Source organism: Equus quagga, chromosome 2 (assembly GCF_021613505.1).
Source record: "Equus quagga isolate Etosha38 chromosome 2, UCLA_HA_Equagga_1.0, whole genome shotgun sequence".
In the NCBI taxonomy this organism is placed as follows: domain Eukaryota; kingdom Metazoa; phylum Chordata; class Mammalia; order Perissodactyla; family Equidae; genus Equus; species Equus quagga.
The window spans coordinates 119,788,189-119,931,479 of record NC_060268.1 but is presented as its reverse complement, the minus strand read 5'-3'; positions in this window follow the sequence as shown (position 1 = coordinate 119,931,479).

Here is a 143,291-nt window from a genome sequence, read left to right as displayed (position 1 = left end):
AGGAAACTCATGTCTGACCCCAGTAATGTTGTTGTGTTACTTTGGGCAAGCCACTGAATTTTCCTGAGTCTTGTCATAAAGGTAGTAATACCCTCTTGCCAAGCTGAGGGAAGAAAGAGATCAGAGCATGTGGCAGTTCGAGAGACATCAGGATCCACGACAGTGTCAGGGGTTAGGAATCTTTCCTGCTTTGGCTTGTGATGCTCCGCCTTCTTTCCTGGAGAAAGTGAAACTAGATCCTGGAAGCTCTGTGACAAACCTCCCTCCCCCAAAGCCTCAAGTATGCCTCTAGGCTTCTGGACAAAAATTTATGGGGTAGGGGGAGGTCCTGCCTAGGGCAGAGGAGGAGAAAGACTGTCTGTACAGACCAGGTGAACAGAGCAATGGAGGCCTTTGGAGTCACAGGATGGCAGACTGCTGGGTGTGAAGGGCCCTAAGGCTTTTAGTCTAAAGTCTCCTGATGCTTGAATCCTTCACTGCTGAGGCTGAAGACTGTTGGCCATGGGTCAGGTATGGCCCTGACGTGTATTTTGTTGACTCTCACAGGGTTTTGGAACTTGTTGCTGGTTGTTAGCAGTTACCAATTAGGGAACTTCACATAACAGTTGTAATTTCCAGCTCCTTTTGAACAATCAGCAGGAAGAATTTGCGCGCCACTTGTCTGGAGCTGAGCAGAAGCTGCTCCATTTGGATGGGACCCACACTGTCCAGTTTGTCACAGTCCCTGCCACTCCCAGCTGCCTGTCACTGGGACCCCTTTGCTCATTTCATACCTACCTATTCCTTGTAGCACCTGAGTTTGAGATCCCTGCTTTACTGGCAGCCCCTTGCACATGTGTAGAATGGGAATGCCAATAAAGCCTTAACCAAGAGAACGATGAAGGTGCAATAATGTAACGCATGTCAAGTGCCGAGCACATGGCAGGGGTTCAAAAATATTGGTTTCTGTCCCTCTTTTAAAGCTTTTAAGACTTTGAATCATTTGTATTAGTTGGTCAGTTGGAGGAACCTGGAATGGTTCTTGATAGAGGACAGCCTTTGTTTAAGCATGAGTTTCTTCTGCTATTTATTCATTCATTCAGGCACTACTGTGCCAGGGTTTGGCCTCAAAAGATGCATGTTCAAGGCTTGCCTGCTTATGATGTGGGTGATCTTGAGCAAGCCTTTGAATTCTGAGCTGCCCCAGTTCCATTCATTGATCCGTGCATTTATTATTGTGCTAGGTGTCATGGTACTAGATGTTGAAGCTTCAGTGATGCACACGACACAGCCAAAAGAAAGACTTGGTCCTGTTTCCTAGATGCAGAGCCTGAGACAGGGATTCAGGTATGTGCAATTTATTGAGGAAGCGCTGTTAGGAAACGCCTTTAGTGGAGGGAGTGAAGCAGGATAGGGAAGGAGAAAAAGTTGAGGTCAAGTCTTGCATAGATCTGATCCATGAGATGATGATGGGCCCTGAAGTGTAAGCCACACTACAAAGTTTCCCCCCTTCAGGCAAGAGGAGCTACCTTTTATTCTCCCATGTCAATCAGGCATTGGCTTTGGACTGCCCTCTGGGGTTGTGTACCCTCTGGGCACAGCAGGTCCCACCAGGCAAGGAAAATTCTCTGGATAAGGGGGCAACTGTGAACTATTAGTAGCTAACACTCATAGCATTTGGGAGGCAGATACCCTGGCCAGGTAAAGGGGATCTGTGCAGGGCACTGACAGCTTCTGCCAGAGCCCACCACTTGCACCACTCGGACCCTCTTGATTCTTGCATTCAGTTCACTCCACCTGGTCCCAGCTTCTCTAGAATTCTGTGGTCACAATTCCTGGGGAAACTTCTCAGAGGAGGGTTAGTGGGATGAACTACAGTCCCTATTGCTGTAGCTGGTCTCAAGGTCAACTGGTCATTATCTTCCTCCTCTATTCTCTGCTTTAGATTTTTCTTATCCTTGGCTTGCAGTTTTTCTTCTCTGGGTGGCTTGCCTGGTGGAGTAGCCCAGACAGTTGCCTCTAAGGGGTTTGAGCACCTGGTTATCATGCCTTCCTTAGGCTGTGGTTGTTGTACTCTATGTATTTATAGATGGCACTAGTCATGGGAGTACCAGGAGGCACTCCAGTGGATTACGTGAATTCCAAACACATTTCTCCATGCTCACATTATATGAAAGCAAGCCACACTTCTTATGATGATCAGGGCCAACGACCCCTGACAGGATAGAAACTCTTCTTGTGCATGCTGATCTAGTAACCCAAGAAGCAGTGATAGTAGCTAGATCAAACTTGGTGAGAAGAAACCCATGCTGTTGGGTTCAGGCATCATTCAGTCTCTACCACCACGGTTACTTTATTTACAAACTCATTGTGTAAGCAGATGGTGGCTAAGAACTGAGGCTAATTAACATTGCCTGGCTAAGTTACCTTGTCTGGTCTTTCCTGGTGGCTGCTCTCTGATATGTGTTAATATATGGTACAAAGATCTTCAAGCTTTGTGTCCACTCCCGTAAGTCCATTCACATGCCTCTACCCTAGCCTTCCTTGTCCTTGAACTCCAATCTTGTTCCTTCTAGACTCCTGACTAACAAGCCACGCCAGTCACCACTTCCCACCCGTCTGTCTATATTCTTACCTCAGGCAACCTCTCTCTCCACACAAAGTGGATGACTAGATGCCCTGCCTGAAGCTTTGCCCATTGGGAGGATTTCTCCTCACTATTGTATTTTAGGGTACCCTGAACAGGACTGTAGTGTAGCAGTATCCATTTTCTGCTTGTACCAACATCTATGAACCCAACTTGGGTTCCTTCCTCTGTCACCTGGCCATGGGAAACTTCTCATAGGAAGTTAGGAAGATAGATGTGTGCTGTGGGAGAGATATAGTGCATCCATGTTTTGTGACATGGAGTATCAGCCATCTATTTACTCTGTTACTTCTGCCCTCTGGATCTGTTTGAACCTGATCCTGGATATACCACTTCCATCTTCTCACGGATTGCTGACCTTATGACTTAGAGGGGCTGACAGCACCAAGATCATGATGAATAGTTCTGGTCTCATAGCCACTTGGTGTCCCATGATCAAATACTCTTGTCTCTACTAGAGCCTAGTAGCATGCTAGGAGCTGTTTTTGGAATGGTGTACAGTGCTCTGCTGCAGATGACATGGGTGTGCTCCAGAACCCCATAGGTCTACCTAGGACTTGCCAGAGATTCTGCAAGACGTCCTTTCCTCCACACATTCCTCTGGTACCATGAAGTCTGCTGTATCATATGGCCCAAGTGGAAGTGCTGCTTGTACCACAGCCTGAATTTATTGCAGGAGAGTTTCTTACTCTGGGCCTTGCTCAAAACTAGCAGCCTTCTGCATCATCTGACAAACGGGTTGGAGCAGTATTCCCAAGTATAAAATATTTTGCCTCCAAAGCATTGTGCTTCTTTCTTAGTGATATAAGGTGCAAGGGACAATAACTTGCTCTTTATTTTTATTTTTTTATTTTTTTAAAGATTGGCACCTGAGCGAACAACTGCTGCCACTCTTCCTTTTTCTTTTTTAAAGATTGGCACCTGGGCTAACAACTGTTGCCAATCTTTTTTTTTTTTTTTTCTGCTTTATCTCCCCAAACCACCCCCGTACATAGTTGTATATCTTAGTTGCAGGTCCTTCTAGCTGTGGGATGTGGGACACCGCCTCAACGTGGCCTGACGAGTGGTGCCATGTCCGCGCCCAATATCCGAACCCTGGGCCACCGCAGCAGAGTGCATGAACTTAACCACTCGGCCACGGAGTCGGCCCCACTTGCTCTTTATTTTGGAAGAGATGCCCCAGCATCCCAAGACCATGAAATCTCTAAAAACAATTACTGTGGCAGGCTTCTGATTCTTTGTATGGTTTATTTCCTATCCTCTTGGGCCCTTGTATCTTACTTGTTACTGCTTACTCATAAAGGTCTGACGTCATGATGTCAATAGAGTAGACCAACGTGATGTTCTGCAGAATGTCTAGATGGTCCAGGCCCTTTAGGATATATTTGACAGAATGAAGGAGATTGAACAGACTCCTGTGAGAGAACGAACAGAGAACTATGAATGAATACTGCTGTTAATCTCCTGTGAACATGAACTGCTTTGGGCCCCTCTTTCTGCTGGGTGAGGAAGAGAAAGCATTTGCCAGATCAAAAGCTGCATACCACTTACCTGCAGGTATGTGAATTTGCTCTAGTTAAGATACCGCATCCAGCTCAAGAGCTGCAAATGGGGCCGCTATTTGGTTAAGTTTGGAGTGGTTCACAGTTATCCGGCATGACAGAGGCAAGACTTGTGTACTAAATAGGAGATATGACAGGGGGACCATCTCCTCTGCATTTTTTAAGTCTTTGAGGATGACACTAATCTCTGCCATTCCCCCAGGAAGTGATAATGTTTTTGATTTGCCATCTTGGCCCAGGGGTGGGGGCAACTTCAGAGGCTTCCACTTGGCCTTTTGTCTTATAAGAGCTCTTATTCTGCCCAAGGAATCATTGTGAAGCTCTGCCAACTGCTAAGTAGATGTCTTCCAATTATTTCTTTGTGAACTGAGAAATGACCACTGATTCTGGGCCATGACTCCATTTTTTACATGACCCCCATATGCCTCTGCTGTAATGAAGGAGCAGTGATGAGACTTTGGGTCTCAAAGTACCCATACTAGCTTAGATCCTGTATCTAACATCCCTTAAAAAGGTCTAGATATTCTATTTCCCCACTGCCATTCTCCTTTCCCTTGAGTAAATGACCCTAGTTCCAATGGGAAATGACTACTGCATTTATTTATTGTACTGTTGCAAGGTCCTTCTTATGGGGACTCGTCTTCTTTTTCAGTTAATGAGTTCTGGATCTGAGAACTAGCTCAAGTCTGGAAACTAGGCAAAGGACTGTCACTCTCCATTGGAGTAACTAATCTCGCTTTCTGCTCATCCACTCTTCACCTCATTTCATTCTATATCATAAACCAACATAAATACCCTTGTTGGCTCTTGGGAACATTATGTTCTTCTTAGCCATCTCCATATATCAGAGGTCAGAAAACTTTTCCTATAAAGGGTCAGAGAGTAAATGTTTTAGGTTTTAAGGGCCATATGTCCTCCAATGCTAGTCGAATAGTAGTCCATTTGACCTTTAAACTCCTTCCCCCACGGTCTGTGACTGCAGCTTCCAAGAGCCGTGCAAGTAGCGTGGTAGAACCACCCTCTAGTGTTCTTTGCTGGGGGTTAAATCCTGCGCTGTGGGGCGTGCACCATATCAATAAACTTTTCTTTACTTAGTTTTGTATTCTGCTTCCCTCCTTCAGCATCCACTTGCACATTTGCTCTCCTGGTTTCTGCTGGATCCTATTAGCTGGTTTTTATAGCTCCTTTGTGTATACTCTCTCTCTCCCTTAGCAGGCTGAGCACTTGCCAGTGAAATCATGCTGTGATTTAGTCCTAGTTATAGCTCTGGTGGCCAGGAGAGGAGGTGAGGGCACATCCTGAAGAGGGCCAGAGTTGTCCTCTAAGATGCCTGCTTCAGTGAGGCTTCTATACAGACTTAAAGCGAGGTGGAGTAGGCCTTTTCATCAAGGCCAGGGGTTCAGGGGAATTGGGGATTCAAGGGGTCCAAGTGTATCTGCTTAGATATCTCTATCCCACATTTCAGGTCCTACTTCTTCCTTTCAGGGGCTTGACTTGGTGTATGGGCATCGCTGGGGCTGAGAAGACATCTTTATCTGAAGTTCAGTCACTTGTGTCCTGTGTCTCGTCTCAGCTTTGTCTGCCATCCAACTGCAGGAGGTGAGGATCTCTCTAAATGCCATTGGAGGAATTCTCTGCCTCTCACAATTGCTTTAAATTAATGATTGATTGTCCCAAGCTTATCATTTTCTCTCTTCAAAACATTGAATGTTCAGCAGCAGCCACCAATTTGATAGTGCTTAACCTTAATCTTTCTCCTGTTTCTCTCGAGCTCCAGAGACTACATGAGTTTATGCACCGCCTCCACCTGTATCGCATCCCGGTCATCACAGGTGAAAGTTGTAGCAATTGTGCTGCTACCACATGCTCTGGACTCCAAATTCTCCACCTGCCCCCAGGCCCATGAGTGATCCACCCCAGAATCCCATCCTTAGATCCACTTCGTAGGTCTACCTCTGGCACCAACTGTCTGATGTTGGGTCCCCAGAGCCTGCAAAGGGATCCAGGTTTCTGTGATTTGTTCAGGGACTGCTCTTCAGGAAGAGCTGTAGGGGAGGGAGTAAATTAGGGTAGGGAAAGGGAAGGAGCTGAGAAAGGATGGGGCTGCAGATAAAGTCTAGCTTTGGCCAGACCCATGGTGATGGGTCTTTGGAGCATAAATCACACTGAAAAGCCATCTGCTCTTGAAGCAAGGTGGGCTAGACTTTTGCACCCTTATATCAGTCATTCCCTGGCTGTTGGTGTCCCTGGGGTGGAGGCATAAGCCCCCTGGCAAGGTGACTCCTGTCAGCCAAGAGCAAATCTCTGGAGGAGGGGCAGCTGTGAGTTGTCGGCCAACCAACAGAGCTTCTGGGGGTGGGTGGACCTGCTGAGCAGGTACCACAGCATCCACTGCAGGGAGGATGGAAGATTCTGGTGCAGGAGAAATTTCAGCAGGGCTGGGACATACAGAGTGAGGCATCCTGGTGGTGGTAGCCCTTGGTAGCAATGGAGGTAGTGAGAAATGGTTGGATTTTGGATATTTTTTTTTTTTTAGAAAAAAAAGAACAGCTTTATTGAGGTATAATTGACAGAATAAACTGAACATATAGTGTACAATCTGATATATCTTAACACATGTATATGTCCAGGAACTCATCACAATAATCAAGATAATGAAATATTCATAATTCCTAAAAGTTTCACTGTGTCCCTTTGTAACCCTCCCTCCTGCTCATTCTCATTACACCTTGCCCACCACCCCTCAAGTCTCAGGAAACCACTGATCTTTCTGTCACTATAGACTAGTTTGCATTTTCTAGAATTTTGTATAGATGAAATCATACAAAAAATACATACTCTTTTTTCTTTTCTTACTTCTTTCACTCAGCATAATTATTTTGAGATTCATTCATGTTGTTGCATGTGTAATTCCCTTTTTTTGTTGTTGCTTGTTCATTTCTTTTTGTTGCTGAGTGATATTCCACTGTATGGATAGCCCACACTTTGTTTATCTATCCACCTGCTGATGGACATTTGGGTTGTTTCCAGTTTTTGGCTATCATAAATAAAGCTGCTATGAACATTTGTGTATACGTCTTTGTATGGTCATATGCTTTCTCTTCTTTTAGTAAACAGCTAGCTGTGGACTGGCTAGATCATAAGGTAGGTATATGCTTACCTTTGTAAGAAACAGCCAAACTGTCTTCCAACGTGATTGTACCATTTTACCTTCCCACGAGCAATACACGAGAGTTTCAATTCCCCATATCCTCACTAGCACTTGGTGTGGGCAGTCTTTTTAATTTTACCCATTCTAATAAATGTTCTGGATATATTTTGAAGGTAGAGCCTATGCAAATTTTAATGGATTGGATCTGGGGTGAAAGAAAGGAGTTATTTATTTGACACCTGTTAATTGAGTACCTTCTCTATCCTGGCATTATTCTAGAGGCTAAGGGGATAGTATAGCATAAAACAGATATCTCTTCCCTTCTGGAGCTTACAGTCCACATCTCTTGTATTCCTGTTTGGGGAAGACTGGGGTGGCATAGGGCTCTGGTGGGGAGTGGGATGAGAAGGTGAAGGAGCGGGCAAGTGCAATTGAAAGAGGCCATGAAGAAAGAGGTGGCAGAGAGTGAAAACAGGCTGTGGAGTGTAAAAATCTGTGGGTCTAGTCTAGAAAGATGCAATGATGTTGTAACTCTATTATTTACTGTAAGTGACTGTGGCCAAGTCATGTCTCCTCTTCAAGTATCCTCTGTTTCTTCATCTGTGAAGTGGGAATAATGAATACTTTAGATGAACTGAGATGTCTTACCAGCACTTAGCCAAATTTAAATGCCTAATAATCTTACTGAAGTTATTGACATTGACTCATTTACCAGTTTTGCTCCTTAGAGAGGAACACAGAGTTCCAAGTGTCCTCAGAAGGGTGCTAGGGTCAGCCCATGGTCCACTGCCTCATTTCCACCTTCTTCTATAACCCCTCAGGTGCAGACACCTAGCCTGTGGGCCCTGAGCTGCCAAGGGGAGTACAAGGCCTGTTTGCAGCTTTATTTTTAGAGCCGCCCCTGGAAGATGGCTCAGGCTTCTTGCTCCGTGGGGAGCTGAAGTCAGGCTATCTTTAGGAGGCACAGCTGCGTCCCACTATCCCTCCTGCAACACTGGGTTTAGTCATCATGGTGTTCAAGGGCACACATCATTTTTGCCTAAGCTGTGTGTATTATCTGCGAGTCTCCTGGGAGAGCAGGCCCTCCTTTCTCTACCTCTGTCTCGAGCTTTCTGAGATAAAGCTGGCATGAGGGGGAAAATCTGCCTCATCCTGATGCTCACAGCTTGGAAGGTGGCTCCCCTCAGTGCTCTGTGTGTAGCCACAGCAATCATGATGATCCACTTTTGTTCAGCAATTCCCCCTTACCTAGTACTTTTATAGCTGTCACCTATGGCATTCTCCAGATGGGTCTGGGGCGTGGCATCATTGTTACTATCTCTGTGTTCTGGGCAAGGAAACTGAGGCTCCAAGAAGGCAGGGACTTGCCTAAAGTCACTATGTGAGTGAGCACTTGACCCTAGGCGGTGGGATTCTAAGATCAGTGTTATTTCTGTTGAGCCATCCTTGTTGTACTGATTTTGCAATCTTGTGGCTCCTGGTCTATCCAGCCTCATTGTCTGCCTGCACAAATCCTACTCCTTGGAGGCCAGGCAGTTGGCTCAAATGCCTCCTTCTCTGAGAAGCCCTTTCTGGTTCCTCCAGGTGAATGTGAACTCATGGCCATTTTACAGTACAATGTGGAGTGCGATGGGGGTGGGATGTGGTTTAGCACAGCTCTTATGGTCGTGTCTTACCTCTGCTGGATCACAAGCTTCTTTAGGGCAGGAATCATGACTTGTCATTTCCGTATTCCCCATTATCACCTAGTGTGGCCTGCATGAGCACATAGTAGGTGCCTAAGAAGTTCTGACTAAATTGAATTCCCATCAAATTCCATACCTAGACATTCCCCAGAGCCCGAACAGTGTTTGAGATCAAACAGATCTTTGAGCTCATAGCCTGGCTCTGCCATTTGCTACCTGGATGACCTAGGCTGTTTGCTGCCGACTTTAGGCCTCAGTTTGCTCAGTCTGCAGTGTAGGAATAATCACAGGAACAATATTCACGGAAATAACCATGATGTAGGAATAGTCTATCTCAAGAGGTTGTTGTAAGGATCAAAAGAGCTAATGCAAATAAAGGTCATGTATATTACACAGTCTGGTGCATAATGAATACTAAAAAAACCTGTAGCCTAGGAAGAACCTTGTTCTTTACTCAGCAATCTTGCCCCATTCTGTTGGCAGGACCAAGGATCTGCTGATGTGTTACATCAGCTAACACTATGAAGAATAAATGAGTGGATATTCAGTAAGCACCTGTCATGTGACCTTCTTTCATTCATTCACTCATTCTCTTATCCGTTCAGAGTGGATATGACTCACTTGCGGGTATCAGGAAAAGGTGGGAGCTGCCCCACATCTTCCCTGTCTCTTGGTCAAAGCTGTCTTTTGACTGTAAAGGGGGTACTTCTCTGCTTTATTGATAGAGAAGTCGGTCATTTCCCTTCAGCCTCTGTTTTTTATTGTGATCTTGATGGTTGTGGCCTCCAGATGGACCAGGGAAACAGGAGGAATAAAAATATATTTCAGAAACTCCCCCAAAGGACTGATGGGCTCCGAATGTGCCCCTCTCTTCAGCCATTCCCTGCCCCACCAAGACTGTAGGCTGAGCACCAAGGACTAGATAAGAGAGAGGGCCTTGGTGGCCTGTGAGGAGGATCTGCCTTGGGAGTCTGCCATCTGAGGCAGGATGGTGAATGTGTGCTGGGAGGCTCAGGTCCCCTCAGTGGGCAGAGGCTAGCAGCTGGCAGGGATAGCAGGGGCTGGTGGCAGCGGTCTGGCTGGGGTAGCTTTTTTGTGGTAGAGTGACTTGGTTGGCTCAGAAGTAGAGAATGCCCAGGTGGGCATGCAGCGGGGGACTAACTGTGTTAGTCCTCATGGCAGTGGGAGTTGGGGTTGCTCTGGAGCCTGAGGATGGCTGGGTTGGCTTAGTTTTGAAGTGGCACCAACCAGACTCTTTTTGAAATTATGGCAAGGGCTGGCAACAATGGCTCTGTGGTTGGGGACAGAGAGATGCCCTGTTGACTTTCTAATGGAGGACAATTTTGTGGAGGAGAGTCTGGCTTTACTCTAAGTAGATGGGGAAGTGACTTAGTTGACTCTAGATGGGGGAGTGGGAGTGGAGAGTGTCCTAGGTTGGAGCAGAGACAGTGGTGATCACATTACCAGTAGTCCATCTGCTTCCCCAGAACCGTGTGACTACTCTCTGGCCAATGGGCTGTGAACAGAAGTGTGTGTGTGGGGGGTCTCTTCCAGGATGAAGTGCAGAAGAGCTGATGTGGGACCCTGCATCTTTCTGTCTCCCTGCTTCTGTGATGGAGGAGGCCACGAGATTTAAGTGGTGCAGCTTTAAAATGGAGGAGACTGCCAGCTAGGGTCCTTGAGTGACTATGTGGAGCAGAGCCCTCCGCAGACTCAAGTTGGCTCTTTGAGCAAACAAGAAACGTTTGCTGTATTGAGCCACAGAGATTTTGTGGTTGTTTCCACAGCAAAGTGAACACTTGGGATGATTGAAAGTTGGTGGCAATGATGTGGAAGCATACTGATGTTTCATAGACTCAGTCAAATATTTTGTTCATGTTCCATTTATATTGTGTTCTAGGGATAAATTCCTACACTAGACTCAGCTGCGTTACCAACTCTCTTGACCTCACTCAACAGATGGGGAAATTGAGGCCCAGAGTGGTTAAGTAACAAGCTTAAGGTTGCATGATGGTTTAACGGCATAGCAATATTTTATAACCTTTGCTTTAATATGTGGTGTGTGAATGGATTTTTTTTTTTTGCCAAGAGAATTCCATTTGCCATTGGCTTTACGCAATCCTCTCAGAGATGCTTCATCATCGTTTTGATTATCCTTAAGTGAAATTTAAAGAACCACAGCCAACAGAAGCTTCCTTCCCTTGTAGTCAAGTAGTTAATGTTACTCAGATGTCGCGACGAGCCCACTCCGAGAGGGACACTGGGATGACTCCTTAAGTCAAACAAGAACTCTTTAAGAAGGTGAACGTGGCTTTCTCTTTTGCAAACTAGAATTTTTGTATGTTGGAGATTTAAAAAAATAGTGATGCCGTGTATGTTTGTGTGTGCCTATATCCTTTTGTGCATCTGTGTATTCTTGTGTCCCTTGCGGGTATGTGTGCCAACTCCGAGGCAAGAGCCTGGATTTGTAGAAGACCCATTCTTAACCAACACATACCCAGTTAGTTGAGTTTTAAAAATAATGTTTAATCATTTTGTGAGAATGACAGAAATAATGAAAAGCAGCAATATTTTAAAGTTTTTTTTTTTAGGGGAAGATTTGCCCTAAGCTAACATCTGTTGTCAATCTTCCCCCCTTTTTCTTCCTGCCCACTCCCCGCAAAGCCCCAGTACATAGTTGTATATAGTTATAGGTTCTTCTGACTCATTTATGTGAGCTGCCATCATAGCATGGCCACTGACAGACGAGTGGTATAGTTCCTCACCTGGGCACTGAACCCTGGCTGCTGAAGCTGAGCGTGCTGAACTTTAACCACTAGGCCATCAGGGCTGGCTCAGCAATTTGTTTTTTAAAACTATAACATTTTTAGTATTCTGGAGGTCTTGAATTTTGGTGGATCCTAGGCTCCTAAACCTTTAGGTTGCATTAAGAATGAATAGTCATTCACTTACTGTACACCTACCATATCTCAAGCCCTGTGTTGCTGGCATGGGGCTTTAGAAGCAAGGCCCTGACAATGACCTACAGGAGCCTGGAGCTTCCTAGGGGAGATGAAACAAGAAAGTGGTAAGTGCTTTGCAAGAAGAGTCCCCAGAGGGCTAGGAAAATTCAGGAGGGAAATTTTCCCCACCTGAGGCTAGGAATCAGAGAAAGCCTCACGGAGGAGGTAGCATTTGAACTGACTCTGGGCAGGCAGGACAGGTGGGGTTTTGGTAGAGAATAGGAGGGAGGTCATTTCTAATAGACACTAGGGGGAGCTCAGGCATGAGGTAGGGGTGAAATTAAACTCATGGACTTCAACAAGGAGGTTGACATAAAAAAGTGATTGCAGGTTAACCTCCAATTAACTGGAAAATGCCAGTAACTGGAACCACTTATGGAAGATTGTTCCATTGCTTAAGATTTTCCTGGGTGTGTGCATGGTGTGTGTGAGACTACCCCATCACAGATACACTTGTACACCCGTTCAGCCCAACTCTCCTGAGGACCCTCCTTCTGCGTCCAGTGGGTGCTGGTCTTTGCACTCCTCTGTGGCAGGGAGGGGTGCTGCCTATCAGCCTGGAAGACACATTCTCAGCAGGCCGTGCTGCGGCCCTGTTCTGAGAGGATTGGAAATGTAATCACAACAGTTTTTATTAGCAAAAGAACAGCAGGAGCCCTTCTGCTGTCCATATGGACAGATCCCAATGGGTATTCATGAAACAGTTTGCTACGAGAACAGTCGTGCTTAAAACTCCTCGTCCAATTACCTTTGAACTTGCCTTTCTTGCTGCAGTGGCTGCTGCTGCTGCATGTGAAACATCTCACATGCTCATTTCTCCCTGGGAGGGAGGTGTCTGCCTTCACCTCTTTGGGGTTCCTTTGTCCTGGAGGCTGGGCATTGGTAGGCCAGAGAGATCTAGGAGTGTGGAGCTTGGTCACTCATCTTGATATCCTGGTGGTTGACTTTGTCTCATCTGTCCTGTGTTAAATTGTCCAGTTAAGTGGAGCCAACAATAGCTTTTGGAGAAGCCGCTCAAGCCTGTTGGGACCTGAGACAAGGCGTGGTACTGCAAGGGCACCTGGTCAGAGGGTAAAGAGCTGCCAGCCTTAGCATTGTTTCCTGGCTTCCTCCATATGCTGCTGGGTAGAGGACAATGGGTACAGTGACCATACAGCCTAGGAGCTTGGTGAAATTTCTAATTCCAAATGCCCTTCTCATTGTCCCTAGTGGTGCATATCAAATTACAGGCCCAGATTCTGGAAAAGAACATATAGTTTCTGTGTATGGAGGGCAGGAGTGTGTAAGTCTGAAATAGGATCACTGCTAAAGCAGAAAGAAGCCCACACCTTCTGCAGAATCCCAGACCTTGAGATTCATTGGCTGGAAGAGGACAAAGAAGGAGGATCCAGCTGTGGATGCACGCACATGTCTCTGAGTTTGTAAAGATCAGTACTAGAAGGAGAGCCCAACACAGCAAACACAGTATTATAGGTTGATGTCTGTGTGCTGGGCGGGTCTGCCTCTGGTATTAGAGACAAAGAGCAGAGTGGACATCTGTTGTTCTGCCTGCTGAGCTGACCATCTTCTGGCAATTGTATCTCTGCTGATCTACTACTGTCTTGCTTTCAGGCGGGAGGGTTTGACTGGGCTGGTTTTCATCCTGATCTCAGGAGTGATGTGGAACTCAGGCCTTACCCAATAGAGTCTCATGGATTGATCCTGGAATGGGCTTCCTTGAGACAATGAGTCTGACTTGGGACTTTTGCTGGAACTCTTAAGAGGGATTTCTAAGCAGGGGAAATGTAAGCCTGGAGGTATGCGTGGCCACATAGCTGTCACCTGGAAAGAACCTGCTGAGAAAGACTTCCACTGTGCCCCGGAGCCATACCATCTCTGGCTGCTTGATACCAGAACCCATAAATCCTCTTTTGTGTTTAAGCCAGTTCGAGAAGCCTCCTGGGGTTAGGATTCTGCCAAATGACTCCCTTCCCAAAGAAATTAACACCCCATAGTCTTTCCTTTCTGTTTTCAAATCCATCACTGACGGCCTCCCCCTCTTGTCAGGGTGTGGCTTCCCAAGTTGGCTAGAGCAGTCAGGCATCTTCCCTGCGTGTTGTATCACACACATATGGCTATGTCAGATGGTCCTTGGTACAATCCTGGCTTGTAGTAGCAGTTCATTAAGTCATGTTAATAATCTGACTGCACACATTTATGGGGCTTTTCCATTTCCCCTCCCTGAAGGAAGAATCATCCTGGGGTTCAGTCTAGAGTGTGGACTTTGGAATCAGACAGACCCAGATTCTCATTCTGGCTCTGCCACTTGCTGGCAATGTCTTGGGCAAGTTAGTCAACCTCTGTAGGCCTTGGTTCATCTGGAAAATGGGTATAATTATATTCCTCCCCCACTGAATCCTTTCGAAGACTAAATGAGAAAATTCATGCGGTGGAAGGCTTAGTGCAGAGCTTAGCAAGTTCTCTGTGGGGGCTTTTGTTATTTATAGAAAACCCCCCAAATAGCCTTTAAAGCTACCAAAGTAATGTCCAGCAGTTGTTATTTCATTGGATTTCCCAGTGTGCATGCCTATTTCCTTTTCCTTTTATCTTTTCCCCTTTGACATTCACTGAGGGCTGGATTTTTTCTGTTCTGGACTCTGTGGTTACCCAGGTGTAGAAGATACAGAGACGGCCTGGGAGCTCCTCAGGGGCAGGAACTATACCCAACGGCCAGGAAAGACCAGAGCAGAAGAGTGTGTGTTCTGTGGAGGAACAAGAGGCACAACTCTATCCCAGAGTTAGGGGACAGGCTTGCTGAGGGCTCAAGCGTCCATCACCTGAGACCCTGAGATGCTTTATTTGAAGCACAAAACCACCCTTGTTCCGTCTTGGAACTCAGTCTTCCTGAGTACTTGCCTTGTTCAGAGTCACAGTACCAACCCCAGCTCAGATTTTTCTTATTTGTTTTCTAGTCAAATGCCCTGAGGAGAAAGAGGGGGTGAGCAGCAGCATGGAAATTGTAGAAGGTGCAAGCTGATTCTGCCATTCATATGGAAAGGAAAAGGACCTAGAATAACCAAAGCAATTTTCAGAAAGAACAGAGTCAGAGGACTTAACACTGCTTGATTTGAAAGCTCATTGTTAAGCTACAGTCAGCAAGACAGCGCGGCACTGGCATCAAGTGAGCCAGACAGATCAACGGAATTGAACGGGCATGCAGAAATAGACTCATGTATATGGACAACTGACTTTTGACACAGGTGCAAAGACAACTCAGTGGAGAAAGGGTAGTTTCTTTTTAACAAATGGCATGGAACAATTGTATATTCATATGCAAAATAATGAACTTTAATTCGTAACTTGCACCATATGAAAAAATTAGGTCAAAATGGATGATAAACCTAAATCTATAAAACTTCAGGAAGAAAACACAAGAAAATCTTTGTGACTTTTGTTTAGTCAGAGTTCTTACATATGATACCCAAAGCATAATCCACAAAACAAAAAAATAACAAATTGAACTTCATCAAAATTAAAAACTTCTGCTTTTTGAATGATGCTGTCAAGTGAATTAAAAAGGCAAGCCACAGATGGAGAAAATAAGAACAAATCATATATCCAATGAAGAACTTGTATCCGTACTACACAAAGAGCTTTCAATAATAGTAAGACAAACCAATTGAACACGGACAAAAGATTTAAGTAGATATTTCACTAAAGAAGATATGCAAATTGCTAATAAGCACATGAAAAAATGCTCAACATCATTAGTTATTAGGGAAATGAAGATGAAACCACAACCAGATCCTACTACACACCCTATTAGAGTGGCTAAAATTAGAAGGCTGACCACGCCAAGTGTTGGTGAGGATGTTGAGGACCTGGGAGTGTCACACACTGCTGGTGGAAGTAAGGTGCAACACTTGGGAGAACAGTTTGACGTTTCTTAACAAGTTAATCATCCAGCTACCATATGATCTAGCCCGTCCACAGCTGGCTGTTACCCAAGACAACAGAAAGCATCTGTGTTCAAGAAAGACTTGTACACAAATGTTCATAGCACTTTTGTTTGTAATTGCCCCAAACTGGAAACAACTCAATTGTCCTTCAGCAGACGAATGGATACATAAACTGTGGTACATCCATACAGTGGAATATTACTCACTAATAAAAAGAAAGGAACTATTGATACATGCTATAACATGGGTGAATTCCAGAATAATTATGCTGAGCGAAAGAAGCCGGAACAAAAGAGTAATACTATCTGATTCTATATAAAATCGTAGGAAATGCAAACTGATAGTGACAGGAAGCAGCTCAGAGGTTGCTGGGGGCTTTCAGGGAGGGACAGGGAGAAATTTCTAGAGGTGATGGATAAGTACATTATCTTAATTGTGGTGATCGTTTCATAGCTCTCTATATATGTCAAAACTTATGTCTACACTTTAATTATGTGCAGTTTATTGCATATCGATTATATCTTAATAATGCTGTTTTAAAAACAAAGGGAAGCTATGGCTCCATCAGCAACCCCTGGATCAGATAAGCCACCCCAAGAAAGCTGCTATCCTATCCAAGGGAAAGGGGAGAGATGGAATAGGCCATTGGTGCCAATGTCTCCCTGTTTTGTATTTGCCCACCTTTGCCCACACTGTCCCCTCTGTCAGGGCATGCCTTCCCAATCCTCCTCACTTATTTAGATTGTACTTGTCCTTCCAGATCTAGAGGAGAAATTGCCTCCTCCATGAAGCCTTCCAGGACCACATCCAACTTGTGTCTTCTTCATCTTACATACTCGTGCAGCATTTATTTTGTATGTTACTACTCAGATCATCGACTGTGTGTCTTGCTGACTAGGGGACAAATCAGTTAAGAAGGTTTCAGTCTAGCATCAGTACTTGCTCTCTCAGGCTCTCCTGAGGCTTCTGTAAAAGCATAGACTCTAGTCTTGAAAGTTTTTCCATTTCCCCTGAGATTGGATGGGGGTGTGCACATACTGGTGCCTCTTTTGTCAATAGCAGCTCCATCTCCCCAGGTGCAACACTGGAAGCACTCCTCTCTCCCTGCCCAATCCATCACGGTATACTCGGCTCTCTCCAAATCCTGAATCAATCTACTCTCTCCTTCTCTGTGGTCATGACCGTAGTCCCAGCCGCCACCATTGCTTGGCTGGGTCACTACGCAGCACTGTTACTAGTTTCCCTATGTCTGCTCTTCTCACCACCCCCAATGGCTCTATTCTCAGCCCAGCACGCAGAGGGATCCTTCTAAGACTTCCATCAGCACGTCGCTTCCCTGCATAAAATTTTTCTCTACGTTCTCCTCTTGCACTCAGATTGAAAGCAAAACCCCTTGCCGTGGCCTATAAGGCTATGCCTGATCTGACTTCCGTTGACCTCTCTGTCCTGTTTCCGCATGACGCTCCCTTGGTCCCTCTGTGCTCAGGGGACTGGCCTTCTTTCGGTATTGTGTGCACACAGACACCCCAGGGCATGGCTGTCCTCCCGCCTTCCCTTCTCCCTGAGTACCCTCCCTGCTGCACCTTCCTTTGCACAGGGGCTTCTTCAGAGAAGACTTCCCTGCCTACCTGTCTCACGTGGGTCCTTCTTCTTTGACGTTTCTCTAAGCACTTTCTGGGCATGTATTCCTGTGTAAGTGCCTGCATATTAGCTTTACTAGTGTAATGACTGTCTCCTCCACTCGGCTGGGAGCTCTGGGAGAGCAGGGAGCAAGTCTGCATTCACTGCTCTATGTCATGTCTCCAGCACTGGGTTCTCAATAATTACGTGTTGAATGACTAAATGAATCCAAGGGGACCTTTGAGGGGACTGCTTCTTTGCTGTATCCTTTGACCTAGTGACCTTGGAGCATGAGATGTAGTTTTCTATCTTATAATGCATATTTCTGAAATCAAGATGGCTCTTATAATTGTTGCATATGTTTTATGTGGCAGTATTTTTCGTCCAGAAAACTGCTAACCCAGTGACCAGTCTTACAATGGTACACATTAGGTCTGAGAATTGAAGTAATAGTAACATCTTTGTGTTGTCCAATAGATGGCATGTCTAACAGATAAAGGCATCTGGCTCTTGGTTTTGTAAGCTTTCCTGTTGTCTCTCAGCCATGACCACCTGCTCTGTGACCTCACTTGTGTTAATCAAATTTTTAGTATTTATATTGTCCATATGTATGCGCAGCTTCTCCTTAGCTCAGACTGTAAGCTTCCTGAGGGCAGACATGGTGTTTTTTTTTTTTTTTAAAGATTTTATTTTTTCCTTTTTCTCCCCAAAGCCCCCGGTACATAGTTGTGTATTCTTCGTTGTGGGTTCTTCTAGTTGTGGCATGTGGGACGCTGCCTCAGCGTGGTCTGACGAGCAGTGCCATGTCCGCGCCCAGGATTCGAACCAACGAAACACTGGGCCGCCTGCAGCGGAGCGCGCGAACTTAACCACTCGGCCACGGGGCCAGCCCCCAGACATGGTGTTTTATATACACTGTTCAAGGACTCAGGTTGGGCACAGAAGGGAGGGGGAGGGGAGCGGAGGGAGGGGGAAAGGAAGGTGGGGAGCGGAGAGACCTCTGGTTCCTGGACCTCCCCAGCATCACTCCAGCCCCCATAGGCTCAGCTTTGTGGCTCCTGAACCACCTGGGCCTCATGGGCCAGTCTTGTCTCAAGACCTCAGGAGTTCTGGGCTGGTGGCAGCTTTCTTGCCTCCAGAACATCCTTGCTACTGGGCCCTCTCTGGCGTGCTGTTCAATTCTAGTAACATGTTTGGGAGACAAGCCCCACTGTTTTACTAACTGGGTCCCTCCCTGAACCCAAGGCCCTCCCAGCTAACCTGAGCAGAGACCTCATCTCACCCTATTCACCTCCCAGGGCTTGTAGCCCAGGCCCTGCCACCAGCCTCCAGACTTCCATGTGATGAGAAATGGTGTGGCCCATGGTTGGGTACTCTGGCTGGGCTCAGGCCAGTTGAGGCTTCATCCTAGCTCTGTTTCTTGCCAGCTGTGTGACCCTGGGCTGGCTGAGTCTTTTTCTTAGAGCCTGTTTCCTCATCTATAAAATGGGGATAATAATAATACCTAAACTTGTAGGATAGTTATAAACAGAGGCTACGGTAAAAATATTGACCACTGGTACTGCATGAACACTGGCCATCAGCCAGTGCTAGAGCAGGCTCAGGCACTAACCTTTAGTGGCACTGGGGGAGGGGCTGGGTGGCCAGAGGAAGGAAGACACACAGCAGCTTGAGACAGTAGCTATTTGCCGACCAAAATGAAAGTAATTCAATATTTTAACAACTGGCATGCCATACAGGTGTGTGCTGTCAGGTTGTGATGTAACAAATGTAAGGTGTCCAGCATGGATCTGGGCAGGGAGGAAACGTGTGATTTAGGGTAGCAATTACCAGTAGCGTGCTGGTAAATGCTAATAAACACTGATTTTCCCGGAAAAAAAAAAAGAAACTTGAATTTTAAGTGTTTGCCGTTTTCCATGGTATAAATACTACTAACATGGTTAATTTTAAGAGATACACAGCAGTCACTATGAGGAAGAATTTCCATCAAGAAGACACACTGGATGAAAATAAACTCAACAATACAGACGATAGTAAGATGTAGTAAAATAATTAGGAAGTATAAGTTTTGAGGAATTTTTACCTTTGTTCTTAATATAATTTATTTAACTGTAAGTTTACATAATTTAATTTTTAATAGTGGCTGTGTTTAACAACTACTTCTAGACTTTCTGAACATTTAACAATTGCCTTTTGAGAATGGTATAAGCCCTCTCCAGCACACCTTTGAGAGATAATGACTATTATGCCTGCAGGCTACCTGCCAGATCTCTGCCTATTTCCCTTTCCTGAGACTTCTGGTCACTCTCTTCTTGCTCATTACCTGCAGCTGGCCCCACCTGATAGTCATTGCTGGCCATCCTCACTTACTGCCACTCCTGCTTACCCGTGAATTTTCTGTGCCTGGTAGCTGGGTTAAGTATGTGCCTCACCCTAGGGGACATGCCTGGTCCCAGGTCCCTTCCCCTTTTCGTCTGGTCACCCTGCCACCTCCTTGATCTCCAGCTTCCCTCCTGGGCTGGATTCCAATGGGACAGTGCTAATTGGGGGTGGGGGTCGGGGAGAAGACAGTGCCTTCTGTGGTGTGAAAACAGAGAAATGTTGCATTTCTTCTCAGGGTTAGGGAGAACTGCCTACAGAAGAGGATTTGGCTCCCCATGGCCAGGCTGCCTGCTACCCTCTACACTTGGCTTCTGTCCTTAGCATTTCTGCTGGGGAAGATGCCTGGCAAATTAACCCCCCAATGCACAGAAATCAGAAATCTCTCCTGCCAAATTCAGTTCTCCAACCAGTGATAAATGCTCACCACTGGCTTGTGCAGGCAAAAACAAAGCACAAATCCAGAGCAGGAGCTGTGGCATCAGGATGGGAATTTACAGCCATTTGAAACCCCTGCAGGTCTGCACTTCACAAAGCCATCCAATGAATTAAAGGGCCAAAGAAAAGATGGGACTTGCTAAAGGAGGCATAGACGCTGCCGAGGAAGGGGTGCCCCGCTTGATTCCAGGCTCTGTCAATAGGTGGATCTGTTACCCAGCCTGTATCTCAGGGAAGCCTGCTCAAATGAGTCACTTGTCTGAGACACTGGTTCAGGCAGATGGGACACCATTAGCACACAGACCTGTCCCTTGTTTTATGTCTCCAGGATGAGGAGAAAGAAGGGAGAAGTGGAAATCTGGACTTGGAAGACATGGTACACAGTGGAAAGAACCAAGACTTTGGAGGAAAACTGACTTTGTTCAAATTTAGGCTCCACCGCTTTCTACTTGTCTGACCTTTGCCAAATAGGTCCCATCTCTGAGCCTCAGTTCCTCCTCTAGGAAAACAGGAAGACGATATTGTGTGGGATGCTGCTGGTGCTCTGTCCGTATCTCTTGCACTGACCATTCCTGTGCACTCCACCCTGGTGACGTCTGATGCAAGCACCCGGGAATATTTGTCTAAGGGCTTGATCTGAGTACATCAGGGACAACTGAGGTGTGCTTTGTAAATCTCCAGGGTGCCCCAGCGGGATGGAGCCTTGCCCGCCCACAGTAATGGGGCCTCCACAACACGCTGTCTGCTGGCTTCTATCCCTTCTTTGTCTCTTTCCCTCTCTCAGATAGTGCTTCCTGGGATCACATCCCTAATAAACTGCTTGCACTTGAATCCTTGTCTCAGGGACTCCTCCTGGGGGAATCCAAACTAAGACAAGTATCTCTATCACAGGATAATTCTGAGGGTTAAATGAGAAGATGCTAAAAATGCTCAGTGAAAAATAAAGTGCAGGGAGTCGTGCCTTGTAGAGCTAAGTCGGCATCGGTCTCCGGTCTCTCTCTCCATCCCCCTCTCTCTTTCCCAGGAAACATCCAAAACATTAAAAACCTCTTCTCTCAGGCTTCCTTGATGTTTGCCTGGCAGCCATTTGAGTTACCTGTGAGTGATAGAGTGGGCGAGTGATTGTTTGCAAGGCTGTCTCCCTGAAGCTCGGCCTCTCGATCCTCAGGAGGGTGTGAAACTCCCCATATGTGGGGTACAAGTGGAGCCTCTGGGAGTTCTTATGGGGGCTAAACAGACTCAAGGATTAATTAGTTAATGCCTGTGGAGTACCTCGGAAATGTCAAGTGCTGAATGTGAAGTGCCATACTTGAGACGGTTTCCCCTCCTCAAGCCCTCCATGAAAGATGCGTCGATTACCACCCGTGGAAGAGCTGTTGCTGCGTCTCCAATTTGGGCTCTTAACCTGGCAAATATTTACAGTCCCCGGTAGGTGCTCAGGGCCTCACAGACCCCCAGAGACTGGAGCTCACAGCCCGGCTCCAGGCGCAGTGGACAGGTACCTGGGCAGTGTTGTTGTGTTGATGGCTCCTCCATGGTGCCCCTTCAGAAGTTCTGCTGCCCAGTATCCTCCAGCTCCAGGCTCCCTCACCTGTGCAGGCTCATCCAAGGCCCTCCAACCCACACAACCAAGCCCTGAGGTTGCCCATTGGTCTTTGATCATCCATCCAGAGCATGGGTCTGAAATCTTCTCTCCCAAAACTGTTCTTCTTCCTCCTGAGGGTGGCACCATCATCCTCCCTGACATTTCAAGCATCTTTGATCATTACCCCAATGTCCAACTACCTACCAAGCTGTTTGGATTCTTTCTCTGTGCCAGTTATGAAATCCATCTCCTCTTCTTCACCCCATCATCACTGCCCTAGTTCAGGCTCTCATCCTCTTCCCAGGGCTATTGTTTTTGTCTCCTGGCCACACTCCAAGCCTCCAGTCTGCTCTACATGTAGCTTGTGGAGACACTCGTTCTGAAACCCAGTTTTAGTGAAATCCCTCCCTCAAAGAAGATTCAATGGCTCCCTATTGCTTACAGAGTAAAACTCAAATCCTTCTGTCTCCTAGGGCCCATCATGGTTGTGCCCTAATTGACCCCTCTCATCTTTTTTCCAACTCTCTCCTTCCATGTTCCCACTGCTTCAGCCAGCCTGAGCTACCCTGGAGTTCAGGACCACTCACCCAAAGGACTATCCAAGCCCTCCCACTTTCTGCATACACCCCATCTTTGTTCTCACTGATGCTTTCTTTTTGGTGGGGAGGGGCATCCTTCCTCTACCTCTGCATGCATGTTTAGAGAACAGATCAAGCATCACCTCCTTCTCTTCTGTCCTCCCATGGCAATCAGATGTCTGTCCCATGAAGGCTGTTTGATTTTGTATTTCAGTGGTAAGCAGGAGGCAGCCTCATGCATGCTGTGTTAGTGCTGTGTCTGGTGTAGCTGTTTTTGACAGCAAGTCTGGTGCTGTAATGTAGTGACCCCTCTGTCAGTAGAGAGGGCGGGTGCATTAGGTCCCAGATTGCCTGCTCCCTGGTTGTTATCTAACTGAACCAGTGTATGAGTCTGTCTTTTCTCCTCTTTTTTTTTTCCTTCTCCCCAAAGCCCCCTGGTACGTAGATGTATATATTTAGTTGTGGGTCCTTCCAGTTGTGGCATATGGGATGCGGCCTCAGCATGGCCTGATGAGCGGTGCCGTGTCCACACCCAGGACTCAAACCGGCGAAACCCCGGGCCGCCGAAGCGGAGCACACGAACTTAACCATTTGGCCATGGGGCTGGCCCTTCTTCCTTAGGATATATTTTTATAAGCTAAGTTGATGGGATTCCATGGACAGAGATCTGATTGGAGCTCTCCTGCAGTCTCTTCCAGGTCCTGGGATCCTCCTGTGACATTGCTTGGAGATACGCCCTGCTGGGAGGGCTTGCATCATGAAGGCGAGATTTGGAGACTGAGGCCCCAAAGTGCAGGGAACCAGTGTCTGGATGGGCGGGTAGGAACTTAGGCAGCGGAATCATTTCCTCAGCCATGCAGGGGTGGGGTTGCCGGGAACCCAGGGGTGTTGCCTGGCCCTACTTGGTTGGGTGGCAGGGGCAGTGAGGAGGTGAGATCCAGCTGGCTCCATAGGAATGTTTCCCTCACTTCTGGAAAGGGGCCCATCTAGCTAGCCTGGATGGTAGATGGCAGGATATCTGAAGATATTGGGCCCGGTTTTGGTTTTTCTCCCCTCCTCATCTTTTTTTCTTAAAACATAATGAAGCACCCTTGCCCGGTGTAATTTGTCCGGTCCCAGGAACACCGTGTGCACAGCTCCAGGGCTCTATATCATGAGCATGAGACACCCAGTAGCCCTGGCCTAACTTTATAATCTGGAAGCGTGTTGAGCAGATAAGGTTGCTGATAGGTTTTGTTTGACCTGCCAGTATTTGCAGGAAATTGAGCTAAAATTTACAAATTGTGAGAGTTTGCATAAAATTTCTTATTTCTGGTTTCTTTTAAAAAATTGGAAGTCCTCACAAGACTGGGCCTCTTATTCCTGCAGGCAATGCAAACTGGAGCTGAGCAGTGGCTGCTGCTCTAGACTACGGGGCAGGTGGGGACCAGTGTGCCATGGGGAGCACTTGGCTTGCTTCACTCATGTACTGTCCTGACCTGTGGCCTGTTCTTAGATCACAGTCCAGGAGAATATCATTGACACAGTGGAGGACCCTTCACTATCCGCACACGAGGCCAGAACAATCCCATCAAGCTGTATGGAACAGTCAGAGACGGTCAGAGTTGGAAAAGCGCTTCTGCAGCTTTGTTCCCTCCTCTCTTACTTGCAGACACAGACCTAGAACTCAGAGCTGGGAAGGGATTTGCCGAGGCCACCCAGTGAGTTGATAGCAAAACTGAGACCAAAACCTGGGTCTCCTTACCCACAGCCAGGAGTCTTTCTCAGTTAGAGAGTGCTCTTGTCTCCCCATTCCTTCGTGTCCCTCATTTCATGGCCATCAGCTCTGTTGCAGAGCTGTGTAGGAACTGAGGGACGCTTGTGATGGAGAGGGCCGGGGAATAAAGGGGAGGAGGCCCAGGGCCGCTCGGGATAAAGGCTGAATGCAGGGGCGTTCAAAAGCCACTGTGCGCTGAGCGAATTAAGCCATGCCTGTCTCCGTTGCCTGGGTACTCTTTATGCACTGCATAATGCCATTGTTCAGCCAGAGCTAGGGGCCAGAATGAGCACTGTCTTTGCAGGTAGGCAGCCAGCGCTGGCTTGGCAGAAAGAGAGGGAGCAGGAGAGGCTGGAATATTCCAGCTTGAAAGCAGCAGCTGTATAATAAAGCCAGGCTGGTTTGTCTCCAGGCCCCGCTGTCCCTTCTCCTTGCCTCAAAGTAGCAGCATGAATCAGTTCACTGCGGCAGTGGTCCAGGAGATGTGACTTGCATCCCCATCAGCTACCTGATTGCAGTCCCTGGATGCACGAGGCGCTGGATGTGTCTGGCATACCAAAACACCCGCCTCTGTGCCGCAGCTGCCGGTAATGAAGATCGCCAGCCCCGCCCGCCCTAAAGACAGAGCCGGGTGTTGTTCAAGCCCACCACTAGCCTTTTATCTTGTCCAGGGCCCTGGGACAGTCAGTGAGATTCTGGGGCTGCTTTAGACGAGGGCCGCCAGCCTGTCTCAAAAATGCCCTGACAAGCCCCTTGGCCCTTGGGCAGACAAAGGCTTGAAAGGAGAAGAATTGCACATGGTCAGATGCTGCTGTTACTAATATGTTATTTTGACACACAATTAACTGCAAATTTGCTCTAAGCAAAGAGCTTGGGTCCTCACAGTGTCTGCATGGCACAGTTCAGGCAGAATTTGGTCCTGTGCAAAGCTTGTCTTTCCCAAAGGGCCAGGGATCGCCTGCGCCCCATGACGATACCACCCCTCTCAGGGCTGGGCGTGGGCCCCCGGTCAGAAAGCATGCATGAGCTGGCTAGGGCCCAGCACAGGCTGGGAAGCCACTGCACAAATGGGGGGAAGAGCCTGCACAAAACCTTCCAACAGAGCACGCTGAACAACAACCCTTCCTGAAATGGTGGCGCTTATCCTCAGCTGACAAAAGACTGATTGGAGCTCTCCCTGGAGGTGGGATGAAGCGAACACATTTCCTTTTATCTCCCCGTCGCTTTGAGAGGGGAGACAGCTAGTGCAGAGCATGGTGGGGAGCCCTGGAGAAGGCGCTCTCGAATGAAAGACATAATCTCCGGCTCCCCAAACCAGGAGGCGAGGGCGGTTTTTATCCCCGATCCTGGCCGGCTCCCCCGATCCTGGAGGCATCTGAATGGGAGCGGGAGCTCGAAGGATAGGCTCCTGCCACTGCACAATGCCACACAATATTGCTTCTCCCTAGGAGCCCAGAGGAGGCCATGGGCATACGGCGTCTTACTTTGAAACCAATCCTCCAATCAGCTATATAAATAAGAAATATAATCTCATTGAACACCGAGAGCTGTCGGTCTGAGATGCTTCCATTTACTAGGCACTTGAAGAAAGTCCCCAAGCCCCCAGTTTATCAGGACAGCCAGCTTAGAGCTATTTACTGGGGGAAAGAGAGGTGCCAGAGAGGGAGGAAAGAGAATTGAAGCTGGCTGTGAGAAATCCAGTCTGCCAGCTGCTCAGGGGGTGAGCCCACACCCCATGCTCTGGTGTTCCACTCGGAGGAGATGGGAGAGTCTGCAGGTCCTCAGAAAACCGCCTCACAGGCAGGGCAATGATCTGTAAAGTTGTTGCGGTGGGGGAGAAGGGAGTGCATTGTGGCGACTGCCCCTGTCCCAGGGGGCTGCCTGGCAGCCTGAAGCCTTGCCTGTCTTTCTTTTGGAGATATCTTTTCAGCGCCTACTGGGTTCATCGCTGCAGCATTGGTCATCAGAGGCTGGGGGCGCGTTACGACCCAGTGCAGGAAATTTCCCTAATAACTTGGCCCAGCAAGGAGGGCGGGGATAACTTGACTGAGGCGGCCCCATACTGCCCAGAGCTTCAGCTCATTGTTCTGTTTCCAGGCCAACCGTGTTTCTGAGCTTCCAGCCTTACCTCCCTGTGGATTCTGTCAGTAACTGTGCTTAATGGTGTGGGCCCTGGACTTGATGGCCTTAATGGGGATCCTGGTTCTGACACTTACTAATTTTCTGATCCATGTGCAACTTACTCACCCAGAGCCTCAGTTTTCCTCATCTGCAAAACGAGTTGTAAGGACTGGCTGAGATAGTGCCTGGCAGGTGGACTGTACACTACACAACACAGCTATTCTCACATTGTGGAAATGGAGTGCCCTGTCTCCACTCATGGTGTATCAGACAGAGCTCTGGCCCTGGCATGTCATTTCTGGTCCACAGCTCTGCCCCACCTTGCCTCATCCTGTTCTGCCCAATTGTGCCCCCCACTTTATCATCTACTGTACTGATGGTTTGTACTGTGAGGTGCCAGGAAGAGGAGTGTCAGTTTGAGCTGGAAGGCTGCCTTGAGGAGATGTGGACTGAACTGGGCTTTAGGGGTTAGAAGGATTTGGAGGGCAGAGGAACAAGGGGAATAGAGAAAAGGCCTGGAGGTAAGAATGAGCAGAGAGGGAGGGTCGAGGAAGCCAGCCTGCAGGGAGGGGAGACACCTTGCTGGGGAAGAGGAGGAGAGAAGGGTGGGAGGTCATGGAAGGTCTTTGCTGCTTTCAACCATCTGGGCACCATTACTCATCATAAAATGAATTTGGCTTTGAGCGGACCAGAATTGAGCAGGCTCTCTGGGAAAGCCACAATGAGCCTGGGTATGTGGGTCCCTGTGGGCAGGTGTGGCCCTGACAGTGGGCGAAGAGGAGCCTGAAAGCCCTGGAGGGACCCGGGAAGTATCTTGGAGACCAATGCCCTCAGTCCAGAGTCAGAAAACCCAGGCCCCAGGAGGGCAAGGGACTTACTCCCCTCTCACAGCAAGTCAGCAGCAGGGCAGGGCAGCACCACAGAGCGCCTCCTACTGGTTTCTTCCCCTTTGTGAGAGCTGGCTCTGACTGAGCACCTGCCATGTGCCGGGCACTGTTCCAGCTCCTCATACGTACTTCCATATTTAACTCTACAACAACCCTGTACAGTAGGGGTGATTATTATTATCCCCATTTTAGAGACAAAGAAGCTGAGGCCTGGCATGATTCCGAATCTCACCGAGGTCACCCTGCCAGGAAGAAGTGAGCCTGGCACCTGGTGCTGGAGCTCCTTTCTGCCTCTTTGCCTCTGAGGGAGCTGGCCCAGTTCCCTTCTCCTTTCCTGAAGGAACGTGTCCTTGTCAGAGACGAGGAAAGGAGGTCTCAGCTTCATTTGGTATTCTCTCCCTCCTCAGCAAAGCACCTAAGTGCCTTCCACACTCCCAGAATGTCAGGGAACATCATGGGGGCGGGAGAGAAGGGCTCCAGAACCAGCCCCTCGTGGTGCGGGAAGGGCTGGCTCACTCCGCTGACTTCCATTAAACATTTGACGCATTGCAGAACTGCCGGAAGCCGTCCATCATGCCCCCTCTCCGCCTGCCTCCCAGACCTGCTCCCGGAGAGAGGACCTCAGCCTACATTCGCCGGTGACACGCAGGAAGCAGAGGGCGGGAGAGGGGACCACACCTGGCCGTGGCCACATGCCCATGGCTGCCCCCTTTCCTGGTACAGAACGAGGTTCAGGGCTGGCTGAGTAGTGACAATAACAAGAGCACTGTCTTTTGAATGCCAGTGTGTTCCAGGCAGACCTAACTGCCTTAGGTGTTTTATCTCATTGAGCCCCATGACCACCGATGGCACAGTTACCATTGCCATTTGAGAGACGTGGAACCTGACATTCAGGAAGTTTTGGTCACTTGCCCACAGTCCCTCTGAAGGTGCTAGAGCCACATGGAGCCCAGATGTGTGAGTCCAGGACCCCTCTCAACCCTTCCCTGCTCTGAGGGGTGTGGGGAGGACAGGTATTCACAGGGAGGTGGAGGTTAAGCCAGAGGGTCACAGTGCACTTGGTGGCCAGTGCCCACTGAGCTTGGCCAAAGCAGCTCTGAGGACCCCAGCACAGGGTGAGCTGTCCCTCCCTCCACCCAGTTACTCCAGGTAGAACTGGGTTCCTCCGGGCCCCTCTCTCCTCGGTCCCTTATTCAAATCAGGTATCAGTCTGTCAGCTCTCCCTGCTAACTCTTCTGACATCCACCACCCGGCCCCCTTTCTCATGGCGTGGCCCACTCAGGGGCACTGCTCTAGCTCTTGTTGGCTCTGGCCTCATTGCCAGAGTCATATTTCTTCTCACCAGTGTAGCCAGAGGCACTGTGCTGGAGCCCACATCTGCTCACTCGCTCCTCTGCTTAAAAACCAGCCCTACTTCCTCACTTTGGGTAAAGCCCACCCCAGATGCAACCTGTCTTAGAGGGCTGCGTGCCTCTCCAGGCCCTCCCGGCCCTCGCCCCTGCCCTCTGCCTCCCTGTCCGTGCTGGGGTCTCTGCTCCTGCTTTGCTTTTAGCATGGCACCGTCTCATGCCTCATTGCCTAACCAATTCCTCTTCATCATTCAGACTCCAACTTAGATGGAATTTCTTCCAGGGAGCCTTCCTTGACATGCCAGGCTGGGAATAGGGGGCCCTTTTATGTGCTTCCCTCCATCATGGCACAAACCACACTGCCCCCAATTGCTTTCCTGCTTATCTGTTACCGTCTATTGACTGTCAGATCCACAGAGACAGTGAGTGTGTCCTCCTCACCACTGTTCCCCTAGGGTTTAGCACAGGGCCTGCTCCAGAGCGAGCACTGCGTGAATGAATGACTGACGTGATAAATGAATGTATGATGCCTGCTAAGGCTAAGATGGGTCCCTAAAGTGTGACACAGGTCAGGGGCTCAGGCCCTGGGGGTACCCCAGCAGGAGGAAGCCGTGTGACATTTTGGAGTTTGAGCACCTGGATTTAAAACCAGACACCACTGCTTATAAGCTGTGCGTCCTTCAGCTTCGCCTCTCCAAGCCTCAGTTTGTTCGTATGCAGCACAGGGAGAGTAGTAGCTCCTTTGCTGGAGAGTTGTGGGGACAGGCCCTGGAGATAACGCACATGCTTCGCCTACCCTGCACTGGGCCCAGAAGAGGATAAGGTAGGGCTCCCTCTGAGAACTGACTGGGGAGCCCAGGCATGCTCCATGGGCATGAGGCTGGGGAAGGCTGGAAGCTTCTCTGACACCAGGAGGTGGGGCTGGCGAGCTGGGCTCTGCAGTCAGGAGGGCTGTGAGGTCTGGATGGATGGGGAGAGTGAAGAGAGGGCAACACAAGCCCTGGTGGGTCCCCACGCTGCCTCTCCTGGGCTGCTGAGGCTGGACTTGCCATTAGCTCATCCCTCCCTTGCATTTAGCCAAAGTTGGCACTGGCAGACACTGAGATCTTACTGATGAGGTGAAGTAGAGGCCCGGGAGTGGAGTGTCTCACCAGAGAGGGTTGGAATGTCGGGGAGTATGGGTGAGGGAGTGGGACATGGGGAGGCGAGCGAGCCACCGTTTATTAGTTGTCACCACTGTGAGCAGGTGACCGAGAGGACTGGCTTTGCTGGAGACATGTCCCGATTCTGGGTGTGTGGTATGTGCACGTGTGTAAAATAGCGTCCCCTCGGCCGTTGCTGTGAGCAGAGGTGACGCAGTGCAGAAGAAGCCCCCAGAGCCCCTAGACACGAGCCCACCATGGAATCTTTGGACAGCCTTGTGGGTAGGTATCATTATCCCCATCTCCAGGTGACGACATTAGGCGCAGGGAGGAGAAATAAGGAGCTCAGGGCCACACAGCCACTAGGGACCAGAGGGACAAAAGATCTGGTCCAGCTCCATGCTGGGGAGCTTGGCCTCTGGAGCCACTGGGGGACCGCATGGTGGGGTGGTATTCTTCTCATCACCCTCACGTTGCGTTTCTTAATTTAAAGTGGGAAATTCCATATTTGGTGCCTCATCAATCATTTTTGTGAGCTTGGCTCCGTGGAAAGCATGGAAAACATTTATATTTGCGGCTCAAACTGTTGAAAATGTAAAACAATTTAAATAATATTAACATTTTAACAGCCTCCACTCACGGCTCTGTGAAATTAACCATCATCTCTCGGAGTGTTTGTTAAAATTCGGCAGCGGGTCAGTCGTGAGGCCTGTGTGCGGCCGTGTGTGGGAGGTTGGGCAGGGAGCCTGGGCGCCCATGTGAGCCCTCCAGGGCTGGTCCCGCCCATGCCCTTGCCAAGGCAGCAGCCCCTGCAGCAGGAACTGTGGTTCCTGGGGCATTGGCATGAAGAACTCTCAACTGGGCTGGGTGCTGGAGGCAGAGAGATGAACGTGACTGCCCTCAAGGACTCCAGTGATGGGGAAGGTGATTGAAGAAATGTACAGTAGGGTGGGATATGTGCTATATGTGGGAAGGAGTGCTGGTGAATGGGAGCACTGAAGAGGGAATCAGGAGCACTTCCTGGAGGAGGTGACATCTGCACCAACCCTTTGTACCAGGCAGTCACGAAATGAGGGAACAGATCCTCTCTAAGGCCAGGCCTTCCTCTAACCCTCAAGAACCAAAGAGGATCTCCAGTTTTCCCTGGCCGTGAGGAAGAAGGGACTCCAGAGCGGTGGTGCTTCTGTCTGGTTCTGTCCAAGCCCCTTGCCCCAGTCTAGGAGGGGGTGCGGGGGAGGGGATGGGCAGGGTAAACATTTGCTGGGCAGTTGGGTGGCCTAGGGGTGATGAGCCTAGAAAAGCCACAACTCAGTGGAAGAACGATGTTATTTTCAAATAATGGGAGTGAGGGATGGACTTTTTTGATGACTTCAGTAGAAAGAACTGGGCTTTGTGGGCAGGTGTTGCGATGTTTAACCCGTGGTCTCCTTGTCTATTCTTTCCTGTGCTTTTTACACAGCGTCATGACAGAGTTCACCAACAATGAAATGGTGCGCTCCCATTCTCGGGGTGTCAAGCAGATGCTGGGCAACATGTCAGGGACTTGCAAAAAAGGATTCCAGCCTGGGACACTTGTCCAGCCCTACTGTGGGCCAGGCCTTGGCTAGATGCTGCCTCCTTGAAAGAGAGCCAGACCACGTTGTTGTCCCTGAGGGTGTTATGGATGAATTGAGTGCTCCCGAAATTCTTATGTTGAAGCCCTAACCCCAAATGTGACTGTATTTGGAGATGGTGTCTTCGCGATGGTGATTGAGATTAAATGGAGTTATAAGCATGGGGCCCTCATCGGATAGGACTGGTGCCCTTCTAAAAGAGGAAGAGACACCAGAGATCGCTCCCTTCCCAGAGCTCGCAGAGAAGAGGCCATCTGAGGCGTGAGAAGGCAGCTGCCTACAAGCCAGGAAGGGAGCCCTCGCCAGAAATGACCCTGACTGCACCTTGGTGTTGGACTTCTAGCCTCCAGAACCATGGGAAAATAAATTTCTACTGTTTAAGCCATACTCCATAAGGTCAGCCCAAGTGGATTACAGTGGGACTCACAGTTTGGGGAGAGAGATGCTAAGCTGGCTGATTATAATACAGCACGATACAGGACAGAATGCAGTTATGTGTAGGGAAGAGGCACGTGGCTCAGCCAGGTGTGCATCAGGGGAGACTCCCTGGAGGAGGCGGTGGTGCTGTGGCTAGGTGCAGAAGGACGAGGAGGAGCTAGCCGTGAAGATGAGAGAGAGGAAGCAGGGAGGATGTGCCAGGTGGAGGGGACACAATGTAACTGTCCCCTAACTCCCAATGTGACTATATTTGGAGATGGGGCCTTTAACTGGAGCTCAGGGTAAGGAGGGAATGTGTGTGTCGGGGTAGGGGGACAGGCGAGGCCCACTGGCCAGCGAAGGCCCTTTTGTGTCTTTCAGGGAAGGCTGTTTAGAATTCAGTGCTCTCCAGACTCCCTGCCTACTAGAGACTCAGTGATTAGCTTAGGGACTAACTTGCTGTGTGACCTTAGGCAAGTCATTTAACCTCTCTGCACTGCAGTTTTTGCGTCTGTAAAATGGGGAGAAGAACCCCTGCCCTGCCCGCCTCCCGGATGCTTTGTGGACTCAATAAGCTAACGCCTGTGAAAGCGCTTTGGTGAAAGCCCCACAATCGCACTGTAGAGACGGAAGGTGTGATTATTGTGTAAGCACACTGACTCTGTCGGAGGAGCCTGGAGTCAACTGGAGTCTTGAGGGATGTCAGGGAATTGGCTGCTCTCTGAAGCTTGTCACAGAGACCTGTCTTTTCATTGTACTCCTTTCATATCACGGTTGGCTCAATGAAAGAAGGGGAAAGAATCTTTGATATGTCTAAATATTCCGCTCCCACCAAGACAGGAGGAATTCCGAGGCAGTGCTATTATTAGAGGCTGAGCTGCAGCAGGCGCCTTTGGCGGATCAGAGCTGTCAGCCTGCGTAAACAGCCTCCTGCATGGCAGAGCTGGCCGGGCTGTTGCAGGCCTTGGCACAGAGTAGGCGCTCCGACCCTGCTGGTTGAGTTGTGGTGACGCTGACCTGGGAGGCAGGAGGACCAGCTTCTAGTCTCGATTCTGCATCCACTTTGCTGGGCAACCCAGGGCAAGTAAAGACAATGTAGTTCTTACTAACAGAGAGGGTTTTTTTGTTCAGGGAAAAAAAGGTGCTGCATAGTACAGCGGCCTGGGTAGACGGAGAGGCGCCCAAGCACAGGCTGCTGCCCCCCTGGGTGCTTTCAGGCCCCAAAATTTCCTTTTTGGGAAGGGTGCATTAGGGTTTGGTTCTTCCTACACCTTGCATCAGAACCACCCGGGAGTTTGAAAAATCAGATTCCTGGGCACCGCTCCAGGCCTATAGAATCAGAATCTTGGAGGAAGAGACTCGGCACTCTCTTTAATAAGCTCCCAGATGATATGCATGTGAGTGCCCAGCACTCGGTACTCCACGCTCCTGCACTTACAGACCCCTGGACTGGGTCTCTGCCTCGCACGGAGATGCTGAGATTCTGTGAGAACGGGGTGGGGTATGACCCCGTGAATCCAGCCCTTTCTCCGTTTGCCTCCAGGTCACACTTAGCTCTCCAGGATCCTCTGACTCCTGGGATCTCCAGTCCATGACCTGGGCAGATGGTGGCCAAACACTGGTTCCTGGTCAGCCCCGGCTGGGGAAAGTGTTTTCCATACCAGTCTCACCTAATTACTGTGTTGTTGGTTGGTGAGTGGACACCGACTGGGGAGGGCTTCTGGCAGCTGAAGAATGGGCCACACCAATGCATTTTTAGTGACTCGTCAATGCGCCTTCACTTGCAGAGAGCCTTGGAGGGGCAGGCCCGGAAAAGCGTTGAGATGTCACATAAATATAGCTGCTTGTTTCAAAGGTGAAGAAACGGGCTCAGCAGGGCCAAGACACTTACTGTAACCAGAACTCCTGTCCTGTTGGGTTAACTCTGGTTCATCTGGGACCTGGTTAACCAAAAGCAGGCAGAGCCCAGTCAGGCCCACACAATCTGAGAATATTTTATGTTCTAGTGTGGGCCGACGTTCTGGGGCAGATTATAGTTTGTCCCTGTCGTGGCCCTAATGGGTACCTCTGAGCAACCCTGTTGTGTTACCAGGCTCACAGAATTCGCTCACTTCTCCAGTGCAGCACATCACTGTCCCACCAGTTTCTGCCTTCTCTTCCCTCACCATAACAGCTGGCATTCCAGTCAGAGTCAGAGCATGGCTTTCCGCCCTGGCTGCCTCCCAGAATCCCCTGGGGAGCTTTTACAAATCCCCGTGCCCAGGCTGTACCCTTGACCAATTAAACCCTTGTCTCCAGGGGAAAGGCAGGCATCAGTGTGTATTTTTAAAGCTCCCCAGGTGACTTCATTGTGCAGCCAATGGGGAGAATGCTACTCCAGAGCAGTGGGTCTCAACCGGGGGCAGTTTTGCCCCCCAGGGGACATGGCAATGTCTAGAGACATATTTGATTGTTACAACTGGGGAGGTGCTACTGGCATCCAGTGTGTAGAGGCCAGGGATACTGCCAAACATCTTACAATGCACAGGACAGCCCTCACAGCAAGGAGTAATCTGATCCCAAATATCCATAGCACCGAGGCTGAGAAACCCCGCGTCGATGAGATGGGGCTTCTGCCACGCCTCAGCCTCGTGGTCTCATATCATCGCTTGTGAGCTCTCAGCCCCCTCTGAGTGAAGCCCCTCCCAGAGCAGGGAAAGTTTCCCTGTGGATGTGAGCTGCACTCAGCATGTCAGCCACGTGGGTTTTCTGCCATGTCCAATACCAGTCATTGAGACAACTCTGGAAGTCACAACAATCTTAAACATTTACTAGATGGAAGGTGAGGGCAAACCGTTCTAAGACGAAATGGAGTGGGGCAGCAGGCTGTAGTAATACCTAGAGCTGGATACGATTCAGGTGCATAAAATATATACCCCAACATAAAAGCTGATTTTTCTTCCATGTAGGGGAGTCTGTGGGTGGGCAGCCCAGGACTGGAATGACGGTCCGTGTGTCAGGGGCTCCACCTCCTCCAGGCTTGTTGCTCCTTCCTCCTCAGCGCGTGCTTCCTGCCAGTGGTCCAAGATGGATGCTGGAGCTCCCAGAAGGACAGCATCAGGACTGGAGGAAGCACCTAGCACTCCTGAATCTTGTTTGGCCCTCACGACAACCCTTTGAGGAATACAGAGCAGGCGTTATCTATCTCCACTTTACGGATGACGAAACTGAGGCTTGGGGACTTTGAGTATGTGCCCAGAGCTAGGATTCGCATTCAGGGCTTGCAGCTCTCCGAATGGTGATCTTTCTCCAGCGGAGTATTGAGGGGAGCCACACATTGCTCAGATGAGCCTTATGCATCTCAGCTCTGCGTGAATTTTTCTGATCCCTTTGAGGCAGGCCCTAAACATAAGGTGTTTACACTCTGAGTTATCCTACATCATGGCTAGAATGACCTAAGACAGTGGTTCTCAAAACATCTCGGACCAGCAGCATCAGCATCATCTGGGAGCTTGTCAGAAATGAAAATTCTTGGGTCCTGCCCCAGATGTGCTGAATCAGAAACTTTCAGGGCGAGGCTCAGGGATCTCTGTTTAGCAAAGCCTCCAAAGGATTCTGACGCTCTACCCTCTGAAGTTTGAGAAGCCCAGGTGTAAGAGATCTTGGAGCCATTTCGCAAACCCTGGTCCGAGAGACATGGTGTGAATCACCAGAGGCTGTGGTCAGTCAGACACAGGACAGAGCTGGAATCCCGGATTCCTGCCCCTGTAGAGCCTTTAACATCCAGGACTCTAGGCTAGGGCTGGGTGAAAGGGGTCTATAGCGTTGCTCAGCTGCTGTAACAAAAAGGCTCCAGGACTCAGTAATTAAAAGAGTAACGTCTAGGGTGGGCCTCCGGGTGGATGGCAGCTCTGCCTCTCACAGTCTCTCAGGCACTCTCCATCTGGTTTCTCTCCCAGCTCATAGGACATTACTTGCATCTATCTGGGGAAGAACTCAGAGTGTGCTTAATGTGCTAGACTGGAAGTGGCACACATCACTTTCACACACCTTCCAGAACTTAGTCATGTGCAAGGGAGGCTGGGAAGTGTCATCCAGCCAGCCATTTGCGTGCCAGCTGCCTTCCTGCTGCAGCTGCCCACTCTCCTGCTCATTACTGTGTTCTGGCCGCAGATCTTCTGTCAGTGCATCGAAGGCCCAAGCTCTTCCTACCTCAGGCCTTTGTGGATTCTGCTCCCTCTGCCTGAAATGCTTTGCCCCGCTTGGCATGGTTTGTTCTTCTTCTGGCACCCTCACGGACCTGCCCCTGAGCAGTAAGTGTTCTCCTCATTATCTCTGTCTTAACCAGTTGTTTGTTCCCTTCATTACCATCCAACTTGAGTTTGTGTCTTTGTTTGATTACTAAACAGTTTTAGGCCTGTCTAGCCCACTGGCTCTAACGTAGCGCCATCAGTATCACCGGGGTACTTGTTAGAAATGCAAATTCCCCAGCTCCACTCCTGGCCTACTGAATCAGAAAGTCAAGAAATAGTGTCTTAAGGGTGGAATCCGGAAGTCTTCAGGTTTATCTGGCCCATCAATGCCTCTGTATCGGGTGCCCCCATGCCCTACTGTCGCTGCTCTGTGATGAGCAATGTGGAGAGTGAGTGGGGTCCGGTGTGAATGTGGGAGCATGCAGAGTTGGGGGGTGGGGGCGAGATGCAGCAACCACAGGGAGCGTGCATGGCCACAGGGGACAGGGGCTGTGGGACGTTAGGAGGGTTACGAGGGTGGAAGAGACGGCCTGTCAGCCCGGGGAGACCGCAAACTTTGGGTCCAATGACTCGAGCTGAAGTGCTGGTGCTCCCAGGGCTGGCTGGGCAGCCGGGGGTGGGCCCTCTTTCCTGGCCTCAGTTGATGTGTCTCTAAGATGGGTGAGAGTGATGCTTCACAGTCTGTCTGGTCAAAGGAAACAACGTGTGAAGTGTTAGAACAATGAGACGCCTAATAGTACATTTTCTTGAGAACCTACTGTGTGCCAGGCCTGGGCCAAGTACTATAATGCACCATGTGATTTCATCTTCACATCAGCTCTAAAGTTTCTAAATTACCCCCAATCTGCAGATGAGGAAACTGAGGCACAGAGCTTGTGTGACCCTTGCTGAGGGGTGACACCAAAGCAGTAGCTAGCCGGGCTGGGCAGAGGCGAGGGGACAGTAGCACTCTTGCTCTGACAGTGGGCCGTAGTGCGTTCCTGTGTGACTGCCCTGCACAGCCAGCCAGGACAGCAAGGAGAGGCGGCCGCGTGGGCCTTTGTCGTGCCTGCTCCTCCATCCTGCTGGGATCATGCGGGCTGCGGGCTTGAAGAGTGCTTGTTAAGTGGGGTCCAACCCAGTTAGGAGAGAACCTTTTCACTCTAGCCTCCCAGGGAGGTCATTCTGTACAGTGGAGTGGGAAATGGTTCTGCCCTCACCAGGCCTGGTCCTACCTGCCTCACCGCATCAGCCATGCCACCCTGGACAAGGCCCGCCTGGCTCTGGGGGTGCACTGCTCCCTCAAACCTGTGCAGGGCCGTGCCCTCCGCAACCAGGGTCAGGTGCGCAGAGGCGACAGAGCTCTTGCTGTTAGTAGGCGCTCCACTAGAAGTTCTTCATTCCTCGTGTTCATTCGTTTGCACCGTCCGCAGTATGCTCACCACCCGTGATTACAGATGAGGCCGCGGACCGGCCCCTACGGCTCTGTGAAGTGCTTAGACACACCACTAATTAATATAGATTAATATGAATGCAAACTCCTGGGGGTGGCTGCCTGGAGTGAGCTATGTGGTGGTATGGGGTGTGGGGGCTGCAGGGAGGCTTCCAGGAGGAGGTGACATTTACGGAGCATCTTAAAGAACCTGGCCCCCCCCATTCTCACCTAAGTCTCCTGATATTCTCACACACCCGTGCACACAGACACAGCACCCAAAACAGCCTAGCCCCCATGCCAGCGCCGGGAGGCTACCTGCACCGAGGGCTTCCTAGGTCCTCGCAACGGCTGTCGAAACAGCTTGGGGGTCAAATCCAACTCAGGTTGGATTTTGTTTAGCTCACAGGGTTTAAAAAACTCTGAACTAGCTACCCATGATTTAAAATCAGAAAATGGTATAGTAAAAATGCAGTATTTTTGCCTTCCCTAGAAAAATGGGAATTCCCTCCAGCAAATAGCCCATGGCTGGGAGCTGAGTACGGGTCGTCCCCTTTCATAGACATAGAGTCTGTCCGGCTCTGAGATGCCTGACTTGGAGACCTCCGGTGTCTCTCCCTGGCTCCTGTGGAATTGCCCACGAGGGGCCGGAAAAGGCCGCTGGTCCTTTCTGTCCCTCTCGAGGGAACTCCTCAGAATGGGAGTGGGAGTGACATTTGGAGAAGAGGTAAAGCTTACAAATGTTGGTGTTTATTATAAAATGACTTGTGACACACTCCCTCCTGAGTGGGACATCTCGTGTGGTGTGACACCAGGGCTTGCAGCCCAAAACATCGCCACAAGCCATGTTAGGTCCTGCCTCTTGCTGGTGTTTTGGGGAATGTTAGAGCTCAGTGCAGGCTCCTTTCAAACAGTCTGGGGGAGAGTAGCCTGGCCTGCAGGGCAACAGTGTCCACGGAGAGGACACAGGTGCTGTGCTGTCACAGCACCCACGTACCTGAAAACGCGTAAAGCCCTTACTAGAACGAGAGCCCTCAGGTTGCTGCTGGGTATTTTTTTAGTTCTAGATTTTTTTCACTCTCCCCAAATCAGACAGCAGCTCCCTGCTTTCTGTCCTCACAGGTAGCTGTAGCCAGGAGGAAGGAGGAGTTGTCTGGAAGACAATTCTGTCCCTGGCTTTCCTTTCCCAAATCACCTTGAGGCAATAATGCTGGGAGGTGGGAAGAGGAAGGGGGAAGATGGGAGAGCCCCGAGGGAAACAGGAAAAGAGAGGAGGGGAGCTCCCTGTTCCCAGGAGGTGTCTCCAGAGGAGAGCTGAGAGTGGCTGCTGACTTTGCAGGCAGGGGTCCTGCCTCTCCCTGCAGAGGCCCCAGGAGGAACGGCTGGGTGGTTATCAGCCTCCCCGAAGGGTTCTGACCCCAATGTGGGACAGAGGCAGAGTGCAGGGCACCGCAGGGACCAAGGCTGCGGACAGTGGCTGCGTCTGCAGCATGCAGAGCTGCCGAGGCTGGAGGTGTTCCTCAAGCCTGCATCTGTGTAAAACCCAGGGAACTTTGCATAATTTTTGCCTGAGAGGAAGAACTCCTGGTCATGAATGACTAGCATTACATTTCTGTCCAGCAAGATCAGGACTCCAGAATTCAAAATTAAAATGATTTATAGAAAAGGCTAAATGTGATTCTTTCTATAAACTTGAGTTCGGGGACTGAGGTTCTTGTCCTCAGAATAGATAGGAAAGCAGGTCAGTGCCAGAATCATATCACAGGTGGTCAGAAATGGCCAATGCGTACCATCTGGAGGGCCAACTCAGATTAACTGGGAGGGGCTATCTAGGGCTCTGTGTTGAGAAGGATTCTGAGGCAGAGTCTTTGATCTGGGGGAAAGCAAACCTTCATTGATTAATGGGCTGTAGCAAATATGCAATTTTTTATCTTGTTTCACTCTTTCATTTTATAAATGAGGACACTCAGGCTCAGAGGGTTAAGCTTTTGCCTAAAGTTGGGGCAAAGCTATAGCCAAGGGCTTGTGAGGCCACTGCTCTTTAATTGACAATTCACTGGGCAATTTTTGTTTCATTACTCATGCCAGGCTCTGTGTTAGGTGGCGGGGCAGTTAGAAAGAGTAAGAGTGATATTGAAAACGTCCTATTAACTGCCTACCAGAGTATGTCTAATCCTCCCAAGAATACTGAGTGGCCAGTCTTTCTGTGGGTCGGGGCGTGGTAACTGTGTCAGCGGACAACCTCACCATTTCCTGTCACAGTTCAGCACACTGTTCCACAGCTGGGGCCTCTTGACTGTCAATCAGGGACCCAGGTTCTCCCCATCTTGTAGCTCTGCCCTCTCCCAGGCCTCACTATTCTCTGCTGACAGTTGGGGAAGCGAGAGCAAGTGTGGAGGACTATGTGCCGCATTCCTGGGCCAGCTGGGGCGTGTCACTTCCACCTGCAGTCCACTGGCCAGGACTCAGCCACCTGGCTGAGGGACAACCTCAAGGGACACTGGGAATGTTGGTTGGATGTGTGGAGATGGGAAAGGAAAAGGAAGTTTACGGTAGATTTGTTGTCCCATTTTAAAGAGGAAAAGTCTGAGATTCAGATTTCAGTAGGTTGCCTAAGGTCAGCCAGCTGGTAAGAGGCAGAGTCAGGATTTGTATTAGTTTGCAAGGGCTGCCAATCACAAGGTACCCCAAACTGGGGGCCTTAAACAACAGACACGTGTTGTCTCAGAGGCTGCAGTTCCAAAATCAAGGCCGGCCTCCAGACTGTGAGACACACGCCTGTTGCTGCAGGCTCGGCTCCTTCCGAGGAGGCCCTGCTTCGTACCTCCCCAGGTCCTGGCAGCTCAGGCGTTCCTGCGCCTGCAGGTCCTGAGAAGGGCGCCAGGGGCCTGCCTAGAGAGCTCCGGGGGCTTCTGGAGAGGGTCCGGTTTAAGCTGGGCATAGAGGTGGGGTCAGGGGTCCTCCAGGTGGAGGAACGGGAAGGGAATTCTAGACAGGCCTGATGTAAGTCTGCATTCGTGTGCTACCCCACGGCACGCACTAAAAGAACAACCTACATTTCTTTTTAGACATCCTAGAATTAAGCTGTGGCACTAATTGAGACAATCTTCCTCTCTTGAGTCTAAATTGCCAAGGCCTGACTGCCCAGTTAGAGGCAAACAACAAATATGTATTGAGAACCATTTTGTTATAGGCAATATGCTATCCTCTGGGGACTTGCTCCCTAGGAGCTTACACTCAGGTAAGCAGATGGAGAAAAGATAACTAATGAAATTAGAGTAAGAAACTTATATCATAAGTGTGAAATGAGTGGGAGAGACAGAAACCTTATAGCCATTTGTAGGAGAGAGATGGTGCAGGGGCTGGAGCAATCATGGAAGTCTTCCTAGTGGAGGAGGACTCTGGGTTGAGATTTGACAGAGGGCTTGGCTGTGTCTAGAGAGGAGATGGAAATGGGATTTTAGACAAGGGGAATAGCATAGTTAGGATTGCTGGAAACTAGGCTGGGGTTGGAGAATGGGAGAGCCTTGAGTGCCAGCCTGAGAGGTTGGATTTCATGCCATCTGAAGGCCCAGCTGCTGACATTGTCCTGCCAGTGGGAAGATTGCGTGTGAGGCCCTACCACTGGAGGAGCACTGGGTTTGGTTAGCACTGTGACATGTCCTGAAGATGTACACCCCGGGGCCTGCGCGACCGTCAGGGGTTGATATGAATGCCCCCACCTTCCGAACTCTGAGACAGATGCCATGAAGTGACCTCTAGGACCTCGACTTGAGTGACTGGATAAGAGCAGAGCCCCAACAGCAGGCGATTGTTGTTCTTGCCACAAAGGGCACCCTGGGAGGGCAGCCCTGCTAAGATCCAGCCCAGTGTCTCCCTGTGGGGCCTGGGGATGGTGGTGACACTGGCCGCAGCCCCAGATTCACAGTTATTAAGTTAAATGACCACTTCTACAGTGCGCAGTGCAGCACCAACCCTCGGCTGGTTCTCCAACCTTGCTGGGGCTGGCTTTTATCCCTTGGCGCCACCTCGCCTTCCTCCCTAGCCTTCAGAGGGTGGAAGGCGTACCCTCCCGCATTGGCTGGGACAGGAAAAGGCCCACCTCTAGGGGAGTGGGGAGAGGGGTTAAGACAGTGCCCACAGAGAGGCTACCCGACCCGGGGGCCCAAGAGCGAGGTCCAGGGGCTGTGGGAGGATCCTGGCCTGGGCTGTGGGAACCCTGGTTCTGGTCCTGGCCTAGCACCAGTTCACTGAGGACCTTGGACCCAGCATTTCTCTCTGGGCCTCAGTTTCCTCTCGAACAAATGGGGAAATGATGTCTATTGTGGGGATCAAATGTTTTGATATTAGATAAGAAAGAGCTTTCAAATGTTCTGTCTTTTGACTGTTTTGGAAAATTTATAAGCAACAAAATTCTAGCCTTTCTAAACAAACTTAGAAAGGAGTGGGTGATTGTGGCCAGCAGCCCTCCTCCCCACAACAAGGAGTCCCTGAAACAGACAGCCTCTGATCCCGCCCCATTTGTGTACTGGTTTACAGATCTTTAATTATATGATCAAGGACTGGAAGCAGTACAACCAGTCAGCCATTGCCAGTTAAAGAAGTTTCCATACGGGGCCGGACCAGTGGCCGAGTGGTTAAGTTTGCGCGCTCTGCTTCTGGGGCCCAGAGTTTCGCCGGTTCCAATCCTGGGGGCAGACATGGCACTGCTCATCAAGCCATGCTGAGGCGGCGTCCCACATACCACAACCTTAAGGATCCACAACTGAAATATACAATTATATACCCGGGGCTTTGGGGAGAAGAAGAAGAAAAAAAAGAAGATTGGCAACAGATGTTAGCTCAGGTGCCAATCTTTAAAAAACCCCAAAAAGACCAGAAGTCACCATAAATCAGGACTTGGGCCTTCTAGGCTGACGTTGATGCCAGCAGGAGTGCTAGTCCCTGCGAACCTTTCCAGGATCACACTTACCGAGTGAATGTTCCCACTCCGCCAGGAAGGCTGGCTCCTGGAAGGCCCAGCTCCTCCGGGAGTCCCCTGCTTTCTCCAGAGGCCACTCTGCTTATGTCTCTGCACAGGTGGTGTTTGCTAGGGTGTCTGTGTCCTTCCCAGACTGTGGACGCCTCTGATTTGGGGACTGCATCATTGCTGTGTCCCCAGAACCTGGCACAGGGCCTGGCAGGAGCGAGTGTTCAGAGAACAAGCAAGAAATGGAAATCCTTGCGGAGCCCCTACCTTGTCCAGCAGCGTCAGGCATTGTGAGGGTACTGAGGACTGGTCTGGGCATTGCCCCAAACATATTCCCAGGAGGAAAACCGAGTCAATGGGTCGACGTGGTCAACGGGGTTGAGCAGTGTGGACAAAGGGACTGTGAGAAGGGGAGGAGGGGTTCTTGGGGAGGGGCACTTGGCCTGTGCCTTGGGGATGGATAGGCGTTAGGCAGGCAGCAGGGGAAGAATGGGGCATTCCAGGGGAGTGACAAGCCTTCCTCAGCGCCCGGGGAGGGCAGGGTCTCTAGGAGGCATGTCCCATCCTATCCTCCCCGTAGCGGTTTGTAGACCATCTTATCTCCATTTTACAGACAGGTAACTCAGGCTTTGCCAGGTTAGGTGATTTTTCATGGTCACACACAGAGCTGAGTTTGAGCTCGGGTGTGTCTAAGGCCCCAGGCCGGGCTCCTGTGCAGGCCGGGACCACAGGTCAGGGCAGAGGAGGGAGTGGATGTGGTTGGCAAGCAGCAGGGAGACCAGGGGAAGAGACAGGCCAGGGACACTATGGGGCCTCGCCCTTCCTTCCCCAGCCTTCACTTGGCCCTGTGACTTCCAGGCCAATGGGCTGGATCTTGCTCCCCACTGGGCGGATGAGAAAACTGCGGCTCAGAAAGAGAGTGTGCTTTGCTGCTCTGTGGGAGATCGCTTAGGATGGGCACTGACAGAACGGGGGTGTCTCCCCTAGAATGCCAGCTCAGAGAGGGTGGAGACTTGCTCCCCACCATACCTGCTGGGCCAGAATGGTGCCTGGCTCACAGCAAGGCCTCGGTAAATGTCTGTAGAATGAACAAATGAACTAACGAATGAACGAATGTGGGAGCCACTCAAGCATTGCATGTGCATGTGTGTGTGTGTAAAGTTGGCAGTGTGCCTTTAGGTTAAGACCTGGATGACCTTAACAGTTCTAGAAAGGGCCCTTTCTCCACCCACAGCACAGAGAGAGCCACAGGGAGTGAATGTGGGAAGGCCTTGCTCTGCCTTGGGAACTGTACCAGGCCCCGGGACAAACCTTCACTTTCCAATCAGTGTTGTTGGGAATGGGGCAGCAGTGTCCTAGGTCCTGGGGATACAGCAGTGAATGAGACAGTCAAGATCTCTGTCCTCAGGAAGCTGATTGCCTACTTGGGGAGCAAGAGAATAAATCAGAAAGCAGAAAACAGAGGTGTGAGAATGACTTTAGTGACAATTGCTGTGACGACAATAAAGGAGGGTAAGATTGATCAGTCTGGGGGATGTTTTAGAAAGGGGGGCGAAGGGAAGGCCTCTCCTGGCACGTACCATTTGATCTGAGTCCTGCTGGTACAAATAGGCGAAGTGGGGAAGATCTGGAGGAAGAGCATTTCAGGTAGAGCAACTGCATGTGCAAAGGTCCTGAGGCAGGTAGGGACTTGCATTCTGGAGGAATATAAGGAAGCTGCTATGGCTGGAGCCCAGTGAGTGATCAAGGGAGGGAGTGGGAGGAGCAGAGGAGGCAGGTAGGTGGCGTCCATCATGCAGGGCTGTGTGAGGGCAAGGTGATCAGAGTTTGTGCAAATGTGACAGGAGGGTTTTGGGCAGGCCAATCATAACGTTCTCATATTTGAGTGTTGAAAAGATAAGAAAATCCACTAATGAATGACGTAAGGGTGATGAACGCTATGAGGAAGAAGTAAAGAATGTCATGGCAGTGATTGTGGGAGACTTGGCTCCATCAGAGGAAGTGACGCTGAGTTGAGATCTCGAGGCGCCTAGGCAGGGACACTTGGGTGCAGCATTCCTGCAGGAAGTGGGGCAGTGCGGCCCAACCGACCCAGTGAGGGATGCATCCTGGGAGATTGCAGGATGGTCAGAAGGCAGATTGGCCAGGACCTCTTGCCATGCTCAGGAGAGTTACTGGCCTGGGGAGCCTTGGAAGGGCCAAGAGGAGGAGGGACTAGTTGGCTGCTGGGGGGAACGCGGCAGGGGCAGGTGTGGCAGCAGGGAAGCAGCGAGGAGGCCCCCTGGAGTCCGGAGCCGGGGGCGGAAGCGAGGGCGCACAAATGCAGGCAGATCAGAGGGCTTCCTGGGATCTAGTTGGTTCCATGAGCTTCCTAAGGAGAAAGGGGGACACTCTGGCAGAGGGAAGGAGACCAGTAGTGGGTTGAATGATGTCCTTGCCACAAAAGTTACATCTACCTGCAACCTCAGAATGCGATCTTCTTTGGAATGAGGGTCTTTGCAGATGTAGATAAGGTAAGGATCTCAAGACCAGACCACCCTGGATTAGGCTGGGCCCTAAATCCAATGACAAGTGTCCTCATAAGGACAGAAAAGACCCCAGAAACAGGAAGAAGGTGATGTGAAGACAGAGGCAGAGACTGGAGTGACGCAGCCACAAGCCAATGAATGCCAGGAGCTGGAGGAGGCAAGGAAGGGTCTCCCTCTAGAGCCTGCAAGGGCGCGGGCACTGCTGACGCTGGTTTCAGACTTCAGGCCCCAGAACTGGGGGAGAATGCATTTCTGTTGTTTTAAGTCCCAAGTTTGTGGTCATTTGCTGCAGCAGCTCTAAGACAATGTCCAAGAAGAAACCCCAAGTGATCTTCAAACAGCGACAACCCCCAGCTTGGACCCCTTTGAAGAGCTCTGCTCTGTTCCTGTTTGCTGTGCTCCCTCCCATCTCCCCATCCATATCCGAATGCGATTGAATTTTCTAGCTCGGGTTACTAAGCTTTCAGATCTGGGGACTGTGGCCATTAATCAGCTGTCACGGATGTCGTAAACAAGGGGCTTTAGGAGCCGTGTTTGCTTTTCAGGCTGATCATACTTGGAGGTGAAGCTGGCAGAGCCGTACATAATGCATGCATTTTAATGGGCGGCACTCTACAGCCCTCTTTAGTTGGAATGATTCGTTTTAATGTTCAAAATAAATATCAGAGACAATTTGCCAACAAAGCTGATTTTCTCTGCCCTCCATTAACTTAATCTTTATACCTCAGCCTAATGACAGAGGGGCTGTGGGGCGGGAGGGGGACTTCATGTTGCAAGTAAGTGGGGAGAAGCCGTCAGGATGGTCACGAGCCAATGGGTGACCGCACGCCCCAGTTTGTTCGAGAAGTCCTGCGTTAAGCCCAGTGTCCTGGAGTAATTATTCTGAGATCGGAGGAAGAGGTGTTGCAAATATCTGACTATTTTTGACCTACGAGACAGCAATTTCATATGGTTTAATCCAAACATAGAAAAGTTTTCTGGTTTGTATGATAAATGATATCTCATGTTACATATGCCCTTTATAGATGGGGAAACTGAGGCTCAGAGAGCTGAGGAGCATTGCCTGGGGCCACCGAGCTTCATAGAGGCCAAGCTCCAGGCTCCCTGGCTGCCCTGTGCTCCTGTTCCCAACCCCAATGAGTTTATCTTGGACTGGGTCCAAACTGTACCTGCCCCCAAGCCCCTGGCCTCAGCTTGTCCAGTTCCTGCCAACAGCCCTGAGGGCTGCTTGCTGCCCCCTTGAAAGGCAAACCTCAGAGGCACATCTTGTTCCTGTCCTGGCTTCCTGGTGCGATGACTCCTGAGGAATGGTCAGCAAACCCGTGCCCATCCTGGCCATGGAACCACTGTCCACTCCCGTCAGTTTTAATCACCCATAACGCGTAACCGTGGAAATCAGGAGCACATAATGACCATTTGTTAGTTTGATTATTGACACATAATTGGAGTAAGGTACCATCCCTGCCTCCTTGAGGCCTGCTGAGGGCAGGATAGGGGACAGGATGAATGCCCCTCAACATGTGCAGGCTGATTCTTTCAATGCCCTTATTTATGTCCTTGTGTAATTGCTGATGGGTGATGCAGGAATTCAGAAAAGGAAGAGGTCTGAGCATGAGCCCGGCAGCTCAGGGTGTGGGATTTGCTGAACAAAGCTGATTTAAACTCAAAAGTTACCTTGCAAAACAGAGAAGTGTCTTCTCCTCTTGCAGCCCCCAGGGAAATGCATGTCTGCTTGACAGTGGGTGTGCCTGTGTCGGGGTGGGTGAGAATGGTTTCTGGAGAGTTATGCTCTGGGAGCTGCTGTGGCTGGGGACACAGAGGGCAGCAGCCTCAGCCCCACCCTGCCCATCTGTCCAGAGTGAGGACAGGCCTTTGCATCTCCTACTGGGGAGGTATATCCCTCTTCCAGACTGAGCTGCAAAGGAAAGAACATGAGCTTCAGAGTCATTTATACTTTCCTCTATTCATTTAATAAATACGGTGTCCTTAAGTGTCAGATGTTATGCTAAGTATCAGGATAAATTCACCTAAAAGTCCAGGTTTCTGGCTTTCTGGAAAAATCGTAAGTTCTGGCTCATGGCTCTACATTCCTGCCTTGCAGCCGTCGGTAGGTGCTGGGCTGTGGCCACCCTCTCTAGCGTCACCTTTGTCTAGCCACTGTCACCCCTCTAGGTAGCCTGCTTGGCTCCTGCAGGCACTTGACTTTGAGAAGCCTAGTTTAGTCTCTGCTTCTTGTCCCCAAACAGAGCACACAGTAGGTGGCAAAGAAATTCTTGCTCTTTGTTGCACAAAAGTGACGCTAGATGGTTCCCCTTCAAAGGTCCTGGACTTCCTTCAAACATTTCCATAGCTTGCTCCAAGTTCCAGAGGAGAACAAGTCCCTCCTCCAGGGAACCCAGATCAGGGGGGACCCTGATGGACCAACACACACTTCAGGGACTCTTGGAGAGATGAGTACCCAGCTCTATGAGCACAAGCCTTGGCGAGACTGCAAACTCGCCCAACCATTTGGAGGGCGATCTGGCCACATCTATCAAAATTTGAAAAGCCCATGCCCTTGGCCCAGCTGTCCCAGGGCCATATTCCACAGGTGTGTTTGCAAAAGTGTGCTGAGATAAGGCTGCAAGGCAGAGTGTTACAGAAATGTTTGTAACAGCAACTAGAAACCACCAAACGTTCATCAGGGGGCTGGGTATGTAAGATGCGGGGCTTCCATGCCAAGCGGCTACAGGAGAGGATGGGTAAGTGTTTTTGTGCTGATATGGAGAGATCCAGAGATGCATTTTCAGCAAAATAAAGCAGGAGCAGAGTAGCGTGTGTATGAACACATTTGTGTGTATAAAAAACGGTGGTTGAAGGCATGGCCTTTGCCACAGCCCACTGGGTAGGAGTTCCTGCTCTGGGGCTTACCAGCAGAGTGGTTTGGCTGTGTGACTTGGGAAAGTCACTTAACCTCTTCGAGTTATTTACCTTAGCTATAAAATGGAGCTAACAATAGCATCTGATTACAGAGTTGTGAGAATTCAGCTGAGTTGGGCCCAGAGGAAGTCCTCATTGACTATTATTATTACTGTATATGCTTATATAATTGTTTTTTTTTTTTTCTGGAAGAACAAGCAAAATGTTAGCAGGGGCTAGTTTGGGTATTGATGGGGGTCTGTGTGGCAGAGGAGACTTCCTTTTTATTTTATACCTTTTGGAATACTTCAAAATTTTTATCAGAGGCAGTTGTTACTTTTATTTCAAAATCAGTTAACACACACACACACACATCCCACAGGGAAGGAAACTATTTCTTTCTGGAGTGAAACAGGAGATGGGAAAGTTAACTGAAGAGGTTATGTTGGAGCTGGACCTTAAAAGATCATCCAGGCAAAGAAAAGGGCCAGAGGTTGGGCATTCTGAGTAGAAAAACTGGCATGTGCAAATGCCCTGAGGTAGAAAAGATCCTAGGGAGCAGTGAGGAGTCAGGTTTCAAAGTCACAGAGGAGCAGCTAGGAATGAGGCTGGAGGCGTGAGCATCCTTAAAAGTGCTTGTGGATGGGGCCTAGGCCTCATGTACTCAAACTCAGGCATGCTCTCAGGTGATGGAGAATAGATGATATGTTTTTTAGCTGAATATGGGAATGCAACATTCCCATTTCCCAGATAAGAAAACTGAGGCACAGAGAAATGAAGTGATTTGTCCAAAATCACACATGAAGTTAGGGGCACAGAGGACCTCTTGACTTCTGGTGTCATCTTGTTCTGCTTCATTGGTCTCTCCACACAGTGTCTCAGTGTAAGGTTTGGGAAACTGAGGTTCAGGGAGAAGATTACTTGTTCGTTTCCATATAATCTATATAATCCTCGGTTAGCCATTAACTCTAGGAAGGCAGGAATCATGACTGTTTTGTGGATTAGGCAGGCCCCGAGGTCCAAGGCAGTGTCTGGTACAGAGTAGGCACATAGTAAATGTCTGTTGGATGCATGAATAAATAAGGTCACGTGGGAAGTCAGGGGCACCCGGAACAGGACCCCAGGCCTCTGGGCCCCAGGCTGGGCTCCGTCTATCGCACCAGGAAACCGAGACACTCGGGCCTGGGAGGCAGCTTGAGCATTCTTGGGGGTTGAATTATCCCACCCCTCCTCCAAAAAAAAAGGATGTGTTGAAGTCCTAACTCCCTAAAAACTGGTGAAGTCCTACCTCTCCTTACCTGGCGCAATGTGGACTTATGGTCTTTCAGATGTGATCAAGTTACCACGAGGTCGCATTGGATTAGGGTGAGGCCATACTGGATTAGGATTAGGATGGGCCCTAAGTCTGATGACGGGTGTCTCTATAAGGAGAGAGAGGTTTGAAGATACAGGAGACACAGGGAAGAATTCCAGGTGAAGAAGGAGGCAGCCATTGGAGTGATGCTGCCAGAGCCCAGGATTGTCGGTAACCACCAGAAGCTGGAAGAGGCAAAGAAAGATTCTTCCCTAGAGCCTTTGGAGGGAGCGAAGCCCTGCTGATGCCTTGATTTCAGACTTCCGGCCTCCAGAACTGTGAAAGAATTAAATTTCTGTTGTTCTAAACCACCCAGTTTGTAATACTTTGTTATGGCAGCTCCAGGAAACTAATATGGACACCTGAGAGCATTGCCTGGGTCTTGTGCTCTGTGTTGCCCTCTGTGCATCACTGAATGAATGCATGCATTAATGAGGTGATCTGGCCAAGCCCTTTCACAAAGACCAGAGAGGGCAAGAACTTGGACAAGGCTGCACAGCTCGTGGGCCCAGGGCCAGCTCATGGCAGGGTCTCAGGAAATGTCAGCTGCATGAACAATACAGTCATCCTGCCTGACTCAGGGCTCTGGGCCAGCCCTCCTCTGTGGGACCCCTTCCCTCCCTACCAAACCACATGTAGCTGGCTGGGATGGAGGGGGCCTGAGAGAGATGACATCTCACATTTGCAGGGATCAGGGCATCTTTCCAAGCCACTGTTGGGTTGGTTATATCACTCACTGTGGCCCCCATGGATGACACTAATGGTGTCCCCAGCGGCTTGCAGCCAGCTTGTTCCCACACCTTCACTGAAGCTCACACAGGCACGTGGGCCACACAGAGCCCCTGGGAACCCCTATTTCTCTTTCCCGAGGTGAGAGGCCCTGGCAAGGGTTTGAGTCCTGATGCTGCATGTGTTGGCTGTGTACCCTTGGGCCAGTCCCTTCCCTTTTCCGTGCCTCGATTTCCGCCTCTCCACCTATGAGCTACCATACTGCTTTCGGAGTGGGAGGCAGGACAGTGAGATGGAGGAGAGCAGGATGTGGAACCTCCCTGCCTGGACCCAAATCCTGCTCCCCCTTGACCAGCTGTTGACCTGGGGCCAGATCGCTCACCTCTCTGAGACTCGGTCCCCTCCCTGTCAGATGAAGCAGGTAATCCTGCCTCCCTCTAGTACCTGGCACGGCGCCCAGTGTGTAAATGTTTCGGAAGCATGGTCATTGCTTTTATCTTTCCAGAATCGTTATCCCCACCGTGGCCCCAGGAGGGCCAAAGATAAAGCATTTTTTGTGTAGCTGGAAAATCCTATCTCTGACCTTTTGCACATGCTGTCTCCTTTGTCTGCAATGCCCTCCCACAGCCGCTCTGCATTAGAGATCCACCTGTGCACCCTTCAAGGCTCAGCCCCGCTGGCCTGCTCTGTTTCTTGCATGTTCTTTCCTCTGGGTGCTCCCTGAGGGTCTTGTACCCTATGGTGCAGCCCTTCCTCTGCTGAATCCCAACTGCTTGCTCCCCCCAACTCCAGCGGCCACACCCTCTCTCTCTGCCTCTCGGACGGCACAGCTGGATCCATGTCTCTCCCCAGCTTTAGTTCCTTTGAGGGCACCCAGTGCCCAGACCACACCCTTTACCTCCTCAGCCCCACGAGGTGACCGGCCCCCTTCTTCAGGGACAGAGAACCCAGGCTAAGAGGAGAAATGCCTGGGTTCAATTCTCAGCTCTGCTGCTCCCCACCTCTGTCACCTGGGGCAAGCGACTTTCTGTCTCTGAGCCTCAGCGTACTCGTCTGTGCAATGGAGATGCAAATGGCACCTGCCTGGCAGAGTTGTCGTGGAGGTCCTGTGAGTTGCTGTCTGAAGGTGGCTTCTCCTCAGGGCTGAGAGTTAGCTGCTGTTGTTACTGTTGCTGCTGTGGTTATCAGCTCTCCTGAGGCCACAGAGCAAATAGGGAAGAGGGGTTTCCTGGCTGGAATGCATTGCCTGATGCCCAAGTTCTGCCAGTTTGCCCCTGCTGGCCTCCCTTCCACCTCTGAGGACAGCCCAGCAGCCAGATTACAGAATGCAGCATGTGCTGGGATTTCCCGAGGAGAAGGAGACCCAGTGGGGGTCGGCAAGGCCCTTTTCTCCTTCGGAGGTGGCTCTGGAGAAGAGGCAGGGGAGTGGTGGTGACATTGGAACAACAGAGCCTTCTCTTTTCTGTGAGGGACCTTGGTATTGTGACTTGCTTCTGCACTGCCTTCCGGTGTCTCACTTGGCAGATCTGTTCTCTGGGGATGGCATAGGACTGGCTGGCTCCCTGAGTTCCCTTCTCTCTGGGGAGCTCCTGGGAATGGGACATCTGCTCCCTCCAGAGGTCACAGCAATGGGTGGCAGAGAGGAGCTGGCCTGGGAACCAGGGAGCCTCCGACCCCAACACTGCCCCCAGCTTGCTGTGCCACCTCGGGTGCAGTGCCTCACCTCTCTGAGTTTCAAGTTTCTTTACTTGCAAAACAAAGGGCTTGGATTCCAGCTCCAAGAAACTATGAAAATTCTTCTTGTCTTCACCAGGAAAAGAAAATGGAGTCTTTCATTCAAAGCATTGCTGTTGTTATTGTTTCTGTGTGTGTATGTTTGTCTGGAATGCCGCTCTCTCTCTTTTGCTCAGAGAGGGCTCGCTTCAGGTATGCATTCTTCTTCCAGGATGCCTTCCCTGACCACCCTCCCCGGCTGAGTCTGGTACCTTCCTCTGGGTACCCATAACCCTGGGCTTCCCTCTATCCATCTCTCTGTGGTGCAACTGGCTCTGCCCTGGATTGGGAGCATCTGGGGGCGGGTGCTGGGTGTCCTGCATCTTGGAATTTCCATCCCTACTACAGAACCTGGTCAGAGAGGACCTCAGTCAATATTAGTTGAATTGCCCTAACATTAGACAGCTGGAGAGGATTCTGGACTTTCAGATCAGGGCAATCTTCTGGGGGCAGGGGGAGTGGAAGACCCCCCTGCTTTCAGGGCTGTGAGACCCCCCTCCCTGAAGAATCTTTGAATGACAAAACTGGGCAGGTGTCCAGGAGAAGAGGGGTGAGACCCTCCCCCTCTGAAGTTAGTGAGATTTTAGGTTTCATTTCCCAGGCCTGATATTGTTTGTAGGCCTTGCCAGAGGCCTCAGTATCCCCACATGAGCCTCGCTCCATCCCTCAGGGCCCGCAGGAACTCAGCTGGGCCAGGCTGGGCAGCTGGCACGGTCCTCTCTGATCCTGCCTTTCATTTTGGGCCTCTCTGAACGTCGGCCCTGTGCCCTTGGCCCTCTGTGCTCAGAGCTTCACAAGAAGCAGCTCAGCAGGAAGCGAGAGCTGCTCTGACCCCTCTAGGCTCTTAAACTCTTCTAAAGGAGAAATCTCCGACAGGAGTGTTTTCTCTCAGGTTTGCATTTTTTTTAATGCCAACTACCACTCACGGGATTTGACACGGGAAACCCAGGCTCCACAGCGAGGATCAAGGTGCAGGGAGAGACTCCAGTGGCGACTTCTCTCCTCACTGCCCGCTCTGGGTGGAGGGCCACTGCCTGCCCAGCTGCCCAGGTAGAGCAGCCACCAGGCCAGCCTCGGGGCGGGCTCCTGTCCCCTCTTCCCACCTACTCTGGCTCCCCTCTGGCCCTCCCAAGCTCACACCAGGCACACGCCTGCCTCTGGATTCCTACGTGCCCTGCCTCCCGCCTAGCATGCCCCTCCTGACCCCTATCGTGTTCTTGCCGGATCCGTCCCTGGCCTAACGGGGAGAGCATCGCTCTGCTCCACCCTTTAAGGGCACCTATGGAGCCTGGCTTCTGGAAAACGCAAGGGCTGGGGTCCCGAGAGATCTGGGTGCAGAGCCAGCTCTCCAGCCATTATTAGCCTGTGGTACTTGGGCGGCTCACTAACCTGGGCCTCAGGTTCCCATCAGGAAGTGGTTAACGTGTGCAGCTTGCTTAGCGGTGAGCCTGAGGGCAGTTCCGCCCCAAGCCTGTCCTGGACCAGCACTGTCCCCACGCTGTCGATTATAGAAATTGAAAGTAAGAGTTAGGAATTTGCACAGCAACTTGGCATTACCACAACATTTTAACTTGTTTTACAAAAGCGTTTCTTTAAAAATTTTATTGCAGTAACATTGGGTTATAACATTATATAGCTATCAGATGTACATTGTAACGTATTTCGAATTCTGTGTAGATTACATCATGTTCACCACCCAAAAACTAATTATAGTCCATCACTTCTCATGTGAGCCTAATCACCCCTTTTGCCCTCCCCCCTCCTCCCTTCCCCTGTGGTAACCACCAAAAACCAATCTCGGTTGCTATGTGTTTGTCGTCGTTTTTATCTTCTACTTCTGAGTGAGATTATATGGTATTTGACTTTCTCCCTCTGACTTATTTCATTTCGCCTAACACCCTCAAGGTCCATCCATGTTGTCACAAATGGCTGGATTTCATCATTTCTTATGGCTGAGTAGTAGTCCATCGTGTATAAATACCACATCTTCTTTATCCATTCGTCCCTTGTTGGGCACCTAGATTGCTTCCAAGTCTTGGCTATTATGTATAATGCTGCAATGAACATAGTGGTGCATGTATCTTTATGCCTTTGTGTTTTCAAGTTCTTTGGATAAATGCCCAGCAGTGGAATAGCTGGATCATATGGTAGATCTATCCTTAATTTTCTGAGGATACTCCATACTGCTTTCCATCATGGCTGCACCAGTGTGCACTCCACCAGCAGTGTACAAGGGTTCCCTTCTCTCCACATCCTCTCCAACACTTGTTGTTTCCTGTCTTGTTAATTATAGCCATTCTGACCAGTGTCGGGTGATAACCTCATTGTAGTTTTGATTTGCATTTCCCTGATAGCTAATGATGTTGAGCATCTTTTCATTTGCCTGTTGGCCATCCATGTATCTTCTTTGGAGAAATCTCTGTTCCGATCTTTTGCCCATTTTCTAATTGGATTGTTGGCTTTTTTGTTGTTGAGTTGTATGAGTTCTTTGTATATTTTGGATATTAACCCCTTATCTGATATATGGTTTGCAAATATCTTCTCCCAATTGTTAGGTTGTCTTTTCGTTTTGTTGATGGTTTCCTTTGCTGTGCAGAAGCTTTTTAGTTTGATGTAGTCCCATTCATTCATTTTTTCTTATGTTTCCCTTGCCCGTTCAGACATGGGACTGGAAAATATGCTGCTCAGACCGATGTCAAAGAGCGTACTGCCTATGTTTTCTTCTAGAAGTTTCGTGGTTTTGGGTCTTACATTCAAGACTTTAATCCCTTTTGAGTTGATTTTTGTGCATGGTGTAAGGGAATGGTCTACTTTCATTCTTTTGCATGTGGCTGTCCAGTTTTCCCAACACCATTTATTGGAGAGGCTCTCCTTTCTCCATTGTATGCTCTTGGCTCCCTTGTCGAATATTAGCTGTCCATAAATGTGTGGGTTTATTTCTGGGCTCTTGATTCTGTTCTATTCATCTGTGTGTCTGTTTTTGTGCCAGTACCATGCTGTTTTGGTTACTATGGCTTTGTAGTATATTTTGAAATCAGGGAATGTGACACCTCCAGCTTTGTTCTTTTTTCTCAGGAATCCTGTGGCTATTTTGGGTTTTTTGTTGTTCCATATAAATTTTAGGATTCTTTGTTCTATTTCTGTGAAAAATGTTGCTGGAACTTTGATAGGGATTGTGTTGAATCTGTAGATTGCTTTAGAAAGTATGGACATTTTAACGATGTTAATTCTTCCAATCCAAGAGCACAGAATATCTTTCCATTTCTTTGTGTCTTCTTTGATTTCTTTCAACAATGTTTTATAGTTTTTGGTGTACAGATCTTTCACCTCTTCGTTTAAGTATATTCCTAGGTATTTTATTCTTTTTGTTGCAATTGTAAATGGGATTGTATTCTTTTTTGCTACTTTGTTGTTAGTGTATCGGAATGCAACCAATTTTTGTATGTTGATTTTGTATCCTGCGACTTGACTGTATTCATTCATTATTTCTAAAAGTTTTTTAGTGGATTCTTTAGGGTTTTCTATATATAAAATCACCTCATCTCCAAAGAGTGACAGTTTCACTTCTTCTTTTCCTATATGGATCCCTTTTATTTCTTTTTCTTGCCTGATTGCTCTGGCTAGGACTTTCAATACTCTGTTAAATAAGAGTGGTGACAGTGGGCATCCTTGTCTGGTTCCTGTTCTTAGAGGGATACCTTTCAATTTTTCTCCATTGAGAATGATATTTGCTGAGGGTTTGTCATTTATGGCCTTTATTATGTTGAGGTATTTTCCTTCTATACCCATTTTATTTAGAGTTTTTATCATAAATGGATGCAGTATCTTGTTGAATGCTTTCTCTGCATCTATTGAGATGATCATGTGATTTTTATTCTTCATTTTGTTAATGTGGTGTATCACGTTGATAGATTTGCAGATGTTGAACCATCCCTGCATCCCTGAAATGAAACCCACTTGATCATGATGTATGATCTTTTTAATGTATTGTTGTATTCGATTTGCTAGTATTTTGTTGAGGATTTTTACATCAATGTTCATCAGTGATATTGGCCTGTAATTTTCTGTTTTTGTGTTGTCCTTGTCTGGTTTCGGTATCAGGATAATGTTGGCTTTGTAGAATGAGTTAGGAAGCCTCCCCTCCTCTTCAATTTTTTGGAAGAGTTTTAGAAGGATAGGTATTAAGTCTTTGAATCTTTGGTAGAATTCACCAGGGAAGCCATCTGGTCCTGGACTTTTATTTTTGGGAGGTTTTTGATTGCTGTTTCCATCTCCTTACTGGTGATTGGTCTATTCAAATTCTCTACTTCTTCTTGGTCCAATTTTGGAAGGTTGTATGTTTCTAAGAATTTATCCATTTCTTCTAGATTATCCAATTTGTTGGCATATAGTTTTTCATAGTATTCTCTTATTATCTTTTGTATTTCTGAGGTATCCTTTGTAATATCTCCTCTTTCATTTCTGATTTTATTTATTTAAGCCTTCTCTCTTTTTTTCTTGGTGAGCCTAGCTAAGGGTTTGTCAATTTTGTTTATCTTTTCAAAGAAACAGCTCTTGGTTTCATTAGTGTTTTCTATTTTTTTTCAGTCTCTGTATCATTTATTTCTGCTCTGATTCTTATTATTTCCTTCCTTCTGCTGACTTTGGGATTTGTTTATTCTTTGTTTTCCCAGGACCCTTAGATGTGCTGTTAGATTGTTTATTTGGGATTTTCTTCTTTGTTGAAGTAGGCCTGAATTGCTATAAACTTCCCTCTTAGAACTGCTTTTGCTGTATCCCATAGATTTTGGTATGTCGTATTTTCATTTTCATTTGTCTCCAGGAATTTTTTGATTTCTCCTTTGATCTCTTCATTGACCCAATCGTTGTTCAGAAACATTTTGTTTAATCTCCACATTTTTGTGGCTTTTCTGGTTTTCTTCCTGTAGTTGATTTCAAGTTTCATACCTTTGTGGTCAGAAAAGATGCATGGTATTATTTCGATCTTCTTAAATTTGTTGAGATTTGTTTTGTGGCCTAATATGTGATCAGTCCTGGAGAATGTTCCATGTGCATTTGAAAAGAATGAAAGAATGTATATTCTGTGGTTTTGGGATAGAATGTTCTATGTATATCCACTAAGTCCATCTGGTCAAATGCGTCATTTAAGGCCAGTGTTTCCTTATTGATCTTCTGTTTGGATGATCTATCCATTGGTGTAAGTGAAGTGTTAAAGTCCCCTACTATTATTGTGTTACTGTCTATTTCTCCTTTTATGTCTGTTAATAATTGCTTTCTATATTTAGGTTCTCCTATGTCAGATGCATAGATATTTACAAGTATTATATCTTCTTGTTGGATTGTTCCCTTTATCATTATGTCGTGCCCTTCTTTGTCTCTTGTTACAGTTGTTGTTTTAAAGTCTGTTTTGTATTATATAAGTATTGCTACCCCTGCTTTCTTTTCTTTGCCATTTGCATGGAATATCTTTTTCCATCCTTTCGCTTTCAGTTTGTCAGTGTCTTTAGGTCTGAAGTGTGTCTCTTGTATGCAGCATATATATGGGTCTTGTTTTTATTTTTTTAATTAAAAAATGTTTTATTATTATTTTTTCTTTGGCAGAAGATTAGCCCTGAGCTAACTACTGCCAATCGTCCTCTTTTTGCTGAGGAAGACTGGCCCTGAGCTAACATCCATGCCCATCTTCCTCTACTTTATACATGGGACACCTACCACAGCATGGCGTGCCAAGAGGTCATGTGTCTGCACCCAGGATCTGAACCAGCAAACCCCAGGCTGCCAAGAAGCAGAACGTGCAAACTTAACCACTGCACCACAGGGCTGGCCCCCTTGGTCTTGTCTTTTTATCCCATTGGCCCCCCCATGCCTTTTGATTGGAGCATTTAGTCTATTGACATTTAAAGTAGCTATTATATATGTATTTATTGCCATTTTTTTACTTTTTTTTCTGGGTGTTTTAGTAGTTCTTCTCTGTTCCTTTCTTTTTCTCTTGCTCTCTTCCCGTGTGGTTTGATGGCTTTCTTTAGTAATATGTTTGATTTCTTTTGTGTTACTTACTTGCTTCCTTATTATAGGTTTCTGATTTGTGATTGCCATGAGGAACCTATATAATAGTCTATGTATATAACAGTCTATATTGAGTTGATGAACTCTTTAGCTTAACCTATTTCTAAAAGCTCTACTTTTTCACTCCCATCCTCCCACATTTTATGTTTTTGAAATCATATATAATCTCTTGTTTTGTGTGTTTCTATCCATTACCCTTTTATCATTGAAATAGGTAATTTTAGTACTTTTGTCTTTTAACCTTCATCTTATCTTCACAGGTGGTTGATCTGCTACCTTTACTATATTTTTTACCTTTACCAGTGATTTTATTGCCTGGTTTTCTTGGGGGGGGGGTGTTATTTTCTTTTGATAATTTTTTTTATCCCTATTTGAGGTCGTCACTTTCCCACTTAAATAAGTCCCTTCAGCATTTCTTGTAGAACTGGTTGCTTGGTGATAAACTCCTTTAATTTTTGCTTGTCTGGGAAGCTCTTTATCTCTCCTTCCATTCTGAATGACAACCTTGATGGATAGAGTATTCTTGGCTGTAGATTTTTTTCTTTTAGCACTTTAAATATGCCATGCCATTCTCTTCTGGTCTGTAGGGTTTCAGCTGAGAAGTGCGCTGATAGCCTTATGGGCTTTCCTTTCTTTGTCACTTGCTGCCTTTCTCTTGCCACTTCTAGGATTCTCTCTCTATCTTTAACTTTGGACATTTTAATTATAATGTGTCTTGTTGTGGGCCTCTTTGGGCTTATCTTGTTTGGAGCTGTCTGTGCTTCCTGTACTTGAATGTCTGTTTCCTTCCTTAGATTAGGAAACTTTTCATCTATTATTTCTTCAAATAAATTTTCTGCCCCTTTGGCTCTCTCTTCTCCTTCTGGGACACCTATAATATGAATGTTAGTGCACTTGATATTGTCCCAGAGTTCCCTTAGACTGTTCTCATTCAGTCTAATTCTTTTTTCTGTTCTGCTTGGGTGATTTCCTCCAGTCTTTCATCTAGCTCACTGCTCCATTCTTCTGTATCCTCTACCCTGCTATTGAGTCCCTCTAGTGACTTTTTCATTTCCAGTGTTGTATTCTTCATTTCTGATTAGTTCTTTTATATGTTTTCTAGTTCTTTGTTGATGAGCTCACTGTGTTCATCCAGTCTTCTCTTAATATCTGTAAGCATCCTTATGAGATTTTGTTTGAACTCTTTGTCAGGTAGGTCACTTATTTCTGTTTCATTTAGTTGTTTTTCTGGGGTTTTGTTCTGTTCCCTTGCTTGGAATGTATTCCTTTGTCTCCTCATTATGCCTCTTTCTCTGTGCTTATTTCTATGTATTAGGTGAGTCGGCTCTGTCTCCTGATCTTGGAGAAGTGGCCTTATGTAAGAGATGCCTTTTGAGGCCCAGCAGTGTGCTTCCCTCTCATCACCAGTCCCAAAGATCCAGGAGTGACTCCTTTGTGGGCTACTTGGGTCCTGCTGCTGTGGCAGGGTTGCTCCCACTGCAGGTACCCAGGGAGTCTAGTCTTTCCTTCCCTGGCCAGCTGTTTGTAAATCCGGTTTGGGGAGCTTCAGCACCATTGGCTACAAGGTCTAACTGACACTCCTGTTGCAGCTTTCCTGTTAATTGGGTTGTTACCCAGTGTAGCTGGTTGCTAGGTACAGGGGCTTACAGTTGCTATAGGCCTCAGGCCTACAAGGCTTTGTCAGTTCTCTTAGGAGTGCAGCTGAGTGGGGCTGGCCCTAGGCACAGAGCACTCAATTGTTTCAGGCTTTGGAAGGAGGGGCTGATCCTTTTTATGGCTATTTGTGAGGCACAGGTCTTTTGCCACTGATAAGCCTCATCCCCCACAGGTCCACACACACTGTCAACACAGTCTTGGTGTGTGCACACTTCCCAACCCCCTTGACTGTAGCCCGATACCCCACTGCAGAGGCCCCCACCTCTCCACCAATGCTCCCCATGGTTCACCTGGTCCTTACACAGGCCCTTCCCCACAGAGGTGGACACCCTTGCCTGCCTGTAGAGGATCGAGGCACCTAGTCAATGCAGGCCAACAAGTAGCCTGAGGGCTTGCTGTTGGGTGGGGTGGGTCCCTAGGGCAGGCTGCCTGCCCTGGCTGAACTGGATTAAATCTGTGCTCTAGTGGGTGTGGCAGCCCCCTGGCCTAACAGGCCAGGGGAAGAACCTCAATGGCCTCTGCCGGGGTCTGAGTCAGCACACCTGGACCAGGTCAGAACAATGGCCTCCATCAAGGTCTCAGTCTCTGGCGAGGTCCCTCCTCTTACCAAGATGCCCCCAGAGCCTCCCAGGTGAGTCTCATTTCACGAAAGGACTGTCAGCCTTCACTCTGTTGATTTTAGTTTGCTGAGATGGGTGAGTTTGTGCGTGGGCCCTTTAAGACCCAGGTCTTTTGGCTTTTGTCCGATAGCTTTTCTGGGAGTATCCCCACTGCAGTTAATAGCCAGCGAAGCTAGATAGTAAGACCCTTGTCTCAGTTGTGCTGAGTCTGAAGGATGCTTATAGCAGTATTGGCCCCCACTCTGGACCTCACTCCTCCAGGGAGGGCTGCTACCTTAGGGTGGCTCCCACCTGGCCGGCTGAGAAACCCTGCTGCTCCCGAAGGTGACTGTTTTCTCTCCAGCAGGAATTTGTGCCCCTTCCGCCTTAGTCAGGACTCTCCCTTGTTGTGGGGGTTCTTTTTATCTAGTTTTCAGTATTCTATCCAGGGCAATTTTTTCAAAAATAGTTGTAACCTGGTTGTGTTCATAGGAGGAGATGAGTCTGGAGTCTGCTTATGCCGCCATCTTGATGAGATCTCCCTACAAAAGTGTTTTTGACAGATTAGAAATGAATTGATTGGAAATGAAAAAAGTGATCCTTTCACATTGAGAGTTTGAGAGGCCTTGCCTCAGTGTGGAAGAAGTCTCAAGAAACAGTGGCTATTTTCATTCGTCCATCCATCCATCCATCGATCCATCGTAAATTAAGCCCTCACTATGGTGCTCAGAGGAGCTAAATTGACTCCTGACGGTGACTCCTCATTCTCTTTGGGGCAGGGGAGAGAGGTGGATATGTCCCCAAATTCCTTCAGGGTTTGGACAGAGGCAACTTTGCTTCACAAAGCTCAGGTAACTAGACCCATGTTGCATTATATTTGTGGTGGGGAGTGTGGGCCAAGAGAAGCCGTACCCCTCAGTTCCCATCGCTTGTCCTGGTGTGGTGCTTGCCTCCTTGTTTGATAGGAAAACAAGGGCTGGATTTACTTTAAGTCTGTCCTTCAACTTCCCAAAAGTCAAAGTCAGGAGTTTGCCGCCCCCTCTGGCTCCCCCTTAATTTCCTTTTATTATGGAAACTGGGAAAATGACAAGTAATTGCCTGAAGATGTTAGAAAGATTGCATCTTGTTTTGCAACTATCAGCTTAAAAATAATGTTTAAGAGATTATGAATGGGTGATTAAGTATTTTTTTCTATTACTTCCCTCTCAAAAACAAAGCCATAATGATTGTGATATGCACAGTAAAATGGAAGTCCCACTCTCTAAAACCAGGAGAGAGAACAAGGAGCCAGTGTCCCTTTCAGGGAGAAATTCCACCTCACTTTTTGAGAAGACTGGGCCAGGCAAGGTGGAGGATGCGCTAAAACAGACTGGTCTCCTGGTGCTCGTCTCTCCATCACCTGCCCCCGCTCCTTATGGCAACAGCAGTTATGGGCACTGCAGCCAAATCCATTTACTGCCTTTCCTGAGTCAGTTTGTTTTGGGTGAAAACAGTCTCTGATGTGGCTCTATTGCGCCATTTCAGCGGGTGTTTGTCATTTAAAAGGAACAATTTTAATACCTACATTTGCCTTACAGTATAAACCATAAATGTGATTTAGGCTTCCTTTTATAATAGACTCTTACAAGTGATTGCCTGGGCTCCAGAAGAACTGTTACTCCAAGTGGTGGCCATGAAAACGAACAGGCTTTTCCTTCTTTTACAACAATTTTCCTTTTTAATAACTCTTGAAATTATTGAACAAAAACTGGGTAAATGGACTGATTTGTGTCCTTCCTTTGCTGGGAATCTGGAGCTCTCAGGAACGTCTTGGGGAAAGACGGTTCTCCTGCAGCAGGAGGTAAGGCCCACGAGGCGTGGTGCTGATGCTGCATTGATGTCCAGGCGGCTGTTTGCCCTCCCTCCTGTGTCTTTCTTTTCTGGGTCCCAGCTTCCTCATCTGTAATGGGTGCTGGTGGTGACAATACTACGGATCCCCTACATCAGTGCTACTCGGACTGACGTTTGTGGGCAGGCAGCATCAGCATCACCTGGGAGCTTGCTAGAAATGCAGCTTACTTGCCTCTGCCCAGACCTGCTGGATTGGAATCTCTGGGGTGAGGCCCAGCAATCTGTTGTATCAGCCCTCCAGGTGATTCCGATGTACACTCAAGTTTCTGAAGCTCTGACTTCTTGGGAGAGCCCATAGTCTCTAAAACATCAGGTTGAGCAGCTGAAAGAGTTCTTGGGCTCCCTTAGCCAAACGGCTTCCCAGTCCTGGGAAGCTGTAGGCCCACTGTGTGCATAGGACCTAGGTTGGTCCAGTCTTGGACACCACAAACCAAAGTTGGATGTTGACAGACTAAAGTGTGTGTCCTGAGATGGTAAGAAGGATGGTGACAATCTGGAAGATAAGACTTTGTCTTGTTCCTTCAGAATTACTGAATAGATACCCATTGGTGCCCAAGGCCATCCCACCACACTGCCATGGGCATGGGCATGTTTAACCTGGAGAAGAGAACCCACGCAGGAGACGTGGAGACCTGGAGACTGTCCTCCAGTTCCTGGAGGACTGGACCATGCATGAAGGAGCTGACATCTACGCAGTTTCAGAGATGCCCCCGGGGAAAGGAGGCATATGAGAGAGTGTGTGCTCCGTCACTGGAGGTGTGCAGGTGGAAGCAGAGGACCATGATCCCGCTTGCCATCGAGGCTTCCTACACTGGAAAGGGCCCCTCTGGCCCTAATATTCTGAGACTTGTGCCTCTTGTTCCAGCCTACAGCTGAACTTCTTGTGGCCTCTCTTCCCCAGTGTGGAAGGCCATAACCTCGTGAATGAGGAAAGCCCTCCTGCAAGGATATGCCGCTTCCTGCTGAGAAATGCCTCTGTTCAGGGGGAAAACGGGATTAATTTTTAGCGGAGGCAACAGTGGCTGAACGTGCAGTTTTCAAATTGTTCTCTATGATATTAAGTAACAAGCAGACTCCTGTCCAATGGATGTTATTAAAATTAACTGTTTTAGCACTACGTTTAGAATCAAAACCAATCTGTCACTCCTAAATTAGTTTCTTTCAACTGCTATTTGTGGGTAAAATGAACAGTTTTAACAATTACATCTCCAGTGCAAATCATAAACTTGATTTACAGGAAAACACTTAATTTACTGCATTTGACTGTGCACCAGAGCTGCCAATTATCTGACTGTAAATTTCCCTGCTTCGTCATTTGCTTCTTAAACAGCAGCCTGGTCCCACTGCCTCACTCACATATGGGCCTGAGGCCCTACCTGGGGTTGTGGACTCTGATTTGGGGTTTTGTCTGTGAAGCTTTGGCTGCTCAAAAGCAGATGGGGATCTATACAGATCCCCCAGGACCCTCTGTTCTGCACTGTTTCATGTTGTAAAGTATGGGGTGGAATATCACTGGTATTTGACAGACTCTGGGCAAGCCATTAAGGAGGGAAAATCACAGTGTTTGAGCAGGAGGGCACTTGGAGAAAACTAATAAATCATTCATTCATTCATTTGTTCATTGAACAGTTGATTAAGCAGCAATTTTTCCCAAACAAGGAGCTGCAGGCTATGGAGTGGTGGATGCATCCCTCACGGTCCCTGCCCTCAACGTGTTCACAGTCGAATCAGAAAGACGTGTGCTGGATAATACCACCTTGTGACAGAATAAATCACCCCTTTAATTGTTGGCTGTTAATGAGCTGAAGTGCCGGCCCACGGAGAGGAACTGAATCTGCTCAGTGGCATTAGGATGGGGAAGACTCTATGCAGAAACTTTGCAGAAGTTCCACTTGAACTGCGTCTTGACGGGCTAAATATGCGTTTTTCAGGCAGCGAAGGAGAGGAGAGAGCATTCCAGACAGAGGGAACAGCATCAGCCAACTCTTGTCTGCATGGAAGAGAAGGGTAATTTCAGTGAGGGGGTGTGTGTTGGTCCCGGCAGGAGGGGAGGGGGCAGCAGAAGTGAGGGGGCGGGGGGAGCAACATGACAGTTTGAAAGGAAGGTTGGAGCCAGGATGCCTCTTTTAAGGCATTTTGATTCTGTCTGGTTTACACAGGACCCTTTTCTAACTAAGCAAACGGAAGTCCATGGCACTGAAATGACCTAGTCAGGAGGGAGTGCGGATGCCAAGAAGTTATAGGATGGAGGATGGTTTCCTGGTATTTTGAGAAGTCAGGAAGCATATGCAAACCACATGCAAATTAGATGCAAGCCAGCACCTGCTCTGTATTGTATCGTCAGCTGGCTTTCTGCAGCAGGGAGGGTCCCGTGCTTCAACAAAGGGGAGAGAGATGTGTCCTTGTGACACCAGCTGAGCTAGGAGACATCATGAGGCTGCATAAAAAATAAAATTACCCCAAGACTTTCCCTGCCAGAGGCCTTTCTGTTGGAGGGAGTGTCCCACTGGGAGAGGGAAGGAACAGAGTTTAGGCCCCAAAAGGGTAGGTTGAAGCCCTCAAGATTGCCACCTGGAAGGAGCCCAAGTCTCAGAATTTCGGGGGTTTGGTTTCCATCCATGTCAAGAGGTCGGCTTGGGAGGCTGGCCTGGGAGGTGGCGGTTTTCACCCCTCTGCACACCCCACCCCTCTGTGCTCAGTGTCTCCCTCAGGATGGGGCAAGTGGGATCTATGGCGTCTTTTAGAGCTAACTAACGTCTTGTGAGTCGAGGGTCTATGGTTTTCTGCTGGTTGCCCAGCTCTGCCCTGCCTGAGACTGGTGGAGTGATTACTGAGATGGTGATGGTGTTAGAGGCTGTTCCTCTCCACAGGGGACTTGGGGGTAAGGCCCCACCCTCCTATGCCCCCAAGCTGTGCTGAGGAGCTGCTGGAGGCTAGGGTTCCTGGGACCACTGAGATAAAATGGGAGCCTTGACCCAAAGGAGTTTTCTATTCAAAACTCTCTTTCCTCAAGGATTCTATCAAGAAACAAGAGCGTGAGGACCCTGGCCTTGTATGACATTGCGGGTAGAGGGCAGTGCCTGGGCCCTGGAAGAGTCCAGGGCTGACTCTTCCTAATTTGCGTGTGGCCATGTGGCCTTGGGTAAGGCCCCTCTACAATGTTTCTCTGTACCTGGGAAGCCAGACCAAATATTTCATATAAGAACTCTTCCATGTTAAGTCATCCTGCCCCAGCAAGGAGGGAGGGAGAGCTGAGCTGCTTAGGGGCAGGGGCTTCTGGACAGACATTTTGGAGGGCTGGGGTGGCACAGGTGTCCTGGTCTCCAGGACAGTGCTGCAGCCTCAGGTCCCAGTCACCCCTCGAGAGAGGATGGCCAGGGCCAGCTGGTGAGTCTTGCTGCTTTTGTGGGTCCTGGGGGTGGCTCGCATGTCCTGATGACCTGCCCCTCCATCTTCTTCCTCAGATCTCCTTCTTGTCTTTCCCTGCCTCTCCCTGCTCCCCTCCCCATCTCTTTTCCCTGCAGGCCTGACTGTGTCCTCTGGGTCTCATTCTTTTTGCACTGTCTCTCACATTCTCTGTGTCCCGCCGTCCCCTCTGTCTCCCTTGGGCCCTCCCTCTCCCTCCATCTTCCTCCCCTTGCCTGGGTCTGGAAGTTTGGTCCCCTGCCCCTTCTCTGTGTTCCGCCCTGCCTCAGCACCTCCTCTCTTCTCCTCATCTGCATCCACTCTCCCCCCAACCCACCCCGCCACCCCCCGACTTACCTTACCCAGCTCCCAAGTCCTGAGCACTTTGGCGGAAACTGAGGAAGACTCTCTGCTGAGGGTGGGAAGGGCAAGAGGGGGGAGGACCCAGAGTAGCTAGCCTTCAGCAGGTGGCACTGTTGGGTGACTTTTGCTTGTGAAACATTTTAGAACTGAAAAAACACACCGGAATCTATTGGCATTTGAGAACCTTTTAAAAAAAATAAAAATAATGGCTCTCATTTCCCGAGCATCATTAAACAAGGTGCAGTGTTTGTGTGTGTGTGTTATGAGGATGTACGAATGCAGGTGTCTGCACGTGAGTCTGTGGGGCTGGAAGTGTAGGTGTGTGTATAAGCACATGCCAAGGCCATGAGTGTCCCTGTTTGTGTGTAAGAATGATGTAGATGTGTGTGTGTAGGAGTGTTTCTGTGCAACTGTGTGAATGTGGGAACGTGGGGACTGGTGTGTACCAGTGTGAGGTGTCTATATGTGTGCACCCATGAGTGTTGGACTCATGGCTCTACCTGTGCATGGTGGCAACTGCAAGTGTGTGAGCGTGTAGGTGCAGCAGTGGGATTGCATGGGGTGCACAGGGTGATGGATTTGTGTCTTCACATGTGCCCACTGGTGAGATTTTGACCTAGTCACTTAACATCTCTGAATTTTCACCTGGAAAATGAGATCATAGCAATATCTACCTGTCTGGATGATTGTGAGGATAACTTAGGATTGTCTGTGTCAAGGGCCTGGCATGGCTCAGGGCATGGGGTGCGCCATTGCCTCAGAGCCATGGTGCGTCAGTATGAGGGTCGGCAGGACACGGCCTCCTGCTGCCCAGCTCCACTGGCTACTGGGCTGGGCTTGCTGGATGGACCCAGAGGCTTGCAGTGTTGCTCTATCCAGGGGCTTAGAGGCCCAGGATGGGCGGAGGCATCCTGAGGCCCTCGGGGTCGGCCCAGCCCCAGGGGTCCTGGCTCTGCTAGACAAAAAGCAAGGCTGGAATGAGCCCATGGTGGAGACCCAAACTGCAAGAGCAGGAGGGGACCTCAGGGGTTATCAATTCTTGCTCCTCACAGGAGGGGAGAGGGCAGCCCAGAGGGGCCAATGCAAAGCCAGGGCCTGGCATGCAGGCCAGTGTCTGAGGGTGCTCAGCCTGGCTGACGCCCAGTGGGGCCTGGGGGCCAAGCTGAAGGGAACTCTGCACCTCAGCTCCTTGCAACCTTGCCCCCACCCCTTGTCTCTTCTTTCCTCCTTCTCTTCTCTGTGATGACCTTCTCCCTTAAAGCTGGAAGGGGAGGGAAGGAGACATCTGTTATTTTATACATGGATATGTAACAGTCATCCCCAAACTTAGTGGCCTGGCGCACTTTATTATTATGGTGCCCAATTCTGTGGGTTGACTGGGCTCAGCTGGGCAGTTCTTACTTGGGGTCTCATATAGTGGGCTAGGGCTGAGGAATGGCTGCTTGCCCACCAAGCCTGGCCCCTCAGTGTCCTTGGCCTCTCTCTGGGCAGCATCCTCTCCTCCAGGCCCTCCACATGACTTGGGCCTCTCCCAGAAGGGTGGGCTCAGGGAGGTTGCACTGTTTATGTGGCAGTTGGGTCTTGGATTACAGAAGGTGGAGACTGTTGAGCTAGTTAAGGGCTGCGCTATTGTTCCATATTCTGTTGGACAAATCAGCCATGGCCTCACTCCCCACATTCAAGAGGGTAGAGAAACAGAATCTACTTCTTCATGGAGGAGAGCAAGGCTATGTTTCTGCTGAGCCTGTGGGGTGGGCATCTTTGAAAATGCCACCTGCCTTTCATCATAATCATACTGTAAGATGATGAGCAAATGCCGCTCTTAAAGCCATTTCCTCTCCGTCAGTTCATCCAGTCCTCTCAACGGCCCTCTGCGGTAGGTCTGTCCTGGCTTCCTCACTCCCTGGGGGACAGCTCTCTTTACTTCTCAGTGTCTCAGTTTGCACATGTGTAAAATGGAATGATAACACGAGAGCCCACCCGTCACATTGTTGTAAAGCATGCAGACGGCCTGGCACACAGCAAGACCTCAGATGTGTCATTTTTATTATCATCCTTCTCTTCCCTTCACAGCTGAGGAAACTGAGGCTCAGAGAAGTTAAGGGACTTGCTGAGGGCTGCACAGGTTAGAAATGCCAGAGCCGAGCCTGGAACACCAGCATTCTTCCCCCAAATCCCACACTGTTCCCTCAGAGGCTTTGTGTTGTCAGAAGGGTCAGGGGCTGGGAGCAAGAAACAACACAAAGTCGAGAGCTGGAGGGACATTGTCCTGCCTCAAGTTCTGGATCCTGTGCACCAAGACTTCCACACCCATGTTGCTTTCTCCTGGATTCATCATTGGCCTTTCCATCCCAAATCCCCCCACCCAGATACCAGCTCCTACTCCTATGAGCAGGGGTAGGAGCTCCAGACTCCTTCCAGCCGCAAGTCATTTCAAGCTTCCCTGCTCTGCTACTCACACAGACTCACAGATGCTCCCAAGCGCCCTGCGAGGAGCTGCTGCTCATTCCACAGGAGAGCAAACCCAGGCTTGGAAGAGTCACGCAGCTCCGCCTGATCCCACAGCCTGGCCGCACTGGAGCTCTCCAGCCTCCTCCGGGCCATCCACTTGGCACGGCCCCTCTGGGTCTGCCTGCTGCTCTACCTGGTTCAGCCCTCTGGCCTCCGCCAGCCCTGCTGCTGCTGCTGCCCCCTGCAGGCTGGCCCCCAAGTGGCCTGTGCAAGCTTCCAGACTCACATCCTAAATTGATGGTACCCCATGTCCCAGCTTTTTCAAAACCCTGCCCTGTTTCTCAACTGTGCTTGCTGGAGTGCGTTCACTAGAGTGTTGGTCCCACGAGGAGCTTGTGACGAAAGGGCTCCATGGTCTAATGGCTTGGGAAACATGGCTTCCTTCGTCCTTTCCTTCTTGGGGACGCACTCTCTCTGTCAGCAGATGGAAGGCCCTGAGGAGTCCTCAGTAAAGAAACTGGTTTACTTTGGTTTAATCCAAAGTTTGCCAAATTTAATTATAGTACCCTGCCCCCGTCCCCATCTTCTTTTGTTTCACAAAATCACTTTTTCACCCTCTTTTGGGAATACTCTTTAAGAAACGCGAGCTAAGGAGGAGAGTCCAAGTCCCTACTGCTGGCCTTCAAAGAAAGGACTTCATCGTTGGATTCAACCCCGTTTTCTCTTTTCTCTCTCTCAGATCCCAAAGAGTCCTGCTCCTCAGCATCCCCTGGTTCCACGGGACCTGTGGCCTCTCCCCTGACTGTTTTTACTCAGACCTCTTGACTCCCTGGTGTGCTCTGACAGCCGTGCCTCCCTCTGCGATGGGGGAGACACAGGCTAGTTGCCTTTTCAAGCACAATCTGGAGCCCTGAACTAAACATCAGCTCTTTGAGGGCACAGGTGTCTTAGGCTTCCGTGTCCCCTGCACAAGTGTCCTCTTAGGCCTCTGTGTCTCCTGATGCCCCCCCGGCCCTGCACACATGCACACACAGTTCATCCTTGTGGCTCGATCATTGGACAGTGGGCACCGAGGAAAGTGGAGAAGGGAAAGGCATTTTGATACCTCCCAATGAGCTGGCAAGCTGGAGCTCATTGTGAGGTGGGCTGGGACGTACGACTCATTCTCGCCTTGAGGTCGGAGTCCCATGCACTCAGGACAGCAGATGTCACCAGTCCGTACATCAGCCCCATGTTCACTTTGACGTGAACTTGGAACCTGCACTTCCCTCTTTACTCTCCCTGGGGGAGGTCAATAGGAGCTGGCTTTGTCCAGAGCAGCAAAGATCCCAGCTAGACTCAGGAATGCTTCCATGGAGTGAAGACTGTGGGCTGTTTGCCAGATTAGATTTTGGGGACAGGGCTTAGACTTAGAAGGTCTGCTCTGTTGTCTTTCAGGATTTAGGGCTGACTGCACCCCTCCCAGGGAGTGGAAGAGATGAGCTCTTTTGGGATTTTCCTTTCCTGTGATTTCCAGGCTACCAACTCCCAGGGTCCCTGGGGTTCTAAGAGGGAAGAAGAAGTTAGGGACCCAAGGAGGGAGGGTGGGAGAGGAGGGGACAGTGGAGAGGGCTTTGAGTGGCCAGGGCCTGTCCTGCCCAGATGAAGGGAGGCAGTCACGCCAAACTGGCCCTAATTGCTCTCGAACCACTCTGGGACCACCCACCACTCACATGCCACCGTTATTTTTAGCGCTGGGATGTGCAGAGCATGCTTCAGAGAAATAGGGTGGAAAATCGGATGCTCAGAGCCACACTTTGAGAGAGGCAGCTCCTCCAGCCCGGTGTTGCTCACGTGTCTGATTTGCATCCTCCATGTTTCTCCGAGCAGACTGAATTCAAATTCCAGTGGGCTTCCCGGAGCTGACCCACAGCCTTCTCGACAGGGTCTGGGGTCCTGGGACTTCGAGGGCGTAGGATCCTGGTCAGGCTCTTTCTCCTTCTGTAAACCGTCAGGATGGTGACCTGCATACAAGGACAGCATTCTCCCCAAGAAGAGCCCAGCTCTCATCTCCCAGGGCCTGCTGGCTGCAGGGTGGAGAAGGCAGGGCTGGTCTTAGGATTCCCCTTGGGTAGGGGATGAAACCAAGGCTCAGAGAGGGTGTCGTGGGGCCCGAGGTCGCACAGAGCGAGAATAACAGAGCTGGCCCTTATCAGTCCTCAGGGTGCCCAGCACAGAATGTAATGTCTAGGAAGCTGGAGTGGAAGTCCAAATCGGCTGGGGTGGGGGCTGCAGAAAAGCAAAAGCGGGCACAAACCCTGCTTGAAGGAGGACACAGTTCCTTGCCTGGGGGCTTGGGGAGAAGGTACTTAATCAAACATTACTTTAGGTTTTTCTCCTCTTATTACAAAAACGTGCATGCTCTTTGTAGAAAATTAAAAAATACAGATAAGCAAACAGAAGAGGATTAAGACACCCCAGTTGCAGCTCTCGGAGTGAACCCTGCGAGCGTCGCGCTCCTCGGGTGGGTGCACTGCTGGCTTCCCCTTTCGCTTCTTTAAAACATGTCCTTCCATTTTAATTACACATATCATATCGGCATGCATTCTGGTTGGAAACATTCAAACACTATAGTTGGAACTGAGATTACTCTCTCCCTCCCCACCCGCCTCCCCTTTCCGCCAGGAACCGAGGGAGCCCCCGTCACCATCTGAGCCCAGCGTCCTGATCTTTCTATAAGTTTGTATCTGTACATGTAGAGATACGTGGTTTCATTTTTAGTGTGTTTGGATGTTTTTTCTTCAACAGAAATGGTATCACACTCTATGTATTGTTCTGCACTTTGATTTTGTCACCTAACTATTAGTCTTGGAGTTCTCTCAATGTCAGTACTTAGAGCTCTAACTCCTTCTTGCTGACTGCTGGGCAGAATTCCTCAGCATAGAGACATCAGAGTTTATTTAGCCATTCCCCCTGAGATGGGCTGTTAGATGGCTTCCACTTTTTTTCCCGCTATTGCAATATTGCCTTCAGTGCTCTTGAACATCCTCCTTGGGTGAGAATACTTCTCTAGGATCAAGGCTGAGGAGAGAAATTTCTGGTCACTCTCTTTTCGTGCACTTTAAGAAAATGGGAGCATCTTGGACCAGCTGCCGTGAGAAACTGCCTTCTCCACTTTTTCGTGTTGGTAAGAAGGTAGCTGTGACAGCATTTCCCAAACTCTGCTCTGGACAGCACTGATGTCCAGTGAGACACTAATAGGCATTCCTAGGGAGGAAGAAAATCAGGGCCGCTGTACAGTTGATACAGTGTATCGCTGAGCTCTTGGAAATTCACCAGTGCACATCAGTATGTCAAGAGGCGTCCTGAAGTAAAAACGTTTGTCTTCATTTAGCCTGGCTTTCCCCAATTTGAGGGCTGTGACGCAGGAAACACAGACTATAGCAGACAGTGGCAGTGCCCCGCCCACATGTCCTTGGCGCTGCCACTTCAACGCACTACTTGTCCCCATTCCACCTGCTGCCACCTGCGTTTTGTTGCCTGAGGACTTTGCCTGCAGGAGCCTGCTTGGCTGCCCTGTGGCAGGCAGGAAGTGCTGGAGAACCAGCACTCTTGTCTCCTGCCTCCAGCAGCCTTCAGTCAACACCTGAACCCCTTGGGTTGGGTAACTTGGAGGCAACTGTTTTCCGTTGGTCCTAGGGTTTACGCAGAGGAGTTAGGCTCTAGTCTCCCACTGTGGTAGCTAGTTTGAAAACACACCTGCTACTGGCTGCTTTCCTTCCTTGTCTCACAGCTGCACCGCTTGGCCTTCAGCTCCCATGCATTCCAGCATACCTGCATTTGAGACCTGGGTCTGCCACCAGGAGAACCCAAACTAAGATTCTGATCAACGATTACTTCTTTTTTTTAAAAAAAATTTAATTAATTATTTTTTGGGGAAGATTAGCCATGAGCTAACATCCACTGCCAATCCTCCTTTTTTTGCTGAGGGAGACTGGCCCTGAGCTGACATCCGTGCCCATCTTCCTCTACTTTGTATCTGGGATGCCTGCCACAGCATGGCTTGACAAGCTGTGCCATGTACACACCTGGGATTGGAAACGGCGAACCCTGGACTGCCGAAGCAGAACGTGCGAACTTAACCTCTGTGCCACCAGGCCAGCCCTATCGGATCAATGATTACTTCTTAATGGCTTCATGTGAGTGTGCCAAATAATTCTCTCAACCAACCCTGCACATTAATTGTTCTTTCCAATCTTTTTGCTAATATGAACAACCCTTTGGTGGACATCCTCATGGCTTGACAGCTATGCACATTCTTAAGCATTTCCTTAGGGACCGTTCTTAGACATGAAGCCACGGTTCAAGGCCATGCGTTTTCCTAAGGCTTGGGTGAATGTTTGCGGCATCTGCTTCCTCCCTTCTTGTCTTGCCCTGACACCACCTTCCAGCCCAAAGAGGGCGCAGAGGGGCCGGCCGTGGGTGCGCTCTGGGGAGCTGGACGTGGGATGAGGCTCTCTTGGAGGGACTGGGAGAGACAAGCCAGGGGAAATCCCTGGCAGGATCCAGGGAGACAGCCAAGTATACCCTGGGGAGTTCAAAGTCAGGTGTTTGGAGCTTGGTGGTTAGGGGTGCTTCTTCACAGGTTCTTGTTCAGAATCCTTCTCATTGTGCAAGGCCTGTTTGAAACCCCACCTCTTCCAGGAAGCCTTCCCTGATATTTCCAGCCCTTGTGAGTGTCTTCTCGAGGCTGCACATGATTCAGTACTAATTGTCTGTGGTCCATGCCACATCCTGTGGGTAGAGATTCTGTCTACAAGAGTCAGTGTTATGCACAGGACAGATTTATAAGCTTGGGGTTTAATCCATGCTTGCAATAAGAGCTCTTACTTGGGAACCAGGGAACCCAGATTCAAATCCTACCTTTCTGCTGACCCCTCTGGGGACCTGTGGGTCTCAGGGCAAAGACCCTGAGTTGGGCTTGATTGGAGTGAGCACAATGTGGACCCACTCTCTCCCTTCCCAGACTCTTGTTTTGCCCCCTCTCCAGGAAGTCTCTTTGCCAGGAGCCCTGAGGCTGGGCTGTCTGCATTCTGCATGGGGCTGTGAATATCTGTGCGCCTTCCTTTTTATCCTTCCAGGTGCAGGTTTCCAGAGACAAATATACCTCCATTGCCAGCCCCTCGATCTGTCTAAACACAATTTGACATGCGTTGCTATTAGCTTAGCACCTTATCAAATAATGCGGCCTGATCGAGATAAAAGGTTTTACAACTCTTGCTGCCTTTGTTTCTGCCTGCATTCACCCACCGAGACAGCTAATAATTACCACCAAAGACAAAGAGGAATCTATACACTCAGCGTCGAGGTTCCCGTGTGCATGTTAAGCAGCAGCCTGAGGAGAGAGCAGGGAGGAGACGGCCCCAAATGCAGCCTGTGCAGCCCCTACTGGGCCTTGCTCCCTGCTGGAGAAAGTGGCCATGGGGGTTCTGGGGCCTCAGGCCTGTGGGTTGTGGACATGACCCCTGTAGTTTGATACTATCCAATCCTGGAGATGCAGAGAGAGATGGGAGGTGGGCCCAGGGCCCCGCCGTGGACATGTCAAAGCCAAAGGTGGGTGGGTTGGGAGCGGAGTGAAGGGAGAGGCAGGGGGCATGGTGTAGAGGGTGTGGCCCCACTCAGGGATCCTGGGGACCTGGGCGTCTGTCCTGGCTCTGCCGCGGGCCATGCTGTGGCCTTGGGTCAGTACCCGACCTTCTGTGGGCCTCTGTTTCTGCGTCTGTGAGGGGGTCTCTCGAGGCAGGCAGGGGGCATTTGGAGATCTTCGTTGTAGAGCTAGCGTGGCTGCTGACAGGCAGTTCCTTGCTGTTCTGGGCCTCAGTTTCTCCATCTGGGAAACTGGTTCCCAGAAAGTCTGAAAGTCTGGTTGGGATGATGGCTACAGGCATTTCAGGACCCTGTCCCAGGCAGTGGATGGCTCAGCCGGTGTCTCCCTGAGCATCTGTGCAGTGGCCAGGCCTAAGAGGGGCATGGACCATGGGGTCTGAGGAGGAGAAGATGCAGACTTTGAACCAAGAATGTTTTCCAGTGAGGTGGTTTTCATCCCAGAACCAACAAACACAGAAAGTGAAGTGAGAGCTTGGAGTGGGGGGATTGCTGCAAACTGGAGCAGTCTGAGAAGGCTCCCTGGAGGAGGAGGGCAGGTGTGGTGCCAAGGCAGATGGGGCAGGGTGCCTGAATGGGGCTGCGTGCGGCAAGAGCAGTGTGTTTCCCCCCCAATTCTTATGTTGAAACCTACTCCCCAGTGTGGTGGCATTAGGAGGTGGGTCCTTTGGGATGTGAAAGTGGAGCCCTCCTGGAAGGGCCGTATAAAGAGGCCCCGGAGAGCTCCCACACCCCGTCCACTCTGTGAGGACACAGTGAGAAGACCACCATCTGTGAGCCAGGAAGTGGGTCTTCACCGGACACCGAGCGTGCTGGTGCCTTGTGCTTGGACTTCCAGCCTCCAGAACTGTGAGAGATAAATGTGTGCTGTGGATAAGCCGCCCAGTGCGTGCTGTTCTGTTGTACCTCAGGCTGAATGGACTGAGACAAGTGGTGATGAGGGTCGTGAATAGGGTGGGTTGCAGGGCTCATGAGTCTCAGATAGAACAGTGTGGACTCTAGCATCTGTGGGCACAGGCCACTCTCCAGGGAAATAGAATTCCCCGTGGATCTCAGGACTGAAGGGGCTGCCTGGACTCCCTTCTCCCCACAGCCCTGGCCTGCTGTGGAGACAGAGCCAGTGGTGTGCTAGTACATGGTTAACAACCAGTTCTATTGGGGGAGAGGCGTGGCGGGGGGAGGCCTAATTTGTAGCATTTTCCAATTTCCATGGTGTAAATACTCCCATCATGACTGATTTCAAGCTAGCAATGTGATGTCACCGAACGTGGAGTGGGGAGAGAGACAGAATTGGCTGTTATGGTTGTGTATGAGCCAGCTCCACAGTTGGAGCCCAGTGTAAGCCTGAAAAGTCAGATCAGAGACTCACAGTATCTCAAGACTCAAGAGGCAAGGGACAGTGAGTAGCGCAAGTTACCTCACCCGACCTGTGCCTGCGGCAGACATCACTAATCAACTGTGACTCTGCTAAGCCCAACATCCTTCTCATCAGAGTGCTCCAAGTAGTCACCACCGATCGATTAGGGTTGGCACCTAAAATGACAACACTTTGCCATTGCTCATCTAGATTAACCGACCCAATATGCAGATGGGGAAAGTGAGGCCCAGATAGTGGAGGAGATTCTCCCAACGTCATCCAAACAGTTGGGAGAAGCTGGTGTGGGAAGCCCAGTGGCCTGCCTCCCAAGCCTGTGCTCCCACGCCCCACACTGTCATGTCTCCCTGTGAGAAGGCGCCGGCTGCCCAGACATGGGTGCTGGGCCTGGGCTGGGCAGCTCTCTTCCCTGGAGCCCCTGTCCTCAAGCTGGGGTGAATCTACCCTAATCAGAATCCTCATTGCAAAGACCCACCTGCAGCCAACCACCGTTTTTGCTCTGCACCCTCCTTGAGGGGTGTGTGTGTAAGGGCATGTGTCAGACTTGTACATCTCTGCACATACAAACAGACGTGTTTTTATTTCCTATAAGCTGGTGACAAACTTGCAGGCCTCCCCAGAGAGTGGCAGTCCCTCCAGAGAGCCGCCTGTCTGTCTTCCCGATGTATGTCTGGAGCCAGGCCCTGAGTCATGATTTATCCTGCGCTTGGCTCTGGGCTAGCCTGCTCATCTCTGTAAAGCATCTGGCTTGCTCTCTTATTCCTTCCTCTTTCTTCTAGGCTTTTTCACTGAGCCGTCCTCAGACACCCTTCCTCTGGGAAGCCCTTCCCAATCCCAGAAGCCAGCTGCCTCCTACACTCTGTGCTTACCTCGGGCTTCACACCCATCAGCCTGCGTTGGGATTACTGGCTCCCGTGTGGTCTCCCTCCTGGACTGGGAGCTCCTTGAAGGCAGGGCTGTGGCTTTCTCTTGGTCGAGCAGGCCCTTCATCGCTGGGAACGGACCCCAGCACCCATTCATTCTCCCTTCTCCCTGCCCCTCTCCATAGTTGTCTTCATCTTCCTGTGATTTGAAATCCAGGATTGTCAGGTCTGGAAAGAGGCCTGAGGGGCCTTGTAGTTGGTCCTTGCTTGCTCTCTATTTGTCTATCGGCTAGGATTTTAGTTCGAAGCCACAGAAATAGACTCTGGCTGATGTATGTAGGAAAGACAATTTATCAAAAGGGTAGTGAGTATTTGCTGAATTGCAAGATGCCAAAGAACCAGGTTCAGGCAGTAGGCAGGGGCCCCACATGGCAGCCAGGATCACAACCACAATCCTGCCACACAGGCCATCTGAAAGGACACTCCTGCCGCAGCACCACCAGCCCCAGGCACTGGACGCTCTGGTACATCGTGGCCATGGTGGCCCTTGGAAACAGGATGCTTGTGCAGCTGCTGCAGCCTGCACCAGGATGGAAATTCTAGGCTTTGCCTTTTTTGTGTATCCTCAGGCCAGATTCAGAATTCCAGGGAGCTGCTTCTGCCCAGTTGAGCCAGGGCACCTGCCATCCCATAGCTGCCGGGGAGGGGCTGGGAGCACAAGCCCCTGGGCCTTTTGTGGTTCGTAGTTCCTGACGAGCACTGAGGCAGCAGTGATGGAAGGAGGGTGTGTAGGGTGATCCCAGAAAGCAAAGTGAGGGTGGGGAATGAGACAGGACGGAGGAAGACCAATAAAGGGTGCGTTGATGAGCAAGCGGGCCACAGAGGCTCAGCCCCACTGCAGGCCCCTAAGTGGGTGTGCGGGACACATGCCTTTCTGTGGGTTAGGGGTCTGAGGTGTGCACTCATCTGGTCTCTCATCAGTAAAGATTCTTCCTGGAACACCAGCAGCTCCCTGGCTCTCTGCCCTGCTGGGCACACAGGCCAGACCACCCTTAGCACAGAGAAGCCGTAGGCCTTGGCATGGCTGGGAATTGTCTGCAGGTGACCTTTGGAATGGACGAAGGTACTGTGGTGGGTTCTGACTGGTCTGTTACATCCCCCCAAGACTTTCCCAGGCATGTGAAGAGGTTCAGGGGTGTGAGTCTAAGGGGTGCTGTGAGGCATCCTGGTGGGAGGGAGGATGGGCCCCAAGGCTCTGCTTCCCTCACTTCAGCTTGTGTTCTGCCATTTTTACTACATTTCCATGTGGGAGTCTGTTTAGTCTGTTCTGATACTAAACATTGACTCCTGCTGCACCCACGCCTCCTCACGGGAGCCCACCCTCCCCCATGGTTGGAGCTTACCTGGGTGAGGACCTTATCTGATGGGCTTAACTGGAAATGGGCCTTGGGGCTGGGTTGTCCAAATGCAGGATTCTCAGACCCTCGGGTGGTTAGTTCTGGGAGGGGTTTTAGAGATCCTGGCCCCATCCCTAATTATGCAGATGGAGAGGTGGGACCCCCTTCCACAGCACCCCCCAAGTGACTTCACGAAGGGATTTGGTGACGTGTTTCTAACTCTCCGGCTTTGCACAGAGGGATGATCATTAACACCACCACCTGGCCAGCAGCCCTACCAGGAAGCGTGTGCATCTGGTTGTGGGGCTTATCTGACCCAGGCCAGTCATAGTGGTTTATGGGTAGTGCTCTGGGGATACCACCCTTCAGGGAGCCTGGCCATGGACCCCAGAGCCTTCCCTGTGGGCTGAGGCAGGGCCATGAGCGAGACAGGAGGCTGCTGGCTTCAGCTCACTGTGAGGGAAGCCCCTTCGTGGCTGGAGTCTGGTGGGGATGGGGGTGGTTACGGCTTGTCCATCTCTGCATCCCCCTCAGCACTGGCTGGGGCACATGGCAGACCCTAAGTCCATATGTGCTGGGTTGATTGTCATTAACCTACTAGGAGCTCAGATTGGGGGTGGGGTAGGCTAGGGTAGGGATGGATTCCCTGACAGGTTGCTGAGACCTTGAAAATTGAGGTAGCAGAGAAGAAGGGTCAGGGGGATGGGAGCACACAGCACCCTCATTGTAAGGCAGTGCACACTCTTCTGGGCCAAGTGCAATTTCTTGGGCATTGGCTCAGAAGAGTGGGCTGTGCTCAGTGTCACTGTCATAGCACTGCCCTTCCTAACTGCTGATGCAGCTCTGCCTTGGACCCTCCTTTGTCCTTTATCTGGTTGGAGAAACTGCCCGCATCCCAATTTGAGTCCTGCATCTGTGGGTGAGAACGCACCTCTGTCCTGGCCAGCATCAAAGCTGGCCCTGTGGCTGCCCATAGGCCAGCTGCCCTTCTCCACAGGGAAAAGGGGTGGAGCTGAGCCTCTGCCCATGAGAAGAAAACAGGCATTTTTTGAGTACCAGCTGTGTTCTTGGTATACTTTTTCAGATCTTTTAATGCCTTATTTCATTTGATCCTCACAATAGTAGGAAAGTGTGATATTATTTTCCTCTTTCAAAGATGAGAAACCAGAGGTAAGGCAGACTTGCTCAGGGTTGTACAGCCAGTAAAGGCAGGACTGGGGCCATCAATCTGGGTCTTTCTGTGTCCATAATGCCTTCCTGAGGAAGAGAGTGATGAGCCTAAAGGGTGAGCCAGACCACCTTGAAACTCACTTTCCTGGGTCAGTCCTGGACACCATTTTGAGTACAAAGGATTGACAAGGCCCGGGGGACCCTACAGTTCCCTACTTCCCAGTGTGAGCTCTCTGAAGCCGGGAGACACCTCATCCTCTCCTCACAACTAGGACCCATGTGGCAACCCTGTTTAGACCTCTAACATCTTCCACTCCAGAACTGGAAATGACCTTAGGAACTTCTTGTTTACACCCCCATTTTACAGAGGAGAAAACTGAGGCACGAATAGAGAATTGCCTCAGATTCCTCCTGAGGAGTAGCTAAGCTGAAGACAGCTTCTTTTTGCCTCTGAGCAGCCCTCACAGGCCTGAAGACCTGGATGGGATTGGGTGGGCTCGTGAGCCAACAGATGGATTTCTCTGGAAGTCCACAGGCTGGTGTTTAGAGGGTAAGTCCCCCGGAGGTTCGAGCTCATTCCTGTGCCTCATTGTACCAGCAGACAGGCATGCTAGCTAACATGCCTAGGGTTGGCACTTGGTAAGGCAACGTGAAATGGTCTGGAGTCCCTGCGCTGGGGAATGACAAAGTGGTAATGCCCGGATTCCTGGACTCCTGGTCCAGTGCTCCATCTGTGGCGGCCCTGTTGAGTAAGGAGGAAACAGGCTGTGAGGTCTCCATGGCTTTGGAGAGAGTTCGGACAAGGGGCTACAGAATTCTAGAATCCTAAAATCCCTGACTTTTGGAGATGGATGGGGTCTTAGGACCCTCCTAGCCCCAGCACAAATCCTCACCGGGCCTCTGTTTGAACACTTCTGATGACGGGGGCTCACCCCTCCCCACTGTTGGCTGCTCCAGTTGCTATCAAGGTGTCCTTCCTTCCTCCTTGTAGCTGATGGCCAGCCTGGACTCAGGGCCTCTCGGGCCCCCAGTGGCTGAGCTCCCTGACCGTTCCTCTGTTGGTGTGGCTGGTTCTCCAGGTATGCCTTCTTTCCTCTTTTGGATCCCCAGCCTAGCCAGGAATCAGGGAGGTTGAGTTTGAATCGTGACTCTCCCTATTGTCTTGTGACCTTGGACATGTTACTTAGCTTCTCTGAGCCTTTGGTTTCCTTATTTGTAAAATGATGGTAACTTTGTCGGATTGTTGTGAAGATTAAGTGAGAAAAGGCATGGAAAGTGCTTAGCTGGTTGACTGGCACAGGATAAGAGCTCAATACATGCTAGATGGTATTATTACAACCTCCTAATTTGTAAGCTAGGGATGGTAGCATCTGCCTTGCAGAGATCTTGAGGATTTAATGAGATGATCTACCTAAGTGCTGAGCACAGATTTTGGCTTGTAGTAAAGCTGGCATAATAGTGATAATGGTACTTTGTCATGTACCATTGTGAGGGAGGGTCCTGCCAGGGGAGTGCATGAGAGCCCAGCTCACAGGTACCACTTTCCTGACACATATCCAAGACTTATCCAGGCCCCTTTAATTTTAAATTTTGAGTTTCTTTCTTTCTCTCTCTCTTTCTCTCCCTCCCTCTCTCTCTTTCTCCCTCCCTCCTTCCCTCTCTTCCTTCCTTCCTTTCCTTTCCTTCCCTTTCCGTTCTTTCTCTCTTTCTTTCTTCTTATCCCAAGGTGCATCAATTGATGCTTTCAGCTGCATTTAACAGAAGAACCAAGTCTCAATGGCTTAAAGGATAGGGAGATTTCTTTGTGCACATTACAAGAATAGTAGAGTGGTAGTAGAGTCTAGCATAACCAGAAAGAGTTCAGAGCCCAAAGCTGGACTGCCTAATGTGGAATAATTTCTAGCTATATGACCTTCAGCCAGTTACTTAATCTTTCTTGGCCTCGGTTTTCACCTCTGTAAATAGGGCTACCAATAGTACCTTCCCCATTGGGTTCTTGTGAGGATTAGATGGGTTAACAAAGCAAAGTGCTTAGAACAGTGCCTGGCACATGGTAAGTGCTACATTAGCATTGACTGTTATTTATACCTGAGCTAGAATGGTTCTGGGGCTCATTGTTTAGGGACTCAGTGATGTAAGCAAGGTTTTGGATTTTTTCTGTTGTCTGCTCTGCCACTGTCAATGTGTTGACTTTGTTGTCAGCCTTGTGCCCTCATGGTGCAAGATGGCTGCAGCTGCACCAAGCATCACTCCTCATACAACACTGTCCAAAGCCAGAAGAGAGAATATCTCTTTCTTTGGAGAGAAGAAAGCTTTCATAAATGACTTTCTTGACTTCTCACTGGCTAGAATTGATAAAATGCCTGAACTAACCACTTGGGGAGAAGAAAATAGAATTACCATGTTGACTGAGCCTAACCCAGATTCATCTTGAAGAGACTCCTACTTGGGTCAACTTGGGGGTCTATAGTGATGAAGAAGGAGGGTGGAATGATGAATCAGCCAACAGTGTCTGACTCAGGGTAACAAGTATAGGGACACAGCAAGGTGGCAAGGGATCTGCCACCATGCCAGGTTCTGTTTTGCAGGCCCTGAGATCATATTTTGGCTGGTCCTGAAAGCCTTTCTGAGTTGGTTGGGCTGCCATTCAGGCTGCCCGGGGGGGCTCAGACGGACGCTGAAGAAGAGTATGCCAAGGGCTGAGCTAAGGCCTTGCCCAGTCTCTCACAATAATAGTGACTTCCATTTATTCAATAGTAACTGCCATGTATCAAACCTCACTTTTTCTTCCCCATAATCTAAGAGGCAGTTACTATTTTTTTTATTTTTCTCTCTTTTTTTTTTTGAGGAAGATTGGCCCTGAGCTAACATCTGTTGCCAATTTTCCTCTTTTTTTTTTCCTCCCCAAAGCCCTAGTACATAGTTGTGTATCCTAATTGTAAGTCATTCTAGTTCTGCTATGTGGGATGCTGCCTCAGCATGGCTTGATGAGTGGTGTGTAGGTTGGTGCACAGGATCTGAACTGGCGAACCCCGGGCTACTGAAGCGAGTGTGCGAACTTTATCACTTGGCCGTGGGGCTGGCCCCTGCAGTTACTATTTTTATCTTCATTTGCAGGTGAGAAAGCCAAGGCAGAGAGAGGTTAAGTAATGTGTTGAGCAGATACTATTGGTGCCCTGTTCATAACCCTTTGGTCCTCCTTGGAGGTCACCTGTGGCCTTGGTGGCCGCAGGCCAGTGGTGGTACAAGCTGACGGCTTCCTGCATCAAGCTGCCTGTGTGCAGGGCAGCCTGGGAGTGCCAGGAGGTTAATGTGCTGGTGACAACCCTCAGGAAAGGAGGGGTGAGAGTTGGTGGATGCCTACCCAGCTTCCCCTGATCTCAGGGCACAATGCCGAGGTGTGTGCTACAGTCTCTGGAGGCATGTACTGCGGTGGGAACCTGACCGCGAATGCACATGTGAATGACTTTTCTCTCTTCGCTGTCTCCCTTTCCTGCTCCCTCACCTGACACCCTAGGATCACTTCATCCTAATCCTGGGCTCAGGGGCTGCACTGGGTGTAACCCAAACCAAGACCTATGTTTAAGGTTGCAGAGTTAATCAGTGGTGGTGCTGTATACACAGCAGGCTGCCAACCCTAAGCCTGAGCTCACTGCCACTAAGCCATTCCGCTTGTCATCGGAAGAATCAGGAGAGAAACAGCAGAACCTCAGCCTCAAACCCCAACCCCACCCGTCTTCAGCCTGACCCGTGCCCGGCCCCTGTGGCAGCCATCTGCCTGTGCTGCAGCCCAGCCCACTGTTTCCCTTGGTGCAGGCCTGCTGGGCTCTGACAGCCAGCCTCTGGGCTCGCACACTGCCTGATAAGATGGGACCAGTGACCTGTGAACTGAATCCGAGGAATAATTTGGCCTTCCCCAGCCGGCTTCAAAGAAGCGATTACGGACCATCCAGGAAATAATGCATTTCATGGAAAAGACCATAATTATGGAGTATTGAGTAAATAATATGTGCTTTTTAAAAGTCTGCAATTATGTATTTATCCTATCTGTAATTAGGGAATTTTTAAAGGGTGCATTATAGGTAATTTAAAAATAAAATAATGATACCAGTCAAAACAAACAGCCCCAAACAAAGACAATTCAGGCCACCCCAAACTCAGCTGAGAGATGACTCAGGGGGAGCCACTGTCTCTGGCTGCATGGAAACCAGATGGCCCATGCTTGCCAGCGGGCGAGGGGAGCTTGACCTCAGCCTCGGGTGACATCTAGAGCTTCACCAATGCTAAATTGTCTCCTTGACTAGCCTTTTCTTTGACAGCCTCAGTCCTCAGAGATTTCTTCCTCTCATGACTCAGCCAACAAGTGATTACTGGGTGCCAGAAGCTTTCCTCAACTTCATTCTTCTAGAAACTTCAAAGTTCAATATGGCAGCCACCTGCTATGTGCAGCTATTTAAAATTAAATGAGTTAAAACAGAAAATTTAAATATCCAGTTCCTCAGTTGTGCTAGTCACGTTTCAAGGGCTCAGTAGCTGCACACAGCTAGTGGCAATTGTATTGGACAGTATGGAGAGACCGCATTTCCATCACTGCCGAAAGTTCTGCTGGACAGTAGTGCTTTAGAATTGACCAGTTGCTTATGTGGTTTAGACCTGGTCTGAACAGTGAAATGGAGGAAGCTTGTTTCCTTTGTCTGGAAGTTTCCTCCCCACTGGTCTGCCTGGTGAATGCACCCCTATTGATCCTTCCTTCTGGAAGCCTCCCTGACATCCCCAATGGTCAGCTCCCTCTCCCTTCTCTTGTACTTATGATATTATTTTGCATGTATTCCACACCAGTCTTTCCTACCCTGGGGAGCCCTGTCTCATTCATCTTCTTGACCCCCCCATCCCAGGCCGGCATCTAGAACGTTGGTGGAGAAGTCCCAGCTCAAGACTCCTGTGAAACCCTCCTCCTTTCTTCATCTCCTTGCTTTGCAGCTCAACATCCACATCTGTCTTATTGCTCTTGGGCACATAAATGACAAACCCAAATGCAGTGTATCATGGGAGGCAGTGATGACCCGCTTGCCCATACTGCCCAAGTGTAGCTCTTGTTAACTGGCACGCGTCACCACCTGGCAGTAAAAGGATGGTGAGTGTGGGCGTGTGAGGGGAGGGTACATCTGGGCAGGATCTGGGCTGCAGGCTCCTGATCCGTGCCTCTCTCCTGGTGATAAGGCCCAGAAGCCTGACTGGGAGCTGGGAGTCAGGGGCAGATCCTGGGGGCGTGAGGTGGGGTTGGTGCCTCCACGTGGAAGCCCCAGAAGAGCAGAGAAGCAAGGAGGCCAGGTGGCAGCAGGATGTGGCCAAGGTGCCACCAGGTGGACAGGTCAGAGGTGTGTGGATGGGCACCTGGAAAAGAGCCCCCAGTGGCAGAACCTCTTTTTCCTGGTCTTGATCTCCTTGATTCCCTCAGTGGAGCTTTAGGAAAGTTGCTCTTTGTCTTGATTGTGCTACGGAGGGCCAAGGGCTGGTGTGGGGGTTGAAGCAGTAGAGGGAGCGTGGTACCTCGGGGTGGCAGTGGGGCTTGAGGCCAGACCCCGTGCCCCGGGAGGCAGAGCTCAAGGTGGCAGTGTCCGCATGCCCTGGCCCAGCCCCGTCCCTGCCGAGGGCTCTTCTCCGGGCCGAGTCTTGCAGGTGGTGAGGTTTAGTTAGTTTTCCTTTTCAGGGGAGCAAGTTTACTTTACCATAGCCCTCCTGTCTGCTGTCCTGCAGGGAGGGATGACACCTTATTTACTGAGAGCTACTATGTGCCCAGCCTCTCTGGGCACTCGGCTAGGATCCAATGCTTGTGGAATGAGGAGATGGGTGGGCGGCACCCCTGGTGCCCCTGCTGGCCGGTGTGAGAGCCACAGTCACCAACCAACCCTTTTGAGCTTCAGGCTCCTTTGCTGAGAAATGCCCCCTCATGGTCTTATTGTGGGCATCCAAAGGGCTAATGCATGTGAACGGATGTTTGATTTTTTAGTGCAAAACTCTATTTAAAAGTCTGAATAGCTGGTATATTTATGTATTCAAAACTAAAAACAAAAATGGAAGAATCATAGAGTAAAAATCTCCCCCCGGTCCCCTGCCCCGTCTGTCCATTCCTTCCCCCCAGCTAGACACTGCTACTGACTTCTCATGTCCCAGAGGGTTTCTTCTTAATGTGTTTACATTAAACCAAACACAACATGTTCATTTCTCTCTTTTTTACACCAGCAGTAGCATAGCGAGCACACTGCTCTGTGCTTTAGTTTGTTAAGCTGTGTTTTAAGCTATAGGATGCTGTGCATATACGAGATCTTCACTCCTGAAAGACAGTCACCCCAGATGAACTCACAAGGTCCCCGAGAGCAGGGCCTGTGTCTCTTTCTGCTGTAGCTGCCTGCAGGGCGTGGCCCACAGCTGTGCACAGCACGTCACAGCACAGACCTTTGGAGTCAATAGAATCCCGTTCTTGGTCAGCTTAGTGACCTCTATTTCCATATCTGTAAAATGAGGACAAAAAGAGTTACTTTCTGAAGGGTTGTTGTTGCCCTGACTCAAGAGAGCAGCGAGTGTATGTGGTGCCCGGCACAGAGCTCAATAAGTGGCAGGAATGAGATCATGGTGACTCCTTGCAGTGAGTGGCATCAGTGTGTCTGTGATGGGCAGGCTGTGAGGGTGACTCAGAGGACCAGGCCTCTTTCTTCTAGCTGGTGGGGGTGGACAGGGTTGGGGGCGTGTGGCCGATTCCAGGGTCCTTGTTTACAGAGAGCTGGGAGCTAGCGCTTCCTCCTTTGTGTCCCGTCAAAGGCCAGGCTATGGGTAAGTCTTGCCCAAGTAGGGTGTGACAGTTGCAGGGAAACTGTCAGGTCCAATCAGAGACAGGTTGTCAAGGCAGAGGCTCTGGGGAGTCAGCCAGCGTTGCTCAGCAGCATGCCTGCCCTACTTGTATCTCCAGTGCTCTTGAGGTGGGTTAAGGACTCCCTTGTCACCACTGTCATTTGGGCATGCTGAAATGTGTCCACCGAGCCTGTCAGAGCCCACCAAGCCTGCTCTCGGTGCTGGGGGAGAGGGAAGGGCAGAGGAGAGCCCCGAGGCACAAGTGTTTTTTTTGCCATGTTCAGGTGCCTCTGGTGTGACAGAGTAGAGACCCAGACAGGATGGGCCCTGGTGGACCCCACTTCCAGCCCATCACCCTTGGCCTTTGCCGCTGTGGCAGGCCCTCACTGCTCCTTTCCCCTCTGGTCTGTCTTCCTTGCCATCGCTGGAATCACTGACTTGCAGACCAACGTTGATTTCCTTTCCCCTGGGCTTATGAGTACACGTCCGGCCTGATGCCCCTCTGCTCCCTCCAGACAGGCTGAGTTGCTTCCTTTGCTCCTGAGTCACTGGTTTGGGCAGGACTCGGAGCTGGACAGAGGTGACCTCTAGCCTCTCTTACTCTTTAGTCAGATCCTCCCCATCTTTTACTCCCCAGCACCAGTCTCACCTCCTTCAGCTCTGCTCCTGACCACCTCTCCCTCCTTCGAGCTCCTTGCCATTGCTGGACACTAAGCACCAGGTGGTCTGCCCTGGACTATTTCCCCAGGTGTCACTTTCTTCAGGGGAAACAGTAGACTATAGTAGTTAAGAATGTGGTCTTCAGAGTCTTGCTTTCTGGGTTCAAATCCCTTACTAGCTGTGTGTGTTTTGGCAAGGCGCTTCACCTCTCTGAGCCTCAGCTTCCTCATCTGTAAACAGAAGTAATCGTACTCACCTCATGGGTGCTGAGTGAGTGAGCGGATGTGGGTAAATGACTTTGCATGGCACCTGGCACAGAGTAAGCAGCTGACACATGTTAGCTCCTAGTATAATACTACTGATCTCTGATTTCTATCACAGGAAGAAATGGTCTGATCATCCTCCCCCACCCCCCCACCCTGCCCCATAGGACAAAGGCTGGCCTGCTGGGGGATGGCGGAGAGGGTAGTGGCAATTTATTTTAGGAATACAGGAAAGATCCAATCTATTTCATTCTACTCCTTCCAGGCCTCCCCACTCCCCATCTGGGCCCAACTGCCTAAGCCCCTCCCCAAAAGGGAGTCCCAGGCTCCCAGAACCCTGAAACATAAACCTTGGGCCCTTCAGGCAGGTGCCTGCCACAGAAGTAGCAGGTTTACAAGGTACGGGCGGGCGTATAAGATGTGACAGGCCTGAAATTAGCAATGCAATTCCTCTGTCATTTTTATCATTGGCCCCTGCAGGGAGGAGCTGATTAAATGGATATTCAACTCTTTGCATTAATGTGCATCCAGCTTCAATTTGCATTTCATTAGCCACACAAAAAGCATAATTTTATTATTTGCCATTGGAAAGCAGATCTCTGCTAACAAGCAACTGCATGCTGTTACTGAAATATGATGTGACTGACTTGCTCTGCCGTCCTGCTTGCTCTGCCGTCCTCTGCCCCTCTGCACACTCCAGCTCGCTGTTGAGGCGTGGCACATGGCAGTCTTGGCCTCATCATATCAGACCGTGTTCTCCTTTGCTTCAAGGTGGGGCAAACTTGGTGGTATAACGTATCCTCTAGAGCTCCCTGCAGGATCAGTCCGTGCCGGGACGTCACTTGTAACTGTACACTGTGCAGCTGCTTTCCTGTCTTGCTTCCCCCACTCCCTTACCAGCTTCTTCCAGGAGCAGTCTTGTAGTCCATTGCTTGCACATGAACCTTCATCTCACGGTCTGCTTGTGACATGGCACATAGCAGAATTCAGTGTGCACCAATTCCCTTCCACCTCTCCTCACATTTGTCAAGTACATTAGTTAGCAGAGGGCTTTCACACACGTTGTTCATTGGAAGTTCATGCTAACCCTGGCAGTTTCTTAGAGTGGGAATTGTCATCCCCATTTTACAGATGTAAAACTGAGACCCAAGTCCAAGATCCTGGAGCTAGAAAGTGGAAAAGGGAGGACATGAAGCATGTCTTCCGAATTCAAGTCCAGGCTTCTTCCTGCTGTGGCAGCCCGCAGAATTCTCAGAGCTCAGGAGGGGCTCAGGCCTGGGCTAGTATCTATGGATAGTGATATGGGTCAGTTGCCAGGTAGAGAGTTTAACTCCAATCTTTTTTCTTCTTTCCTGTGAGCACCTGCTTCTCACTCCCTTACCTTGAGCACAAATAGAGTCACCAACCACAATGGGATCACCATGGAAGAAGAGATGGCCTGGCTGGTTTAAAAGGAAGACCAGCAGTGAAAGAGATCCTGCTCTCCTGCTTGCATGCAGTGGGACCCTGGGCAAACTGCTTAATCTATCCGAGCGCCAGTTCCCATTTAGTCCTCCCAACCACTCAGTGAGGCGGGGATTATTATCATCTCAATTTTTCAGATGACTGAAAGTGGTGATAGATGTTCTGAGAAGGGAAGACAATGAGGTGCTGTTGTCCTCTTCCCCTAGGGCAGGAGTCCTCTGAGCTACATTCTGACAAGGTATGTCCGACTCGGCTCAAATGCTTCTCCATGCCAGTGACCTTGCACTCTTGCAAAGTGGCCCCTTGCAGCTCAACTCTCTCCCCACAGAGCCAGTGGCCTCTCTGTGCTTCCTACCCACTGGATCTGGTGGAGTTTTGAGGGTTGCTCAGAATGACCATGCCCTTCGGAGATTTGAAGACAACTTCCTATGCCCTCAAATCTCCCCTTTCCCAGGCCAGTCCCAGTGAGGGGGGGGGTAGGGCAGCCCTTTGCACATCACTGTCACCCCCAGGTCATTCTCCTCTGTGCCTGTGCTCACCAGCCCTCTGTCCAGGAGCCCACTAGAGCATGTTGGGACTGCCTATGTGCCTGACTCCCCCATGAGTCGTGCTCTGTGAGGGTGGGGACCTCATCTTAGTCCTTTTTAAATCTCCAGGGTCCAGCCCTGGGTCTGGTCCAGAGGAAGTCCTCAAAAGCAGCATAACAGAGTAGTCTTTGGAGTCAGATATATTTGCATTGAAATCCCAGCTCTACTGCCTCTCAGCTGTGTGGCCTTAGGCAAAGCACTAAGCCTTCTTTGAGACTCAGTTTCTTCATCTGTGAAATGGTCTAATAGTATCACCTACCTCACAGGGCTGTTGTGAGGATCAGATGGCATCATGAGTGGAAAATGCCAAATCCTGCACCCAGCCTGCGGTGAGAAGCATCCGGAACTGAGAAGTGACCCGCACCTGCTCTCTGCTGAACGTGGGTGGCTGGAGTTGGGCATGATCCTTGGGGGTATCTGAGCAGCCTGAAGCATTCTGGGCCTTTCACCTGCCTAGTCCAGGCACACTCTCACTCTGCCTGGTACCCCACAGCGGGCTGTCTCCCAGTGGAGTCCCCAGGTTGGAGAGGTCCGCAGGCAGCAGAATGCAGATGGAACGGAGCAGGCCTGAGCTCCGGTGCTGATCACATCTCCAGACTTCAAGGCAAGCGTCTCTGGCCAAACCCACTGTGGAGATACTAAATTGGCAACCTGTGAAGTGAGCTGTCTGATTCTACAAAGGCAGCATTTCTGGTTTTCAAAGGAACTGAATAATTTAAAATGCAGAAGACAAAAAGTAGGATTAAGGTGATCTGATCAGCTCTCTAGGCTGGGGTATCAATTATACACACTCAACTCGTAAGTCTCATTTGTGAGATTCAGAATTTATTATCTGTCGAAAGCACTAATTGCCAGGTTTCTCTCTTGTGGTCTTACAGGTCTCTTTTCAAATTTATTTTCTTGTTTCGTTTTTTTCCCCCACTGGGGCCAAATACCTTTCACTCCTGAAAGGGAAGCTGCCCGCCTGGGGCCGGACAGAGGGCCATGTTTGTGTTTGGCTCATCCAGGCACTTTGGGGAATCAGGACGGAGGGCAGGAGGACTGTAATGGATGTGTGTTAATAAATGGACGCTTTTCCTTTATACATTCTGCCCGAGTCATGTGTGTTTATTGTTTAAGGAGGCAACCAGTTCCGTGTGGTATACTTGATTTTTCCTTTCCTGCGCACCTTTTTGTTTCATCTAGGGTTAATAACTAACTTGTTCTTTTGCTACTTGCCCATCTATGTAATTATCAATAATTCAACTCCAAAATCTTTGCCAATTGCCTCTGCCTTCTCTCAAGGTTTTCATGTGCATCAGGCACTCCATGAATTTCATCACCCCGAATAGTCTCGCAGAGTCTTCTGACCTGCCGCCCTCAGAGCTGGCGTGCCTCTCCCTGGCCACTGTCCCATCCTGGGGACCTCCTTTACCACCAATTCAGGAATGCCCTTCCATCTCTCTGGTGTCAGAATTTTCTGTATCTTCAGTCTCCCTCTATTTTGATTTACAACTTTGTTTTGGCAGAGCACATCCTCTGATAGCTTTTAAGAAAGGATCCATGAGAAGAAAAAAATTTGCCTTTCTGAAAAATGACCCTTGATTTTTGGTTGGATATAGAATTCAGAGTTGGATTTTTTCTTTTAAAAAAATGTGAAGAATTTTCACCATTATCATTTGGTTTCTAGTGATGTGAGGGAGTCAATGCATTCTTCTCCCTGATTCTCCGTATGTTACCTGTTTCTCTTCTTGCGAAAGCTTGAGGAAGCTGTGGCCCTTCTTGTTGTTGCCAGAAGTCTGAGAGTTGACCTTGCTCCACTGTGCTGGAACCTAACTTTATCCATTGTGTTGAGCGCTTAATGGAGCTTTCAGTTTACAGACTCATGCCCTCATTCTGGGAAATTTTCCCAAATTATTTCTTGGATGACTTCCTTCCCTCTATTTCTTTGGTTCTATCTTTCTGGGAACTCTTAAAATTTATATTAGACTTCCTGGATTGGTCTTCTAACTTTACCCGTTTCTCTCCTTTCCTTTTGTAGTTTTGATCTCCTTTTTGAAATCTTTCTTCAGCTTCAGCTTCCAATCTTTTTATCGAGTTTTACCACTTTCTTCTCTTATACTTTTAATTGTCAAATCATTCTCTACACAGCCCCCAAGCGACTGTGCTGAGACACGGATTCGTTTTCTCGAAGCCTTCCATGTCTCTCCATTTCCTCAAGGAGAACTGCTGTGTCTTTGCGGACCTACAGGCCCAGCCTATTTCTCCAGCCTCGTCATGTTAAGCCTCTCCACATGGCCGAGGCTGGACTGCTCCAGCCAACTCACCACACTAGACACATGAAGCAACCTCTCACCTCCATAGCTTTGCTCAGACTGCCGCTTCTACTGAGAATACTCTTGCTCTGGCTGCTACTATAGTTGACTTTGGCCTGCCTTCCCCACTGGATTCTGAAGTCCCTGAGGGCAGGAGCTATGTTGTATTCACATCTGTTTGCCCAGCACCGACCAGGCCCCTGGCCCATGGGAAGTAGGTGTTCAATTAATACTTGATGAACACGTGTGTTTGTTGAGTGCACTCATGTGTAAACTTCTGGACTAGCCTTATGGGAGTCCACGGATGAATCCAGCACAATCTCTGTACTTGGGTGATTACATAAGGTGGGATAAGGGCCCACTAGGTGTGTTCATGTACATACACACACACTTCATGTCTGTGCATGGCAGACTGTGATCAGTGTATTAAGAGAGGGACACAGAGTGTGCCAGGAGAATTTTTGGAAATATAGCTTCTATCCAATCTTGTTAAATTACACATCAAGCCTTCATAAGAGGTGTTGGTGTTCGGACGAGCATGTAGGCTCGACGTTTCTGCTGGAGCCTCTGCCTCCCTAGGTGGGCCTCTCCCTTTGCTCCCTGCTGCCACCTCTCCATGCTGCTTTGTCCTTCTCTTAAGGACAGGGTGAAACCCTTTTCCATTCGCTTCAACACTAAGCAGCAGGCTGGAGTTTCCAAAAATTCCCTCTCTGTAAATAGGAGTGGATTGGGAAGAGCTGAATTCTGCAAGATCAGGCTGACCTTAGTGCCATGGTGGGATCCATACTCTGTCCAAAGGGAGCCTAGTTTTCATACTTGCTACCATTTACTGAGCATATCTTATGCGTCAGGCCCTGTGCTAAGTGCTCCAGGTATGTGATCTCATATTTGAGATTATAGCCTCATAATGGATCTGTGGACTAGGAATTGTCGTCATTTTATACATGAGGAAACGGAAGCTCAGAAAGTTTAAGTAATTAGTTCAAGGTCACATAGGCTGAAAAGGCCAAGCCAGCCAGGACTCAGATCCAGTCTGACGACTCCATTCTTTAACACATTAAGGAAGAAAAGCTAGAGAGGAAGAGGCACAAAGGTTCCCATTTGGAACTCCTATCCAAGGGCTCCCTGCAGGAGGCGCCGCAGGGGAACCAGGGCAGAGAGATGCAGCTGTGGGGGTCCATGCAGCCTGTGTCCTCAGGCCAAGACAAGACAGAGATGTGGCCCTGGGAAATCATTGTCTCTTGCCACCGCACAGCTTGGATGATGTGTTGGAGTGAGGGCATTGGTAAGGAACCAGGATATGGCCCCAGGGGTTGACTCACTCTGTGGCTGACACCATCAAGCAGGTGCAAAGGCAGTGGGAAGACTTAGTCATGCAGCTTGAAGGTGGAAGTGGCTTCAGAGACTGTCCACCCGGATCCCCTTCTTCATCCAGCTTGGGGGAGGCCCAGGAGGAAGGCCGACCTGCCCAAGGCCGCCTAGTGAGTGGGGGCGGTGACTGGCTGTGGTCTAGGGCTCCTATTCCCCATCCCAGGCTCCACCCCTGGCAATTCAGAGATGCTTCTCTGGCTCTGGAGGGCAAAGGGCTCTACCAAAAACATAGTCCAGGGAGGCTAGAGAAAACCAAGAACAATCAAAGAGGAGTTGGGAGAACAGGATATGATTCAGGTTATTCTAAAATGCCACTTGTGTTTTTAAGAAAGAGGTGCCATTTTATCACTTCATGTGCCTGACAGCACTCCAACAGCTGAGGAAGACGCGCCCTAGGAGGCCTTCATGATGGAGACAGTGCTCATTTTGAACCTTCTAAATGGATCCCAGTATTGTCGCTTAAACACTGCTGGGGGGAGAGTAAATTGGCACATGATTACGGAAAACAATTAGGCGTTATGCAGAAAAGTCGGGGATGCTCACGCCCTGTGACCCAGCAAGTCTATTCTTCAGTCTTAGAAAATCTCTTGGACGTGTGCTCTGGGAGACATGGATGAGAATGATCATGCAGCATGACCAAGAATAATAAAATAAAAGGACGTGATGCAAATACCCATCACAGCAGAAGGGACAAGTGAATGGTGCATGCTCATACCATGGAGAATGAGTGACCTACAGCTTTAAACAACAACATGGATATATGTCAGGAACAGAAAGGTGAGTGAAAAGAGCAATTCTCAGAAGAGTACACAGAGTATGGTTTTATTATGAGAAATTAGAAAAACATGCAAAATTACTGTTTAGGGATACAAACATATATAGTAAAGTTATAAAGAAGTTCAAAGACATGAGAAGAATGCTGAGGATGGTAGTGTTTGTGGTTACTACTCGGGGGGCGGGAAGGGACTGGGATCATGGAGGGTCATACACGGGTCTAAAAGAATGGTCAGTTCAGTGTATTCACCTGGGTGGCGGGTAAATGGGCCGGTTAAGGGTAAGTTGTGTGTGTTCTTATTTTAACCTTACACGTATTTTACAATTGTTATTCTGCATTCCAATAAATATTTCACAGATTTAAAGGAGCAGATTTAAAGGGAAAGTTTTATAAAATTCAGGTAGACAAACAAAGAATACTAGTCACTCGTTATCTCGGCCGGAGGAGACAAACACGAGCAACCTTTTGGTGTAGGTTGTTCTGGGCTTTCATTCGCTTGTTTGTGTGGCGCGCGTGCCTCTCCCCTCGTGTGTGTGTGTGGGCCGAGACAGCTCCATCTGGCTGTTTCTCCCAAGGGGCCGGCCTAGGGATTCTCCTCCCCGACCCCTAGCACTTTTCTATGCAGGAGGGAATTTTCTTTTTTGTGGTGGAATAGAGGAGGTTTTGGAGATTTTTTTCTCTGGTGCATGAGTGGGACAAGAAGGGAGAACTCTGTTTGGCCTGAAGAATTGGTTTTTGGCCCAAATGGGCGAGAGGATGGGGCAGAAGCTGACTGAGTGCCATTAATAAAAGATGTGGTGAGGGGCCTGCCCAGTGGCGCAGCGGTTAAGTTCACACATTCTGCTTCAGCAGCCCGGGGTTCGCTGGTTTGGATACTGGGCGAGGACCTATACACTGCTTGGCAAGCCATGCTGTGGTAGGCATCCCACATATAAAGTAGAGAAAGATGGGCATGGATGTTAGCTCAGGGCCAGTCTTCCTCAGCAAAGGATTGGTGGCAGATGTTAGCTCAGGGCTAATCTTCCTCAAAAACCCCCCAAAAAACAATAAAAAAAGACGTATGAGACTCCGAGCTCAAGGAGGCCCACTTTGGAGCCAACTCCAACAGAGTGTCACTTTAGTGCTAGAACTGAGTGACAATGTGGGATGGGGCCAGGGAGCAGTTCCTGAGTGGGGCAGTCCCCACCAAGCCAGACAGAGGTTCCTGTTTGCATGGCGCCTCCTCAGTTGGCCCAGGTCCTCCTAGGAGAGAGGTCAGGCTTGCTCCTGAGGACACAGGCAGCACCTGCAGCATCTCCCAGCAACCACTGGGGGAGATTTGTGGAGGGAGGTGATACCTCGAAGTTATGCAGGTGGGAGCTCAGAGCTACCAGGATTTGACTATTAATGCTAATATAATTGCATTTATATGCACAGCTGTCATTAAATAATATTTGATTAAATAATTTTTAATAGTTAGCATAGTATTCTATTGTTTGGATGTATTGTGGTAAATTTATCTGATCTCTTAATTAAGTTGTTTCTCTCTACAAGTGGCCCTGTGATAAATATTCGTGAGCATTCATGACGATTTCCTGAGGATATATTCCCGGAAACAGACTTATTGGGGCAATGGGTTTGCAAAATTTTAAGGCTTTTGATACAAATTGCTGAACTGTCCTATAGAATGAATGTATGAATTTGCACTCCCACCAGCAGTAAATAAAAGTAGCTAAACCCTCACACTCTTGCCAAGATGAGACATTATTATTTAAAAATATATTTTGCAAATTGAAGGGCCAAAAATTATGATGTCTCATTTTCATTTTCATTTCTTTAGTTTCCAGGGAAGATAAACTTTTTTCATGTTTATTGGATATTTATTTTTTTGGCATTTTTTGCTCATCTTCTGTCATTTTTTTCTATCTAGCTATTCATGTTTTTCTAATACAATTTGAAGCACTGTTTATATGTTGAGAATGAAACTTTTTCTGTCATGTGATTTGCATTATTTCCAGTTTGTCTTTTACAGTTTTATATGGTTTTTGTTTTTTACTTTTATTTTGAAATAATCTCAAGCTGATGGAAAAATTGCGAGCACCATACAAAGAACTTTTTTTTTTCAGACTCATTTGAGAGTGAGTTGCTGATCTGATGCCCATCAACCCTGGGTACTTTAGTGAGTATTTCCTACAAACAAGGACATTCTCCTGGATACCCACAATACAACCAACAAAACCAGGAAGCTGATCTTGCATCTGGGTACCAGCTATTCCTCAGATCCCATTCAACTTTTTCCAGTTGTCCCGACAATGTCATTTGTGGCAAAAGGCTCCAGTTTAGAATCATGTCTTGCGGGCAATTGTCATGTCTCTTTATTCTCCTTCATCTGGAAGAGTTCCTCAGTCTTTCCTTGATTTTCATGACCTTGATGCTTTTGAAATGTGAGGGCCAGATTTTTTGTCAAATGTCCATCAAAGTGTGCTTTCTGACGTTTCCTCATGTTTTGCTTCAGCTTATCCATATCGGGCAGAACATGAGACGTGATGCTGAGTCCTCATTGCCTCCCATCAGCTCACACATGATTTGAATTGGTCTCATGAGAGGAGAGTGAAGTTTGATCACTTGATTAAGGTGGTGTCTGGTTTCTCCACCGTAAAGTTACTTTTCCCCTTTGTAATTAACACATAGTTTGTGGGGAGACGCTTTGAGACTGTCAATATCTTGTTCCTCTTCAAACTTTCAGTTTATTCATTTGTATATTTTTATCTGTATACACTCATGGATTTATACTTTATGAAATGGGTTATAATCCTTTAATGTCATTATCTATTTTGATGTTCAAATTATCCTAGATTTGTCCAGTAGGCACTCCTTCAAGTGGGTTTCTGTATCTTTTTGATTTATGTCCCCATCATCCTTTGAGCACTTCCGTATTTTTTGGCAAACCCAAGTGTTCCTCCTCAGCCCTGGAATCACCCATTTCTCCAAGGAACCCTGGTCCCTTTTAGTGGAGAATAGTATTTAGAAGCCAAAATCTGAGTCCTAGATGTGCTCGTTGCTATTGGAGTGTCGCTGCTCCCTGTTTCTCTTTGTGGACATGCACATATAAACATACATTCACACATTTACATATATATTTGTTCTTTATATATCTACAGGTGTTGAAAACATATATATGTTCATAAAAGCATGAGTTTAATGCCTCTAATTTTAATCATACACCATGGGGTACATTCTGGCTTTCTCCCTTCCATTGCTGTAACTGTTTTCTATAACCGTGAGAAAATTGGCTCCCATCTCATCGTCCATAATATACTTTTAGTTGTTTGATCAATACTTTGTATGTAACCAGTCTTCCATCACCGCCACTGCCACTGCTTAGGGACATCCCTTCCTCTCCCCATCAGTGCAGATGCCCTTCTCATCCTGTTCAGGTTCCAGAACCCCTCGCTGGGCCACCCTCCTGTATGGATACCTCCCACTCCATTCTGGGTGCCCCCCACTCCCCAGATGCCCTCCTCACCCCACTTGGGCTCTGATACTTCACATGGCCCACCTCCCACCCTTATGTATGCCCCCTTTGCCCTGCTCAGGCTTTGACACCCATGTTGCGGCCCCACATACCCCAGACCCTGCCTATCTTGTATGGATGCCCACCTGGCTTGGCTCCATCTAGTGGCTTTGGGTCTGAATTGTTCTGGAAGGGAAAGGAAGAATGTATGTGGTATATTTGGATGTTCAGAAGCTTTATATTTCAAAGAACGTGAATCTATCCACCTTCTTCTTTATGTTTTCTCAATATAGTGCCATACTTAGGCCTTATTCAGTCATCTTAGCCTGGATTCCTCCAAAAGCAAAATCTGAGACCGGGGCTTGAGTGCAGTTTATTTTGGTCAGTGACCCCAGGGTGCTAAAGAGAGTGACACAGGGAAGGAGGGGAGGCCAGCACAAGGGAAGCGGGGCTTCAGTCTTGCTTGGGCCCATCAGGACGCATGTGCAGTGTGTCTCAGAATTGTCTCCCTGACAGATGGAAGAGGAACATGTTCACCATCGGCTTCTGTCTCCTAAGGGCTGAGAGTTGCCCTAGGGAGTGTGAAATCCCTCGCACCTCTGTGTTTGTGCGCACAGCGGGATGGCTGAGCGGGCAGCTGCAGGGGCCCCACGGAGCTGTGTCAGAGAAGCCGGGAGGAAAAAGAAGAGAGGGAGAGGGAGGTGGTGCCTCTGAGCTGAGGGGTTGGTAGACCACGCTTCGCACAGCGGTTGCTATGGCAATAACCAGAGCGAAAGGTGGGCTGAAAGGATGCGTGAAGGCACATAAAAGATGATGACCTACAACCCAAAGAATGTGAATATTAATCTGCATTTTCTCTTAATATGGTTTATTTTTTATTTTAATATTTAACCTACCTGAAATGTATTTTGAAGTATGGTGTGAGGTAGGGACAGGGTTTAAATTTTTCCCTAGTGGGTTGGTAGGTTACTCCCAAACATGATTCACTGAGTGTTCCATAGTTTTCCACGACCATATGAAATTCTGTCTTAAAAGTATATTAAAATTTTAAATATATTGAGTCTATTTCATTGCCCATTTCTTTGCTGGTACCACACTGTTTTAATTATTGTAGCTTTAGAATGCATTTTTATATCTGCAGAGTAAGTATCCCTTTAATGATGTTCTTTTTTTCAGAAATTTATTAATGAGCGGTTGTAGTTAATATTTGTAGAGGAACTTCTGAATTATTGTATTTTCAATTCCCTTTCCCTTTCTCCTGGGGGAAAAGCCTGTGCTTGTATATTCTTCAGTTAAGTAGCAAACTCTTGTTTTACAGATGGCCAGATGACATAACAGCAGAAGATATAAAGATGCAGATGGTGTATTTCCACTCACTATGCTGCCTGCCTGTAATTTTGCCTTTACAGCAGTCCTGTGACTTTAGGAAGGAGTGGTGCATCATTCTGTAGACCACAAGTACAAGGCTTAGGAAAGTTTTGCCCGAGGTCACACGGTAAGTATGGAAGGGAACTGAATCTCAGTTTTGTATTCAGAAGGCTCTTGAGAATGAGCAGCAGTCCCGTCAGTCCAGAAATCAGGACTGAAGTCTGTGCTTCTAATGGGGAATCTTTGGTACTGATATGTTTAAACTGAAGCATGATTTTAACTGAAGCTCCGGAAAGATCTTCCTAGGAGTGAGGGGCATAAGATATTAGAACCAAAAACAGGAGGGCATCTTCTGCGACAGTTTCAAATAGAAAGCCTGGCTCTAACCACTGTATCCCTGACACACGGAACCAGTCCTCCTCCACTCTTAGCACCCCCTACTTTGGGTCCTGCTAATGGCTGATGCTCCTACTGGCAGCCACTGATGGCCTTTGCAGTGTTGCCCGCCTCTAGCCTGCCTGGACCTCACCCCTTACAGTCTCCTTGGCCTACTTCTTCTTCGGCTTGTGGCTGGATCTCTGGTTATACCTGAGTTGGTCCTTCTGTCCTCCCTATCCAGGTCCTTCCAAGCCTGGGCCATCTGAGCTCTGCAGAGAGACCCTGGGAACAAAGGCATATCAATAGGAAAGAGGTAGGTTCCCTGGGTGAAGTTGATCCTGCCCAGCTAAGACGCTGCTTGTTTTTGTAAATTTCAACAATCAGAAAGCATCAGGATGCTACTTGTTTCTTGGTGGTGAGAAGAAAACATAAGTGAATGCTCCTCTGTGTCAGGCATTTTCTATGTCACCTCACTTAATTTTCCCAGCAGTCCTATAGGAAGGTTTGCTTATCTCCACTTTACAGATGAGGAAACTGAGGCCACAGGGCTTATGGAAGTTGTTCTAAGTCATGTGGCACGTTAACAGTGAAGCCAGGGCAAAAACCCAGGTCTACCTGACTCAAAGTCCAATTCCACACACGTGACGTTGGCATCCTACTGTGTGCCAGGCACTGTGCTTTGGGTCTACAGCTGTCTTCCTACTGCCAAAGATTTGAGCTGATCAATTGAGGACATCTTTTTGTAGGTCTCTGTTTTTCTTAGAGCATTCTCCATTTTAAGCACATTGTGTGTAGACTTTTGGAGTCTGATCCATTGAGCTGGCATGTTTGGAAAGCTGTAGGGCAGTGGATATAGAAAGACCATGTGAAATGGAGTCCGATCTGTTGGGCCAGTCGAGCCTCATGTGTTTGCTGCTTTCATTTTCCTCTGGCTCAGGAAAGGATGGTTTGGTTTTACAAACGAAGGCTGAGGACTTTTGCCAGTTGCTAACTGCCTTGCCCCTATCAGATATGTCAGACTCGCAGAACATTTCTCCCCAGCTGCAGGCCCACGGTTCTGAGAGTGCCTGAATAGAAAACCACTCATTCCCCTCCACAAGAGAGGCGCCCAAAGCAGATATTTCAATATATTCCAATTTAGCCAAGGGAAGGCAGAACATGGATGCTGTTGCCAAGGAAACCACCTCCCTGTGTGCTGTGCATACGTGTATCACTTCATCTCTTTGCTCTCCAAGGTGGTATCACAGACCTGTGCTTGGGGAAGTGTTTTTAAAAAGGCATATAAAACCTCTTAGCATAGAGAAGATTCATTAAATGGTCTCACTCCAGAGAAGCTTAAATTATTCTTTTTAGACCCTTTTATGCCGAGGATGGGGAATTGGCTGAGTCAGTGCTATCTCTCCTCGCCCAGCTTGGTGTCTTGGTGGAAACAGTTTTCAGAAATAAACAAATCAGTATTCGGAGCTTAGACAGGGCGAGAGCGTGTGTCATAATAACGAGGCAGTCGTGTAGCTGTAACGTCTCCGACTAATCCCTCTGAGTAGGTCTGCCAAGGCCACCTTGATCCACAGGCCTCCTGGGTGCGAGGCTGCATTTCACAGGGCAGCCTTCAAAGCACAGACAAGAGAGAGTCTCTGTCACAAGGCCACCTGTCAAAAGGCCCCTGACTGGGGAACTGCGTGGAGACTTCTGCTGTCCAATCTGTTCTCTGGCCCAAGCCTGGGGCCATTTCTGTCCTCACTCCCGCGTCTGGTCTCAGTCAGCTTCTCTCTCCTCCTGATCCCTGCCGTCACCCTCTTCATCCCACCCGCCCTGATTTTTATGTTCACATCAGCATAAATCGTCTCCACGCCTCACAACTGAAAAGGCAAATAGGCTCCATTCTTGACGACTGAGAGCCCTGTGTGTGCGTTGGCCTGATCTCACACCTCTTTGCAGCCCTTCCCTGCTTCTCGTGCTCAGGTCCCTTCCTGCCTGTTGGATGAGTAGATTCAATTTGGCTTCCCTTGTTCAGTTAGTGGCACCAGCCAAGGATATTGGCTTATATTAGTGGTTCTCACCTCTGTGCAGTTTTGGCCCCCAGGAGACATTTGGCAATGTCCAAAGACATTTTTGGTTGTTATGTCTGAGAGAGGGTACTACTGGCATCTGGTGGGTAGAGGCCAGGCATGCTGCTAAACATCCCACAATGCACAGGTCAGTCCCCGCAACAAAGAATTAGCCAGTCCCACACGTCAATAGTGCTGAGGTTGAAAAACCCCAGCTTATACTTATTCTCTTTACTCGTTCACTTAATAAATATTTATCGAGTACCTACTAAGCACCAGGCTGTAAGCCAGGACCTGGGGACGTGAGTTGAACAAGACAGACACAGTTCTGCTCACTCTCTCACTTATAGCCAACTGGGTGACATTAAAGAAATAATTATGTAATTAAATTATTTACTTTCAGCTGGAATCCTGATCCTGTTTGGATCTCCTTCCCCAGTCCTGAGACCTCCTGCTGCCCCAGCCCAACCAGCCCTGGCTCCTGGGTGGGGTGTGGACATCTGCGGCATCCCCCCACTCTCACCCCACCAAGCCTGGCTGCGGGGCAGGCTGCAGTCAGCCCACGGCTTCCTGCCTGGACAAGGCTTAGGCTTTCCCAGTTTAACTGCATTGTTGCTGATCACCACAGGGGAATGGTTAGGGGGCAAGGAAAATAACAACCCTGATATGTCACAGAGGTTCTAGAACTCTGTCATCTGAAGCCTCAGTCCCTGCCCTGCCTCTCCTGAATGGGGTCTAGGACAGCAGACAAAAGCCTCTCCTGACCTCACCCTCTGCTTTCTTTCTAGGTGGGCCTTACTAACCCCACCTTCCAGCCTCTAACGAGCCCCCTTCTCTGACAGGCTCATTGGATATCATTCAGTCCTTCAGGGTTAGGAGCACGGGCTTTAGAACCAGAAGACCTGGGTTTGAATCCTACCTTCACCACTTACTACCTGTGTGACCTTGGGCAAGTTACTTAACTCCTCTGTGCCTCAGTTCCTTTTTCTGTAAAATGCAAATAATTGTAATGCCTATCTCATATGGTTATTGTGAGGATTAAATGAGTTACTATATGTGGAGTTCTGGGTTCACAGTAAATGCCGTTTATAAATGCTATCATAATAATGATACTGTTACTATTTTCCCAGCATGTCAGCCTCGTGATGTAAACAAAACAGAAACTTCTGTCTCTGCCTCTTGTGGCCGTCTGCTTGCCTCAATGGAGCTCAGCCATGCCTGAAGTGCCACAGACCTCCTTCCTGTGCACCTCTGGAGAGCTAGCTGCTGAGAGGTCAATGGATGCTCTGCCGGGGCATTTTGAGGGCTTCCATGTGGAGGAGGAAGATGACAATGACTGTGGAAGCAGAGGGTTGTCTTGGAAATGCGCCTGTCCCGGCTTGTTGCAACCTGGGCTCTGGGCTGGCTTTGCATGGGTGTGCCTTGCGCTGGCTCTCGGCTTCACCATTTGTCAAGGGGAAGGATGGACCGAGATGGGCGTCTTTCTTCCCCACCATTCTGTGCCTTGGCTTTCGCTGTCCAGTGTGAAGGATAACTTGGGCTTTTCCTGCCTTCCAGAGCTGCTGTGAACACTGTATGAGATAACGGGCTCCGAATAACGTTGGTAGCAGCTATTGCCTGGATGGCTACTACATGTCTGACAGCAGCGTGGATGAGGGCAAGGGAACTGACCATTATTGGACATCCCCTTTGCAATTGGGCAAAGAGGTTTATGTGTGTTGTCTCGTTTAACCCTCCAACAACACTGTGAGGAAGACGAAGCATCCTGACCTCACAGGTGAGGAAGCTTGAGTGTAGATATATTGTCACCTGCTTAGCCGCACATTGGGAGGTGACAGCCCCAAGATTGGTAGCCTTGGTCTATCTGCCTTTGAAGCTCATGGCATGTCCTTGTATGTGAGGTTGCTCCTGGCCCATTGGGGAACTTTATCGCATCCAAGAACTGTCAGCATGGTCTCCGCATCTGGTGATCCTGGACGACCAGGATCAGTAGAGGTGCTGTGCCAGCTGGGAGGCACCTGCCCTGCCTCTGTCCAGGTCGGCTGGGAAGGGCCTGGGTCACCTGCTACAGGGTGGTGGGAGTCCTGGGTGCTCCGGGGTCTGCCAGCAACCCCAGGGCCAGAGGGTCTTGCTGCCCGTCCTGAGAAGCCAGCAAATGTGTCCAGGCCCACAGCTCGGCACTGGCAGTTCTTTCTGCTCCTGTCTTTTCCTGTCCTACCCACCTGCTCATCTTGCTTTCACACACAAAGGCTCCCCCTGCCCTCCCCTTTTCCCTCCTCACTCCCTTCCCTGGCTTTTGCACTTTATGATGTGGGGACTTTGGTGAGGAAGCTCAATAGAGTCATTATTCCATGTACAGAAAGGTGTCTTTCATCCCATTCATATTTCATGTTCCTCCCACTTGATCTTTTGACACTTTTTAATTCCTGATATTATACCATGCGCACTCACAGCTCTCATCCACGATCGCTTTTTCTGTAAAGTTGTCGTTATTGTTCTTCATGTGAGAAGTGCTCCTTGTTGTGTATTTATTAGTTTCTAAAAGAGATTTCTGTATTTCGGGACTGATGCTTCTGATGCCATCGACTTTGAGTGGTTGCAGGGAGTGGGTGACACTGTGACAGAGGAGGTGCAGGAGCAGAGGATGTAGGTTTGGATTCTCATCCTGGCTCACACCTTTCCTCTCTAGGGACCACGTGTCCATCTGGGAAATGGGCAGATCCATTCCCCATGGCCTAGTTCAACCTTTGCTTCTGGCATCAAGTAGGAGTTTTTGGGTGTAAGCAGAGGTGTTAAATTCTGTCTAACTTATCATAAAAGGAATATTTGGGGAGGAGACAGGGCCACCCACAGAATCACAGACAAGGCTAAAGGGTCGGCCCTGAGAGGGGCAGAACAGGGCAGCTCTGGGGACCTGGGCCCAGGCTGTGTCTTTAAGCTCTGTGAGAGGGAGGAAGGAGATCTAATGGCTGTCAATGGTTCTCTTCTCAGCTCAAGTTTCAAATTCCAGGGAGAGAACATGGGATTGGCTCAGCTTGGGTCACATGCCTAAGAGAAAGGTGGGGAGTTTTGATTGACAGTTGTATTAGGATTTCATCCAATGAGGACAAGGGGGCCCACCAAAGTGAGAGGTTGTTTCCAAAAGGAGGGCAATGGATTCTGAGTAGGTGGAACAATACCACACAGTCCAAACAGTGGGGAGGTGGAGAGACTGCTAGACAAAGAGAGGAAGAAGCAGGTCTTTGTGGCTCTAAATCTTTGAACAAGAGACATATTTCTGGGCCTCAGAGATTGCCTTCTAATTCAGGAGCTGGCAAACTTTCTCTGGAAAGGGCAGGTTAGTAACTAATTCTGGCTTTCTGTGCCACGTGGTTTCTTCTGTAACTACTCAACTCTGCTGTGATACAGTGAGAGAGTAGCCATAGCCAATATGTAAATGAATGGGTGTGGCTGCATTCCACTAAAGCTTTATTTGCAAAAGAGACCAGCGGGCTGGATTGGGCCTGTGAGTCATAGTGTGTTGGTCTGTGTTCTAGCTGATTGGTTTCATTTCATAGGGGAGAAGGTCTCCCCCAGCTTTAGCAACTGATGCGTCTCTAAGACTGTGGTTCTCCAACTCGGTTCCACTTCAGAATACCCTAAGGAACGGATTGAGAATACAGATGTCTGGGACCCACTCCAGACCTCCAAATCAGAATTTCCAAGAACGGCCCAGGGGTCTGTATTTTTCACATGTGCCCTAGGTGACTCTGACCTGTGCAGTGTTGTAAACTGGTCCAAGACCCAGTCAAGGAGACAAGACCATCTTACGTGAAATGTGGAAGAAATAGATGAGATAGGGTGGCCTTAGGTGCTGAGACGAGAGCAAGGCCCCCGAGGACTTGGGGAGAGTGTGTGTGCAGGGCCGGGTGCCTGGAGGAGGGCTCAAGTTGGCGCTGAAGGCAACAGTCTGTACTGTACTGTCACAGTCTGTACTCTGCTATGAATGACCAGGAGGGATGCTGATTAAAAGTCCAGGGGCTAAACCTGAGATGGTTGGTTCCCTGTCGCCAGTCAGCGAGGTCTCAAGGGCAGTTACTTGTTTTCATCATTCTGAAGGGGCTATACCCATAACCTAGCTTCATTTCTCTGGCTCCTCTTCCCCTTGCAATTGTGTCCTGCTGCCCACCTTTACCACAATCCCCCTTTCTCTTTTGCCCCAGACGACACCCACTTGTGCATCTTTCTAGTACTGACCTTGTTCTGGCAAGTTCAGCTCTTCTTGCTATAATTTTTAATGGAACTAAGAGCCCTGGGAGTGGCTCTCTCCCATCTCTCTCCTCTTTCCGTGTTTTCTTCCTCAGCAAACACTCAACCCCTAAAACCTTTGGGGCCTCTTCTGCTGGGGGCATTGGGTGGGGTGGGGAAGAGAGTAGTGTACTCTGTGGGTGTTAGCAGAGCAATTTCAGCCGTGAGAGGAGAATGGGCTTCTAGGGTATGGCCCTGGGCTCATAAGGCCTCTGGCCATCACTGCTCTCACCTTGGACTGACAGGGGGAGATTTGGTTATTATAATAGAGGGTATCTATTGCCTGCCCAATATTCATCTCCCTCTTCTGGTGACAGAACATCCCTTTCCTTGGAATCCACTCCATCCCTACTCTTGAGTCCATGTGGATTGGGTGTGATAACTCCAAGGTGGGCAAGTGACCCTGGGCATGTGGCCTAGGGCTCACAAAGCAGTGCATCAGGTTCCCTCCGGCACAGTAATTTGTCCAGGGGTGGGTCTATGGGCAAAGCTAGTCAATATTGGCACTTGTGTGGGGTTGTGGAGAGGAGAGAACTCTCTTTCTAGATTTAGGGTTGTGTTGCTGTCAACCTGAGCTTCTGGGTCTTCCAAGGCGGGGAGAGTATGGCTGAGAGTGAACACAGTGGAGAGGAAAACAAAGCCAGGAGACAGACCAGAGAGAAGACTAAAGAGGGAGAGAGCAAACCCAGGTCCAGAAGATGTGGTCTAAGCCTCTGGATCCAGCCGGACCTGAAGCCAAAAGACCTATCTGAAGACTTTCCTGCTGTATGAGTCTCACATTCTTTTCGCATTAAGCCAGTTTAAGATATAACTCAGAGAACCTTGATTGATAGTGTACTTGATGCTAGCAGTGCGGGTCCCTCAATAGGCATGGCTGAGCTGCAGGCAGACTACTATGGTCAGCTGTGAACTCCTTATTGTCCTAAAAGAACAGCCAAGATTAGTGCTCACCAAGAACAGGTACCAAACAGTTAATCACAGAAGGGTTAATCATAGGCCTGTTGTGCTCTGAGAGCTTTGTCAGAACAGGCACATGTCCATTTCCGTCCCTCTCCACACCCCTTCTGCAGCACCCAGCACGTCCTCAGTAAATGTGTTGATTGTCCAGCTGATCCAGGGGCAGCATGGCCCTCCTCACCACTACCCAGTCACCAGAATACTCTCCTCCTCCCCGTCTCCTTTGTATCTTCCCACCATCCCACTTACCCTAGAAGGCTTACCTCCTCACTCTCCTTGATACGGCTCCAGTCTGCTCCCATGTTTCCATCTCCATTTCCGTTGCTTAGCTTGGACCTCAACCTTTTCCAGGAGGATGACATATGGCCTTGGATCTGACATTTAGCCTGCGTGGCCTCAGTTCCCTTACCTGTGAATGGGGATGAGGCAGTACCCTAAAAATGTGAAGTGTCCCCAAGGATTTGAATGTGAGGGGATACAGTGGCCCTCTGAGCCAACTGAGACAAACTCATACTAAGACAACCCATAAAATTGAGCAAAGACATAAAGTCACCTTCAAGGGGCGGTGGGCCAGGAAAGCTTAGAAATCACTGACTGTATGTGAAGGCTGTGCTTATAAGAAGAGAGGCTCATTAGCTAATAGGAACAGAGAAATGGGGTGGCCCAGACGCTCATATTGGCAGGGCCCTGGATGGCTGGGCCTCTGACCCACCTATGGGCCTCTGTCTGTCATGAAGAAGGACTTGTCACAGCCTGATGCCACTGGCAACCCTCCTGGCAACCCTCTAATGCTCTGACTTCTTGTGTTGCTAGCCTTAGGGGAGAGAATGCACTGGTCAGACAGCAAAACAGTCTGCAAATGAATATGCTGGCATTTGGGTTTTGGCCATTGTCCTTGTGAGCCATGAGTCATCATCCTGGGGCCTGTCAAGTGTGGGCGCTGATGACTCTGCATTTGTGGTTTGCAGGGCTTGGTCACGCCCTGGCCCAGGGTTCTCAAGGTGAGGAGGGTATCAGTGTAACTGATGGCCCCTACTCCAGAGGTTCTGACTGATGAGGTTGGAGTGGGACTAGGCCCTTCCATTAAATAACTCCTTAGGAGGCCCGAGACCCGCTGCCCAGACGCAGAGGCCATACCTCTCCAGGCCACCTGTCGACCTCCTTTCCAGCCTCCATTGAATCTCTACACTGCGTGCTGCTGACTGACTCTGAGGTTTACTTGAGTGATTAACACAGAGCCCATTTTAATCCCCCTGAGAGCCCCAGCAGGGTTTGATGAAATTAAACAAGCAACACCAGACACTCCAGTAGAAAAAATAGCCTCTTTAGTTGGAAGTTGTGAACATACGCACAAAAGATGTGCCAGCAGTTGTCCCTCCTCCAAATCTTCCACCTCTGGACCCATAGTCCATAGGGTCCTGTGCCATCTGGACTTTGCTCCCCAGGGTGGGCATGACTTAGGGTGGATGTGATTGCCATGGTCCTCTGTGTGGGATGACCCCCGTTTGCAGTGATTTGGCTTCTTGGTGCTGGGGAGGTTGTAAGTTGGCTCTTGAAGTGTTTCTGAGTGACAAGCACTGAGCATGGACGCAGCACCCTCCACTCCTGTGCTCCAGAGTCGGGCGTCCTCCTCTGGTCCCTCTTCAAGACTGCTGGACCAGGAGTGGTTGTCACTCATCCAGCTCCTCTGAGGAGCAAAGTGGAGAGCAAAAGTCCGTTCACTGTGGGCTCTATTACCTTATGTGACTTACAAGCGCATAGGTAGGGTGATTGTGTAAAGCAGACTATTTCTCTGGCTAGGCTCTGTTGACCTGGAGAAAATCATCTCAACTCCGTGACGCATTTTGAGCCAAAGTATACTTGCTATTGGAACCATGGGCATCATTGGCACAGCCTCACTTCTACTGCTTGTTTCCTCTCCAAATCTCTGCTATCACCTTCACCTCATTCACTCTTTGCAGTTAACCCCATGTCCTGCTTTCAGAGAAAAATGGAAGACACCAAATGGGGAGGCCAATCTCTTGCCACCAAAATTCTAAATTTAAAAACATTGTCTGCCACCCTGTCTTTGTTCTCCAGGCCTCTCCTCAATTGAGGCTAAAGCCACCACTCGCTGCTGTCTTAAGGGCCCCTCATTGCTCTGTCTTCATGCTCTCCCTTCACTAGACTATTCCCATCAGCATTTAGATATGTTTGTATCTTCTCCATATTTACGATGGAGTTCTTTCCTTCCACTTCTTCCGCCCCTACCCCCACGCAGCTCCATCTTAACGTTCTTGTCACCATTCACAGCCAAACTTATTGAGAGAGAAGTCTACACTCTCCTTCCTACTTCCTAACCTCCCCGCTACCCTTCAGTTCATTTCAACAGGGCCTCTGCCCCGATACTCTTGACACTCTTCCAAGAGTCTACTGAACAGTCACCAGAGACCTCCGCATTACCAAGTCCAAGGGACACTGCTCAGTCCTGACAGTACTCAAACTTGCAGAGACATCGACCCACTAACAGTTCCTTCTGTTAACTAACTAACTGTTAACTAACAGTTCCTTGCTAAGCCTCTTCCCTTGGTTTTCACGACACTGAATTATCCTCTTTTCTTCTTCTCTCTCTTCTTCTTTCTCAGCCTCCTTCGGGAATATTCTCTCTCTGTCTGTTCCTTACCTCATTGATTTCCAAACTTCAGGGTGCCTACAAATCCCCCAGGGTACTTCTTAAAATGGAGATCAGATTCTCAGGCCCCGCATCGCATACATTCTGATTTGGCGGTTTTCATGCAGGCCCAGGACTCTGAGTTTTACAAACCCTCCTGGTCATCTGATGCACATGGTCTTTGAGAAATTTTGCCTTAATTGTTGGTGGTCCTTTGCTTGGGTCTTTTCACTCATCGCCATTCACATTTCTCTTATCTGGCCCAAGGCATCAGCTACCACCTGGAATCCACTTTCTATCTCCAGCCCAGTCATCATTCTTGAGCTTCAGAGCCAAGTATCCAACTACCTACAACATATCTCCTGGAATATGTGCCGAAGACTCTAGAAGCATTCAAAGCAGAACTTCATCTTCTCCGGGCTCTGCTTGTCCCCCTGCTCCCCTCCCTGTCACTGGCAGCATCAGCCACCCAGTTGTCCAAGTAAGAAGCCTCAACTCCTTTGTTCTCACAGCCCAGTCAATTTCCAAGTCCTGTATGCTTGAACCACTAAATGGGTCTTAAATTCCCCAGTTTCTCTTTATTCCCACCGCCACTGCCCTGTCCAGGGCCCTGTAATTTTTCTCCTGGATGAGCCCGCACCTGGGCTCTCTGCCTCTAAGCTTGCTTTCTCCTATCTGGTTTCTGCAGAGTGACTGAGGGGCCTCTCCAGAGCTTCAGTCTGACCTTGTCACCTTCCGCATTCAAGCCTGTTATCCTGTTGCCTCTGTTTGGACAAAATCCACCCCTTAGCCTGGCAGACAGTCTTTCGTAGCTTCTCTCCCATCTCCAGGTCCCATCCATCTGCAAGATCAAGTAGCCCCTTCTCAAGTCTGGCTCAGTCCCAGGGCTGGGCAGAACATTCAAAAGATCATGGGAAGGTTTAGTACATTTCTGTCCTTGAGATAAAATACAGTCAGATTGTCAAATCAGATTCCTAGGAATTCAGAGATCTTACCCAGTATTAAGATTTACTAATAATTGCAAGGATACAAATAATTGTGAGGCACAGGTAAAGCACGAGGTCTGGACCCACCAATACTGCTCCCCAGGGCATTTCTTGCCACATTGGGAAGTGCCCTGGAGCAGATTTATCAGAAGAGGTCTGTACGTGATACATGTGAGGCATCCCTTACTAAAAAGGGAGCTATTTTGGTCATGAAACATCTCCATTTTATTCTCTGATAGGTGCTTAGCTTGCACAACATTTCCCAGGGAGCCATGCCTCATAAATCCTTAGGTTCCAGGTTTGTTTACCATAAGCAGTCCTGGACAGATAGGGTACCTCTTGGTAAAAGCATTTCATAGATAAGAACACTTCTGCTAGCCAAACATTAGTGTGCTTGCCAGGGGCTCTGTCCTAGCGTGATTGGGGGGATTTGACCAGGTCATCTGTCTTTCTTTCCCAGTAAAGGTAGAGAATGGCCTGCTGCTAACCTTTTTCTCCCCAGTCCTCCTCTGCCCTCCTCTGACAGCCTGTGTTCCCAGAGCTCCGTCCTTGGCCTCCTCACTCCATCCATTACACACATGCCATTGAGGACCTCGTCTTCCATTCCTATGGCTTCCTTTCTCTAAACAGTTTCCCAAAATTCATATCTTACACCCTTGAGCTTTAGATCAACATATTCCATTATCCATCAGACACTGCCACCTTGATGTCCTCCAGGTCCTCAAACTACGTACCCATCACCAACCCCCTCATTGCTGCTCCAGATCCATTCTTCTTCCTCTGGTCCCCTTAGTGCAATGACCCCCCACATACACCTTGCTGCCTAGAATTCTTGAATCATCCTGATCCTACCACTTGCTATCGCTTTGACTTATGGTAAGTCAGAGAGGGTAAACTCTCTAACCCTCAGTTTCTACATGTGTAAAATGGGGATAATAGCAATATCTGCTTCAGAAAGCTGTTGTAGGATTAAATGAGATGATGCAGCCAAGTGCTTATCACAGTGGCTGGCACGCAGTTTAAGTGCTCAATACTTACCAGCAAGTGTCATTGACTCCTCTTCCCTGCCATTCCCGAGGGCTACTCATTACCACATGCTGTAGGTTCTACCTGCTAGGGGCCTGTTTGCACCATCCTCTCTTTGGTGCTCCCGTCTCTGCCTCCACCCATGACAACAGGCTTGGAACTGGCCCCCTGGCCTCCTTCTGTGTGGCCCTCCAATCTCCCTTCTACTTCCTTGCCAGAGAAATTCTTCTCAGTCACACGTCTTGTTCTGTCCCTGGCTTGGAAGACCCTACTCTGCTCTTGAGTTAAATTCCACACTCCTTAAAGTGGCTTAGGAGGCGGGACAGCATCTGGTGCTACCTGTTCCTGTGACTCCTGACCCCAGCTAACCACTAGGAGCCCTGAGCTTTCAGTCCCTCTGGCCAGCAGGACTGGGCTTGTGCCCTCCCCACAGCCTGGGAGGCTCTTCTTCCTTCTCTCACCTCCCCCTGGTAAGCCGTCCTCCCGTCCCCTGCACTCCTGAAACACTCTGCGTTTCCCCTTCAGAGCGCTTCCCAGCTGTGTGGTTACCGCCAGGGCACAGGTTGGGACACCTCTTGGGGCTGAGAGCATCCGGGGCAGGGTCATGGCTGGTTCATAGTTGCAGCCCCAGCACTGAGAACAGCACCTAGCAGAGTGAGACCCTGCTATCAAATGAATGGTGTCATTAAACAGGGGGACAGGGTGAAATGGGGGTGGCGAGCAACAGGGAGGAGCCCCTGAGTCTGGGGTTTCTGGCCGTGTTTAGGGAGGTCTGATTGTATTGGAGTTATTGTATTAATCAGCTCTTTGGACCAGGAGGGCCAGGTGAGTTTGGCAGTGGGCACTGGAGATCAGGCCCCTGGAAACAGATCTAAGACTTGGCAATTAGCACTGGAGACCAGGCCTCCCATCCCGCGCCCCTCCTCAGCAGCCTCCATGGCCTCTGCAGGGTTGGCGCACACAGCACATGCACCGCCTCTGGGGGTGGCAGAGGAGTAGGTAGGTGTTCACGAGGTTTTCTTCCTCCAACAGTGTCTTCCACCCTGCATGAGACAGAGCCTCCACCTGGATCTGCTAATCCTGCTGCAAAGTAGTGCTGTAGTCCTTGCGCTGGGCCGTTTGTCTCCTGTTTCAAGTGGCTTGTCTCTAAGTACCTCTTGGGAGGATAGTCCAGGCTGGGAGTTGGAGTATTACACATACCTAGTTGTCTGCGGGAAGCACACACCACCACTCGGGAGTTCACTGGGAGGGTGCTGCAGGGCACTAGGGAGAGGTGGCAGTGAAAAGTCACCCCTACCTGTCCCAGATCCGACCTCTGCCACCATCCCCAAATGCAGTACGACTTCTGACTGTGATGACAGTTTAATTGGCTGTGTCCTGAGGGTCTTGGGACAGGAGGGTGCAGGAGACGGGGAGTCAGGCCTCATGTCCTGGCTGAGGCGCCGTGCTCCCTTGACCAGCACGCGGCCTGTGGATGCCCCTTCAGTTGTGGAGGAGCTCCCGGGCACTCCTCCCTCCTCTCCTCCTACTCCTGTGTCTTGCAGATTCTGTTGTCGCTTCCGTTTGCTGACTGTTGGTGGCTTTCCTCTCTGCCCATTTTCTGCTGGCTCTGCAGAGGGAGCGTTAAGCTCTGCTCTGAGGAGGGGTGAGGTAGAGCAGACCAGGGAGGGGGTGGGGAGGCTTTCCAGGCTGGGGCTGATTTCTTCTAAACCAGCAGCAATCAAACATGCCTCACCACTGTGAGAATTAATTCCCTTCTCAAGCTCCCCTTCAGATAGGTGAGAAATGTGTGTGCTTCCTATTAACATGCGCGTGACCCTGTTTCTTGTGAAATGACAACCCTGGTCTGATTATACTCAGGGAGCATTCCCACCGCCTGGCCTGGGCTACGTGACAAAAGCTCCCTCGCATTTACTGACAAATGAACCGTCCAGAGTGCATACCGTCTCTGTAATCAGCAGACAATGCCCACGTTTCCTTCCAGCCACAGGATGGGGTCAGGAAGAAGTTCTAGGTGCCTCACCATAGCTAGTGAAGTACATGCCCAGCAGCATTGCAAGTGAAAGTGGGAAGCTGTTCATAGGAGCGGCTAGAAGAGCACTGGGCTGGGAGCTGGGTGGCCAGGGTCCAGGCTACTGTTTTCTCTCTGTGTGTTTGGGACCAAGTCCCTTCTCTATGACAGCAGAGGGCTGGCCCAATGTACCTGGAAGTGCTTTCAAGTATGATACTTGCTTATTCCAGGCTATCACTGAGTACGGCCTTAGAACCTCATAAAAACTGGGCTCACATTTCCAATGTTAAAGGTCTAGAAAGTTCTCTAGAAGGCTGAGTTAAGAAGCCAGATCAGTGGTCAGATAAAGGCCTTCCCCCAAGATACAATACTGCTGAAGGCAGCAAAAAGCTTCTCTTCCTGGAGGCTCAAAGCCAGCCCAGCCTGTGTGTCTAGAGGGAGGCAGAGGAGGGTATCCAGGCCTGGGGAAGGGAGAGTGTGTTCCTTTGTTCAGATACTCTCTCACTCATCAAATATTTATTGAGTGACTCCTGTGATCAGGCAGCATAGGAGACTGGGAAGAAGTCTGTGGTCAGTCAGAGTACCCAGCTTAGCTCTTACTTGAGTGTGACATGGACAAAGGGCTCCCGGTTCCTTGTGCTGCCAGCGTGAGGATGAACTAAGACGGTGTTCCTGGCATAGAGCAGGCCTCGCTCCACGCCATCCCCTTCTCCCTCTTCCGCATGCACGGCAATGTGCCAGGAATCACAGAGGACACTGAGGCCATACGGAAAATGCCACTGTCCTGAAGTGTGTGCAGACCTGTGAGGGAGCAGCCAGGTGCGTGTCCAGAAATATCTTTGATGTGGAATAGGGACCAGTTTCCGGAGGTCTGGGGACTCGGAGGAGTGAGAGGCATGAGCAGAGGCAGTTTTATAGGATGTGCTGAGTTGAGCCTGGAGTGGGTTGGCATTTGGATGAGAAAGGAGGAAGGTCATTTCACGGGGAGGGAACAGCTTGAGTTAAGGCACTGATGCACAGAGCTGAGGAGGACACAGGAGGAGGAGAAAGAAGGCTGTGCGGTGGAGTGTGTGAAGGTGAGCACTCCGTGCAAGAGGGTGTTTCTGTGCAGGCACTGGGCGGCGAGTGTTCAGACCACTCTGTCTTGAAAGTTGGGGGTGCCCTACTGGCATCCGGGGGGAGCTATTCCAGGCTCTCCACTGACGGAACAGCAGTCTCAGGTAGTCTGTCCAAGCCCCAATTCATCCAAGACTTGCAGTGCTTGTGGGTGAGTGGTAAATACTATGGGATGCTCAAAGCTCCCAAGGAGATGACAGAATGATCCTGAAGTTATTCTAAAGGCTACAATGGCAGGCTGACTCCTCTCATCTCTCCTGATAATCACAGCTTATCATGGGGAGATGGCATGGCTGAACTGGATAGCAATGGTGGAATATTTCAAAGGGAGAATGGGTTTTTGACTTATCAATAGCCTTAGTTCAAATGAAGTCCTTCAAAATAGCATCAAGAAGGGGTACATCTTTTTCTCATTGTGTTGGTAGGTGTCATGATGTCAATAAGAGTTCCCAATCTTCAGCAAGCAGCCAGACTGGTTTCTGTCTTCTCTATGTAGCTCGGGTCCCTGTGGGACCAGGGAGGGATATTAACAGGGAGGAGGGTCCTGATAGAAAATGTAGCAGACCATCCGTGGTTATGAGTGGACATCCAACGCCCACAGCTCAGTTCCCAGCCTCACTATGTCTGTGGGACTCTTGGTAGATTCCTGGCCTACCTTTCCCCCCAAACGCTAGGTTAGCCCCATGCCAGGCCCGAAGGTGGGTGCTAGTTAGGATGGCATACATAGCAGTGCAGCTGATACGGCTGGGACCAGGCATAGACCAGATGCAGGTGCAGGACAGGGCAGCAGGAGGGGCAGGGTCAGGGTGGGGACAGCGCAGGGAGTCTTCAGATGCTAGGTGACTCCTGAATATGATTCCAAAGACTCGAGATTTAGAACAAGATTCTAAAAATTCCTATGGCTGTGAGCTTATTCATGCTTGGGGGAGAAGAGAATTCCAGGGGTGTGTGTGTGAATCGATAGGCAGTTTCCTGGAGAGTGATACAAGGGAGGAAGGATGGAGGTGGGAGGAGACAGGGCTGGTGAGGGATGTGAGGGCCAGACTGTGAAGGTCTTAATGTCCCCTGGACGTGGGGGGAAGTCACTAATGGGTTTAAGTAAGGGAGTGATGTGACCAGATCTATTTAAGAAAAAACAACCCTGGCAGCAGTGTAACGAATAGACTAGGGGGTAAGGCCAGAGGAACATTAGTCAGGAGGCTGGTGAAGGAATCCAGGAAAGGGAATGGCAGAAGCCTGATCAAGGCTGTGGCACTGAGGACAAGAACGGGGACAGGTAGACTGACCAGGGCCTGGTGACTGACCAGTTGTGCAAGGAGGAGGCCTGGGGGAGAAGCGAGTCTAGGTCCTCCCGACCCCCGGCCCGCCCCCCCCACCCCGACATGGTGTGTAGCCTTCTAGCTGGGTGAGAGGGGGCGAGAGGTGACATTCACCAGGATAGGGGCCCCTGGAGTAAGACCTCCTCTGGGCCCAGGGAGGAGGATGCTTCGCATCCCAGGGGGTTGGTGAGGAACAATACGTACTGTCTATTACATGTCCCCCTGGCCCTGACCCTACTTACTCCGGAAAGGCTGGTTCCTGGGCTCCTTCCCCCTCTGCTTTCCTTTCTCCTTCCCTTCCCTTCTTCCCTGGTATGTTTCCCCATCTCCTCCCTTCCTTCTTCTCAGACATCTCAGGATGAGCAGCTGGGGAAGAGGAGCTATGGAATAATGTCCAATCAGGAAAAGTTACTAACCCAAGGTTATAATCATGGTGGCTCCCCATGTCTCTTACATGATAAGAAGCCAGGCTCGACAGCTTAGCTAAAAGCAAGCTCAGTACTTCCCTCAAGCAGCAGGGCAGCCCTGTGGACCACAGATTCCTGCCAGACCCTCTGGGGCACGTACCCCTGCCCCTGGCCCAAGCTCTCTTCCCTGAGAGGGGTGATCTGTCTGCCCAGTTTTCTCCAAATAGGTAAGACCCATGTTGCCTAAGCCTGTGATTGGCGGCAAAATGCACTGGCCACGGAGCCCCTGGTTTTCATGCTGATAGTCAGCTGTTGAGTGGATTTTATCCACCTGCCTCACTTGCACCATGACATTTTCTGGATCCCTGGACTGGGGCTGTCCCTCACCTCTGGTGAGGAGGAAGGAACCCTGGCCCAGGTGACCTTTCTCTGAGTATCTGTTCTGTGAAGGGCTTTGGGCTCAGGGCTAGGGACGTGCCATGGACCAGACAGGGGCTCAGGGACCTCAGCCATTTCTTTGGCACTTGGGTCATCGAGCTCAGAGGAGGGGGCTGTTGACCTTGACTGCATGTGTCTGTGTGGGTGGAGTGGGGAGGGTTTAGAAAAGGCTCCTTGCATTATTGCTAATTTCTAGGTTGCTTCAACAGCTCCTGGTTGGTTTCTCAGCTCTTCTATCACCTGTTTAACTAATTCTCTTCACTGAATTCTCTCTGTTTGAAATACTGGAAGTGGTGTTGTCTTTCTGACCAGATGCTGACTGATAAGGTGTTTCATGAAGGTGGAACATGGGGTGCCTCTAGGGGAAGAAATAGAAAGTGGGAGGGTGTGGTAGGCAGACTAATATCCCTCCTCCACGTCCTCATCTCCGGCACCTGTGACTGTCTTACCTCCCGTGGCAAAGGGGCTAGACTACCCTGGATTATGCAGGGAATCATCCTGGATTATCTGAGTGGGCCTTGTGTAAGCACAAGAGTCTTGATAAGAGGGAGACAGAAGGAGAGAGTCAGGAAGGGAGATGTGATGATGGAAGCGGAGGTTGAGTGATTGGATTGCTGGCTTCAAGATTGAGGAAGGGTCCACGAGCCAAGGAATGCAGGTAGCACCTAGATGCTGGAAAAGGCAAGGGAACAGATTCTTTCCTAGAACCTCTGGAAGGAATGCTGTCCCACCAACACCTTGATTTTAGCCCAGTGAAAACCATTTCAGACTTTTGATTTCTGGAACTGCAAGATAATAGATTTATGTTGTATTAAGCCAGTAAGTTCGTGATACTTTGTTATAGCAGCGATAGGAAACTGAAACAAGGGCCACAGTTCAAGATGCTGTAAATCATGCAGAGAAGTTTGGATCTTGTTCTGAAGGCTTATCGCTACTCAGGAATCATGGATGCTAAGAGCATGAGCTCTGAGGTCAGACTGTGGGGGTTTGAATGCCAGCCTTGCTGATGACCAGCTTTGTTAGGCAGGTGTTTTAACTTCCCAAGGCTGAAGTATTTCCATCTCCAAAGGCCGGGGCATAATGGTTCTCATCTCATCAGGCTGGTGTAAGGATTAAACAGGACGATGCATGCAGGGTGTTTGCCACAGCATAGACCAGGAAAGAGATTGTTACTTGCTTTGCAACCTAGGACAAGACAGTGTCTCACTTGGAGCCTTGTTCTCTACACCTGCCAAGAGGAAGTAATAGCAGGCCTCGCAGCCTCCATAGCCTGCAGGAATAAGTGGATATTGTGATATGATGAATTGGAGAGGAATCTTATCCCTGTGTGCCCCTGCTGGCCTGGCACGGAGCTCTCTGCCGACCCGTGGAGGAAGCAGGTGCCTGCTCGCCCTGCCCGACCAGGCCCTCCTTCCCCAGCCCTGCAGGTATGCCTGGATCCCTGCGCCCTTTAGGGGCTGTCCTGGTTTCTGCTCCCCGGCACTGTGCTCCAGGCGTAAGCTATTTTAGTTACAAATTCCTTGAAATGCTATACCTTCCCTTCCCACCCAGACCAACCTCCCCAGGCCCGGCTGCCAGGTATTGATTTCTCTTTAAATATTACTGCAGCCCAGGAGTGTGTATGGATTAATTGACGAGGCTAGGCTTGTACCGGCACACTTCGTTAACAGCTGCTACTAATTAGTGGAGTAGTCATTAAGAGACCTACTGCGGTTTTGAGGATAATAGTTTTATTTTTTTTCCCCAAGACGTTTAGGCATACAATAAATTGGGGAGTGAAACACCATGGTCCCAGATTGTGATGGAAGACCTGGGGTGGCCTGTGCTCAGGGCCTGCCCCCAAGAACACAACAGAAACCAGAAAATCATGAGCAGGACCAGAGTCAGGAGGGCCTTAGAGTCGTCTGGTCTACTCCATATGACTCCTATAGTTGTGAGAGGGGCAGGGCCTCACTCTCAAGTTCACATTCACACAGGGACAGGGAGGAAGAACTGGGACAGGCACTCAGGGCTGCTAGCCTTGCTTTAGGCCAGGGCTGTGTTTGCTAAATGGGGTCTCTGCTGCATGCATTTGGATAGACTAAGCAGGGAGATTCGAACAAGCACATGGCTATGTCCTCTACATGCCCCAAACCTGCCACACTTTTCCGAAGATGGTGCTGCCCTTCCATTCTCATTTCTGGGCCTCCTCCCACGGCATCCGCATCACTCCACTCTTCCCTCTCCCAGTGGGAGTCCTGGTGTACCTTGCTCCTGGAACCCCTTCCTTTGTATTTAGCATGCTTATCTCCAAACGGGCAGGACTCAGCAATGGGCCTGCAGTAGACCCTCTGGTTATCTATGCTGATGGAAATGCATAGTGAGTGGAATTGAGCCTAAAGTGTGTGAATTTGGACAACTTATTGACCCTCTTGGAACTTTATCCTCACTGGATCAAGTGGGCTAATGTGTGTAGAGGGCTGAGCACAGGAAGAGTGTAGAGTGAGTCCTCAGTAGATGGTAGCCATCGTACCTTGTGCTCCTTAGGAAGGTGCATCTGTCACCCAGTCATTGTGCTTTTCTAGAGCTGACTCAAATCATTCTCTGAACATACATCGAGATGTTTTACAGCAAAGGAATGGAGCCTTGACTTATTATTTCCCTCTTTTTTCAGAGATAATGATAATGATAATTCTAATCACTAACCTTCCCCAAAAGCTTACTACGTGTCGGGAGGCAGTGTTCTCAGTGATTTACATGGATTAATTCATTTTATCCTCTTGACAAGCCTACAGGGCAGGTGTTTTTATTATGATTCCTATTTCATACAAGTGTAAATGCATGTACTAAACTTGCCCATGGTCACACAAGAAGAAGGTGGAGCTGAACCCAGCATTCCAGCCAAGAATCCAAGCCCTTAGCCAGGGAATTTCTTGATTCCTTAGAGAGGTCAATTTCCTGGCTAAGGGAAACTCCTTTCTCCCAGTGCATGCTGCGTGGGTAGCAGCTGTGTTTGTGCCACGTGCCTGCATCCTCCAGACCTCAGCTGATTGACTGGGGTGGGCACTTGAAGCAGAGGCTGCCCCGTACTATATGCTTTGGGTGCTGGGCCAATCTGCCTCCGAACTGGGGAAGTGGCTGGAAGACGCTGAGCCTGGGAATGGGAAGAGCTGATGAGCTAGACTTAGGGCTGGCGGCCCATCATGATCACCAGCTGTGAGTGACTAGAGGGCGCTCACAAGCCAAGAAAGGGGACAGAGAGGTGCAGGGAGGCCCTGGAAGAGATCCCTGGTCTCGGACAGGCTCCTCACAGTGCTGGTTCCCATGGAGCCTGGCTGCTCCTGGTCCTCTGTTTTGGGATTCTGATAAGGATCTGCTTTATACTGAACTAGTCTCTCTGCTTGAGCTAGTGTCCCTCTCTGCCTTGCAAACAGAACTCTAACATGAACAAGTCTCTTATCAGATCTATAAGGTACTGCCAGTGCAAGGAGGGGCTCAACCCCATCTATCAAGCAGCCCTCCTGCACAAGAAGAATATCCTAAAATAGCATGACTGGGATCTCTAGGGAAAGGACTCTCGAGATAGTGCCCAGAGGAGGTAAACATCTGTACTAGTCAGGGTGAGGGTGGGCTGCTATATCATGATAATGCAGAGGCATAAAGAGGGTTGAAGTCTCTTCCTTTCTCACATCACAGTTATAAGATGAATGGCCCAGGTTGGCAGGGCAGCTCTGAGTCTCACACTCATTCAGGGACTGGGGTCCTCCAAGCCATTGCTCTGCCACCCTGCAAGCCTTGTTGTGGTCTCAGTGGTTAGACCTGGGAACTGCCATGCCTGCCTCCAGCCAGAGGTGGAGGAGAGCATGGAGGGGGCACACCTGATATCTAACATCCCTTCCACTGGTGAGAACTTAGCACATGGCCCCACCTAGCTGCAAGGGAGGCTGGGAAAGGTAGTCTTGATCTGGGGTCAGCAAATATTTTCTGCAAAGGACCAGATGGGAAATATTTTCTGCTTTGTGAGCCATATGCTCTCTGTTGCAAGTACTCAACTCCATCCTTGTATCATGAAAGCAGCCATAGACAATATGCAAATGAACAGGTGTGGCTATGTCCCAATAAAACATTATTTGTGGACACAGAAATGTGAATGTCATATGATGTTCATGTGTCATGATATTAATCTTTCAACTTTTTTAAATCATTCAGAAATGTAAAAACCATTCTTAGCTCAAGGGCCATTCAAAAATAGGCAGTGGTCAGAGCTGGCTGGCAGGTCATAGCACGTGGACTTCTGGTTGGGATGGTGATGTTGGGCCTGGTCACGTTTTGTCAGGGGAGATTGAATTTTGGTGGAGAGTGAGTGGCCTCCACCACAACGTCCACTCCAGGCTTGGCTAAGAGAGGGACATTTTGCAGACCCAGGGTGTCATCTGCCCTTTCTCTAGCTAAGAGAAGAGCAGAGTTTGCTGGGTGGAAACAGCCATGCTCCCTCCCCAAACTTGCCAGGAGCAAGGAGAGGAAGAAACCATGCCCTGGGAGGTTTCTGATGTCACAGGTTGTGGAGAGGGTCACATAAGAGCTCCCCCAGTGCTAGAGGCCAGCTGGGATGAGAACTCCAGTGGCTAGAGTTAGGCAGGTGGCAGCGCCCTGCAGGTCAGCATCCAGTCCCCCACTGAGGGGCAGCCAGTCACTCACGAGCAGGACACTCCCATCCCTGCTGCTGGGGCTCCTGGAAGCTACATAGGAGGTGGCTTTGAACTGGTCAATAACACTTTTAATTTTTTTTTTTGAGGAAGATTAGCCCTGAGCTAACATCTGCCACCAATCCTCTTCTTTTGTGCTGAGGAAGACTGGTCCTGGGCTAACATCTGTGCCCGTGTTCCTCTACTTTCTATGTGGGATGCCTACCACAGCATGGCGTGCCAAGCGGTGCCATGTCCACACCTGGGATCTGAACTGGCGAACCCAGGGCTGCCGAAGTAGAACGTGTGAACTTAACCACTGCACCACTGGACAGGCCCCTGGCACTTTTTAATAATTATAAAGTGACAGCTACAAATATTACATGTGACCAGGAAAATTGTCAGAAGGGATGAAGAATCACTTATTTGGCAAGTTTGTCTTTTTCGTCTCTTTCTCCTTTCCCTCAACTACCAGCTTGTGGTGTTGGGACATGCAGAGCAAAGCTGATAGCAGTTATTGAAAAAATAGAATCATTCCATATTTGTACAGCACTGAGCTTATACTGTCTATCAAAACAGCTACATATATTTTTGACATCAACTGCCAGTTATTCACTCTGTGCCTCAAAAAAATCAGAACCAAAGATAGAAAAATTCACCTAAGGGTGTTAGCTGTGGCATCAGACCAGTCTGGGTTTGAGTCCAGGTTCTGTCAGACGCCCTCTGACCCCTCTGGGCCTCAGCCCCCTCATTTGTAAAACAGAGGAAAATAACACCTATTGTTCAGATCTGTTGTGAGAAGCTCATTTCAAATGCAAAGAATGACTTTTTGCTTTTCTCTTTGGGCCTCAGTTTCCTCATTTGTAAAATGGATGGGTTAGACTCCTAGTCCATTCCTGTCCTGCCATTCAGTAATTGTGTCACCAATGGCTGAGTCTTATGACTTATGAGAAGGAGAAAGCTGGCCTTCAGAGGTGCTTTTTCCTGGTGGGCGGTTTTGAAGATGAAGGAAGCAGTGGCTTGATCAGGAACTTCCTGCTCTCTGATTCTCTCCATCCTTCCAGGCACAGCTCAAGCCCACCTCCTCCAGGATGCCCTCCTGGCACAGGCCATCTCAGCCTTTCTGAAGCACCCACACGTTTGACCTTGACCTCCACCCCAGCCTTTTTCCTATCTGCCTGAGACAAGTGAGTGTGTCTCAATGGGCTGTCTAGGCAAGAGGACCTTAAGGCAAGTGTTGGGACCTGGGGCTGAGGTTAAAACCTGTAAGTAGGGCCAGTGTTGCCAGAGGAGCTATGAGATGTGTGTGTGTGGTGTATGTTTGTGTGTGCATGTGAGTGTGTGTGTATGTGTGTGCTGGACCCATTCACAGAGCTCAGAGGTGGGGTTAGGGTAGGGTTGAGGTTAGGGTCAGGGTTACAGGAGTGGCTCTAGGGTGTTCACTGCCATCAAATCCCTCACATCCCTATCAGGCAAAGGGGACCTGAGGTACCCATATCCCCCTGCCAGGAGCCTCTGTTGATAGCCATGTCCTCTTGGGCCCTGGTCGACATGGAAAGAACAGAAACTAGCTGGTTCACAGACTGTGCAAACATCCTATTGGCCTTAAGACCCCCATTGGCTTTGTGGCAGGCGATGCACCATATCAAGGGGAGGTCTGTCCCCTTTTCCCATCACCATACCAACACCCATCCTGGGAGAGTGACCTTATCTGGGGACATGTGAGGATATGAACCAGCCAATGTAATGTATGCTGCTAAGTTAAAGATGCCAGTCCTTGTTTGTCTCATTGAAAATCTAAACTTCTAGTAAATGTGTGGCATGTTGTGTTGTGTGACACCATTTTATTCATCCACTAATTCATTCACTTACCTATTCATTCAGCAAGTGTGTCTGCCCACCAGGTGCTGGGAATATAGGGGCAAACAAGACGGAAACAGTTCCTGGTCTTGTGGAGCTTACAACCTGGGGGGGGGATCTACACGATTAAGCAAACAATTGCAAAATATTTGATGAACCTTTAGATTGGGCTGTGGAGTTAAAGGTGGCCAGACAATGATTGGGTGTAGTGGCGCAGGGCAGAACACCTGGAATGTTCCAGGCAGAGGGACCATGGGTGTGAGAGAAGCAATGTGGGTATGGGGAGCTGAAGGGAGATCCCTGTGTCTGGACAGCAGAGCATGGTGTAGGGGGACAACCTGGTGCTACAGGGGGTAGGCAGGGGCTAGACTCTAGAGGCCCCTGATAGGGATGCCAACAGTATTTGGGCTTTAGCCTTCAGGCACGGGAAGCCCCTGAAGCTTTTCAGGCAGCAGCACACATGGTGGGCTTTCACTGGAGAAGGATTCCTCCGGCCCCTGTGTGCAGGGTGCATTGGTGTGAGGAGGACGGGGTAGGGGGACTATTGTAGTCACTCAGGGAAGACATGCAGTGGCTAGGGCAGGTAGGGTGGGGTGCAATGGGTAGACGAAGCGGGGTCAAGAGCCATAAAGGGAAGAGCCAACAGGACTCAAATCTGGGGGAGAGGGAACATCCGGATAATTCTTAGGTCTCCATTTTGAGCAACTGGATGGATAGTGGCATCTTTGAGATTGGGACACAGAGGGAAAAAAACCTTTGGGAGGAAGATGACAGATGTATTATGAGATGCCTAGGAGACAACAAAGTGGATCCAGAGTTTAGGGGAGAGGTCTGGGTTAGTGATAAAAATGGGGAGTCGTTGGCATGGAGGTGGAGACTGACTCCCTGGAGGGGTCATATCCCTCAGTGAGAGAGTGTAGAAGGCCTGGGGTGGACCACGGGAAACTTTTCTCTATGCTCCATGGCCTCTCCCTACAGATGACACCAGTCCTCAATTATAGCAGTTATATATCAATTATATAAACCATCTTGGTCAACGTGAGGAAAAGCAAGGACAGAACTACAAGAGAACAGTAGAACATTAGAACAGCGAGCCTAGTCCTGCCTCGTCCTCCTCCTCCCGGCCTCAGAGCCTTCCCAGGGACCTTGTTTGCACCGCGCACAGCTGCTTTCCCAGCATTCTAGTTGGCTGAGGCTATCCTCCGGTCCCCTCTTCCCCTCTCTCCAGCAGGCTCCCTGGAGAAGATCTGAGGGCTCTAACTTTGAAGTCTCTACCTCAGCCACCTCTCTGAACTCAATCCATCAGCAGGTCTTGCCTGGGTGACTTCTTTTCCCTCCCCCTCCCCTTCCAGTGTAGTATCCACTTTGCAGCCAGAGGCATCTATCTAAAATGGAGGTCTTTTCAGCTGGCTTTCTTACTGAAACTCTTCATAACTCCAAATGCAGTCTGACATTTTCCAGAGGCCTCTGTCGTCTAGCCCCAGCCTACCTTTCCAGTTGTCTCTATTGTTTTGCCCTTCATTTTTTCTGGAACAGACATACGGGGCTCTCAGCGTCTCCAAGGCACCACTTCCTCTCTCTCAGCTTGGTGCCTTTGTCTCGGCTCATTGCTCCACCTGGAGCATGCAGTAGGAGCTCTGTGAGTACTTACTGAACATACTCACTGAACGGGTGAATGACAGATCCAGGAGAACACGGGAAGAAAGCACACTCACCAGAACAGATGTTCCTCCTGTGTCCCTCCCGTTAAGCGGAAGCCTGACAGAGCATCTTTCATCGTCATTGCCTTTCTCTCTAAGCCTCCAATGCTTCCCCTCCTCCTAGCATTTCATGCCTGAGCCTCAATCCAGTAGCTCCAACTGCCTCCAGGGCCTCAGCTACCCCAGGCAGCCTTAATTAATTGTGAAATTGATTAAGCAGCCCCCTTTGTTAGGCTGGGCTGGTGTTTATTTGTATTTTCATACTATTATCCTTTTATACTTCTCTGGGCGCCTTCAGCTCTCTACTGACACCTTTTATTGGGGAAATGTTAATTTAAAAATCATCTATAATGCAGGTGTCACAAATCAAAGCTGTTCAGTAATGAGTTGCTCTTATGTCGTATAAAAACAATTAATTAAAACCCTTTCTGAGAGAGCCGTGCCGGCAGATTTATATTTCCCAATGTCTCCCCTCGACCTTCCTTTTTAAGGACCCTCGTGCACTCAGCTGGCTTCTCCAGGAGGATGGTTCCTTTTCACCTCTGCCGAGGAAATAAAGTCCAGGCCTGGTGGAGTGGGGAGGTCTGCAAGAGGGCATCTGGTCCCACCTGCTTGTGTATAGAGCACTGAGAGGGACTTCGCTGTGGTCACGTAGCACTTGAGTGCCAGAGTGCCAGGCTCAGAACAGCCTCTGCCACCAGAGTCCTGTCCTTGTCATCGCTACTGGCGTTTCTCCCGCTGTCATCCTTTCAAAGCTCACTGGCTAGTGGACCCAGGAGCGCCTGCACTGCTCTTTTGCCAAAGCTGGTCTGGGAGATCCGACTCATTTCCCCACTGGCAGATATGGTCACTTCACAAACGCTTTCCCCTCTTTGCTCATCAACTCAGCACTTAGGGAATATAATCCAGGCCATCTAAGTTCTGGTCTTGCCTCTGCTCCTGATCCATCATGGAACCCTGGGTAAATCACTTTTTCGTGGTTGGGCCTCAGTTTCTCTCTCTACAAAATGGATACATTGATTTGAATACCACCAGGTACCATGAATGGATAAGGGGGGTCTGATGGGAACCGGGAAAAACTGGAGAAGAGCATGCTCCTTCTGAAGGGGACAGTCTCTGTCACCTCCAGATGTTTGCTGCCACTTGGGTAAGCAGGCCCAATTTTGTCCTTTTCAGGAGAAATCCAGCTTGAGAGTTTAAAATGTTGGCAAAGGTGCCAGCCCTTGGTTAATTTGCCCTTAGATCCCCTCCCCCTATTCTGCTCTATGTCTTGGGGGGCTGGCCCATTAAGGTTCCCAGGTCAGTTGTGTTGAGTCAGTGGGAGGCTCTGGATGGAGATGGGAAAGTGAGAGGGTGGGAGGCAGGGAAGCTGGGGTGCCTGCCCCATCTCTCTGCCTCGGGCACCCTCTCTGGCAGTGCCCATGTCTCTCGGTGACCCCCTGAGGTTCTGGTTGGCAGGTCATCGTGGCCCCTGGGCTCTGGTAACACCACCTCCTGCCTTCCCCTCCAAGGACTTGTTGCTGCTGCTAGTCTCTGGATTGCCTTGTTGGTCTTTTCATCTCCTGTGTAAACAGTCCTTGTGTTAAATTCCCTCTGCTTTAAATACCCAGAGTACTTTATAGGTTCCTGGTTGGACCCTGGCCAGCACAGTTAATAATTGTATGATTATTATTTAACGCTGTGAGGGCTTGCCTGTGGGCTGGATGGAGTACGGAGAGCACCATTCATAACTGGCTTGGATAAGCTGAATTTCAAGGTCATAACTAGGTTCAGAACAGACCCAAGAAATCAGGCAATGTGGATCCCTGCTTTTTGGAAGCTTCCAGTCTTAAGAGTGAACCTACTCTCCAGGCCATCTGGATTATGGCCCTTCTGCCCCCACTAAAAAGCTGGTCTCTTGCTCTCCAGGCTGGGGCCTCTTCCGTCCTGTCCCACTCAGTCTCTTTCTGGTTGGTGCCCCCTCCTGGCAACCAGGTGGCACTGCCCTCGGGAGGTCTGTGAGGGGGCTTGTGTGGGCTCTGAGAAGGTAGGTGACCTCCCCTGCACCCTCACCTTTCCTGCCTTCTCTGAAGGCCAGGCCACAGTGAGTGGGTGCAGTCAGGACCAGAACCCAGGGCTCACTCCTGCAAGAGGCACACACCCCGTGCCTGTCGTGTGCCATTCTTGGTGGCAGGGGCTGAAGATGCCACCACTGAGAAGACCCAGCCCCACCTTCAAGGAGCTCGTCATCCAGTTGGGGGGCAAGGAGCATCCTACCGGTCAAGGTGGGGCAAGCTACTGCTGGAAAGCCCTGGGTGGGAGAGCTAGCAGGCTCCGGAGCTTGGCTCCTGACTTCTAGATTATTCCACCTCTGTAGGGAGCATGCTTCCTTTCTGTCTAACATTGTGTGATTTGGGGACTGTCCAACTCAAAATGAAGCCAACCATGTGGCGAGCTGACCCCCCCCGCTGGTGGTCCCCCTCCCGCCGGCCCCCCTGTCCTCCTGGCGGCCTCCTCCTTCCGCGGGGCTGTGAAGCGTCTAATCCAGGCTTTTCTCTGGCGTCCACAATTACAATGTCAAGACTGAATAATCTGCCTTTATCTCCCGGGTGACAGCCCTGTAGAAACTTCAAAAGAAACAGTTTTCCTGGCATCTAATGGCTTTTGTTAATTACTATATCCCAAAGAAAATGAAATAAAGGAGGAAGAAAAATGATATTTCTCTGTGACAACTTTGTGAAAATATCAATGACAGAGCAGCACAGTGGAGGGCCTTTAACTGTTCCTGCGGCTGAGCCGGGCCTGCACCCCTGTGGTGGCTGCAGCATGTCCGCGGACACCTGCGCGCCCAGTACCCGGCGGTTGGCACACACTCCTTCACACGCCAGACACGCTGCCACCTATGCTCGCTCCTCATCCCCTCACCACCCTCTCTCTCAACACACATCCTGACACACACACGTGCTACAAACACACTCCTGTATCTTCTCACACACAGAGGCCTTCCCGTGCTGTACACACCAGCACAGACTTGCTCACACAATCTCCCACATGTGAGGCTGCTGTTCGTAGCCTCACATTCTCACCCCTTCACAGACTCCTGCCCACGCACACCCTCTTGTGGACATGCACCACCGCCCCCCCTCAACAGGTGAGTACTCCTTCATTGGATTGTTCAGAAGCCTTTCCACCCCCATGTTGTACCAGACTCCGGGATGGGTACCGGGATACAGGCACGCAAGGGGTCTGCTCAGGGTAGCAGGGAAGACACACAGGTGGATCCGTAGCCCGTTTTCTCTTGTCCCTCTCTTACACTGCATTGATGTCCTGTGTGATGTGGGCATGCGGGACCAGTGTGGTGGGGTGGGTAAGTGCTCAGGCTCTGGGGCCAGAATGCCTGGGTTTGAATCTTGGCACTATCACATTACCAGCTGTGTGACTTCAGGCAAGTCATTCAACTTTTCTGTTCTGCAATGTTCTTACCTTACAGGTCAGGCTCATGGAGGAGGTGATATTGGATATTTGGGCCTTGAAACTTGGAAGAAAAGAAGAACACACCTCAGGAAGGCAGAACAGCATGGTCAAGGGCTCAGAGTTATGGCAGGGCCTGCATATCCCATGAATGTTGCATGTTTGGTGTGAATGGAGGTTAGTGTGGGGTATCAAGAAGAGGTTTAGATGGGAGAAGATTCTGGAAAGGTAGGCAGGGCCTGATGGTAACAGACTGTGCTTCATTGTGAGGGGGTGGGTTTTCCTGTAGAAGCTGAGACCACTGAAGGGTTACAGTCCGGTGAGTAATGCCAGAATGGAGGAAGGCCAGGGACAAGCAGGGAGGAGACCCATGGTGGGTAAAGCACTGCCGCCCCTCACAGGACTGTGGGTGCTGAGCAGTTCTCAGAGAAGGCGATGCGGCTTGTCAGCCACCTCTGTCCCACACTTGGGCCCTGAGAGCCTGGCAGAAGACACCATTTACATTGGTGGGCCGTGTGGGGCCACAGAGGGTGGAGTTGGCAGGTGGAGTTGCCAGTCTATAGAGTAGGGCAGCTGCGTTCTAGAAAGGCGGCTCTGCTCTAGAACCATACACAGTCTCCACGGGAGGGGAATGAGAGGAAGGATTTCCCAAATCTGTGAGATTTAAGACAATCTTTCCTGTTGGCCTAACGCAGTCCCCGGGGGAGATGCTGTTTTGAAAGTCTCCTGTGTGAGGAGCAGCAAGGGAGTGTTTCCTGGTATTTGTGGGCCGGCAGGTTGGCAAAGAGGGGGGTTGGCCACACCTGGAAGGAGGGAGGGTGGGGGCTGGGATGGGAAGTTGGCCCAGAGGTGCCCTGTTGGCAAGGGAGGAGGCTGGGCAGGCACGTGGAGACCCACTGTCTCTGTCCACCTGCCTGTCCAGGAACTGGACATTTGCCCTCTGGGGATGCTTTGTAAGTGTGGAACCTAGAAGCGAAGAGAGCCAGAGAGGAGAGGTGCCTGTCTAAGGAGAGAAGTGACTCACATTCTGCTGGTTTTCCCACAATCCTGAGCAGCAGAGGAACTCTGAGGTGGAGCCTTGAGACACAGGGCAGAAGGACCTGGGGCTGCTGGGGTGGGAGGCTTGGAGGCCGGCTCAGTGCCGCTGCAGGGCTCGGAGAGGCCCCCGCTGGAGCTGTGTGGGCACCATCTGCTCTGCCACACATGCTGGCCCGGGTCCCGCTGACTGTCCCTTCCTTGTCCCTAGGCCACCTCCTTGGAGCTCCCTGAAAACTCCTCTCCTGGATGAGGCCACGAGAGGGACACCAGCTGGGCCAAGGGCACCCTGAGATATTGTGGGCAGATGGGAGTTCCCCCCACCGAACTCCATTGAAACGACTGACGCTGGAAGTCTGAACAAAGGCACCAGGCTTTAGATTGCATGGCACTGATGCACAGGAGCGCTGCCGTGCAACGCTGCTGGGTTTGGGTCACAGCCTCACAGCGACCGGCTCGCCCTGCCCTCCCTGGACCCCTGGACATTTCCAGCGCTGACAGCACTGTCTCCAGAGTGCTGACCCAGGGCTTGGAGCCCTCAAAGCCCCGAGTGTCCCCTGTGCCGTAGCCCTCGTCAAGCTCCGTCACCCCAGGGCCCCTGTGCAAGGTAGTGGTGGAGGGGGCTTGGGCTGTGATCCTCCCTAATTAACCCTGCTGGCAGAGGGGGAGCACTGCCCCTGGATCTGCTCTCAGGCAGGTCTGAGCGCCCTCCGCCGCCCCTCCCTCCCACTAGCCATTAGTCTCCCTGCTGCAGGTAGAGTGACAGGCCAGCTCAGAGCTCCTGAAAAGGCCTTTGTTTTATCGCCTTCAGTTCAGATGCTTCAGAGCACTAGCAGGCCATATTTTAATCTCAGGTCTTTGCAAACAAAATCGTTAAAAGCAGATGGCTGTGAAGACTGCCATGAATATTAATAGATATTGAAAAAAAGGCCCCTTAATCTTTCCATAAATCTCCTCCTAGGAGGTCAGGGAAGACTCGGAGGATGGAGGAGACAGGGCTGCAGCAGAGCTGTAGGTGCCCCGGCCCCTCCTATCTGGTGAGTCCAGCCCCACGCTGGGCACAGAGAGGCCTGGAGCAGCAGGCCTGGAGCCCCTCTCCTTCCCCTGCACAGCTGGGGGCGAGGACGGGCTCAGCACCCTGATTCCTGCCAAGGCCAGGTGTGGATGGGCCCGTTCCTTTGACACTCCCTGCAATGTTGCTAATCTTTGCTGACTGCCCCCCGTGTGCCAATTTCTACGTATGCCAGTCTTGCATCCACCTTTTGAGAGGAGATTATCATCCCCATTCCACAGATTAGGAAATAGACTCAGGAAACGGAAACCGCTGGCTGGAGATCACTGGGTTAGTAAGTGGAATGGAAGAGATTTGAAACCAGACGTGTTGACCATAAAAGCCTGTGTGCTGAGACTCTTCTGGGACCACCTTGTTCCTCCTGCCCTAGTGCCAGTCTTTCCTGTGCATATGCTTTTGTACCTGACATTTTACTATTCACAATTCATTCCTTTGGATTATACACTTCACTCTCTTTTTAGTTCTTTTTTAAAACTCAAACAGCCTTGGGAGAGGTAACCTATTAAGTGGCTGAGAAACATTAAAAGCTGTTCAACTGCATAACCCAGGACCTGAGTTGAAGTCTTCTTAGCTCGGCCATTTCCTGGCTCTGTGACCTCGAGGCAGCATTTAATTCCATGGAGTCCGCTTCCACTGGAGAAAAATGGGAATATTGAAAGAACCCTGTGAGAGAGACTGGACTGGCAAGAATTTGAGATCAAAGATAGAACAACACTTTGAAAACCACATACCATCGTACACCTGCAGAACAATATTGTTTTCCTTGTTGTCCAAACAACTTGTGCATTTCCAGGACCACTTTCATGACGGGAGGGCAGAAGAAACCATGGGGAGCAGGGGTGATGAGACCTGGAGCAGGGACATGGGCCCACCAAGGGAAGGATGGTTGGTGACAGGAAGTGAAATGGCCGCTCCACAGAGCGTTGATCCCAGCATTTCTGTCTCTGGCGAGGGGGCTTTGCTTCATACTTCAAACCTAATTCAGTCAGTCTCTCTCTCTTCCTTCCTCCTCTGCCTGCTCCTCCCCGTCTTCCTTCCTCTCCTTTTCCCTCCTTGCCTCTCATCTTTCTTCCCTTCCTCCCTCCCTCCTTTCTCTCTGCCAAGAAATATTTCCTTATCATTTGTTCATGTTCCGGGGGTGGGAATTCAATAGTGAGCACTAGTGGCATGGTCTTTGTACTAAACAAATAACAAATAAACAAAATAAACAAACTGGATAAGCGCTCTCTGGAAATAGGGGGCTGAGCTAAGGAATCACGAAGGGGGCCCATTTTAAATAGGAGTAGGCTCTCTGTTCTCGCAAAATGGTTTCAATGAAACTAAGGAAGTCTGTTGGCATGGCAGCTCTTAGGACCAATGCTGGAAGCAGGGGAGAGCCAGACAGCTGGATGAGCAGGCAGGCAGGGTATCCTTTCTCAGGCCTTCGCCAGTCCCCGCCTCTCTCCAGGCCCCGCTCCCGGCCTGGTCCTGCCCACAGGTGCCCTCCTGATACGGGATAATCTGGGTAGCTCTCTGCTCTGCTGCAGCAGGTGTTTAAGCGAATCCCAAAGCTGAGGCAAGGGGAGCAGGGGGTTATGAGCGGCTCGCTGTGCTCTCTGGCTCCGAGTTTTCACATCGAGTTCTTGGGGCGCAAGCCCAGGGACTGCTCGTGAGAGAAACCACAGATACGGAAGAAGCAACCCGTCCCTCCAGTCCTACAACAGATTCCCGGAGCCTGAGTACAAAGAGGCAGAAGCTTGTCGTGTTTCCACAAACATACTTTATTATACTGTATAATTTAAGGTATCATTTTATTCAAGTGACATTCAAACGTGTGAAAAACGGTTGCATATGCCACAGCCATTAATGAAATCATTACGTACAAATGGTTACGCTTTACCAAGTCATTCATTAAAAGTAAATTAATGAGGGGGACAGCATTAAAATTTTGTGCAATCATTACCAGGTCCAGCCTAACCCACTTTTATAAATATTCATCAACAAAACGTGCCTCAAGAACTCACCCAGTAAATTAAATTCTCGTCTTGAAGTGTTTTGCTTCTATTAATGGCATCGGCGTGGTATTTTCTTTGATTTGTTTTCCGGAACTTTGGGATATATTGTACGGAAATAATGACAAACTCTGAGTAATCGCTGATAATTAGGCCAAATCTATTATTCCCGTGGTATTTACATTTTGATTACTATTTCCCCCCAAAGGCAAGTCTTGAATCTATTCTAATACAAGACAAAATAGTGTCTGAGATTTTCAGGGCTGGAAGAAAACCCAGAAATCAGTCCAGCTCTTATCTGATGTTTGAATCTCTTGTCAACGTCTCTGCCAGGTGGCCCTCTGGCTTCTGCTTAAATACCTGTAATGACGGGGAACTCATTATCACTTCAGTGGCCCGTTTCACTCTTGGACACCTTTAATCGTCATCTTTAGCTTAAACTGTGCCCGTCACTTTTCTAACTTCTGTGTGTGTCCTAAGCCCTGTGTTGGGGTGGGAATTAAAGATCTTCGCAAACATGAAAATGCCGTCCTGTAGAAATTAGCACAGTCTTGTCTTCCCTGAAGGCTTCTAGCTCCAGGCTAAACGTTTTCTGGGTACTCGAAACTTCCTCCAAGAAAGTGAACTCCAGGTTCTTCCCTTCCATTCTCTTTCCTACAGAGAAAGCCTTGCCTCTAAGGCCCTGACTGACCTGGTCTCTGCCTACCTTTCCGGCTTTATCTTCCCCATTACCCGCAATTTTCCTCTGCACTTTAATCCAGGTAAACCTGAACCATGCATGTGTCCCAACACGGACCGTTTACTAACTCTGAACATTTACACAGGCTTTCCCCTCTGCCTGAAATGCTCTTTCCCCTTCCTACTCATCCTATGGAACCCCTGCTCAGTGGTGATCACTTCTCTGAAGCCATCCTTGATTGATTCCCAATCCTTACCCCTGAGAGAATTGATCACACTTTCTTCCTAAACTATTTCTGTTCCTTGTAAGTATGTAGTACCACCCAGGGGAGTGTGAGAGAGGGGCGACAGGGCCTCAGGTTCATGGGAGGTTTCCAGATTAGACTTTTTTTTAGCTTAAAACAACACATTTAGTATCTTACAGTTCTGTAGATCAGAAATCTATTCCTTGGCTCATGAACTCCTTCCTCCGTCTTCAAAGCTAGCATCATCAGGTGATCCCTTCAGATCAGACTTAGGATGTCATCCCCTAAAGAGGTTAAACTTGTGGCCTCGGAGCAACACTCATAACAACCATCATCTACAATTTGCATCTTCTGCCCTGTCATCAGCCCACATTGCTTGGAGTGCACTGTGAAATCACACGATTGTTGTAAACGATGTAACTGTCTTAGAAAGAGTGTAATTTTTATTGCATTGTATTCAAAGGACGAAAAGAATTAATTTGTGAAATGTAAACATTTAAAACCATCCACAGTGCTGGTAACCCTGTTTTGACATTAAAAAAATATATATTAGGAGAACCAAAACACGAGGATCGCGGAGGCCTCTCTTTCTCCCTGAGAAGTCCTCACAGGCACAGGCATCACACACTGAATTTACCGGCTGGCTTATCTGCTCTACCTCCTAGTCTGTATGTACCACACAGTAGTCAAGAGCACAGACTCTGGAACTAGACTACCTGGGCTCAAGTCTGTCTGGGTGACTGGGTGGCCCTGTGCCAGTTACTCACTCTGGCTGTGCCTCACCTTCCCCACCTGTAAAATGGGGGCCAATACTAGCAGCTACCTCATTGGAGGTTGTGAGCACTAACAGAGCATCGTATGTCAAGTGCCTAGTGTGAGGCTGTGCTATGAAAGCTTTCCTATCATGGCTGGAGGCAGGGAGCTTGTCTTTGGTCTCAGCACAGCCCCTGGGCCAGAGCATGGTGTCTGCAAATGTCTGCTGCAGCTCTGCTGACCGTGTGGTCCAGGCGCCCCTTGTCCAGAAATCCTGCCCACATAGACCATGTGCATCACTCCCTACGGCCTCTCCTGGATGCTGGGAGCATCTGTGAGGATGCCTGTAAACAAGTAGAGGCCTATTACCAGCTGGGGTTTTCCTCCCTCAGACATGAGGCATCAGATACAGTTGCTTCCATTTTCCTCCTGCCATGGGAAAGGCACCGAATCAGGGTGATCAAATGAGATCTTCCCAGCTTCGGTGTGCTATCTATGGCTGCAGTTAGGTTGATGGAACAATAGCCTCTTAAGGAACATGTCTCTTTCCTTCTTGTCTCGCAAGGAGCTGAAAGACAGCTGGACTCTTCTCCGGGTAAAGTGGCTGATCCCACACCTGACAGGCAGAGGGCTGTCTCACTGCCCCAGTGCAGATTCCTCTTAGGGAGGCGGGGGGAGATTACACACTGGCACATTCGGGTTTTCCTCCTTCAATGAGGAGGGCTTCCGAGGCTAATTCATCCCAATTATCCTCTATAGGAGGGGTCAGTTGAGAAGGCAGCGTGATGCTGTGTAGAGAACCTTTGGGTGGAGTGTGGTACAGAGAGGTTAAGTGACTTGCCTGAGGTCACACAGCTGAGGGGTGTGGGAGCAGCTTTTGAAGGCTGGTTGAGGGCAGCAGAGTTAGCACTTTGCGGAGAGTGTGGAGGGGCAGCTTGCCTAGCAGAGTCAAGGTCTCCTGGGCATTTTGCCCACACAAAGCTTAAGGAAGCAGGTATGCTGGTAGGGACTGGAGGGAGGGATGGGAAGGTGGGGAGGTGACTTTTGCTGTCTGTTTGGCTCATTCCAAGGACAGCCCTTCACCAAAAGGCAGGCACTTTGAGAGCCAGAGGGAGACACCTCCCATTCCCGCCCCAGGTGGGTAACAGAGAGAGACGCTCAGCCACACAAAGCTGAAGAGAGAGAGAAACACAGAGACGAGCAAACGCAAGAAGGAAAGCAAAGAGTAATCCAAGATACAGAGAGAGCCACTGAGGACAACCGAGAGCAGAATTCCCAAACAGCCACAGAGATGCTAAGCCAGAGGCGCAAAGAGAAACACCCCCAGACAGAGCCCGAGAGATCTGCCCAGACTTAGAGAGACAGGTGAGAGACAGGCCAGAGGCCCATGGAGTCGGAGACACAGGAGGGCCATTAACCGGTGGATACAGAGGAGTGAAGACAGCAGGATAGGGAGAGAGACAGAACCAGTCGTACAAACCTGAGAGTCAGTCTCCTGCCCCCAGGCAGTGGGCCAAGGAGCAGAGAAAGCAGTTTGTTGGATGAAGACCTGGCAGGTTCTCAGAGAGAGAGTGCCCTGATGGTCAGGGGCCACACGGCTCAGAAATCCAGGCCAGTGAGGCTTGGCTGCTGAGAGGGTGCTGGGGTGAGGTTTTACCTTCTCTCTGCATGCATGCCAGGTGCCCAGAGCCCAGCCCAAGGGTGGGCAGTGCAGACCTGTACTCTCTTGCTCATGGCCAGTTAAGGGAGCCTCAGAGGTGTGAAGGGAAGTGGCGATGCTCCCCAGCAGGGAGGCCCCAGCTGCCATCCCCATCTGCTTGCTTGAGCTTGGTTTGCAGGGAGCAGACAGCCTGCCTGGTTGTGTCAGCTCCTGGCTACACAGCCAGCACAGAGCTCTGGCCTCTCCATAAATCTGCCCCACAGAAGCTTTGGAGGGGGAGAGTGGGGCTGTATGTTGGAGATGCCACACACATACAAGAAACACCAGGACTGCCTCAGCTCCCTGCAGAGTAAACTGAGCTCAAGTAAGAGGCTCCAGGAAAATGTTCAGATGAAGGCGCAACCTGTTTAAAAATGAACTGTAGGTGGTGGTTTGGGCCTCAGTTTGCTCGCCTATAAATGGGAGGGCTTGACGAGGTGAACTGGGCAGCTCACTCACAGATTCACAGTCAGTTCAACCGAGATAAATCCATTAATGGCTCTAGAAATTCCTCTTGGACCAGGAGTTCCCACAGGGCAGGGGCTGTGTGACTTTCTTCTTCGTCATCTCCTGTGCCTGGCACTGAATGGACTTGGAGCGCATCCTGAGGACTGGCTAAGTTCTGGAAGTTTCTATTCATAGCAATAAGTGTGATTTACTGGGTTCTTGCCACAGGTCAGGCATATGGCTGAGGGTAGGCACCATTGTATCTAAACCTGGCAGCGGCTCTAGGGGGTGGGGACTCTCACGATCCATTTTACAGTTAGGAAACTGAGACCCGTTGTGCAAAGTGATCCCCCAAGATGGTACATCTTGGAAGCGAAGCAGCTGGTATTTGTACTCAAGTCGCCTGGATCTAAATTTGGAGATTCATAGTGCAACTTCTCATGAAACAGTTTTTTAATTGGCACAAAAATTTTCATACCTATGACCTCATTTGCTTTGCAAAACTGTGAAATCCAAGCCACCACCCTCTCTCCTGGCTGTTGCAGCACCCTCCCTCTGGTCTCCTTGCCTTCAGTGCAGCCTCCTGCCATCGACTCCCACATAGCAGCCAGGGTGACCTTTTCAAAATGCAAGTCTCATTAGCTGGCCCTGCAGAAGAGAACTAGGGCTTTCATTGCTTGTGGGATAAAGATGCACTCCTGATGGCAGCCTGTGAGGACCCACAAAGCACAGTGTGTCTTAACCTGCAGCCACAGCTCATTAAGGGGCTGGGAAATCAACGTCGTGGCTGGGGACCTGCATTTTCTGAAATCAAAGTGATAGAGCAGGCTAGAATAGAAACAGAACAGAAACCCTCAGAGTGGGTCACATTTAAGTGGCAAGAGTCACTTCATTTCATCAATCTTTTAAAATTGATGTACGCAGGTAATTATACGTGTGTGTACATGTGTGTGTTCTATGTTCTGGGTCTCCATGCAAAATGTATTTCTCACAGCACTGACAAACACTTAGGAAGCCGCTGGTCAGGAGCTCCTGGCATAGCCTCATCTGGCCCACCCCCTCTCTGGGCCTCTAGCCACAGCGTTCAGCTTTAAGCACTTCCAGCTTTCAGTCAAGGACACAAGGCTTTTTCCTGGAATGTTCTTCTTGCCTCTTCATTTAGATAGCTCCACCTCATCCTTTGCATCTCAACTCAGGCGCTGCTTCCTCAGTGCGTCCCCTCAGCCATCTGCCTGCACGGCACATGGGCCTCCTTCCTCTGCCAGCCCTTACCACTGCTGCAATCTGACACTTATTCATGAGCTTCTCCGATGAATGTCAGCTGCCCCAGCTCGTCTCTGTGCTCCATGAGGGGGTTACGCAGGGGAGGACAGCCTATCTAGTTGCCCCAGGAGGGCCAGAAAAGGCCCGTCTTTGCTTGCCACCATTCCCTGTGCCTAGCACCATGCCTGGAATAGAGTAGGTGTTCCACACACACAGGTAAAATGAATCAATTGTGAAGGGCAAACTATTGTTAGGATCCTTACAGGGGAGGAATCTGAGGCCCAGAGGGGTCTTGGAGTGACTTGCTGGAGGCCCCAGCCAGATGGCTCTCTAGGAGCCCTTCTGCCCTACACTCCCACGAGTGCCTCCATGGGCATCGCAGGGTCCATGAGGTCTGGTTCAGGCTGTTAGCCCTGACCCTCTCCTAGCCCCGTCCTTCTCACCTTCCTGGGCACCAGCTCCCTCCCATGGGGCCTCCTGGCTATACACTCAGTGTTTCTTCATCTCATAGTGTTTCTCCTCTCTCTCCAGCTGGCTGAGCACAATGCATGGGGTGGCCGGAGGAGGCACAGCTCAGAAAGCGACAGTGACAATATCAAGAGTGAAAAAGATCAATGAAGCCCATGAGCTGATTTGTGAAACTGATTCAGTTAGGAGCCTCCCTGGGGCAGACTCTCTCAGGCTGACAGACCGGCAGCCTGCAGTCATGGGGCACTCGCCAGCCCCCAGGGTGGGGTGGAGACCACTTTGCCTGGCTCTGTGCACAGAGAGGGGAGGCAGGGAAGTGGCACTTAGGATGCACAGACAGGGCGGAGCTGGGACCCTGGCCTGCTTTCCCTATGCTTTTGCTTGGAATCATCCCAACAAGCCTGGGGGCCTGGGTGGCTTGGCCTGACTTGAGAATAAGACACTAGTCTCCTGCGCAGGATCACCGACTGGCAGGTGCAGACCATGTAGAGCTGGGCTTGGTATCCAGGCCCGTTTGTTCCCGCTGTGTTCTGGCCCCTTGTTGTTTTGCTCCCATCTCTGGCTTCAGCATCTGCATTTGTTTTCCATTTTTCAGGCTCCAGGCTTCTCCTCCCCCTCACCAGCCCACCCCCACCCTGACTAGATATAATCAGATTACCTCTCCAGTAACTGGACACCCCTGCCTTGGCCTCAGGACTTTCTTTCATGGTCTGTCCCCAGGGCAGCTCTAGCCAGAATATCCTTGTACTTCAGAATCCATCCCCTCTTCCTGCCCCTGGGTCGGGGCTCGGGGAGTAGAGTTTGGGCAAAGGCTTTTGTGTGTGTAGGGAAAATGGAGGCTGGGAGGTCACAGACATGAGGTCAGTTTCTCCAGGGTGCAAGGGTAAGGAGTGCCTTGAACGCCGGGCTGTGGAATTTGGTCTTCCTCAAACACCACCTTTAGCAGGGAAGGGAAAACCCCCAAAGACCAGGCAGCCATGGGGTGCTGCATTTCCGGATGGAAAAAGAGGGCCACGCAGGGGCAACACCTGGAGCTGCAGGTGTCCCGGAAGGAGCACGGATGCATGGGCGAGGGGCGTTGGGGGAGAGAAGGGCTTCTCAGCAGATGAGGCCTTGGTGCTAGGTCAGGAAAAGCACAGGGGAGCCTGGAGGGGAGAGAGTATTTCAAGGAGCTCCGGGGGTGCTCAGAGGCCTGGGCCAGAGATGGGGCTGCAGAGGAGGGGAGAGGAACTGACCCTCAGACAGGGCCTGTTACCTTGTACCCAGGTCTGCTTTCTTCCTTAGAGCAAATCTGTGCCAAATCTATAATTAATTTAAACACACACACACACACATGCGAAAACAGGCTCAGAGTCACACAGCCATCAGTGGTAGAGTTAGGATTTACACCCAAGTCTGTGGGACTTCAGAGCCTGGGATCCTTCCATGGGCTAATTGCCAAAACCTCTATGGTTCTGGAAGTCCGTGAGCAGAGTCAAGGAGACCCACCAGCCTTGAAAGGCAGGACAGCATGGTGGTGAGGAGCACAGGTTTTAAAATCAAACTGTGTTCACTCTCCTGGCTCTGCAACTTGCTTGCTTTGTGGCCTTGGCAGGCTGGGTGGCCTCTCTGGGCCTTACTTTCTTCCTCTGCAAAATGGGCTAATAGCAGTAGCTACTTCACAGGGTTGTTGTGAGGATTAAATAAATGTGCACAAAGGGACAATTGAGAACTCAGTAAGTGCTAGTCCTTGCTGCTTGGGATGGAGCCAGGGTCTCAGGGTCAGGCTGGGGAAGGCTGCAGGCAGAAGCAGATCTCCGGTTAGTGCTCTCTGCTGTGCCCCCACCCCACCCCCAGCTCTGTGAGTCTGTGCTACCTGAGATGGTGGGACCCAGCCTGTCTGGCTGCAAAAAGAGTCTCACACAAAGGAGAAATGACTGTCCAGCTCCAGAGTTGAGTCCTGCAGCCTCTTTCCATTTAACAGATTTGGAGAGTGAGGCTCAGCCGGGTCACAGCCAATCTGCTCGGTGACTTTGGGCAAGTCGATCCTAGAGCCCTACCCTAACCCAGGTTCCTGAGTCCTGCTTCAGAGTCTCCACTTGGCCCCCAAACTGGATAGGTGTTTTCCAGGCAGACACCATCCTCACGGCAGAAACATTTCCTGTCATCTTATTTGCAATTGCTAATGAGAAGCAGGGCTGCTCTCCCTTGCTAAACCTCGTCCTTGTCTCTAATTCATTTCCAGGAGCTGGGGCTGAGGCTTCTGCCATCTCTGTGAATATCAGCAATTACTTCTCAGTTACTTCCCAGCTGGAAAGCATCTCATGGAGATGGGGCTCTGGAAGCTAGAAGAAGCCATAAGGATGATTTTTTTTCCTTTTTGTCTGAGGAAGATTGGCCCTGAGCTAACATCTGTTGCCAATCCTCCTTGTTTTTTGCTTGAGGAAGGTCAGCGCTGAGCCAACATCTGTGCCAATCTTCCTCTATTTTGTATGTGGGATGCCTCCACAGCATGGCTGACGAGTGGTTTAGGCCCGGGGTCTGAACCAGTGAACCTGGGCTGCCGAAGCAGAGCATGCCAAACTTAACCACTAAGCCACGGGGCCAGCCCCCATAAGGATGATCTTTTGATCTGGTGTGAACCTTGCTGAAAGGCACACATGCTCTGTTATCCCTGTTCCAACTTGAGGGCTCTGGTGGGTGACATATGACTGTGTCCTCTTCTTCTTCTCCTGGCCTCCAGCCCAGCTGGGCCTCCAAGCACAGGGCCTGCTGCAGGTCTCAAACGCCTCAGAGGAGCGAGGGTGTGTATGTGTGTGTGGGGTGGGGGTGGGGGGGCGAGGGTGGGCAGAAGAACCTTTGTTGTAATCTCAGTAAATGACAACTCCATCCTTATGGCTTAGGTCATAGGCCTAGGGTCATCCTTGGCTCTTTCTCCTACACCACAAATCCAAACCTTTAATTTGTTTCAACTCTGCCTTCAGAACACACCCAGAATCTGATGTTTCTTGCCATCTCCACTGCTCCCATCCTAGTCCAAGCCAACATTATCGCTCTCCTGGACTACGTCAATGACATCCTCACTGGTCTCCCTGACCTCACCCTTTGCCCCTACAGCCCACATGGGAGCCAGAGTGACTGTTTTAGAATTCCATTTTAATGTATACTGCCGTGCATTTTAAAAAGTGTTTTCTTTCGGGGCTGGCCTTGTTGCTGAGTGGTTAAGTTCATGTGCTCTGCTGCAGGTGGCCCAGTGTTTCGTTGGTTCGAATCCTGGGCGCGGACATGGCACTGCTCATCGGGCCACGCTGGGGCAGCATCCGACAGGCCACAACTAGAAGGACCCACAACAAAGAATATACAACTATGTACTGGGGGGCTTTGGGGAGAAAAAGGAAAAAAATAAAATCTTTAAAAAAAAAAGTGTTTTCTTTCCTCCTGGGGATTGTACCATACATCCTTAACTTTTTATAGTTTAGAGTTGAATTTTACCACTTTACATAAAGTATAAAACTCTTGCAAACATTTGTCATCCCCCAGCCTGTGTGCTATAGTTTTTATAGGTACTACATCTGCATACATTATCAACTTCAAGAGACAATGCCATCATCTTTGTTTTAAACAGTTATATGCATAGTAAAGGAACTAAGAGGAAAAATAGTCTTATACTTTTATATATTTACCTACGTATTTACCGCCTGATGCTGTGCTTTCTTTCTGGAAGATCCAAGGGCCCAACTCGTGTCATTTACCTTCAACTTGAAGAACTTACGTTAGTATTTCTTACAGTTCGGGTCTTCTGGTGACTAATTTTCTAAATTTTCTTTTAAACAAAAATGTCTTTATTTTGCCCTCCTTATTGAAGAATATTTTCTCTGGATCTAGAACTCTGGGTTGGCAGGTTTTCTCCCGTCAGCTCTTTCATCATGTTGTTGTGTTTCTTTTGGCCTCTATGCTTTCTGATGGGGGAGTCTGTGGCTATTTGAATCTTTCCGCTTCTCTTAATGTGTCTTTTTTCTCCCGCTGCTTTCAAGGTTTTCTCTTTATCTTTGATTTTCAGTAGCTTAAATATGAGCCACTGTGTAAATTTATCTACTTCATTAAGTTTGGAAAGTGAAGTGTCTTTTTCCCCCATTATCTCTTCAAATATTCTTTTGCTCTTTTCCTCCTCTCTTTTCTTTCTAGGACTTCAATTACGCATACGCTAGACCTTTCCTATTATCCCACAGGTTCCTGAGACTTCAGTTTTTCAGTCTCTCTCTCTCCCCACCTTCTTCCTTCCTCTCTCACTCCTTTAGATTAAATGGTTCCTATTAATCTACTTAAGCTCATTGACTGTCATCTCCATTCTGTTTTAAGCCCATACAGTGAAATTTTAAAACATTTTAGATATTGAATTTTTTAGTTCTAGAATTTCTACCTGGTTCTTTTCATAGTTTCTGTTTCCCTTTAGAGATTTCTTCTCTCTTCGCTCATTAAGAGTGTATTCCCTTTGGCCTTGTTGAGCAGAGTTATGAGGCTGCTTTACAGTACTTGTCTGATTGTTCCAACTTTGAGGTCATCTCAGGATTGGACTCTGTATTATCATTTTCCTTGAGGATGGATCATACTTTCCTGATTCTCTATATGTTGATTTTGGATTATATTCCGGACATTGAAAATGTTACGTTGTAGAAATTTTGGAATTTGTTATACTCTTCCAAAGAGTGCTGATGTCTTTGTTTAAGCAGGCAATTCACTTAGACTCAAACTACAAACCGTGTCACTTGCAGTAGCAACGTCTCAGTCACAGCTCGGCTCTTTCAGCCTTAACTGCAAGTTGTCTTGAGTCTTCTCTGTGTGTGTGTGGTTCAGGGGTTGAGCAGAGAGTTGGTTAGATTTTACTAACTGACTGAATTTGGGCCTTTTCTAGTACTTTTCTTTTTTTTTTTCTGAGGAAGATTAGCCCCGAGCTAAGATTGCGAATCCTCCTTTCTTTTTTTTCTGAGGAAGACCAGCCCTGAGCTAACATCTGTGTCCATTTTCCCCTACTTTCTATGTGGGACGCCTACCACAGCATGGCGTGCCAAGCGGTGCCATGTTCGCACCTGGGATCCGAACCGGTGAACCCTGGGCCACTGGAGCAGAATGTGTGCACTTAACTGTTGCGCCACTGGGCCGGCCCCTCTAGTGCTGTTCTTCCAGGATTTCCCCCTCATTTTCCAGTAGTTCTGGCTGCTCTAGGTTGTGTCCTCTGGTTCTTCAGGCCAGAAGAACAGCTTTTTCTGTTGGACTTTTCATGTCCTGCCCTGTGCCACAACTGCAGCCTGCTCCCTGGATAAAGCCATAACAGTGGGAAACTTAGCACCTGCTCACCCCTTCTTCTACATTTTCACATCCAAAGTCTGCCTGTTTTTGGTCATTTTTCAGAACCCTCTAGTTGTTGTTTTCTGTGTTATATCCAAAGTTTACAGGTGTTGTCTGTGGGAGGGCAGATCTGTTAACAGCTTACTCCACTGTATTGAAAGTGGAATGCCTGGAATGTTCTTTCTAGAATTTTTCAGACCTTATATCACTCTTCTCAATTTCCCCCACTCCTAATGGTTCCTATTTCACTCAAAAGCCAAAATCCTTACCAGGACCTACAAGGACTTGAATGACCTAGCTCCGACCTCGTGTCTACCTTTGCTCACTCCATTCCAGCCACACTGGTAGCCTCAAGCGTACCTGCCTCATACACACTCTTGCAAGAGAGCTCCCTGGCCTACCTGGCCCTGCAAACTGGCCCCTGCCCGCCTCCTCGAGCCTCATCCTAAACTGCTTCCCAGACTCTTGACACTCCTAGATAGTCCTGCTGGCCTGTGGTCATTCAGTCCTGGGTCATAGCATGTTCTTTTCCACCTCAAGGCTGTTTCCTTTGCCTATAACACCCTTCCCTTGACATTTCTTCTGTATCATTCTTTCTAATCCTTACCTCTCACAGCAATGACTGCTGCTTGGAGTCCTTCCCTGATGACCCTCCCCCCCCCCCCCCCCCGCCCCCCCGCCCACACAGCTAGGCGACGCGATTTCTACTCTCGGGGCACTTTATGCTTCTTCACAGCGTACTACACACTTGTAATAATTTGTTTGCATATTGGTAATGCTTTGTTTGCTCACTAATCATAAGTGCTATGAGGGCAAGTATCCCATCTGTTTTGCTCATTCCTCCATCCCAGGCACCTAGTTCATACTAGGCACTCAGCAGACGCCTAACAACTGGTTATCACGACCCAGGCTAGGCTTGGAGGCTGTTGTGTACACATACTCACGATGGCCTTGTGTACGTATCACATCTCCATGTTACTCTTGGAGAAATGGAAGCTCTGAGAGGGTAAATGACTTGCCCAAGGTCACAGGACTAGAAATTCTAGCTGGGAATTTCACAGTGGGAGTTCAGACCAGGGAGAGAGACCGTAGATTGTCCCCAGCCTCAGCCTTCTGGACACACTTCCTCTTTACTGCACTGGCTGGCTGCAGCTATGAGGGCCAGGCAGACTTTCTCTCTTTTTCTCAGTATTTTCTCCCAGGGTTCATAAGTGGGTTCCCCTTGCTGAGTTGGAGGGTACTGGCTCATGTGAACACCGTGTTTTATATGGCA